Source organism: Pseudophryne corroboree, chromosome 3 (assembly GCF_028390025.1).
Source record: "Pseudophryne corroboree isolate aPseCor3 chromosome 3, aPseCor3.hap2, whole genome shotgun sequence".
In the NCBI taxonomy this organism is placed as follows: Eukaryota; Metazoa; Chordata; class Amphibia; order Anura; family Myobatrachidae; genus Pseudophryne; species Pseudophryne corroboree.
The window spans coordinates 163642077-163786255 of record NC_086446.1 but is presented as its reverse complement, the minus strand read 5'-3'; positions in this window follow the sequence as shown (position 1 = coordinate 163786255).

The following is a 144179-nucleotide window of genomic DNA, read 5'->3' as shown; positions in this document are numbered from 1 at the left end:
CTTCATAAGAACTTTCGGGTGAATTCCATCTGGACCAGGTGATTTATTAAGCTTTAACTTTTTTAATCGGTCACAGACTAACTCCTCACATAAATAAGCTACTATAGGGGGATATATATATAGCCATTTCAGCTTACTGAGGGCACCGGGCACAGTAACATCAGGAGGAGAGCCAGGCTATTTCTACTTCATATATATATATATATATATATATATATATATATATATATCCTCATATGAATATTTTTCTAGCTGATTGCATATTTTATGCAGACATTTATTTATTTTACACATCAGGTATTGCAATTTTTGAAGTTAATATTAATAAAAACTATGTTTTGAATTTTGCACATTATACTGTACATACAAAAAGAGTGACTTAAAAACTATTTTTCCTTGTTTGCCTCCATGCAAAAATATTTTTCACTCACTGTAGCCCAAGTCATATGCTAACTCACAAACATGGTCGAGTCATATCATCATGACCACCAACTAATAGCCAGAGTAACCGTCATGTGCAGCATGGACAGCAGCTAGACGGGCTGAACTGTCGCTTTAGACACACGTCTAGTAACCCCCAGGTTGATTTTGACAGTGATCCCACTGTAGCGTGACGGTCAGCCCTCACGCATCTTCGTAGCCGATGTTCACCTCTCACATCAGTGGCACCTCAGTTATTCACAATGGTACCATTTGTCCAGTCACGATACACCTACACCACAGCAGCACGTGAATAGTTGACAAACTGTGCTGTTTGAGAAATACCACCCTCCTTAGCCCTAAAGCTGATAATCATCCCTTTTGCAACTCGGATAAATCGCTGCTTTTACCCATGACAGCAACAAGTGCCATGCGTGCAGACGGCCTATCGCATACCTTATGTACCCACCAAGCCAGCGCACAATATATGAGGTAATTCATGGGCTTTGCACTGCTGACATCAAATGTAAGAGGTGGTCATAATAATGTGACTTGACAGTGTATCACACTTGCCTACCTGACCCTCTCCATGAGGGAGGAAATGCTCTGTTCCTGAACTTTCCTGGTAATGTATAATTGCCATCACCTGTGGTTAGCTAGTTAATCGATAAGAAAGGTGTTTCACCACAGGTGATGGCAATCATACATTACCAGGAAAGTCCAGGAACAGAGCATTTTCTTCCTCATGGAGAGGGTCAGGTAGGCAAGTATGCAGTGTATGATTTTTAAAAACTTTACCCCAGCGTTCAATAAACTTTTTTGCATTACAATAATATACAGCATGCACAATAAAATAAATTCATATAATAAGTTATCCCTTCCTATTTTCAGGTGGGAGATGTTTATTCCATACATAGACATTTATTCTAGTTCTATATTTACAGCAAAATCTATCAGACACAGTAGTACAAGTTGTGAATGGCCATGTTGTTGCTTTTTGTTTCCCAGAAACAACTGTAATTGTAAAAGCTGATCTAGAACACTAACACCTGCAGGAGAAACTATGGAATTCCAGCTTGGTGAGAACAGCTGAATTGTTTTGTTTCTTCGAGAGCACAACAACACTATTGGTGATCTCTCCCTCCCTATGTATATATACAGTATACTGTACATGTCTTCACAATGGTAGTAACTTATGTTTTGCCTTATTGGGCATAACTAGTATACTGTTATAAACAGCAAATCCTTTTACATTGCTGTTTCTCTTTGTTCACAAATTCAACTTGGAGGGGTTGATTTATTGATATAGATTGATTTATTATGTTCTCTCTCCTCTGGGTTCATGCAGGGACGTGCAGTCAGGGGAGGCAGGGGAGGCAGTGCCTCCCCTGTCATTAATGAGTAAAATAATACAAAGAAGATACTTATGACACATAAGTATCTTCTTTATTATTTTACCTATCATTATATGTGTTAAAATCAGTTTGGGAGGCACCAATCGTGGTGCCTCCCGTAGTGATTGGGAAAGGTATGGGGAGCGGTGGGCGGAGGCGGGGCCTAGCAATGGGCAGGTAAAGCCCATTGAAATAACATGGGAAAGCGGCACCATTAGTGGTGCCGCTTTCCTACAGGGACGTGCTTTCAACCTATGAAAGCACGTCCCTGTAAGTGAAGCCACAGTGATTGGCCAGCGGATCCGTCACTGGATCCGCTGTCAATCACTGTGTGGGCGTCGGTACCAGCGGAGGTGCGGGCGGCGGAGGTGCGGGATGCGGCGGGCTGGGCGGCGGAGGTACTGGCGGCGGAGAGGCGGGCGGCGGTAGCGGCGGCGGGACGCGGCTTTCAGGCTCCTTGTGCAGAGTTTGTTCAAAAATGGCGCCTCAGCGTCATTTTTGAAATTCAAGATGGCCGCCACGAGCCAATCATGGCTCGCCGCGTCATCGCCCCGCCCGCTCCCGCTGACTTATATAAGTCAGCGCGAGGCAGCGGCTGTCAGTCCGACGGCGGAGGAGGAGCGGAGAAGACCTCCTAAAGACTGAAGACGCCGTGGAAGTCCTGGATGGGCGGCGGCTATGCAAAAGAGCTTAGCAGCCGCCGCCCACCAGGTGAAGATGCTGGAAGTCCTGGGAAGGCGGCGGCCATGCAAAAGAGCTTAAAGGCCGCCGCCTCCCAGGTGAAGACGTCGTGGAAGTCCTGGATGGGCGGCGGCTATGCAAAAGAGCTTAGCAGCCGCCTCCCACCAGGTGAAGACGCCGGAGGAAGACCCCAGAAGCCCTGGGGAGGTGGCCCCCCCCCAGGTGAAGACGCCGGAAGCCCTGGGAAGGCGGCGGCTATGCAAAAGAGCTGAAAGGCCGCAGCCCCCAGGTGAAGACCCAGTTTAATAAAGGATTTTTTAAAGAATGTGTCGTGTTTCTTTTTCAATATTTTCTTTACAGGTGGACTACAGGTGCCAGCGGGCCCGTTATGTCCGGGCATGCTGGCACTTGTGGTTCTCCAAGTGCCAGCATGCTGGGGCAGGCTTGCTGGGACCTGTAGGCCACCTGTAAAGAACAATATTACTATTCTTTGCAGGTGGACTACAGGTGCCAGCGGGCCCTTTATGTTCGGGCATGCTGGCACTTGTGGTTCTCCAAGTGCCAGCATGCTGGGGCAGGCTTGCTGTGATCTGTAGGCCACCTGTAAAGAACAGTATTAGCATACAATGAACCCCGCACCCACCGCCACCAGGGGTGCGGGGCATAGCACTGGGCTATCAGCCCAGTGCTGGTTGTTGCTCGGGAGGGGGGGACCCCATTTAGATTTTTTGGGGGCCCCACTTTCCGAGGAATTCCAGCCCTGGGCTGACTGGTTTGGGGGGTGTTTAATGGCATGGCAGGGGGACCCCACACTGAGTGTCTCCCCTGCTATGGCATTATCCCCCCTGGCTGGTTCTGCCTGGTGCTGGTTTTAGTGGTGTGGGGGGACTACACTTTTTTTTTCGGGGGGGGGGGGGGGGGGAGGGGGGCTTTAGGTGCAGTGCCTCCCTAGGCCCTGACCTCACCGCACGTCACTGGGTTCATGTGACCTGATCAGAACACAACTTTCTATATTAATGATATTAAATCAGACTACTCAAATTCCTTTGCTATTGGGGATATATCATGAAATCCATGGAGCAACAGCTAGGCTAGAGCTGAAATACCAAGCAAACAAGACACAGGAATATGTCCTATTTTCTAAGATATTATACTTACCAGTCAAATTTGGTGTAAAGAAAAGCAAGGAGCCTATGAACTGATATGTGCAAGTAATATATTATAAGTGGACCTTAGGGCAATCTGAGAAAATATGTGCTCTCATTTAGAATCTCTGATTTAGTAGGTGATTTGAAAGAAGGTCATAAAACCCTTATTTATATTTACACAGACCTGCATAAAGTGACTTAGGGACCTATTTATCACCATCCGCATCCAAGGATTCGGGTGTGAGGTGGTAAAATCACCCGAATCTGCACTGAGATAATTGATTACATCGCACAGATGTATCAATTATCGCAAGCAGGGACAGAGCAGCATCATCGGGGTATTTTCCATGAAAAACATGCGCCACCACCGCCGACAGCGTCGCTACTGCCGTGGGAATGCCCACTGTCGCTACTACTCCTTGTGACATGGACCCCCCCCGTATATATACTCACCAGTCCAGGGAGCCAGTCCACGCTGCTCCTGCAGGGCTGCCGGATCCTGTGCGCTGCTGTGACCCCTGGTGCTGTAATGTGAGCTGCTGTTTTGTAGCGTCAGTTTACTGCACCAGTGGTCACAGTGCAGCATATGGAGCACCTGGCACCCGAAATACCCTTTTTCACATTTTTTTTTTATAATGTTAATAAATAGGCCCCTTAGCTAGTAGTTAAGACAGGATGGCTGCTGCAGCCGTATGGGCCATATTTTTGTATTCTTTAGACACAGAGTTGAGCAATTACTTAAGCTGTTCTTTTCTCTTTTATCCTTTTCATTTAAAAACTTTGCATAATATTGCTGTGTCATATTGTTATCTTATTTAGTATATCCATTAAGAATTGTATTTTTTTAAATATATTTTTAATAGTAAACATCATATAATAAAGTCCTGACTCTGTGTTCTTTTTTTTTAGTGTAATCATTTTTTATTCAATTCTTCGAATAGAGCAAGTAACTGTTACGAAAAACTTAGTAATAAAGACATTTCAAAAGAACAATAAGACCTCAGACTTTTCATTTGTACGTCAAATGTCTAAATAATTTGCTCAACATATCTAAATTTAAAAATAAAAGAAGAGAAAGAAAAACAACCAGAACATTGAAGAAAATATGAATACAGGATAGTAAAAGATGAGAGAACAGTTGGGAGGTAAGAGTCAGGGAAGGGATCGACACCTTTCAGATAAGATAATCAGCATAATCGAAAGATTAAGTAGAGGACATGTAAAGTTTATATGTACCTGTAGTTTTGTAATCCAACCAAGGTAGCGACGTGGCCAGTTTACTAATCCAGTCCTTACGACACGGAGGCGTCATGGACTTCCAGAGAACCAGAATAGCAGCACGCACCGCGTTTCCTATGTGCCTGAGGAGAGATACCTTAAATTCAGGCAGGGGAGTGTGGGAATGATTGAGAAGCCAAAAGGCTGAGTCAGAGGGAACTGTGCACTTCAAAATTTGCTGGGTAACTTTAAATATATCTGACCAATAGTTTCTCAGTTTGGGACAGCTCCACCAGATATGTCCCAAAGTCCTAGTGTCTGGTAAACATCTCCAACAAGTTTTGGGTGTGGAAGGGTATATGACATGTAGTAAAGAGGGGTGTCTGTACCATCGCAGAAGTATTTTATATTGCGTTTCCCTTATAGTGATACATGTAGAGCTAAAGTGGGTTTATAGAAATATATTGTGCCACTCAGTATCCGATAGGGAAATTCCCAAGTCCTTTTCCCTAGATTTAGCCCAGATAGGAATAGGAGAATCCTGTGTATGCAATATAATTTTATATAAAGCGGCAATTCTGTGAGAGTAAGAGATAGGAGCAATACACATTTTCTCAAAACTTGGAAGTTCTCTTCTAGCTAACTTCAATCTATGTTGCATCATTAAGAAATGACGAACCTGTAGAAATTTCCAGAAATCAATCTGGGGAATATTCCATTTGTTGCGAAGCTCCTCGAACGATTTAAGTCCTGAGCTAAACACCAGCTGGCCGACTCTAAAAAGACCCTCCTGGACCCAAGCTGAAAAGTGTGATAGTTGTAGGCCTGGAGTGAAGGAAGGATTTGCTAAGAAAGAAGTTAACGGGCCAAAATTAGAGGAGATATTTGTTGCGTTTCTAAGAGACTGCCGAACAGCTAGAGTGGGGGGTGATGGTAGGATGAGGGGAAGGAAGTTTAAAGGTTCCAAGTAGCCAAGGCAATATTTCAATAGGAGAAGTCATGAAATCGCCTTCCAACGCAACCCATTGTTTATTATCTCTATCCCTAGTCCATTCGAGAATTCTATTTAGATGTACCGCTTGGAAATATCGTTTGAAATCTGGGAGCTGGAGACCGCCTATCTGTCTGGAACGAGTTAGAAAAGAGAGTTTAATTCTGGGGTATTTCCCAGCCCAAATAAATTGTCTAGTCAGTGTATTAAGGGAATTGAACCAAGCCTCAAGGATCTGTATCGGTAGGGCCTGAAAAAGGTAAGAAGTTTGGGGAGTGTAATCATTTTAAGTGCATTGATCCTGCTTAGCCAGGAGAGTCATTTAATGTTCCACTTAGAATATTCAGATTTAAAAAAAGATAGAATTGGGGTAAAATTAGTGGAAAAAAGAAGGGAAAGATCCCTTGTTATCTTAACTCCTAGGTATGCGTGGGGTGCCAAATGAATGGGAAGGCAGGTTTCAAACTTTCTATCATCTTATGGGGAGCTGTTAAATTCAAAGCCGACGATTTAGAGAAGTTTATCTTAAAATTAGAAAGGGTACTAAAAGACTTAAACTCCAACATAAGGTGAGGTAATAGGATAAGAAATGGAACCCAGCAGATCATCTGCGAACGAAGCAAGTTTGTACTCTAACCCTCCCACCTGAATCCCTGAAATCTGGGAATTAGATCTTATAGCAATGGCCAGTGCTTCGATACAAAACACGAATATAAGGGGAGATAAGGGACAACCTTGACGTGTACCATTGCTGATCGTAATTGATTCAGATAAGGTGCCATTAATATTTATTTTTGTAGTCGGGGACGAATAGAGGGATAAGATCCTATGTAAGGCAGTCGGACCTAGGCCCATATGCTCCAGCACAGACCTCATAAATGTCCAATTTATTCTATAGAAAGCTTTTTCAGTATCCGTGGATAGAAGAATAGTAGGTATGTTAATTTTAGTGGAATGTTGAATTAGATTTAGTATTTTAAACGTATTGTCTCTTGCTTCTCTCCCTTTGATCAGGGACGTGCAGTCAGGTGAGGCAGGGGAGGCAGTGCCTCCCCTGTCATTAATGAGTAAAATAATACAAAGAAGATACTTATGACACATGTTCTGTGTCATAAGTATCTGGTTTACTCTTTATATTATTTTAATCAATGTTACCCTCCAAGAAACAGTCTTAAATGTGCTTCGGAGGCACCGCTGTCGGTGCCTCCCGCAGTCCATGTGAAAGGGCCGGAAGAAAGGGAGGGTGGGGAGGCGGGGCCAATCATTGGGCAGTGAAAGCCCATTAAGAAAAGCAGCAGAAACGGCACCTAATAGCAGTGCCGCTTTGACAGGGGCGTGCTTTCAGCTCATATGAATGCACACCCCTGTCAATGTGATTGGGCAGTGGGCAGGGCCTCGGAAACGTAGTTTCCTTCCCCCCTTCCCCTGTGTGTCTCCCGCTGTTTGTAGCGCAGCCAGTGGGATCAGGTCACTGCACTCCCCCCTGCTCACGCTTGCCGCCGATCAAGACGTTCTCATCCCATCCCCCCCCCCCCCCCCCCACAGGCACCAGGTCAGGATGAAGATGACAGCTGCTGTGTTGATGGAACTGAGGAGCGGGACACGGCGAGAGCGCTATCCACACTTGCTCCGGCTATCTGTCTTGGCGCTGCGGCTCCTGTGTGACAGCCTCACACAGGAGCCGCAGCGCAAAGACAGATAGCCGGAGCAAGTGTGGATAGCGCTCCCGCCGTGTCCCGCTCCTCAGTCCCATCAACACAGCAGCTGTCATCCTCATCCTGACCTGGGGGGGGGGGGGGGGGGGGGGCGCGGGGGGGGACACCACACGACAGCAGCTACGGAGGGAGCCAAGACGGCTGGGCGCTGTGGGGAGCAGTCGGGGCTCTATTAGGGCATGTGGGGGCCCAGAGGTAACAAAGTTGTGGAGGCCCTCACTAATCACACACACACACCATACACACACATCCACATCCGCAGCAGGGGCACACAGCCCCCCATCCACACCCACAGCAGGGACACACAGCAACCCCCACACACACACAGCAGGGACACACAGCAACCCCCCCACACACACAGCAGGGACACACAGCAACCCCCCCACACGCACACAGCAGGGACACACAGCACTCCCCTCCCCCCCCCACCTGTGTAGATACACACAGCAGGGGCACACAGCTCCAACACTGCGAGCATGGGGTCCGTCGCCTCACAGTGAGAAGGGAGACAGGGCGGCCATTGCGGATTGAGAGGGGGGGGGGGGGGCAGTGACTCACTTACATCAACGGGCAGGAGCATAGAGGGTTGGGTCAGCCAGGTGCTTTCAGCATGTGGACAGACAGTGATAATTCGCGGGCAGCGGGGCACATCCTCCTGGACGGAGGGAGTCACGTCTTCAGAGGTGAGCCACGATGGCGGCGGGAGTAGTGTGTCCGCCAGGATATGCCGTTTTTCTAGTGACGGTCACTCCCCCATTGTGACTGTAAGGCTGTGTAACTGTGCTCAGCGCCAAGAGCAGGAGTCCCGCCCTCCATTGTAGGGTATCGCAGGGCACCACTCCCCTCTTTGCTATGCGGCTGTGGAGTACTCCAGTTTAAATAGCAGAGTGTGGGGGCCCTTAATGTGTGGGGGCCCCTGTCGCCCCTCCTATAATCCGGCCCTGGGAGCAGTGTCCATGGAGGGAACGACAGCAACCGGGACCCGAGAGCTACAGGGAGCAGGTGAGATTGTTGCTTAACTTAGCGAGCGAGTACCTTTCACTACCAACCTGCCCCCCTGCTCCGCACGACTGCTCCCATCATGACCCCTGTGCTCCGCACCACAGCTCCCATCATGACCCCTGTGCTCCGCACCACAGCTCCCATCCTGACCCCTGTGCTTTGCACCACAGCTCCCATCCTGACCCCTGTTCTCAGCACCACAGCTCCCATCCTGCCCTCCATGCTCCGCATCATCGGCAGGACTCAGCGAACATTATGGCTGCAGTGCCTCACCAGACACTGACCTCACTGCACGCCACTGCCTTTGATAAATCCCACTTGATCACTATGAATCAAATGGGGGAGGATATCATTAATCCTGTTGGCAATCATTTTGGCATATAATTTGAGATCTACATTAAGCAAGGAAATAAGCCTGAAACTAGAGCACAGGGACGGGTCCTTACCTGGTTTGTGAATCACTGAAATATGGGCTTCTAACAATTGGGGGGAAAAATATGAAGCATCAGATACCTCGTTAAAGGCTTTAAGAAGCATAGGTGCTAGTAAATGTTTAAACGTTTTATAGTGTCCTATCGTAAATCCATCAGGACCTGGGCTTTTACCCGAAGGAGTAGACGAAATATCCAGCTCCACTTCACGTAGGGTGAAGGGTTGTTCCAAGGACGCCCTATCGGCAGTTGAATTAGTAGGAAACGAAAAAGAGGATAGATAATCCAAAACATCTTGGGAAGGTGGGGTTGGAATCTTTTCAGAGTCATGGCCTGACAAATTATGCAAGGAGTGATAGTACTTATGAAAGGAGGATGCTATTTTAGCAGTCTCTGAAACCAATACACCAGAATCATCTTTGATGGAGGAAACAAAACCAGCAGCCCTGTGTGCTCTCAAAGTATGGGCCAAGATCCTGCCAGATTTGTTCCCCCAGGAATAAAATCGACTTTTACATTTAGCCATGGAAAGTTTTATCTTATCAGAAAGTAGTTTATTTAAAGAGAAAAAGAGAAAAGTGAATACTTCCCTGCGCTGGAAGTGTTGATGCTGCAAAGAGATATACGTTCCGGAGTTATCAACCGGAAAAAACAAACAATACTATGGTACAATATTTGTATACAGATTGCGCTTCAACACTGGATGAAGAGAAATAATATAGTCCGGTTTTTTCAGAAAGCTGAAAGTCTCTAATCGTAGCCTCCAGGAAATTTTCTTTCAACAGGTATTACATAGAGGAAGGAAGACAAAAAGAGATTTTTTCCAATGTGTAGTAATTTCTAGAAAGTCACATAAATCATACGAGGGGACTATGGGATGTAGAAATTCCACTCCTTTGTGTCTTTGTAAGATGTTTTGGGACCACCCGAAAAGTGTGTTAGTCGTAAACACAGAATGCTCACTTTCTTGCTTATTTCAATAAACGTGTGAAGACTCCTATAAAGGTATCTTTGGGATTTTCAAGCAGGGCCTTACTCCAGAGGGTTCCTAATTTACTGGATTATTCTCCAACATGAGGAACATGGGAAGAAAAGCTGCTCAATAAATGGACGCTCAAATTGGGAGCAAAAAACCAAACCAAAACTGCCGACTTGGCCTGAAAATAAATGCGGTGACAAACACCACTGAGACACCTGGGCAAGGGTAACAGTCTCTGAAGAATGGTGTAGATGAGGTACAGGATACTGGCTACGACAAGGATTCAGGAACTGGACAAAGCAAACAGGAACTCAAAACTGTGACATGAAAACTGGCTGAGAAACTGACTAGGAACACAGAACTAACACGAGCTGAAAACTTCAGGCCAAGTCGGCAGTTTTGGTTTGGTTTTTTGCTCCCAATTTGAGCGTCCATTTATTGAGCAGCTTTTCTTCCCATGTTCCTCATGTTGGAGAATAATCCAGTAAATTAGGAACCCTCTGGAGTAAGGCCCTGCTTGAAAATCCCAAAGATACCTTTATAGGAGTCTTCACACGTTTATTGAAGTAAGCAAGAAAGTGAGCATTCTGTGTTTACGACTAACACACTTTTCGGGTGGTCCCAAAACATCTTACAAAGTCACAAAGGAGTGGAATTTCTACATCCCATAGTCCCCTCGTATGATTTATGTGACTTTCTAGAAATTACTACACATTGGAAAAAATCTCTTTTTGTCTTCCTTCCTCTATGTAATACCTGTTGGAAGAAAATTTCCTGGAGGCTACGATTAGAGACTTTCAGCTTTCTGAAAAAACCGGACTATATTATTTCTCTTCATCCAGTGTTGAAGCGCAATCTGTATACAAATATTGTACCATAGTATAGTTTATTTAAAGAGGCCTGTGCTTCTGTCAAATTAAAATGTGTCAGTAGATAAATTCACTTTATGCAAAGATTCTAGATGAGCAATCTGTTGAAGCAGGGCTGCGATTTGAGCAGATTTTTGTTTCTTGATGAAGGAACCCAAGCGAATATAAGCGCCCCAAAGAACGCACTTGTGTGCCTTCCAAACAGTGATCCGGTACATACCGGAAGTTTCAGTATGTTCCAAGAAGTCTACTAGAGTAGAAGAAATTTCAGATTTACAATATTCATCCAATAACAGCAGTTCATTAAGATGCCAGGACCACTGTTTGGGAGAAGATGAGGGCAGAATCAATGTCATTGATATTGGTGCATGGACAGACCATGTTTTGACTCAACTATAGCATCAACTAACAAATGGAGGTGCCTGTGACTTATAAAGAGATAATCAATACGAGACTACCTGTTGTGAGGGTGAGAATAGACAGTAAAGTCTTTTTTAGATGGTTGGAGCACCATCCAAGAGTCAGCCAACTGTTGAGTATTTTGTCGATGAGAACTTAGGGGCGTTAGTGGAGGTGTCTATAGAAGGGTTAAGAGTCCAGTTAAAGTCACCACCCAAGATGGTAATATCGTTCATTAAGGGGGCAACTAATTCCAATGCTTCCCTAATAAAAGTCAGTTGTGCATGGTTCAGGACATAAACATTAATTATGGTAAATGGTTGGTAAAATATCAGGCATGTGATTCGAAGAAGTCTCCTAGGAATCAATCTGTGGACTTTAATATCGAGTACAGGGAGTCTGCGTGAGAATAAAATTGCCACCCCTTTGGATTTCCCGTCAGGGTTATTACTGTAGAAACCCAAAGGGTAACGATGGTCTCGGAGAGAGGGAGATAGTAAGCCTGTTTTGAAATGCGTTTCCTGGACCAAAGCTATGTCAGTCCTACTCGCCCACAGAGCTCTTAATAGTTTAGACCTTTTTCCTGGAACATTGAGACCTCTAGCATTTATTGAGGAAATTACAAGTGTGATCGGAGCAGTCGTTCATAGGAAATAGGCTTCAACATAGGGAGAGATCCCGTATGAAAAGGGGAGGGGTGGGATTTGTATGGTGAAATAGTTGAAGTGAGCAAGGAAAAAAGAAGAAAAGAGAAGAGAAAAAAGAACACATACAAATATAACATTGAAAGAGATACCCACAACTGGGAATATGGAACAGGCAACATGTCCCAACGCCCCAGCTAAAGGTGTAAAACGTGGGTTTGGGGATCAGGGGGGTCCGTGTCACTTAATCTTCGAATATACTAACATTGGTAGCAGTGTAATAACAATAACACTTCAACAATATGATTAAACCATTTGGTAATAATAAGTCGTGAGGGAGATACCCTCACAAATAATTCAAACAAATATGAATATGAACATGAATATGAGAATGGCACATAGAGATCAATGTAATGCAAATTGCATAAAGAATACTTATCAACTGGAACGAGGAAGAATTTGGAAAAGTCAAATATTCCCTAGGGAATAGTCCATTATGCTTGAAGAAGGTAGGGCGGAGTATCCAACATCAAGTGTTATCGATCAGTGGACCTTCCGGTAGGCTTCTGGTGCAATGTCTATTCTTTTGGATGGTTTGCCAGGTAGATTTTTTCTATGGAACATTTGAAAAGTCCAGTTGAGCTAGCGGGTCCTTCCAATCCGGGGTAGTAATCATCGGGAGGCCAAGAGTAGAACAAAAAGAAGGGAGATCCGCTGGGGAATGGAGGAAATGCTGTTTTCCTGAGAAGGATACTTGCAGGTGGAAGAGATAGCCCTAACGATATTTGATCTGGCGTCTACGTAGTTCATCAGTAAGCGGAAGCAGTGCCCTGCTTTGCTGAAGTTTATACCAAGATAAGTCCTGATATATCTGTATAGTGTCCCCGTTAAAATCCACACCATCGAGTTGCCTTACTTTCTGCATTATCTTGTCCTTTTGGGAGTAGTAGTGTAGCCTACAGATCACATCCCTAGGCTTGTCAGAAGGGGTACCTCTCGGACGGAGGGCTCTGTGTGCCCTGTCAAAAACAATTTCCTCATTAGGATCATTTTCTAGAATCTCGTTAAACACCTTCATCAGTGCTGGGATCAGATTAGGGGGTTGAATATCCTCAGGAAGGCCCCGAATTCTCAAATTATTTCTTCTCCCTCTATTATCCAGATCCTCAATCCGAGCCTTCATGGATCGCATTTCAGTCGATTGAATCGCTATAATATCCGTTAGTTTTGAAAAAGCTTTAACATTGGATTCCTGACTGTCTTCAAGCTCTGTGACATGGCCCGAAAGAACAGTAAGGTCTTGTTTAACTAAAGCGATCTCTTACCTAATGGTGGTTTGAAGGCCCTCTTTAGTAGGCAAAACCTTAAAATATGTCAGAATTTCTTGCAATTCTCTGCCCATTTTAGTAGATGTTTGGGAATGTGTTTCGACCATCGTGGAAGAACTGGAAGGGGAAGACGAAATCAGAGAAGAGTCTGGTCTATCAGGACTAGGACACGGTGCCGATGGATTAAGCAGGAGAAAAGGCCTCAAGTCAGATTGAGAGTTTTCTGTTTTGGAACGAGGAGTGACTTTTTAATGAGCTGACTTTCCAGTCCTATACTTTAGGAAGACTTGCATTGATCAGAAAATGGAATCTAAAAATCATCTATCGCATATTAGAAGGGTAGTAGGTGGAAGATATCAGTGGACGCAGACCCCCAGTGGCTGCCAGCTACATGAACATTATAATCTCATACCACCTTAGAGGGCGAGGGACAGAAATGTTGTCAGGTTACTCACATGTCTCCGTTCCCGTAATGAGTTTGGCCTGGATTTCAAGCTAGGATGGGGACTCTCACAGTAGCTGACGGCAGTTGAAGTCCTTGATACAACAGGGATAAACATGGCAAAAGAGGCGATCCGTATAAACTTCCTCTTTGTAGAGACACGATGTATGAGCGGGCACAGATATATGCGAAATCTGAAGCTGGAAACCGCGGCAGCTGACTTGCCGGAGATAACTCAGAGAAAAATATAGTTATATCCATGTGCCACCAGAGGGCATTCCCTGTGTAGGAATACAACACAGTATCTTCTGAGGGAGTAAAAGTTAGTTCCGCAAGAGTCACATGCGGTGGGCAATATGTTGGGGTCTGTATGTCGTAATATGACAAAAAGCAAGTTCCCAGCATAAGAAATATCACTTGAAAGGAAGGATCACTGATTATTTTAGATGATAGCAAGAGTAAGGAGGTGGGGAAGACCCAATCCATCCAGATGCAGCAATTAGAAACCCAGCACATACTTGCCTGTGTAGCATATTATTTTAGGGAACAGCAATCCCAGCTGACAAATCTCTTATGCAGGGATCACTGCTGTAGAGACCACAAGAAGGCCCCCGTCAATGAGATCCAGCAGGGAGCAGTCCCCACAGTCAGCAGAGCGGGTACTGATTCCAACAGGGACAGCCCACTACTGGTACTGAATGGCTCCTGTGTGCGCCCCCCCAGCCCGCGGCCCCTACAGCGGGGAGACGCTGTGCTGCATCCTGTTAGCCACCAACAGTCACCCATGGGGGGAGGCAGCCGCCGCGTTCCACAGTGGGATCCTCCATCTCAGACGCCAGCCCCTCGAGCAGAGCAGCAGGTCTCTCACCTCCCGGCTCATCTCGGATCGCCACAGGAGGGTCCATGGGGCCAGCGCACATCCACAGGTATGGAAGGGGGCACTGCATGCCGCACAGCTCCGCGTCCCTCGGGCAGTGACATTAGAGGTCCAGGCTTGATGTAGGCGGGAAGGCCGTAACATGCAAGAACAGGTAAATCCCGTTCCCCAGCTCCACAGCTGTTGTCCGCCAGTATCGGGCACTCCAGTAGAGGAAGGGCTACAGGCACAGGGGAGATAATAATGCTCCAGAGAGGGACAAAAGCCCCTTGCGGGGATAGTTTAGCAGGAACTCCTTCCAAGCACGTCTGCTCAGCTTGCTGGCTAAGCCACGCCCCGGCTCTGTGTTCTTATCAAATTCATGTGCCTGCCAATCTGCGTAGTATAAGCATTAACTGTAATATGGGTTTATATTTGACTAGTGGCAACTGGGCTTGACCTAAAGTTTACATGTAAAGACATCAGGGAGGGGGAAACTGAGGTTTCCTGCAAGAGTTCAATCTGTTACAAAAAAACCATCAAAACATCAAAAATTGGGAATACATTTTGAGGTATATAACAGGATTATATGTCAGATTTGTTGCAATCATCAAACTATATTCATACTTTAAGATTTCTGTTATCTGATACATGCTCTGCCTTCTATTGTATAACTTCTTAATTGTAGTATAACCACTCTTAGATGCCATATAACCATATTGGGAGCACCACAATGTTCATTAAATGAAACTGGCTTCCATTATGCTTCAAATCTATGATTCTCAGTTACTGTATGTGTTTATCATATTAATAGGTATTTACATCTAGTAGTTATGTATCTTTAACTATAAGAAATGTTTTCATTTGTGAGACTGTAAATTATTTAAGTAAAGTGACACTGATGATAGATTTCATTATCATTGTCACCATCTTCTTAGTAGTTCACGCTTAGCACCATGGGGCATATGTAATAGGGTCAGAGTTTGCCGCAGGCGCGGGATGCCGGCTGAGCTCAGAGATTTTTTTTTAAAGCAGCAATCATTTACAATGCAAAACTATTGCCGCTTTTAAAAAACCTCTGAGATCGGCCGGCATCCCGCACCTTCGGCAAACTCTGACCCAATTACATATGCCCTCATCTGTCTGATGACTGGCATACAGTATGCTGGCATTATACTATAATGTGGTTGAAAACTTGTATACTCAGATGGGGCAAGAAGACATATACTGTTCACGTTAAAGAATAGGCACATTGACCTGTCACTTCCACTAAATCAGAAGGAAAAAAATAGATCAAATTAATTTCAATAATATTTTTTTTAAAAACTTTATTTTCTAAAAAAATATGCTTTTTTTAGTGATTAAGTTTAATGTGAATAGGTAATGTGTACAATCATTATACTTGATGGCTATGATTTCCCGACTTGTCAAATAAACTGCAATTTATTTTTTCCCCAAAAATTTAGTGGATATGAGAACAGTTCAAAATAGAAACAACATGCATTACATGAGGGTGTTAAGAGATGCGTAGAACAGCAGTAGTAGTAGTGCTCCACGTAGACCCAGAATGATATCAAAATTAAACATTAGAGAAAACAATCAGACATCGTATCAGCAAGAGACAATAATAGTGATATATGAACAGTAAGGAATCGTGTAATCAGAAGGGGGCTGTAGAATCAAGGGTCTCCAAGATGAACCATGTAGTATCCTTAAAACATTTCCGTAATGCCTCCTTAATAATTGGGGGGAGAGTCAGGATGTAAGGTAGCCAAATATGGAAGTACTGTTCAGTCAGCTTTTCTTTCTGTAAAGTAGTGTTAGTCCAGTCCAAGTGGAAAAGATGGGAGATCCTAGGGTGCAATAATGATATGGGGATGGGATCAGCAGAGATCCACTGGGAGAGGATCGTCGTCTTAGTGGCAGCTGTTAGTGTAATTAGTAAAATGCGCTGTCATTTAGACAGCATAATGGGAGAGGATTTCGGGTATATTCCCCAAAATGCCCATGTCTTAGTAATAGTAAATTGCAACTGTAGGTCTGTTGTGATGTACGACTGGAGTGCCTGCCAGAGTGCCTTAGGACAGGACCATAGGCAATGAACAAGATCTGCGTCTGGAGCAGCACATTTGAAACAGTGGAACGAAGGAGCGGCTCCAATAAGGTGTCGCAATTTGGGGGTGACATATGCCCTATGTAAAATTTTCTGATGCATTTCCAAATATGAGACTGAGCCTAATGTTTTATCCAAATTGTTTTTGGCCTCTAGAATCGACTTCAAAGTGAGATCCGGGAATTCCAATCTCCATTTCAGGAGACCCACTGAGCCAGATTCTATGTTTAGTAAGGCGCGGGAGTGTGAGTGTATGAGTGCTGTGGGAAAACTACTATTTGGGTCAAGACGTAAGGTTTTGTCTGGAGCATGAGATTTATCCTGTAGTGATAATAAAGATAGAACTTTCTGCACATAGCTACAGGCTTGAAGGTAGGGGAATAATGGGATTTGTAAAAATGGGAAGCGTGCCATAACCTGTGAATGTGTAAGCAAGACCAGAGTCTCAGTGTCTAAGAAATGATAAACGTATTTCAGACCTCTGTCATACCAAGTATGAAATATGTGAGAGGTAGTATGGGGTTTAAAGTCCGGGTTACCCCAGAGAGGTAAGAACAGTGATGTGTACCGTGATAGTTTAAGCTGTGGGCGAACTAACCGCCAGGCAGCACATGTAGAGGATATGAGTATATTGGGGCAGATGTATTAACCTGGAGAAGGCATAAGGAAGTGATAAACCAGTGATATGTGCATGGTGATAAAGGCAGCAGCCAATCAAATCCTAACTGTTAATTTACATATTGGAGCTGATTGGCTTGTGCCTTTATCACCTTGCACATATTACTGGTTTATCACTTCCTTATGCCTTCTCCAGGTTAATACATCTGCCCCATTGTCCTTTACGCTATTTGGCATGGAATTGGGAGTGGCGTGCAATAGGGACACCAGATTGAATAAACGGCAATTTAAGATCAAATCCAGATTCGACCTATTCAATCAAAGTGCCGTTTATCCGACAAGTCAGAAAATCCAACTTTGTCGGAAAGCATGTGGATCGGCGGCCACGTGTTTTGCTGGATTTGCGGCCTTAGGGAAGTACGGATGGTGTAATATTTAGCATTACTGCCTCATAGCACTGAGGTCAATTCCCACCATGGCTGTAACTGTGTGGAGTTTGTATATTCTCCCCGTACATGCGTGGGTTTCCTGCCGGGTACTCCGGTTTCCTCCCACAATCCAAAAATATACTGGCAGGTTAATTGGCTCCCAACAAAATTAACCCTAGCGTGAATGTATGTGTACATGTGGTAGGGAATATATATTGTAAGCTCCACTGGGGCAGGGACTGATGTGAATGGGCAAATATTCTCTGTAAAAGCGCTGCGGAATATGTGTGCGCTATATAAAATAACCGGTAATAATAATAAATCCAACAGGTTTTAGCCCTGTTTCCGACAATGTCAATCTGACTTTAAAAAAGTTGGATTAGCATTGTCAGGGATTTGGCTGCTATTTGAATACTGAGATGTCGGATCCTTTCCGTCAATTAAATACACCTCTATATAGGATAAAAATAATGCACTTACCTGCCTTCCACTGTTTCATCCACATCATTCATGATCAGCAGCTGGCAGCACTACAGAGACTTCAGCAGAAGTTCTCACACGCTGGGGCACCTTCTCTCAGGTTTTGCCCCTCTGCTGCTTCTTTGGGTATAATGACTTCGTATGGTATGCAACAATGTTAATAAAGTTTTTCTGTTTCCTGCAATGTTTTGTACTATAAGTCACTTTTGTTGTTTTAATTATTGTGTTTCTGTTTGTATACTTTGTAAGATGCTGCGGACCCATTGCTGTGCCATATAATACTATACTATATATTATTATTATTATTATTATTATTATACTACTACTACTACTACTAATACTAATAAAGGTGAAGAGATGAGAAGTAGCAGTAGGGGGTTGCTTGAGAAGAGGAAGAGTGAGACTGTATTACAAACTTAAGATTTATTATGTTATCAATACACCTTCGTATTCATATTACTGCACAGCTCTGCCCATCTCTTTCTCCGTTCACATTCCCTTTAGAATGTAAGCTCTTTCGAGCAGGGCCGTCTTCATTATATGTTATGTAAATCGCATATTGTAATTATTTACAGCATATATGTAAAATTGTAAATTTCTGTATAATAGGTTGTATATTTTAATTTGTTGTAAGCTCTAGCTTTAAGTTTGGCACTACAGGACCCTTGTGGTGCCATATAAATAAAAGATAGTAATAAATGTGAGCCTCACTGGACAGCCTGGCACCAGATTGCATATGAGCTCTCATTGATAGTGCTTTCTACTATTTGCATAGCTACACCCACTATTTAACATTGCTCTCTCTCTCTCACTCTCTCCCTTATATATATATATATATATATATATATATATACAAGAAAAAAAAGGCATTTGTTTCCCCCAGCACCCTGAATGATACCCGTAACCAGATATAAATTCCACATAATAATAGAATTCAGAGATCTTCGCTACACATATTTGCGCAAATGTGTGAATAAGCCCCAAAGCCGCATCAAGGCGTCTCTGTATATTTGGGGTCCCTAGCGCTATAGCTAGGTGCAGGGTGTGGCACCCCAAAACACCAGCATAAGCCAGAAAGCCCAGCGTAGCATACCAGTGAAAAAACTATAGTGTTAATAAATTAGATGACCTGAATGATATCACTAAGCTAATTGAGCATCTACCAATATATATGTTTGTTGTGAGAGGCAGAGAGGTTCCTGCATTAGGAGGAGGTGCAGGCCCTGACATGCCACATGGAGCATTATGGGGTTGCTCCAAGGTAGGTAGCTCTTAGCTTAGACATATTGTAGTAAGGAGCCATTATCATGTGGCTCCTTGCTGGTTAATCTTAGACCCAGATTGGGGTAATGGAGGTGTGAGGTGTGGTGCCTCTGGACTGGCTGAGCTGGATGGCCTTAGTGTGGCATACCTTTACATTCTACTAACACTTTTTACTTATTAATTTTTTAACACTATTTCTCTATTTTAATTGCATTTCATTTTTGTATCACTTTCTCTATAGCTTCGGCTTCCTAAATACTAATTTATTAACATATAGTTTTTTCACTGGTATGCTATGCTGGGCTTTCTGGCTTATGCTGGTGTTTTGGGGTGCCACACCCTGCACCTAGATATAGCGCTAGGGACCCCAAATATACAGAGACGCCTTGATGCGGCTTTGGGGCTTATTCACACATTTGCGCAAATATGTGTAACGAAGATCTCTGAATTCTATTATTATGTGGAATTTATATCTGGTTACGGTTATCATTCAGGGTGCTGGGGGAAACAAATGCCTTTTTTTTCTTGCTTAGAAATACCCCTCCCTTTCGAGCACCTGAATGATATCACTAAGCTAATTGAGCATCTACCAATATATATGTTTGTTATATATATATATATATGTATATATATATATATATATATATATATATATCCCATATCCAAAATGCTTGGGACCAGAAGTATTTTGGATATCGGATTCTTACGTATTTTAGAATAATTGCATACCATAATGAGAGATCATGACGATGGGACCCAAGTCTAAGCACAGAATGCATGTATGTTTCATATACATCTTATACACACAGCCTGAAGGTAATTTTATGCAATATTTTTTAATAATTTTGTACATTAAACAAAGTGTGTACATTCACACAATTCATTTTTGTTCATATACACCTTATACACACGATCTAAAAGTAATTTAATACAATAATTTTAATACCTTTGTGTATTAAACAAAGTTTGTGTATACTGAGCCATCAGAAAACAAACGTTTCACTATCTCACTCTCACTGAAAAAATTCTGTATTCCGGAATACTCCGTATTTCAGAATATTTGGATATGGGATACTCAACCTGTATATGTATATATAATATATATAAAAATATATATATAATTGTTCAGTGTACTCTATATAGTGGTCAGTGTCAGAAAGTATAAATCTCCATAGTTCCATTTGTGTTGTGAAACTCAGACAGAAAATCAGATTTCTCACTGGCCGACTTGGTTATCACATGACAGTATATGTGATTATACGGCTGGGAATTGCAATGCATTATGACCAAAGGTTCCAGCCCTGTTCTGTTGTTGCTGGCCTGGCACCAAGGCTGGCAATATGTACCAGGAAGCAGTGTTTAATGTGGATTTATATTATCAGATAGAAGTCTGGGCTTATGTTGCTTGGCTAGTAAGACCAGTTACTTGAAATTGAGACGGTCTTTCACTGTATTTCTTCCTGATACAAAACTTTATACGTAAAGAATGACAATCGGTGGTCTTGTGTATCACCTGCTTGTACCAGTAGGCTTGCTATTTTACACTATAGACAACAAAAATGCATTGTCATTGATTGCAGTTTGGCTTCTGCTTTTACACTCGCTTTCCCAGTCTGTGGTGTCAGACAATGGCACTTTTGTTATACTCGCCATGAGAATTGTGTGATTTTACAGGCTATTACTGTATATTAAAACACATGTCGTTTTAATGCCTAATAGTCATATGAATTTTATAAGTCATATGTGATTTAATTTGTGCTAATTATGGACCACTTGTGTGGTGCAGTTGTTAAAGGATAACAACAAGTAAAATACAAGTGGCGTCATATAGCGGTTACAAATACATTCAAACTAATATCCCTTCCAGACTAGCAGATATATCCTGGGGGATTGCACGTGAACGCAAAGCAATCCAGGATTTTGCTTAGCCTGAAAGGGGCCAGTAAATATAACCTGGGTATGTACAATGGTTGAACCCGGGACCTACCCGGATCACAGTGCAGTGAAAACGGGTAAATTGGGTCAATGTGACCTGGGACCCATTTACAGAATAGGAAGAGACGCTATGATCTCATCTCCAAGTGCTGGCACTGCACACATTAGCAGTGATGTCACTGAGCCATGCCATGCTGCCAGTCTGAAAGAGGTCTCAGCCAGGTCGCATTTGGGTTAGAGCAGTCTATAATATCCCAGGTGTGACCCAGCATTTCTGCAAGGTGTATGACTTGAAAAGATTTTCCACCTCATGATCCGTGGAATATATTATGGACTCTGGCAACCTTTTCTCCCTAAAGACAATGGATAGATAAGTGGCAGATAAGTTCCTATCAGGCATCATTCATACCCCTTTTTCACCAAAAACCTGGATCCAGCCCAGGCTTTTGAGCATGGTTCTCACCCAGACCGGACCCCGTTAATACCCCTTGCACACCAAAATCCCAAATCCATCACAGGTCACTGAACATGGGTCTGTCCCGATTTACACTGCAGCTTTGACCCTGGTTATTCCAGCTAAGGGCCCATTTACACTGACTGTACTCGGGTCTGCCCTGCAAAACCAGTAGATGTCATTAAAATTGGCCCTTTTTCAGGCTTACAAAGATGAGGTCATAAAAGAGTGGGTGAGGACTGCTCGCTGCATTGCATCAGTCATGGCCAATGAGATACCAGTGTATAGCCCGGAGTTCCTGACTGTGCTTTATTGCTGTTTGATACAGCAATTGAGAGCATGATGAAGCTTCTGACACTGTGGGGGTAATTCAGATCTGATCGCTGCTGTGCGTTTTCCCACAGCGGGTGATCAGATCAGAACTGCTTATGTGTATGCACCGCAATGGCAGGTGCTTCGTACAGCTACAATGGGCATCGGCGGTCAGCGACAGGATAGTGCGAAGGATCCATTCACACGGGCGTTCGCAAGGTTATTGACTGGAAGAGGCCAAAGTGGGTGGCAACTGACAGTTTTTAGGGAGTGTCCAGAAAAACGCAGATGGGCTCAAGCATTTTAAGGGAGGGTGTCTGACGTCTGCTCTGACCCAGATCAGCAGGATTCAATGACACTGGAAGAGTAAGTCCTGGGCTGTGCAGAGACTGCACAAGCAACTCAGCTACACATGCGATCGCACACTTGCACAGCTACAATGCACTCCCCCTGTAGGCGGCGACTATATGATCATCCAGGGCCGGATCTAGACCTTGTGGCGCCCAGGGTGAAAAATACGGCGTGGCTTCATGGAGAAGGGCGTGGTCAGTTATGCCCCCTGTAGCTGTGCCCTCAGTAGATGTGCCCCCCTGTAGCTGTGCCCACAGTAGTATTGCCCACCATAGTATGCTCCTGTACAGTTGTGCCCCCTGTAGTATTGCCCCCAGTACTGTGCACCCTGTAGAGTTGTGCCCCCTAGTTGCGCCACTTACAAAAAAAAAATTAATACTTACAGTCCCTGCTCCTGCTTCCCGACAGCTGCTGCCCTCCGTCTCCGTCTCTTGCCGCCGACGCTGCTCCTCGGATCTATGGGAGAGACATCATGACATCTCTCCCATAGCACCGCATAGACACTAGAGGTCAATTATGACTTCTAGAGTGGCTTCATCGTGCACAGCACGATGGCTTCATGCGATGGCTTCATCGTGCACAGCACCGGCACCAGTAGCAGATCTTGCCATGGCGGCGGCGCCCTCCGGACGGTGGCGCCCCGGACAAAAATCCTGCGTGTCCATAGCAAGATCTGCTACTGATCTGATCGCAGGGCAGCAAAAAACACAGCCCAGCAATCAGATCTGAATTAGGCCATGTATTACCTAGTGCAGAGTTATTTCATGAGGAGGAAGGCATAATATTTGGCTGAGTGGGCAAGAGAGCCTTAATTTCATCCAGCATTACATCTGTCATGAGAATGAGTACTGCAACAGACTGAAAAATTTAGGACAGAGACTGCAGGCATTGAAGCTTTAAAGATGAGCAGGGGTGGCACACTTCCAGATGTTGCATGCTACATTTAACTATCTACTGGACCTACTCACCCTAGCACTTATTAAGCAGATCGCCAACTTCTGGAAACCCATACAGTCAACCAGGAGACTAGCCATGTGGTGCTCTGCTACCTTCAGAGAATACCACACAATTTCCTGCTTGTTCAGAGTTGGGATAGCCACAGTGTGCAAAATAGTCTACCAGGTCACGTGGGTATCTTCTATCACTGCTTTATCTACTTGCCTCAAGGCCAGTGCCTAGTTGACACCATTCTAGGCTTCCTGAGGCTATGGTATCTGCAGTGGGCTGGTGCCATCGATGGGACATACACCCCAATAATTGCCCCCTGTGACAACCTTGCAGACTACTACTCCCGCTAAGGATGCATTCAATAATTCTACAGGGTTGCCCAGAGACAAGATAAATGTTGGTGCCTCCCCTATAAATATAAATTACATCTTCCATGATGTGAAGGCACCCGGCGCGGTACTGATGTCAATGGGAGAGATGGACCTTCTGTTGGCTATATATATATATATATATATATATATATATATCAGTTGTGCTCATAAGTTTACATACCCTAGCAGAATTTGTGATTTTCTGGCCATTTGTCAGAGAATATGAATGATACCTAACAAACTTTTATTTCACTCATGGTTAGTGGTTGGGAGAAGCCATTTATCATCAAACAACTGTGTTTACTCTTTTTAAATCATAATGACAACAGAAACTACCCAAATGACCCTGATCAAAAGTTTACATACCCCAGTTCTTAATACCGTGTATTGCCCCCTTTAACATCAATGACAGCTTGAAGTCTTTTGTGGTAGTTGTGAATGAGGCTCTTTATTTTCTCAGATGGTAAAGCTGCCCATTCTTCTTGGCAAAAAGCCTCCAGTTCCTGTAAATTCTTGGGCTGTCTTGCATGAACTGCACGTTTGAGATGTCCCCAGAGTGGCTCAACGATATTGAGGTCAGGAGACTGAGATGGCCACTCCAGAACCTTCATTTTATTCTGCTGTAGCTAATGACAGGTCGACTTGGCCTTGTGTTTTGGATCATTGTCATGTTGGAACGTCCAAGTACGTCCCATGCGCAGCTTCCAAGCTGATGAGTGCAAATTTTCCTCCAGTATTTTCTGATAACATGCTGCATTGACCTTGCCATCAATTTTGACCAAGTTTCCAGTGCCTTTGTAGCTCACACATCCCCAAAACATCAGCGATCCACCTCCGTGTTTCACAGTAGGAATGGTGTACCTTTCATCATAGGCCTTGTTGACTCCTCGCCAAATATAACGTTTTTGGTTGCGGCCAAAAAGTTACATTTTGGTCTCATCACTCCAAATGACTTTGTTCCAGAAGTTTTGAGGCTTGTCTGTGCTGTTTGGAGTATTGTAAGGGGGATGCTTTGTGGCATTTGCGTAGTAATGGATTTCTTCTGGCGACTCGACAATGCAGACCATTTTTCTTCAAATGCCTCCTTATTGTGCATCTTGAAACAACCACACCACTTTTTTCAGAGAGTCCTGTATTTCAGCTGAAGTTATTTGTGGATTTTTCTTTGCATCCCGAACAATTTTCCTGGCAGTTGTGGCTGAAATATTTGTTGGTCTACCTGACCGTGATTTGGTTTCCACAGAATCCCTCATTTTCCACTTCTTAATTAGAGTTTGAAAACTGCTGATTGGCATTCTCAATTGCTTGGATATCTTTTTATATCCCTTTCCTGTTTTATACAGTTCAATTACCTTTTCCCGCAGATCCTTTGACAATTATTTTGCTTTCCCCATGACTCAGAATCCAGACACGTCAGTGCAGCACTGGATGAAAGATGCAAGGGTCTTTCAGGAGTCCAGAAACTCACTGACCTTTTATACACACACACTGATTACGAGCAAACAGATCACAGGTGAGAATGGTTACCTTTAGAAGCCATTCAAACCCGTTTGTGTCAACTTGTGTGCATGTTATCAGGCCAAAATCTCCAGGGTATGTAAACTTTTGATCAGGGTCACTTGGGTAGTTTATGTTGTCATTATGATTTAAAAAGAGTAAACACAGTTGTTTGACAATTAATGGCATCACCCAACCACTAACCATGAGTGAAAGAAAAGTTTGTGAGTTATCATTCATATTCTCTGACAAATGGCCAGAAAATCACAAATTCTGCTAGGGTATGTAAACTTATGAGCACAACGGTGTGTATATATATATATATATATATATATATATATATATGTTGAGAGAAGAATGGAGGGCGCAGGTATAAATACACAAATAAACAATTCCATTTATTTTCAACATATGCTCACATACATCGTAGTTTAAAATGGTGCACTTAGTCCTCCGGTCTATCCCACATCAGACCCGCTTCCACCTGGCGTTGAATCTCCTTCTACCGCAGGGGTCACGGAAATCGTCTGCTTCTCCACCGGGACCAGGATCAATTTCAGACAGTCTGTCCTCTGTTCCACAGGCCACGCCCAACGCGTTTCGTCAATGGACTTCGTCAGGGGGTGTGGCTAGGGTCTGACCTCTCCTCTCTATATACTAGATCAATCACCTGCACTCTATTAGCTAATTAACCTGTGCAGTATGTAAGGGGGGATGTAAGTAAGTTCAGTTTTAGAGCATTAGAACATGTTAGGTTAGATGAGAGAGGAGGGGATATTTTGAAACAACTTAGTAAAAGGGAGGTTTTTTGGATTTATGCCTTAGAAACAATTAGTCCATTAGGATTAAATGAAAATTATGACATCACACCTTTTTTACACTAAGGGTATTCCAGGGAATTCGCTTTGTGTGACATTGTAGTTGGATCATTGATCCCTTTGCCGAAGTCCATTGACGAAACGCGTTGGGCGTGGCCTGTGGAACAGAGGACAGACTGTCTGAAATTGATCCTGGTCCCGGTGGAGAAGCAGACGATTTCCGTGACCCCTGCGGTAGAAGGAGATTCAACGCCAGGTGGAAGCGGGTCTGATGTGGGATAGACCGGAGGACTAAGTGCACCATTTTAAACTACGATGTATGTGAGCATATGTTGAAAATAAATGGAATTGTTTATTTGTGTATTTATACCTGCGCCCTCCATTCTTCTCTCAACACATGTACATTGGGATTAGTGGCTCTATTCCCTAGAGGAGGAAGCGGCAGCATACATCGTATAAGAAAACGGGACCTAGGATACCAACTAAGGACTTAAAGCATTTAAAAAGGAAAGTGTATTGAATGCGCAGCTTTCTCTCTTTTACATATATATATATATATATATATATATATAAACAGTGGTTGTGGCAGCACTCCATAGTAACAGCATTTACTTGCCTGGTGCCCTCCTAGGTACCTCAATAGCTCAAGGTCCAAAATAGCAAACAGATGGGCGGCACTCAGAAATGATATCAGACAACAAGCAGGGTAAGGCGACGTTTTGAAGTATTTACTTCTTCATCTGGACAATGTAAACAATGAAACACAAACCTTATATATGCTTACCAAAGCGTGTCAAACAGCTCCGGCGCGGGACGCGAGTGCAGACGCCCACAAATGACGTCATCACCGCTCGACGCGTAACCGGGGCAACTGTAATCAAAACTTCACAGTTTCAGACATGATCAGAAAAAACACTGATCTAAGTGTCACAAATAAAAACAATAACAAAGTAACATACAGACATAAACAATCGATAGTAACATTTAAAAACATACTGCAGCAGTTTGGAACAGGAAAACTGGTACCTAGCCATAATAGTAGATGGCAACAATAAGGATAAGTTTAGCAGCAAAAGCGAAGCATACCAAGTGCATGAACGGCACACCAATAATGCAACAAAGAATACCTTGTAGAGATTCATTTAAAGAAAGCAATGCAATCCCAGGGTTTCATTAAGTCCCCGGGGGGCAAGTGTTTGTAACTCGTGAATCCACCTGGATTCTTTCTGTAACAGTCTAAGCGATCTATCGCCGCCACGCTGTCTCAGTGACTCATGATCGATAATCATGTGTTTTAAACAGGCAACACTGTGTTTTGTCTGTAAGAAGTGACGCGCAACTGGTTGGTCACTCCGACCGGTTGCTAAAGCATTCCTAATGGCCAATCTATGATTGGCAATCCTCTCGCGAAGCGTGCGGTCGGATTTGCCAACATAGTTAAGGCCACATGGGCAAGTGATCATATAAATGCTAAATTTAGTTGTACATGTGACCCTGTGCTGAATGAAATATTTTCTACCACTGAAAGGGTTACAAAAAAATTTACCAGTGGTGAGAGCTCTGCAAGTCGTGCAATTGAGGCACCTAAAACACCCTTTTTGGAGCGTCAAAAAGGCGTTTTGTTCACTTTGTATACTACCAAGTCCTGTGATATCAGACTTGACATCCAGTCCTTGATATTCTTGCCCCTAGTGTATGAAGACATAATGGATGTCTCCTGTAGTCGTAGACTGGTGTCCGTGCTAACGATGGGCCATAGTTTCTTAGCAGTGTGTGAAATATTACCACTCAGAGTATTAAAATGGTTAATCCATGGTAATCTCTTGTTCTTGGGCAAAGATGTCTTAGGAGACAAGAGTGTATCTCTATCACAACTCAGAGCCTTTAGTTTAGCCCGCTGTAGAGACTTCAGTTCATAACCCCTCTGCACAAATTTATCAATCATGCGGTCGATCTGAGCACTAGCAGTATTAATATTGCTACAGAACCGGACTGCCCTTAAAAACTGTGAGTAGGGTAAACCAAATTTTAATGTTTTAGGATGGCAGCTATCTGAGTGAAGAATGGTGTTCCTATCAGTCGGTTTTTGGTATAATTCAGTAACTAAATGTCCGTCAATCAAACGGACCAAAACATCTAGATAGCTGACACAATCAGAGCTGATATTGTATGTTAATTGGATCAGGTGTCCAGTGGAATTATGTGTCTCAAGTCTCTCAACCAATGACTCATGGGTATTTTTCCAGATAATAAATAGATCGTCTATGTATCTGACAAAAAATAAAATAGACTCGGAAAAAAGTGGATTGTCAAAGAAAATTTCCTGTTCTGCTATGAACATGTAAGTATTAGCGTACGATGGGGCCACAGGGGACCCCATTGCAAAACCGGAAGTCTGCAAATAAAATTTGCCATCAAACATAAAATAATTAAATGTAAGCACCATCTGCAATAAATCCAGAAAAAAGTCTACATCTGGCCCTTGGTATAAGGGGTTATCACTGATCAATTTTCTAACTGCACTAAGCCCTTCATCGTTAGGGATCACTGTATATAGACTTGAGATGTCGATATTGCAAAGCAAACAACCTACAGGGATTTTACCCAAAGATTTCAATTTGTTAAGAAATGAAGTAGTATCTGACACCAGTTTGCGATGCAAGCAGTAATTTATTGTACAGCAATTTAGAGAATTCATGAGTGGGATCTCCCACTAATAACCTGTAAACACTGGTATCACACAATTGGCGTTCTAGCTCAGCTTTATAATCAGACAAATTCTGTATCACAATACCCCCGCCTATGTCGGTGGGGCGAATTGTGATATCAGTATAACTGGACAAATCCCTTAGCGCTTGAAATTCATCTCTACTCAAGTTGTTTCTAACCGCAGCAATCGAGTCAAACCCCACCTGTTTGGTGACTGACTCACTTAACATTCTACCATAAGTCTTAATAGATGGATTGTATGAAATAGGATCAAAATGGCTGCGTCTCTGAAGCCTGGCCAGTTGGGGTGGTAAAGATTCCACAGATGTATTAGTGGTGATGTTTTTAGTTCCATTGAAGTGTTCGTGTAATTTAAGCTGACGATTTAGTTTATATTTCTCTATTTCCCATTGGTGTGAAGAGAAATGCACCGTCGGCACAAATGAGAGTCCTTTGCTTAAAACACGCACCTAAGTAGGGGTCAAAGTATGGGTAGAAAGATTGAAAATTATTTCCTCCTGGATAAGGGGGGGGTCTGCCCACTCGCCCTCGACCACGCTCTTTTACATTGGCCGCCTCGCCGCGTCCACCTCCTTTTCCGCCGACAGCCCAGCGGGTACGTGTCCCTATAGGGGAATTAAAACCGGAGGCTTGGTTGTCAGATATTACATCGGAGTCGCTGTTAGTATTCCTGTCACCTGAAGAATCTGACTGCCATAGCTGTTTATAATTTCTTTGACGGAATCTTTGCTGTCTTTCATTACGGGTACCGCATGCCCAGAGATATACCCGGTTCTGCTCGTAATCGGCATTTACGTTACCTAACTTTTGACACTTGAACTGGATAAGTTCTCTTCTGTAGGTAGTAACCTGTCCTTCCAGTTTCTCCAACCAGTTGTTCTTGGTGTCGGCAACAAGTGTCAGTTTAAATTTAGCTTCAAATGCGGCTATCTTATCACGTGCTATGGATAGCTCTCTTGATGACTCTTCTATAACCAATAGCAGCAAATCAAAGCTGCACTTATTTAATATCGCTATCCAGCACTTGCAAAAAGTGGTATTAAACCTACCAATCGTAGGTGTATTACGGATACGGAACCCGCGAGGGATCCGTTTTTCTTTGTAGTAATCACTTAACGTGATTGCATGATATCGGTAGTCCACTTCTTTTTGCTTTAACCTAAGCCAATCTTTGTACAGGGATTCAGTGGGCTGTGCATCTTCCTCATCATTTAAAGCTTGCTCTAAGAGAATGGATTCGGCTTCCACCTCAGAAAAGGTTAGCATAGTCCCCTGTGTTAGCAGTGCAAGGTTATGTTGAATTCTCCTTGTGAGGATAACTAATTTTACCATCTTGTTGCTGTTTGGGTTGTTAGGTAAAATTAATGAATTGAAAATGGATTTATAAAAATCAATTATTATTTATTCAATGGGCCACGCCCGTATACAGGGAAGAGAGACATCCTCTCTTCCTGTGTCAAATCATTTTAACAACAACATACACGTATCAACAATGAGTTTTATATAATACAAAGTAACGCCCCTTTTGGTATATTCCTCCCCTATGATTTCATACCTCAGGAATACAATGTTAGGCAATGGAGTTATGCAATATTGGGACAATTATCAAGAATACTAAAATGATACTCGTGATCGTCAACTGTGTCCATATTAGGAATTACATCTGGACTCTGAGCTTTTAGAAAGTGCGTATGTGGAATTAATACTCAGCCAACAAAGTTGTTTTTCTCTCAGGGTGTGTATAAAGTTCAAGATGAATTTGCTATATCATCTAGCTAGAATCAAAATGGATTCTGTTATGCTTTCATATTATACTAGTGAATATGAGAACCCTTTGCTTATTGGATGTATACATAATATACGTACTATCCCGTAGTGCACACACATAACTGTTAGGCCTTCAGCAGGTTGCCTCTGTCACAGTATTCGACAGCTCCACCCTTTGATCAGGGACATTATCCATGTGCCCTGTCATCTCAGGAGAATTTCTGGGAACGTATAGTTCACTAATAATTATTTCATGTAATATTGCTATTCTGCGTTTGACAGTAGCCTTCTAAATACAACATAGGCCGCACCTGTATGCGGTGAACATCAAATGAATGTCTATAATCACATCGGGGTCGTCAAAAAAATAAACCTCATCCCAGAATACATCATCACATACAATCACATACAATATATTTAAAAAACATTTTCCTAATCCTGAAAATTGAATACTAGGATTTAAACATTTATCTTTTCCAGTCCATATCATAATGCCTTGGTTAAAGTTCTTTTATATCATGGACCTCCTTTATATACTTGGCATTACACGTATCAGGATCCGTAATGTCTTTGGTCAAATAAGCACAGCATTGAGCTCAAAGTGCTGTTTCCGGACAGCAACAATATCCTCCAATTTGTGGTATTAAAAAATGTAGAACAATATGGTATCGTAATAGTTCATGTCCAATGTCCTGGAATCATCACAAATGTCCACAGTTCTGGAATATCCTATCATAAAGATCAATCATGTTATCAATAATTTAATTGAAATAAAACGTCAACTTCCAGTTGATTAATCATACGACTTCATTAGCCATAGGAGAACTTATTAGCCACCTTTACCACTTCGAGGTTTTATTGATACTCTGGTGGCAGGAACATGTTTCCTGATTACTGAGTCAATTACTCTTTTTTTTGGAATAGTTCATCCTGCAAGAAAACTTTTCTCAAGTTAATATATGTTTTTGTATAAAATTGCTAAATCAATCTTCTTAAATACCAAACATCTTTAGAATTAATAGGTAACCAATTATATATCATATCCTAAGGACATGGTGACAACTATCATTCCCCGTTATGTATGATATCTTCTTTTAACCTTTGAATCTACTCCTGGTAAAATACATTTACTAAATCATAAACTTTAATGAACATCCTATGTAACCATTATTATATATATACCTAACTCATTATATCTAGCACATCTAGAAACCTTTGGTTAGTATATTGTAACAATCCTTTCACATTCCCTTAAATCAACCTTTTCTATCTACATAAGATAAATTTTTTTTTTTCTCTGTATTATTGACCTATTTTATTTCCACTAACTGAAATACACCCGATATGTGTAGCTAATATTATCACCAGTGGTTCTTTCTTGAGATACTGTTGTATCTATACACATGTACCGTGTTTTACTATTATCACGACTCTATAAAGTTTTGGTAATCACATCAAATGTAACTTGCATAGAGAACTTTGGCCTGCTATTATAGTCTTAAATAATGATTAGCAATACAATTTATATAGCTGCAGTTCTTAAAATCTTTCCAACAATTAATGGTATTGCTGGACTGGATACTCCTCAGAATAATATCCTAAATTATTTAAATTATCCATGCATTAATCTATACATCTGTCTTCAAGTGGAGTATAATACTCACAACCACGTATTTCAAAGTGTGTGTTCGTTACACCGGTCATAAATCCCTCTGGATTTCCTGCTTAGAAAAGAAAAGAGGAAGGAAGGGTCTTATTGAAATAATTCCCATCCACAATAATGGATGAGTACTCATACCTACACCACACGTTTGCTCGCTCTCTCTTCAAAGAAAAATAAATTAGGTCCTAATGCTGTTATAAATAACGTCGCTCCCGTATACTTTCAGAAAAGTTAAAAGTTCTGTAGGATATTAGCTTATAAGCACATAGTCTATTATCAATGATCATAATCATCTCTATCTTGATTGAAGGGTTCATTCAAATACAACTCTGTGGTAGTAACAGTAGTAACAGTCTCTGTATTGTATCTCCATACAATTGTTTTTAGTGTTAGGTTCCTTTAAGCTCTGGTCTCTGACCTTTTCATTTCATTGCAAGCTCATGGATCTAGGTGTCCTTCTTCTGCAGCCTTTGCAACGGCTGTATCAGAGTCAGCGGTACTTGCCAAGGACCATCCTATGCGATCTGTAATGGAACCAAAACATAAGCAACTTCTCACCATAACACCGTCTTCACTCTCTTAGTGATTGTCCTGTGCCGGACTGTGTGTTTTCGTGTTGGTTAAATATCTTTCCAAGGTTCTTGCAGCTTTTGATATTCTTGTAACTGTTTAAATAATTTGTGTGACACATTTGAATCGTCAAATCATTTTGTAGTTTTGAATCAGTCTCTGGATAATATATCTTTGCAGGATAACATATCTTTGCTGGATTCCAAAAAGAATAACAAAAAATGATATAGAAGAGAGACTAAGCAGAGGCTTAGGTGTAATTCTACCACTATTGAACCAACGATTGGACCATGCCATGATTCAAATTCTGCCTTTCCTGTCTCTTTTGTAGATTAATAATGCTTAATTCTTTAAACTTTCCTTGTCACATTATGACTTTTTATTCTCAACATTACACATATTAAACACAAAATATTTTTTCAAACTCCTATAAACTCTTTCTATCAGTAAAGAAACTTTACTGTCTTTGAAACACTATCTCACACCTCTGGCCTTATTATTCATTTCTCAAATAACCCCTTAACACCTGTTACACATCCTATAGTTCCTTTTTAGCATTACACTATGTTGTATTAAAACAATGTTGTTTTAATCAACCCAATCATCTGCAGTAAACATGCTATAGCTTTCTTTATCACCATCACGATCCCTCTTATTATCACATAATTTATTTTGGTCCCATGCCAAAACACAATGTACACTTCTCCATTAACTTCATCCTACCATAGAAAGCTTGTGAATCTATTTCATGTTAATTACCCTTAGTTTTGCATCCTCATGACATTTCCCCTTAATGAAAATTGGCAACAACACTTTATTATTAATAATACTAATTCACCAATTCACTAATTCACCAACATTATCCCCTATGGATGCTCAAGAAATTATTCTCCTGTTAATCAGTTTTTTTTTTTTTTTTTTCAATTCCTTTAAATGCAATGTAAAATGCGATGTAATCATTATAATTGTCTTACTCATCCACATTATATTCCTTATACTCCCCACTTTGGGGGTGAGGAAGACAAGTATGCAGCTGTATCTAAGTTGTCCTGTGAATCATCAGCAGGAAACACTCTGAGCTGGGCATCACTGTGCCACCAGAGGAAACCCTACCAGGATAGGTTCTTGGACAGGGGAATCGGGTGACGAGGATCAGTGAAGCAAGTAAAAGGACTGATACGCTGAATAAACCATCTGCGGTGGTGCCTAGGCTATTTTCAGCCTCGGACCCATGTTGCTTCTTTAAGCTAGCCCACCGCAATCCCATTATATGGTGAGAGATTTACATCTATCACACGGTCACTTTAACTGGTCCAGATTCACCCATGCACTTTATGTATGTAGTATGTCAGTGAGTTTATGTGTCCTAATAAACACATTTTTCACGGAACAAATCATTTGTTACAATTTCCCTGTTGGTTCATATATCCCCTATTGAGTGAAGGGATATATCTTTAAATCTGAAATCTCTCCGTAAGCTACACTATTGCATTTTATATTTAAGTTGTATACTGTCAGAGGTAAAATGTACACATCATATACTATCTACTGCTTAACCTCAGTATTAAACCTATATACTCAGTATTAAACATATATGTTCTTGCTTATGCATAAGTGGATGGTTTGGCTCTGACTGCGTATTCATAATGTTTTATTTGTGATAAAGTGTAATATTGTATTACCTTCTATAATTTCTTTGGTTATGAACTTAAATGTATGCATATAGCATTTCCAAAAAAAAATTACTGTATCTAGAGATTTATCATCTGGTCATACATATCTATCTATCCATAAATGTATACCAAGGCTCCACCCTCTAAGGGTTTTAACTATCTTTGGCCTAGTGCCAAACAATGATCTAGGTAGTTAACTATGTCAGCACACCGTTGACTTTTGTCTTGCGCCACCGTGTGTCCTTTTTCTGTAAGAAAACACAGCTGTTTAGTATCTGACACCAATACTTCAACTAATTTATAGCACAAAGGTATATCATCCACATACTGGTTACATTTCTCATCATATCATTCAGACTGGCCAGTCCACACAAACTGTACGTTTCTCGTGCACACCCATCACTTCCTGTGCTTCCAAGCAAACTTTTCTTGGACTGTGTCCATCCCATGGATGTTTTGGCACATATACATATTCACTGAAAAATCACTTACAAAACTGAACAACGCTCCTGCTCACATTTCTATCTGTATAACTATTCTATACAATCATATCCCCACACTTCCTGGCTACGGAACCTGGTTCATCACCGCATATTGTGCAGTCCACTAAGAACTTTTGCAATGTATTATATCGATGCCTATACAATGAGATGGATTTTAGCAAGCATATTTTTTTACCTCACGAACCCAGGGTAAGTGATATATAGATATGCTGTGCATCCAACTTAATCTGTTCCTACTTTATTCTTCCTGGAATCTTTAGAAATACCCAGGGTAACTTTTACATTAGGATTCTTCCAAATAACTTTGAAGAATTGTCTAAAAGTATTTTAATACAGGAATCGTAGTGATTAATTGCTTGTCGCAATGTTTGATTTACAGCATATACATTAAAGAATGCATATTCCTTTATCTTTCCCTATGATTTTAGCTGCTGCTTCTGCTGTTTTGAAAACTCTTTTTTTTCCGTATAGTTCACCAGAGTTAGGGCGTTGTCTTCTTGACTGTCTGCCAGATGCAAATCTGTTAGCGTTAACGCTGTTAGCGCTGACATCTCTAGCCCATATCTGTTGCTGGGATTTTTTTTTTGTTCTTATATTTTCTGATTACAGTTATGCTGTAGAAAGAAATTGGCAGCCTTCTCTACAGGTTATCTGGTTAAGATATTAGTTCTTATATTAAACTGGAGTAGATAGTTTGTATAACAAACATTTCTAGAGTATTGCTTATGCAGAGGTTCCCAAACTGAGTGCCGTAGCTACCTGGGGTGCCTAGGACACTTGTAGGGGTGCCCTGGGTTGATGGTCTAGTACCAATTCAAATTATTCAGTGCTGGTGGCTGCCAGTCATAAAATATGTGGCCAAACAGAAGCAAATATCCCTCACCACACAACTGACTCTAAGGATGGCATATAAACGCCATCTACTCCTTTTTTTACATTTCTTCCTAGGGGTGTTGTGAAAAAAATTCTGATATTCTAGGGCTACATGATTAAAAAAATTTGGGAACCACTGACTTATGCTTATTATGATCCATCTTGTTAGATGAAAAAATTAAAGCTCACTGAACACTTTTTTTTTCTTTACTGCGTCATGGCTTACACTGCTGCTGGAAAGGTGTGGGCACGTTTCTGCGTTGTTACACAGCTCTCAGTGCTTTTAAACAGCATTGGAAACTGAAGGGGTTTTCTTTTCTTTTTTTTTTCTTTCTGCTGGCAGACCTCCTCACAATATATTGCATTAAAGAATATTTAAGTGTTAAACAATACCATATGGAAACTTCACTTCATAGTTAGATAGTAACATTAGAGAAACACATATTTTTAACTACAGATTTGCCAAAAGCCATTTGAACACGGACATCAACTTTTGTTTCCTCAGTTCACAAATATATATATATATAAATATATAAACTTTATTATTTCAAAACTTGTAACCATGCCAATCACAGACAGAAGGTTTCTATTAGACACAGATCTGAGAATATACTCCATTAGACACAGATCTGAAAATATACTTAACTGAACATTATGTCCCACACACAAAATCATAACACAAAAATTTAAATATAGTTTGCAAACTTCAATTTCTTACAGATTTCAACAGTTTTGCCGATTTCAAAATACGCTTAGTATTGGTTGATCAGGCCAATATTATACAGCATGATTGAAATGCAAAACATAGACTGTACCCTTTGTCACTGTCTTATACAAAATTTGTGCTTCTATGGAATATTTCTTCCATACATGATATGCACACTTAGGGTTAATCCTCCCTGCCCTTCCCATACGCTGGAAAAATTTGCAATCCCTGCAATTTTTCACACACGCGACACGTCTGTCATCTGGGAAGCTGCAGTAGATCCTCTTATCACAGACTACAATCACAAAGCAACATGCTTAGGTTATGCTTAAAACAACCAGCAACTCTTAGCAGCTCAGTATTGCAATATATAGTTACACTCAATTACATATAATCCCTATAACCTCGGGTTGTTCACTCTATTTATTTAAAGTACTCTTCTTATACATGTGTAGCTGACTAACAAGGGGAGGTGATCTATGTGCTTTTTACTTTATTTGGCTCTTGGTCCAAAGCACTTATTCACGCAATCATTCATAGAGTGAAAAACACAGGTTCTTTGCTCAAATCTTTGAATTAATTTTGGTATTCTTATTTACATGCAACAGCATCTGTCAATCATCATTTCCGAGTTACTTGGTCCTTCGACCGATTTGGACATAATTTTGGTATTAATTTTACAAACAAACAACAACAACAAACAGACAGGTCCCTGAGTTATTGCACTAGTTTGTCAATCTCTCCACTTATAATTCTCATATTATAAAAAATACAATCACACAGACAGCTGGCAGGTATAGAAACAGCATGTACTGGAATATAGCACATACCATGGTATTCTATACTTACCAGTGCTGTAGTGACTTTGGATGTTCCTTCCATCATCAGCTGCTGGCTGGCACACCCCTTTGAGAATTTGATGAAGAGATTGAGATCTATAGTTCCCGGACGAGCCCCCATCTTGTTGAATTCTCCTTGTGAGGATAACTAATTTTACCATCTTGTTGCTGTTTGGGTTGTTAGGTAAAATTAATGAATTGAAAATGGATTTATAAAAATCAATTATTATTTATTCAATGGGCCACGCCCGTATACAGGGAAGAGAGACATCCTCTCTTCCTGTGTCAAATCATTTTAACAACAACATACACGTATCAACAATGAGTTTTATATAATACAAAGTAACGCCCCTTTTGGTATATTCCTCCCCTATGATTTCATACCTCAGGAATACAATGTTAGGCAATGGAGTTATGCAATATTGGGACAATTATCAAGAATACTAAAATGATACTCGTGATCGTCAACTGTGTCCATATTAGGAATTACATCTGGACTCTGAGCTTTTAGAAAGTGCGTATGTGGAATTAATACTCAGCCAACAAAGTTGTTTTTCTCTCAGGGTGTGTATAAAGTTCAAGATGAATTTGCTATATCATCTAGCTAGAATCAAAATGGATTCTGTTATGCTTTCATATTATACTAGTGAATATGAGAACCCTTTGCTTATTGGATGTATACATAATATACGTACTATCCCGTAGTGCACACACATAACTGTTAGGCCTTCAGCAGGTTGCCTCTGTCACAGTATTCGACAGTTAACAGTGTCCACAGATTTCATCCCAGCTGCAGTATTCATTTCATCCATGAAAAAAAGCTGACCGACACACTGATGTAGTGAAGCTCACACTTAATCAAAATAGGGTGCTTAAGCAAAGAATCTCAGTCCCTGCAGACCAGAGGTCCAATATAAACAGTGGTTGTGGCAGCACTCCATAGTAACAGCATTTCTCTATCGTCCTAGTGGATGCTGGGGTTCCTGAAAGGACCATGGGGAATAGCGGCTCCGCAGGAGACAGGGCACAAAAAGTAAAGCTTTTCCAGATCAGGTGGTGTGCACTGGCTCCTCCCCCTATGACCCTCCTCCAGACTCCAGTTAGATTTTTGTGCCCGGCCGAGAAGGGTGCAATCTAGGTGGCTCTCCTAAAGAGCTGCTTAGAGAAAGTTTAGCTTAGGTTTTTTATTTTACAGTGAGTCCTGCTGGCAACAGGATCACTGCAACGAGGGACTGAGGGGAGAAGAAGTGAACTCACCTGCGTGCAGGATGGATTGGCTTCTTGGCTACTGGACATTAGCTCCAGAGGGACGATCACAGGTACAGCCTGGATGGTCACCGGAGCCGCGCCGCCGGCCCCCTTGCAGATGCTGAAGTTAGAAGAGGTCCAGAATCGGCGGCTGAAGACTCTGACAGTCTTCTAAAGGTAGCGCACAGCACTGCAGCTGTGCGCCATTTTCCTCTCAGCACACTTCACACGCTGTCACTGAGGGTGCAGGGCGCTGGGGGGGGGCGCCCTGGGAGGCAAATGTAAACCTATATACTGGCTAAAAATACCTCACATATAGCCCCCAGAGGCTATATGGAGATATTTAACCCCTGCCAAACTTCACTAAAGAGCGGGAGACGAGCCCGCCGTAAAAGGGGCGGGGCCTATCTCCTCAGCACACAGCGCCATTTTTTCTCTCACAGAAAGGCTGGAGAGAAGGCTCCCAGGCTCTCCCCTGCACTGCACTACAGAAACAGGGTTTAAACAGAGAGGGGGGGCACAAATTGGCGATATAAATATATATATAAAGATGCTATTAGGGAGAAACACTTATATAAGGTTGTCCCTATGTAATTATAGCGTTTTTGGTGTGTGCTGGCAAACTCTCCCTCTGTCTCTCCAAAGGCTAGTGGGGTCCTGTCCTCTGTCAGAGCATTCCAGGTGTGTGTGCTGTGTGTCGGTACGTGTGTGTCGACATGTATGAGGACGATGCTGGAGGAGGCGGAGAAATTGCCTGTAATGGTGATGTCACTCTCTAGGGAGTCGACACCGGAATGGATGGCTTATTTAGGGAATTACGTGAGAATGTCAACACGCTGCAAGGTCGGTTGACGACATGAGACGGCCGACAAACAATTAGTAACGGTCCAGGCGTCTCAGAAACACCGTCAGGGTTTTTTTTATAAAAAACGCCCATTTACCTCAGTCGGTCGACACAGACACGGACACTGAATCCAGTGTCGACGGTGAATAAACAAACGTATTCCTCATTAGGGCCACACGTTAAGGGCAATGAAGGAGCTGTTACATATTTCTGATACTACAAGTACCACAAAAAAGGGTATTATGTGGAAGTGAAAAAACTACCTGTAGTTTTTCCTGAATCAGATAAAATAAAATGAAGTGTGTGATGATGCGTGGGTTTACCCCGATAGCAAATATTGGCGTTATACCTTTTCCCGCCAGAAGTTAGGGCGCGTTGGGAAACACCCATTAGGGTGGATAAGGCGCTCACACGCTTATCAAGTGGCGTTACCGTCTCCAAATACGGCCGCCCTCAAGGAGCCAGCTGATAGGCAGCTGGAAAAATATCCTAAAAAGTATATACACACAGACGGTGGTTATACTGCGACCAGCGATCGCCATCAGCCTGGAGATGCAGTGCTGGGTTGGCTTGGTCGAATTCCCTGACTAAAAATATTTTATTGATATAGAGCATTTAATAGGATGCATTCTATATATATGTATGCGAGATGCACAGAGGGATATTTGCACTCTGGCATCAAGATAAGTGCGTTGTCCATATCTCCCAGAAGATGTCATGGACACGACAGTGGTCAGGTGATACAGATCCCATACGGCACATGGAAGTATTGCCGTATAAAGGGAAGGAGTTATTTGGGGTCGGTCCGTCGGACCTGGGGGCCACGGCCACAGCTGGGAAATCCAACCTTTTTACCCCAAGTTACATCTCAGCAGAAAAAGACACTGTCTTTTCAGCCTCAATCCTTCCGTTCCCATGTGGGCAAGCGGGCAAAAGGCCAGTCATATCTGCCCAGACATAGAGGAAAGGGAAGTAGACTGCAGCAGGCAGCCCCTTCCCAGGAAAAGAAGCCCTCCACCAGTGGGGGGGTAGTCTCAAGAGTCTCAGCGCGCAGTGGGATCACTCGCAAGTTGACCCCTAGATCATACACGTATTATCCCAGGGGTACAGATTGGAGAGTCGAGACATTTTTTCCTCGCAGGTTCCTGAAGCCTGCTTTACCAACGGCTCCCTCCGACAAGGAGGCAGCATTGAAAAAAAAAAAAAAAAAAAAAATTCACAAGCTATATTTCCAGCAGGTGATAATCAAAGTACCCCTCCTACAACAAGGAAAAGGGTATTAGTCCTCCACACTATATTGTGGTACTGAAGCCAGACGGCTTGGTGAGACATAGTCTAAATCTGAAATCTTTGAACACTTACATAAAAAGGTTCAAATCAAGATGGAGTCACTCAGAGCAGTGATAGAGAACCGGAAAAAAGGGGACTATATGGTGTCCCTGGACATCAAGGATTACCTCCATGTCCAAATTTGCCCTTCTCAACAAGGGTACCTCTGGTTCGTGATACAGAACTGTCAATATCAGTTTCAGACGCTGCCGTTGAATTATCCACGGCACCCCGGGCCTTTACCAAGGTAATGGCCGAAAAGATGATTCTTAAAAGAAGAAAGGCATCTAAATTATCCCTTACTTGGACGATATCCTGAAAGGGACAAGTTTCCAGAGAACAGTTGGAGGTCGGAAAAGAACTATCTAAAGTAGTTCTACGACAGCACGAGTGGATTCTAAATATTCCAAAAATCGCAGCTGTTTTCCGATGATACGTCTGCTGTTCCTAGGAATGATTCTGGGCATAGTCCAGAAAGAGGTATTTCTCCTGGAGGGGAAAGCCAGGGAGTTATCCGACCTAGTCAGAAACCTCCTAAATCCAGGCCAAGTATCAGTGCATCAATGCACAGGAGTCCTGGGAAAAATGGTGGCTTCTTACGAAGCGATTCCATTCGGCAGATCTCACGCAAAAACTTTTCAGGGGGATTTGCTGGACGAATGGTCCGGATCGCATCTTCAGATGCATCAGCGGATAACCCTGTCTCCAAGGACAAGGGTGTCTCTTCTGTGGGGGCTGCAGAGTGCTCATCTTCTAGAGGGCAGCACATTCAGCATTCAGGACTGTGTTCTGGTGACCACGGATGCCAGCCTGAGAGGCTGGGGAACAGTCACACAAGGAAGAAATTTCCAAGGAAGTGTGGTCAAGTCTGGAGATTTCTCTCCACATGAATATACTGGAGCTAAGGGCAATTTACGATGCTCTGAGCCTAGGAAGACCTCTGCTTCAAAGTCAACCGGTGCTGATCCAGTAGGACATCATCATGGCAGTCGCCCACGTAAACAGACGGGGCGGCACAAGAAGCAGGAGGGCAATGACAGCAAGGATTCTTCGCTGGGCGAAAGATCATGTGATAACACTGTCAGCAGTGTTCATTCCGGGAGTGGACAACTAGGAAGATTTCCTCAGCATAAATGAATTCCACCCGGAAAAGTGGGAACTTCATCTGGAAGTTTCCACATGTTTGTAAACCGTTGGGAAAGACCAAAGGTGGTTATGATGGCGTCCCACATGAAGCGCCAGGTCTAGAGACCCTCAGGAAATAGCTGGGACGCTCTGGTAACACCGTGGGTGTACCAGTCGGTGTATGTGTTCCCTCCTCTGCCTTTCATACCCAGTGTATGGAGAATGATAGGAAGGAGAGGAGTAAGAACTATACTCGTGGTTCCGGTTTGGGCCAAGAAGAACTTGGTACCCGGAACTTCAAGAGATACTAGAAAGGATCTTGATTCAGCAAGAATCATGTCTGTTCCATGACTTACCGCAGCTGCGTTGACGCCAGGGCGGGTGAACGCCGGATCCTAAGGGAAAAAGGCATTCCGGAAGAGGTCATCCCTACCCTGGTCAGAGCCAGGAAGGAGGTGACCGCACAACATTATCACCGCTTAGGTGAAAATATGTTCCATGGTGTGAGGCCAGGAAGGCTCCACGGAAGAATTTCAACTAGGTTAATTCCTACATTTCCTGCAAGCAGGAGTGTATATGGGTCTCAAATTGGGGTCCATTAAGGTTCAAATTTCGACCGGTCGATTTTCTTCCAGAAAGAAATTGGCTTCAGTTCCTGAAGTCCAGAAGTTGTTAAGGGAGTACTGCATATACAACCCCTTTTTGATGTCTCCAGTGGCACTGGGCGATCTCAACGTAGTTTGGGATTCCTAAAATCACATTGTTTTACACAACTCAAATCTGTGGATTTGATATATCTCACATGGAAAGTGACCATGCTGTTGGTCCTGGCCTCGGCCAGGCGAGTGTCAGAATTGGCGGCTTTATCTCACAAAGCCATATCTGATTGTCCATTCGGACAGAGCAAAGCTGTGGACTCGTCCCCAGTTTCTCCCTAAGGTGGTGTCAGCGTTTCACCTGAACCAGCTTATTGTGGTGCCTGCGGCTACTAGGGACTTGGAGGACTCCAAGTTGCTGGATGTTGTCAGGGCCCTGAAAATATAGTTTCCAGGTCGGCTGGAGTCAGGAAATCTGACTTGCTGTTTATCCTGTATGCACCCAACAAGCTGGGTGCTCCTGCTTCTAAGCAGACTATTGCTCGTTGGATTTGTAGTACAATTCAGCTTGCACATTCTGTGGCAGGCTTGCCACAGCAAAAAAATATGTAAATGCCCATTCCACAAGGAAGGTGGGCTCATCTTGGGCGGCTGCCCGAGGGGTCTCGGCATTACAACTCTGCCGAGCAGCTACGTGGTCGGGGGAGAACACGTTTGTAAAATTTTACAAATTTGATACCCTGGCAAAAGAGGACCTGGAGTTCTCTCATTCGGTGCTGCAGAGTCATCCGCACTCTCCCGCCCGTTTGGGAGCTTTGGTATAATCCCCATGGTCCTTTCAGGAACCCCAGCATCCACTAGGACGATAGAGAAAATAAGAATTTACTTACCGATAATTCTATTTCTCGGAGTCCGTAGTGGATGCTGGGCGCCCATCCCAAGTGCGGATTATTCTGCAATACTTGTACATAGTTATTGTTACAAAAATCGGGTTATTGTTGTAGGAAGCCGTCTTTCAGAGGCTCCTTTTTTTATCATACTGTTAACTGGGTTTAGATCACAAGTTGTACGGTGTGATTGGTGTGGCTGGTATGAGTCTTACCCGGGATTCAAAATCCTCCCTTATTGTGTACGCTCGTCCGGGCACAGTACCTAACTGGAGTCTGGAGGAGGGTCATAGGGGGAGGAGCCAGTGCACACCACCTGATCTGGAAAAGCTTTACTTTTTGTGCCCTGTCTCCTGCGGAGCCGCTATTCCCCATGGTCCTTTCAGGAACCCCAGCATCCACTACGGACTCCGAGAAATAGAATTATCGGTAAGTAAATTCTTATTTTACTTGCCTGGTGCCCTCCTAGGTACCTCAATAGCTCAAGGTCCAAAATAGCAAACAGATGGGCGGCACTCAGAAATGATATCAGACAACAAGCAGGGTAAGGCGACGTTTCGAAAAAGGGTGTTTTAGGTGCCTCAATTGCACGACTTGCAGAGCTCTCACCACTGGTAAATTTTTTTGTAACCCTTTCAGTGGTAGAAAATATTTCATTCAGCACAGGGTCACATGTACAACTAAATTTAGCATTTATATGATCACTTGCCCATGTGGCCTTAACTATGTTGGCAAATCCGACCGCACGCTTCGCGAGAGGATTGCCAATCATAGATTTGCCATTAGGAATGCTTTAGCAACCGGTCGGAGTGACCAACCAGTTGCGCGTCACTTCTTACAGACAAAACACAGTGTTGCCTGTTTAAAATACATGATTATCGATCATGAATCACTGAGACAGCGTGGCGGCGATAGATTGCTTAGACTGTTACAGAAAGAATCCAGGTGGATTCACGAGTTACAAACACTTGCCCCCCGGGGACTTAATGAAACCCTGGGATTGCATTGCTTTCTTTAAATGAATCTCTACAAGGTATTCTTTGTTGCATTATTGGTGTGCCGTTCATGCACTTGGTATGCTTCGCTTTTGCTGCTAAACTTATCCTTAATGTTGCCATCTACTATTATGGCTAGGTACCAGTTTTCCTGTTCCAAACTGCTGCAGTATGTTTTTAAATGTTACTATCGATTGTTTATGTCTGTATGTTACTTTGTTATTGTTTTTATTTGTGACACTTAGATCAGTGTTTTTTCTGATCATGTCTGAAACTGTGAAGTTTTGATTACAGTTGCCCCGGTTACGCGTCGAGCGGTGATGACGTCATTTGTGGGCGTCTGCACTCGCGTCCCGCGCCGGAGCTGTTTGACACGCTTTGGTAAGCATATATAAGGTTCGTGTTTCATTGTTTACATTGTCCAGATGAAGTAGTAAATACTTCAAAACGTCGCCTTACCCTGCTTGTTGTCTGATATCATTTCTGAGTGCTGCCCATCTGTTTGCTATTTTGGACCTTGAGCTATTGAGGTACCTAGGAGGGCACCAGGCAAGTAAATGCTGTTACTATGGAGTGCTGCCACAACCACTGTTTATATTGGACCTCTGGTCTGCAGGGACTGAGATTCTTGGCTTAAGCACCCTATTTTGATTAAGTGTGAGCTTCACTACATCAGTGTGTCGGTCAGCTTTTTTTCATGGATGAAATGAATACTGCAGCTGGGATGGAATCTGTGGACACTGTTAACCTTGCACTGCTAACACAGGGGACTATGCTAACCTTTTCTGAGGTGGAAGCCGAATCCATTCTCTTAGAGCAAGCTTTAAATGATGAGGAAGATGCACAGCCCATTGAATCCCTGTACAAAGATTGGCTTAGGTTAAAGCAAAAAGAAGTGGACTACCGATATCATGCAATCACATTAAGTGATTACTACAAAGAAAAACGGATCCCTCGCGGGTTCCGTATCCGTAATACACCTACGATTGGTAGGTTTAATACCACTTTTTGCAAGCGCTGGATAGCGATATTAAATAAGTGCAGCTTTGATTTGCTGCTATTGGTTATAGAAGAGTCATCAAGAGAGCTATCCATAGCACGTGATAAGATAGCCGCATTTGAAGCTAAATTTAAACTGACACTTGTTGCCGACACCAAGAACAACTGGTTGGAGAAACTGGAAGGACAGGTTACTACCTACAGAAGAGAACTTATCCAGTTCAAGCGTCAAAAGTTAGCTAAAGTAAATGCCGATTACGAGCAGAACCGGGTATATCTCTGGGCATGCGGTACCCATAATGAAAGACAGCAAAGATTCCGTCAAAGAAATTATAAACAGCTATGGCAGTCCGATTCTTCAGGTGACAGGAATACTAACAGCGACTCCGATGTAATATCTGACAACCAAGCCTCCGGTTTTAATTCCCCTTTAGGGGCACGTACCCGCCGGGCTGTCGGCGGAAAAGGAGGTGGACGCGGCGAGGCGGCCAATGTAAAAGAGCGTGGTCGAGGGCGTGTGGGCAGACCCCCCCTATCCAGGAGGAAATAATTTTCAATCTTTCTACCAATACTTTGACCTCTACTGAGGTGCGTGTTTTAAGCAAAGGACTCTCATTTGTGCCGACGGTGCATTTCTCTTCACACCAATGGGAAATAGAGAAATATAAACTGAATCGTCAGCTTAAATTACACGAACACTTCAATGGAACTAAAAACATCACCACTAATACATCTGTGGAATCTTTACCACCCCAACTGGCCAGGCATCAGAGACGCAGCCATTTTGATCCTATTTCATACAATCCGTCTATTAAGACTTATGGTAGAATGTTAAGTGAGTCAGTCACCAAACAGGTGGGGTCTGACTCGATTGCTGCGGTTAGAAACAACTTGAGTAGAGATAAATTTCAAGTGCTAAGGGATTTGTCCAGTTATACTGATATCACAATTCGCGCGGGGGTATTGTGATTCAGAATTTGTCTGATTATAAAGCTGAGCTAGAACGCCAATTGTGTGATACCAGTGTTTACAGGTTATTAGTGGGAGATACCACTCGTGAATTCTCTAAATTGCTGTACAATAAATTACTGCTTGCATCGCAAACTGGTGTCATCTCTGAAACCCTCATGAAGGCATTATTTATTGAGACACCTATGGTACCGGTGCTTTATGCATTGCCAAAAGTGCATAAATCTTTAGTCCATCCGCCCGTGCGCCCTATAATTTCGGCCCGTGATGGTTTGTTTCAGTGAGTCTCTACCTTTTTGGATGCTATGCTGCAACCCTGCATTGTGGTTAATGATAGATATCTGTTAGATACTACTTCATTTCTTAACAAATTGAAATCTTTGGGTAAAATCCCTGTAGGTTGTTTGCTTTGCAGTATCGACATCTCAAGTCTATATACAGTGATCCCTAACGATGAAGGGCTTAGTGCAGTTAGAAAATTGATCAGTGATAACCCCTCATACCAAGGTCCAGATGTAGACTTTTTTCTGGATTTATTGCAGATGGTGCTTACATTTAATTATTTTATGTTTGATGGCAAATTTTATTTGCAGACTTCCGGTTGTGCGATGGGGTCCCCTGTGGCCCCATCATATGCTAATACTTACATGTTCATAGCAGAACAGGAAATTTTCTTTGACAATCCACTTTTTTCCGAGTCTATTTTATTTTTTGTCAGATACATAGACGATCTATTTATTATTTGGGACAATACCCATGAGTCATTGGTTGAGAGACTTGAGACACATAATTCCACTGGACACCCGATCCAATTCACAGCTCTGATTGTGTCAGCTATCTAGATGTTTTGGTCCGTTTGGTTGACGGATATTTAGTTACTGAATTATACCAAAAACCGACTGATAGGAACACCATTCTTCACTCAAATAGCTGCCATCCTAAAACACTAAAATTTGGTTTACCCTACTCACAGTTTTTAAGGGCAGTCCGGTTCTGTAGCAATATTAATACTGCTAGTGCTCAGATCGACCGCATGATTGATAAATTTGTGCAGAGGGGTTATGAACTGAAGTCTCTACAGTGGGCTAAACTAAAGGCTCTGAGTTGTGATAGAGATACACTCTTGTCTCCTAAGACATCTTTGCCCAAGAACAAGAGATTACCATGGATTAACCATTTTAATACTCTGAGTGGTAATATTTCACACACTGCTAAGAAACTATGGCCCATCGTTTGCACGGACACCAGTCTACGACTACAGGAGACATCCATTATGGAACAAAACTGACTGAACTGATCGCAGTTGCCGAGTAAGTGTGGAGCTACTCAGAAACTGCTAAGAAGTGTCTATTCGCAATTTTGCTAATCTTTCGTTCGCAATTTTGATAAGCTAAGATTCACTCCCAGTAGGCGGCGGCTTAGCGTGTGCAAAGCTGCTAAAAGCCGCTTGCGAGCGAACAACTCGGAATGAGGGCCATGGTTTTGCCCAATTGCTAACAAAGTTCCTGCTGCGATCAACTCAGAATTACCCCCCCCTATTCCGCTTCAGTTTCAGTTTAGTTAAAATAGCAAAACTGTAACTACAGTAACTCGTATGCTGGGGTCCGCCCAGCATACTAATACAATTGTGATCGCATTGCTGAATAAGGGAAGCCCCCTGGCAGCACCATTTTCGTTGTAGCAGCGGCACCCCGAAAAAGGCCCAGACCCGCCCCCGTTACCGACACCATGCCCCTACAACGCCGCGTCGCTGCCCCCTGCCAATCAGGCAGAGGCTTTCGCAACAATGCGATTGTATTTGCCGAACTGCATACAGAACGGACCCTGCGCGTGTGCACTGTCCCCGATTTTGGCATAATGTGGTCGCATATTCTACCCATACTGAATAAGGCCGCGTGTTCAGCCTCTTAAAATATCCACAGCCAGACTTGTATGTATTATGCCATCCATATCAAGATAAGTGCCACTGTTGGTAAAAAAAATAAAGAAATAAACCCCACGAACATCTTTCACTTAAATACCCCACACACATGTTTTGCTTAAACACACACTCACATATGCTGCTGCTAACATTTAATAAAGAAGCACCTCGGCACCCCCCACATGCACCACACACTGTACAGCTTAAAGCAGGCTCTGCCTACCTGTGGCTATTGGGGCGGAGGAGGAGAGTGCTGCACCCGGCCAGCTCTCAAACAGCATGGGAAGTGTCTGGGAGAGAAGCTCCTCCGTCTCAAGAAAGAAGTCATCCGCCACCCTGCCCGCACTGTGACTCTGTGGATATGCTGCTCCTCTGTAAAGGTCACAGACAGATGTCACGTCTGCGACCAGTCACTAGAGGACAAACAGTCCAGGTGATGGTGCGGAGAACTGTTAATGCCAATGGAACAACTCCGCCTTGGCCCCAATGTCACCGCTCAGCAGCACGCGGATCTGGAGGCAATGGAGAAGGGGTGCCCCCTCCAGGACAGGAGCCCGTCGGCAGCCGACTCCATTGTCTCTGGCAGTTCCGCCTCTGCCGGGAATGACATTTGGATTCTGGCACAGCTGGAGGTTTGATAGGCTTATTGGGTGCTGTGTTGCTTAAACACAGTAGCAGTTGTCATAGTAGGGCCAGTCCATGCATGCAGAGCCACTTTTTTTGCGAAAATCGGCAACGAGCGAACAACTCGGAATGACCCCTTATGTTCCTATTGATTTCCCCCTGTCCCAAGGGTAGACCCGGCAATATCCTGGGTTATTGTGGCAGTGGAAAAGGGCTATTACACTGTTGGTCCTGCAGGTTAATAAAATGTGGATGCTACTTTGTCATCAGAGTAGTTGCACTTTACCACTAAATCTTTTAGGAAGGACAAAAGCCTGGACAGTGATTTTTTTTTCAAAGCAGCTGTATGTAGCGCTGTTAGATTCCTTGACCTAGACCTACTAGAGCTGTATGATGAGATGGCAGTGCAGGGCAGAGCACATATTTAGCTGAGGGATGGGATTATAACAATCTTGCACAACTGGAAGGATCCACTGCCAAGGATCTAGCTATCTGCCAACAGCCTGTCATCAGACTGGTCATTCTCCTGGACCACACCTGGCTGTGGTATTGCTGGGCAAAGGATTTTGACAGCCTTACCAAAGGCAATGTCCCAAATCAATAGTAGAATATTTGTCTTATTTAAATCCACACACAGTGGGTGCTAAATTTAGGCCGTCTTTTTGTATGGGCTCAGTGGGCAGTTGCCAAAGGGCACCAGGAGTAAAAAGGCTACAGGCTGATAGCTGAGGGTCCCCATTATCCAGGGGTGCCAAGTTTTTGAAAATCAGCCCTGGGGAACTGGAGCTATCTGACTCCAAAGCAGTGGTCACTCGAGCCTGTTATTTGCTCTTCCCAGCCAGGTATTCCGGGTTCTGCCTGAGTTTTTCTGAGGGTATACTCCAAAAGCTGTGACTCTCCCCTTTTGGTGGACACTGGCAGCTTCTCTCTACTAGGCCCAGAACCAGAGATATCAGTCTTCCAGCAGCTGAGCCCTGCTCCAGCTCAACATGCCTGGTATGCAGTTTTATATTTCTGTTTCATCCACTAGGGGTCACTGGAGTACTCTTGGGATATGGACGGCTTTAGCTGGACAGGCACTGAATATTTAAATTTAGTAATTCTCCTCCCCTCCATACTCCCAGAATACCTCAGTGTTTTTTCAGTGCTCACAGCAGTGACATGCACGTGTGGTTCTTCCACACATACTTTGATTTTTAACTATTTTTTTTTTCAATTTTCAACTCAGCACATCCCTTCCCAGCTTAGCAAGAAGCTTGGTCCAGGATAGTGCACGCTTACGGGCAGCTACTGGCGTGTCGGTCCTCACACAGAGCACCCTCACAGCCAACAACAGCAACTCTGTCTCTGAGCTGCAGGAAAGGCTGGACGAAGCTTACAGAAAAAGCCCCGTCATAGCCCTCGCTACAGGAGATCAGGTATGCTGGGGGACAGGGCGGTCAGCTCACGCTGCCGCCCCACTGTGTGGGGTACTTGCTTCATTTTCCGCCGCACCCGCCGCGGATTACAGGCGCCCGCCCCAGCTGTTCCAACCGCCGCTGTATGCAAACTAAGCCACCCAACCCAGCCGCTCTACGGTACTCAGCGCCCGCCTCAACCGCTCCTGCCGCGATGCTTACTGAGTCGCCGCTCCAAGCGGCCGCACGTCACTCAGAGAGGCCGACCGCACTTCTGGAGCTCCCCAGCGCTATATGCCGCGATCCCTGGCTCCCGGCATCCGCTCCCCAGCTCCCTGCACCCGCGCTCCCGTCCGCTGGAGAGACAGCGGTACACGGAGCACAAAGGGGGGGGGGGTAGTCTGTCCTCAGGCAGCGCAGCTGCAGGGGGTGAAGGGGAGTAAAGCCCATGACAGCAGCAGTATAGGCACGGCTGCATGGGGTTACCAGGAATATTGTATAGGCTGTTAAGTCTATATTAACAGGGTTAGTTACAGGTTATATATGGCTTTACACATGTCTTTATAACTTGAAACTGTGATTAGGACTGTAAGCATGGCATGGGGGCCATTTTTAACCATGCTTCCTGTTTCTTCCTGTTTATGATTCCAGAACGTTCCTGTCCTACAACACTACTCCACCTGATGGCACAGGGGTGTTAGTGGGAATTTTGGATCAGGTTTCTTATAGTACTGGCCACGTGCACTGCACTTCGGCCATATATAGACACTCCTTAGTAACAATTTTACTGAGTCGTGCGAGCTGTCTGTCTTTGTCTATTTGTATTGTCTGTCTGCATAATGAGTAAGGCACCAGCAAAAACAAAAAAGCAGTTTCACTGCAATGTCTGTAAGAGTGTGTTACCGGATGGTTCTACCACATGTACAGTATGTTTTGTGAATTCAGATACAAATACGATTTCTACTCCGATTTCTATTCCGATTTCTTCCCCGGATCCTCAATGGGCAATATTAGCGGATATAATGGCTGGCTTGCAATCAGAATTGGCCGCCGCTCGCCACGAGAGAGAGGCGGCAAAATCTGAGTCTCGGGTGAGTCTGCCACAGATACCAGAAGGTTCTCAGTCTTTGCCAAGGTCAAAGTCCACTTCGGGTAGAAAGGATAATTTTCATTTATCTTATAATTTACCAGTTTCTGCTATGTTGCATTCTGACGATTCTATGCCAGACCTCAGTGCACAAGATGAGTATGAGGAAGGCGAATTGGAACAGCTGTCAGATAGTGAGGATATTGACAGCCCAGGCATTGATAATCTCATCAGGGCGGTGCGTCAGTCTCTGAAGTTTCCAGAGACTGAAGAACATCTGACAAATGATGAGGTAGTATTTACTAAACGACAGAGATCTCAAGTGTGTTTTCCTTTTACGGAATCTCTTAATAAGATGTTAATAGAAACACAGAAGAATCCAGATAAATGGTTTTCTATACCTCACCGATTTAAGTCTAGTTACCCGTTTCCAGAGTCTGTGACATCTACATGGGAGAATCCGCCGATGGTGGATTCGTCTGTGTCAAAACTTACAAAAAAATTAACCATTCCAGTACCAACTGCTACTACGCTTAAAGACCCTTCAGAGCGTTAACTAGAAGCTATGCTAAAGTCCATGTATACAGCAGCAGGTTGTTGCTTAGACCTGGTTTGGTTGGCATTTGGGTAACTAAGGCGCTAATTGTATGGATAACGGAACTCAGGTCCGCCCTACAGGACGATCACCTTATACTTATTGCTGATCAAATCTGTGAAGCTGCAGATTATCTTTGTACAGCTTCTACTGACGTATGTCAGCTCAATTCACGTCTTTCATCGTCACTAGTTACGGCTCGACGAGCACTCTGGCTGCGTTCTTGGCAGGCGGAGGCAGAGGTCAAGAGAGGAATAGAAGCATTACCTTACGGTGGCGAGAAGTTGTTTGGTCCTGAATTGGACAAATGGATTTCTGAGGCCACGGGGGGGAAGTCTATTTTCCTACCTTTTCCTCCAACGGTACCTAGACGGAAATACTCTGGACCAGCGTTCAAATCCTTTAGACCTCAGCCCTTTCGAGGCCGTGGTAGAGGAACAACCACACCTGGTAGACGAGGTTGAGGACGTGGTTTTCAACAAACCACCACCAGTCGTCAGGACGCTAAGGTCACCGACAAGCCAGTGGCATGACAGGCTCCCAGCCCATCTCGGATCTCCAGTTGTGGGGGCACGCCTTCAGACGTTTCATTTGGCGTGGTTCCAGACATCCACAGATGAGTGGATCTGCAATTTAGTGTTAAAAGGTTACAAAATAGAGTTCGACTGTCTCCCACCACTGCGGTTTTTCAAGACAGGACTGCCTGTGTCGGAAGACAAGAAGGCGGTTCTGCAAATTGCCATTCAGTCTCTGCTGGATTCAGCAGTTTTGATTCCGGTCCCTGTTCACCAACAAGGTCAGGGTTATTATTCCAGTCTGTTTGTAGTACCAAAACTGGATTGCTCGGTCAGATCAATATTGAACGTAAAAGGTCTCAATCAGTATGTCACTTACTACAGATTCAAGATGGAATCCCTGCGGTCAGTAATTGCAGGTTTAGAGCCACAGGAATTCATGATTGCGCTGGATCTCAAGGATGCGTACTTACACATACCAATTTGGCCACCTCATCAGAGGTTCTTGCGTTTTGCGGTACAGCAAAACCATTACCAGTTTCAGGCTCTACCGTTTGGCCTCTCGTCAGCGCCTCGGGTATTCACCAAAGTGATGTCTGTGATGATAGCTCATCTTAGATCCCTGGGAGTGATAATAGTTCCGTACTTGGACGATCTACTCATCAAAGCTCCGTCTCAACAGATGCTCCTCCAGCATGCGTTGCTAACATACCATGTGCTAGTTCAGCACGGTTGGATTGTCAACTTCAAGAAATCACATCTGATTCCATCTCAACGACTTCCTAGGAATGATTCTCGATACGGTGGATCAAAGAATTTACCTACCAGACCAGAAGGTACAGAGTATTCGTAATCTGGTACAGTTGGTGCTCAAGCCACGCACAGGCTCGGTACATTTGTGCGTTCGACTGTTAGGAAAAATGGTTGCGGCTTTCGAAGCGCTTCAGTTCGGAAGATTTCACTCATGTCCTTTTCAACTGGATGTGCTCGCACAATGGTCGGGCTCGCATCTGCAGATTCACCAGATGGTGAGGTTGTCTCCACGGGCCAGAGTATCTCTACTCTGGTGGCTCAAAGTACACAATCTAACCGCAGAGAAACGGTTCGGCGTAGGGAATTGGATAATTCTAATGACGGACGCGAGTCTCAAAGGTTGGGGAGCTGTGGTTCAAAATTGTCATCTCCAGGGTCTCTGGGCGGATCACGAAAGATTGCTGTCTATAAATGTCCTGGAACTCTGGGCAATTTACAATGCGCTACGACAAGCTGTGCACATGCTCCGGTCTCAGACGGTCCAGGTGCAGTCAGATAACGCGACGGTGGTCGCGTACATCAACAAACAAGGAGGAACGAGAAGCCGCATGGCCATGCGGGAAGTAGCTCGAATCCTCAATTGGGCCAAGCATCACCAAGTGATATTGTCGGCAGTGTTCATTCCGGGAGTGGACAACTGGGAGGCGGATTATCTCAGCCGTCAGGATTTTCATCCAGGAGAATGGGCATTAAATCCAGAAGTGTTTCACATGTTGGTCCAGAGGTGGGGTTACTTCAAGTGGACCTGATGGCATCTCGCCACAATCACCAAACGCCCCAGTATGTGTCCAGAACGCGAGATCCAAAGGCAGTGGAGGTGAATGCTCTCACAATCGCGTGGCCGTACAGCCTCGTGTATCTGTTTCCACCGTTTCCGCTGCTCCCTCTGTTGCTAAAACGGATCAAACGAGAGTCCGCCACAGTCATACTAGTGGCGCCTCATTGGCCTCGGAGAGCTTGGTTCTCGGATCTCTGCGGACTACTCGCAGATGATCCTTGGCAGCTCCCGCTTCGTCCGGACCTGTTACCACAGAGTCCGTTCCTTTACCCCGATTTAGCGCGGCTGCGTTTGACGGGGTGGCTGTTGAGACTGCCCTCTTAAGAAGAGAGGGCATTCCGGAATCGGTTATACCAACCATGTTACGTGCTAGGAAGCCAGTTACGGCAGCTCATTATCACAGAATTTGGCGTGCCTATATAGGTTGGTGTGAAGCTCAGAAGTTTCCGACATCATCTTTAAAGTTATCCCGTCTTTTGTTATTTCTGCAGACGGGGTTGGATGGAGGACTACATTTGTCTACACTAAAGGTGCAGGTTTCTGCTTTGTCAATTTACTTTCAAAGACGTTTGGCTCTTTTGCCGTCTGTACACACTTTCCTGCAAGGTGTCCTCAGAGTACAGCCTCCATTTATACCACCTACAGCGCCATGGGACTTGAGTCTGGTTTTAGATTTTTTACAGTCTTCATATTTTGAACCCTTACAACAAGTGGATGTTAAGTTTCTCACTTGGAAAACAATTTTTCTCCTAGCCTTAGCTTCGGCAAGGCGTGTTTCAGATTTGGGTGCCTTGTCATGCAAGCCACCGTATTTGGAGTTTCATGATGACAGGGCGGAACTTCGGACGAATCCTGCTTTCTTGACAAAAGTAGTTTCATCTTTTCACATCAATCAACCAATAGTAGTTCCTGTGTTAACAGAAGATTCTGGAACTTTGGATGTGGTACGCGCACTACGCGTTTATGTAGCCCGAACGTCTACAGTTCGTAAGACGGATACATTGTTTGTTCTCTATGATGCTGCCAAGATGGGTTAGACAGCTTCCAAGCAGACCTTATCCAGATGGATTAAACTGACCATACGTCAGGCTTACCTTCATGCTAGACTGCAGCCTCCTACATCAGTAACAGCTCATTCCACACGTTCTGTGGGAACTTCATGGGCAGCTGGTCGTGGGGCTTCTACGATGCAGCTTTGCCATGCGGCTACATGGTCATCAGTGTACACGTTTGTGCGCTTTTACAAGTTTGATACGTTTGCGGCATTAGCATCTAGCTTTGGCCGCCTAGTGTTACAGGTGCCAAACAGCTCTCCCGCCCACGGGGGAAGCTTTGGTACGTCCCAAGAGTACTCCAGTGACCCCTAGTGGATGGAACAGAAAATAGGATTTTGGTACTTACCAGGTAAATCCTTTTCTTTGAATCCATAGGGGGCACTGGACGCCCTCCCAGAGCAGTTTTACCTGGTTTGTGGTAAGTTCAGTGGATCTTATGGTAACACATTCTCACCGACTTGTTCAAAAGTTCAAGTTATATCGGTTATGATGTCAACTGTTAGTTGTCAGTTACGTTATGTGTCAACTTTATTGTTGTCCGTTATGTTATAATGTTATATGTAATTCTCCATTGTCATCTTCTCTATCGCTCCTGTTCGGCTCAGTAAAAAACACTGAGGTATTCTGGGAGTATGGAGGGGAGGAGAGTTACTAAATTTAAATATTCAGTGCCTGTCCAGCTAAAGCCGTCCATATCCCAAGAGTACTCCAGTGCCCCCTATGGATTCAAAGACAAGGATTTACCTGGTAAGTACCAAAATCCTATTTTTTTCTTTGGGATTCAAAAGGCTCCACTGGGAGAACATTGGGGGTTGTAGGTGGTGGATGAGAGTCTGGGCACCAAACAGTTAAGCTTTCAGGCTTCCCAGAATGCTCTGCTTCTCTCCCCTATAACCCCGCTTCAATACTCAGGTAGGTCTGTTTTTTGTTGGAGCCAGCTGGAAGCTGGACTGCACCTTTACAGGGGGCTGCTATAGCAGCCCTATGCTTTCAATTTTAAAAGTATTTTTTTTTCTCTGAGCTTGTCAGCGCTGTAAGTCTGCAGACTTCATCGCTACAGGTCCATCACCCTCCACTGGCACCAAAACTCCCACATGGCCAATGCCAAGACAGTTGCTTGCAGCATGGGCTGCACACCATGTCTAGCACCGCTCACTGTGGGGAGCCCAGGACTGCGTGGCTGGCATATGGGGGCAGGTAAGAAGGTCCCAGGTAGACACTGGCTGGCATATGGGGGCAGGTAAGAAGTAGAGATGTGCACCGGAAATTTTTCGGGTTTTGTGTTTTGGTTTTGGATTCGGTTCCGCGGCCGTGTTTTGGATTCGGACGCGTTTTGCCAATACCTCCCTGAAATTTTTGGGTGTGTTTTGGATTCGGGTGGTTTTTTTTTTACAAAAAACCCCTCAAAAACAGCTTAAATCATAGAATTTGGGGGTCATTTTGATCCCATAGTATTATTAACCTCAATAACCATAATTTACACTCATTTTCAGTCTATTCTGAACACCTCACAATATTATTTTTAGTCCTAAAATTTGCACCAAGGTCGCTGGATGGCTAAGCTAAGCGACACAAGTGGCCGACACAAACATCTGGCCCATCTAGGAGTGGCACTGCAGTGTCAGACAGGATGGCACTTCAAAAAAATTGTCCCCAAACAGCACATGATGCAAAGAAAAAAAGAGGCGCACCGAGGTCGCTGTGTGACTAAGCTAAGCGACACAAGTGGCCGACACAAACACCTGGCCCATCTAGGAGTGGCACTGCAGTGTCAGACAGGATGGCACTTCAAAAAACTTGTCCCCAAACAGCACATGATGCAAAGAAAAAAAGAGGCGCACCAAGGTCGCTGTGTGACTAAGCTAAGCGACACAGGTGGCCGACACAAACACCTGGCCCATCTAGGAGTGGCACTGCAGTGTCAGACAGGATGGCACTTCAAAAAAATTGTCCCCAAACAGCACATGATGCAAAGAAAAAAAGAGGCGCACCGAGGTCGCTGTGTGACTAAGCTAAGCGACACAAGTGGCCGACACAAACACCTGGCCCATCTAGGAGTGGCACTGCAGTGTCAGACAGGATGGCACTTCAAAAAACTTGTCCCCAAACAGCACATGATGCATAGAAAAAAAGAGGCGCACCAAGGTCGCTGTGTGACTAAGCTAGGCGACACAAGTGGCCGACACAAACACCTGGCCCATCTAGGAGTGGCACTGCAGTTTCAGACAGGATGGCACTTCAAAAAAAATTGTCCCCAAACAGCACATGATGCAAAGAAAAAAAGAGGCGCACCAAGGTCACTGTGTGACTAAGCTAAGCGACACAAGTGGCCGACACAAACACCTGGCCCATCTAGGAGTGGCACTGCAGTGTCAGACAGGATGGCACTTAAAAAAATTGTCCCCAAACAGCACATGATGCAAAGAAAAATGAAAGAAAAAAGAGGTGCAAGATGGAATTGTCCTTGGGCCCTCCCACCCACCCTTATGTTGTATAAACAGGACATGCACACTTTAACGAACCCATCATTTCAGCGACAGGGTCTGCCACACGACTGTGACTGAAATGACTGGTTGGTTTGGACCCCCACCAAAAAAGAAGCAATCAATCTCTCCTTGCGCATACTGGCTCTACAGAGGCAAGATGTCCACCTCATCATCCTCCTCCGATTCCTCACCCCTTTCACTGTGTACATCCCCCTCCTCACAGATTATTAATTCGTCCCCACTGGAATCCACCATCTCAGATCCCTGTGTACTTTCTGGAGGCAATTGCTGGTGAATGTCTCCACGGAGGAATTGATTATAATTCATTTTGATGAACATCATCTTCTCCACATTTTCTGGAAGTAACCTTGTACGCCGATTGCTGACAAGGTGAGCGGCGGCACTAAACACTCTTTCGGAGTACACACTGGAGGGAGGGCAACTTAGGAAGAATAAAGCCAGTTTGTGCAAGGGTCTCCAAGTTGCCTCTTTTTTCCTGCCAGTATACGTACGGACTGTTTGACGTGCCTACTTGGATGCGGTCACTCATATAATCCTCCACCATTCTTTCAATGGTGACAGAATCATATGCAGTGACAGTAGACGACATGTCAGTAATCGTTGGCAGGTCCTTCAGTCCGGACCAGATGTCAGCACTCGCTCCAGACTGCTCTGCATCACCGCCAGCGGGTGGGCTCGGAATTCTTAGCCTTTTCCTCGCACCCCCAGTTGCGGGAGAATGTGAAGGAGGAGCTGTTGACGGGTCACGTTCCGCTTGACTTGACAATTTTCTCACCAGCAGGTCCTTGAACCTCTGCAGACTTGTGTCTGCTGGAAAGAGAGATACAACGTAGGTTTTAAATCTAGGATCGAGCACGGTGGCCAAAATGTGGTGCTCTGATTTCAACAGATTGACCACCCGTGAATCCTGGTTAAGCATATTAAGGGCTCCATCCACAAGTCCCACATGCCTAGCGGAATCGCTCTGTTTTAGCTCCTCCTTCAATCTCTATAGCTTCTTCTGCAAAAGCCTGATGAGGGGAATGACCTGACTCAGGCTGGCAGTGTCTGAACTGACTTCACGTGTGGCAAGTTCAAAGGGTTGCAGAACCTTGCACAACGTTGAAATCATTCTCCACTGCGCTTAAGTCAGGTGCATTCCCCCTCCTTTGCCTATATCGTGGGCAGATGTATAGGCTTGAATGGCCTTTTGCTGCTCCTCCATCCTCTGAAGCATATAGAGGGTTGAATTCCACCTCGTTACCACCTCTTGCTTCAGATGATGGCAGGGCAGGTTCAGGACTTTTTGCTGATGCTCCAGTCTTTGGCACGCGGTGGCTGAATACCGAAAGTGGCCCGCAATTCTTCGGGCCACCGACAGCATCTCTTGCACGCCCCTGTCGTTTTTAAATAATTCTGCACCACCAAATTCAATGTATGTGCAAAACATGGGACGTGCTGGAATTTGCCCAGATGTAATGCACGCACAATATTGGTGGCGTTGTCCGATGTCACAAATCCCCAGGAGAGTCCAATTGGGGTAAGCCATTCTGCGATGATGTTCCTCAGTGTCCGTAAGAGGTTGTCAGCTGTGTGCCTCTTATGCAGGGCCGTTTCTAGACAATTTGGCTCCCAGTGCGAGATTTCAAAATGCGCCCCCCCCCCCATATAGCCGTAAAAAGAAAAAGCATGCGCGCTCCCGACGAGGGTGTGTGGCCTGATTAAAATGGGTGTGGTCTCATTAAAGTGCGCGCAGCCTCGTCTGATATCATCACACCCACCACAGGGGAAAAAAAATAAAAATAAAAAAAGTCCCCTTTTTACACATTACGGCAGGCACGTGTCCCCATATTACACAGCGCGACAGGCAGGTGTCCCCATTTTACACAGCGCGGCAGGCAGGTGTCCCCATTTTACAAAGTGCGATAGGCAGGTATCCCCATTTTACACAGTACGGTAGGCAGGTATCCCCATTTTACACAGTACGGTAGGCAGGTATCCCCATTTTACACAGTGCGGCAGGCAGATATCACCATTTTACACAGTACGCAGACAGGTGCCCCCATTTTACACAGTGTGGCAGGCAGGTATCCCCATTTTACACAGTGCGGCAGGCAGGTGTCCCCATTTTACACAGTCCGGCAGGCAGGTGTCCCCATTTTACACAGTCCGGCAGGCAGGTGTCCCCATTTTACACAGTGCGGCAGGCAGGTGTCCCCATTTTACACAGTGCAGCAGGCAGGTGTCCCCATTTTACACAGTGCGGCAGGCAACCCCATAGGCAGGTGTCCCCATTTTATACAGTGCGGCAGGCAACCCCATAGGCAGGTGTCCCCATTTTATACAGTGCGGCAGGCAACCCCATAGGCAGGTGTCCCCATTTTATACAGTGCGGCAGGCAACCCCATAGGCAGGTGTCCCCATTTTATACAGTGCGGCAGGCATCCCCATAGGCAGGTGTCCCCATTTTATACAGTGCGGCAGGCAACCCCATATGCAGGTGTCCCCATTTTCACAGTGCGGCAGGCAACCCCATATGCAGGTGTCCCCATTTTATACAGTGCGGCAGGCAACCCCATAGGCAGGTGTCCCCATTTTATACAGTGCAGCAGGCAACCCCATATGCAGGTGTCCCCATTTTATACAGTGCAGCAGGCAACCCCATATGCAGGTGTCCCCATTTTATACAGTGCGGCAGGCAACCCCATATGCAGGTGTCCCCATTTTATACAGTGCGGCAGGCATGTATCCCCATAGGCAGGTGTCCCCATTTTACACAGTGCGGCAGTCAGGTTTCAAGTGGGGGGGGAAGAAGAGGGAGAAAGAGAGAGAGGATACTTACATCTTCCCGCTCCTCGGTCCCGCCGCCTCACGTCCCTCGCGCCGGCCGCCTCCTCCTTCCATGCGTATCTCCTTATCTCCTCTCCCCGAGCGCTCCTGCTCGGGGGGCGGAGTTTCGCGGAATGACGCGTATGCGTCGTGACATCATGACGCAAACGCGTCATTCCGCGAAACTCCGCCCCCCGAGCAGGAGCGCTCGGGAGAGGAGATAAGGAGTCACAAAGTGCCACGGCGGGCGCCCCGTGCGATTGCACGGCTCGCCCGCCGCTAGAAACGGCACTGCTCTTATGGAAAGCGGTGATACAAAGCGTAGCCTGCCTAGGAACGAGTTGGCGTTTGCGAGATGCTGCTACTGGTGCCACCGCTGCTGTTCTTGCTGCGGGAGGCAATACATCTACCCAGTGGGCTGTCACAGTCATATAGTCCTGAGTCTGCCCTGCTCCACTTGTCCACATGTCCGTGGTTAAGTGGATATTGGGTACAACTGCATTTTTTTGGACACTGGTGACTCTTTTCTGACGTCTGTGTAAATTTTCGGTATCGCCTGCCTAGAGAAATGGAACCTAGATGGTATTTGGTACTGGGGACACAGTACCTCAATCAAGTCTCTAGTTGCCTGTGAATTAACGGTGGATACCGGACACACGTTTCTCACCACCCAGGCTGACAAGACCTGAGTTATCCGCAGGATGACTGCTGTGATATTTCATCTTCCTCGCAAAGTACTGTTGGACAGTCAATTTCTTACTGGAAGTAGTACAAGTGGTCTTCCGACTTCCCCTCTGGGATGACGAATGACTCCCAGCAGCAACAACAGCAGCGCCAGCAGCAGTAGGCGTTACACTCAAGGATGCATCGGAGGAATCCCAGGCAGGAGAGGACTCGTCAGACTTGCCAGTGACATGGCCTGCAGGACTATTGGCTTTCCTGTGTAAGGTGGAAATTGACACTGAGGGAGTTGGTGGTGTGGTTTGCAGGAGCTTGGTTACAAGAGGAAGGGATTTAGTGGTCAGTGGACTGCTTCCGCTGTCATCCAAAGTATTTGAACTTGTCACTGACTTCTGATGAATGCGGTCCAGGTGACGTATAAGGGAGGATGTTCCTAGGTGGTTAACGTCCTTACCCCTACTTATTACAGCTTGACAAAGGCAACACACGGCTTGACACCTGTTGTCCGCATTTGTGTTGAAATAATTCCACACCGAAGAGGTGATTTTTTTTGTATTTTGACCAGGCATGTCAATGGCCATATTCGTCCCACGGACAACAGGTGTCTCCCCGGGTGCCTGACTTAAACAAACCACCTCACCATCAGAATCTTCCTTGTCAATTTCCTCCCCAGCGCCAGCAACACCCATATCCTCATCCTGGTGTACTTCAACAGTGACATCTTCAATTTGACTATCAGGAACTGGACTGCGGCTCCTTCCAGCACTTGCAGGGGGCGTGCAAATGGTGGAAGGTGCAAGCTCTTCCCGTCCAGTGTTGGGAAGGTCAGGCATCGCAACCGACACAATTGGACTCTCCTTAAGGATTTGTGATTTAGAAGAACGCACAGTTCTTTGCTGTGCTTTTGCCAGCTTAAGTCTTTTCATTTTTCTAGCGAGAGGATGAGTGCTTCCATCCTCATGTGAATCTGAACCACTAGCCATGAACATAGGCCAGGGCCTCAGCCGTTCCTTGCCACTCCGTGTCGTAAATGGCATATTGGCAAGTTTACGCTTCTCATCAGACGCTTTCAATTTTGATTTTTGGGTCATTTTACTGAACTTTTGTTTTTGGATTTTACATGCTCTCTACTATGACATTGGCCATCGGCCTTGGCAGACGACGTTGATGGCATTTCATCGTCTCGGCCATGACTAGTGGCAGCTGCTTCAGCACGAGGTGGAAGTGGATCTTGATCTTTCCCTATTTTAACCTCCACATTTCTGTTCTCCATTTTTTAATGTGTGGAATTATATGCCAGTATCAATAGCAATGGCCTACTACTATATATACTGCGCACAACTGAAATGCACCACAGGTATGGATGGATAGTATACTTGACGACACAGAGGTAGGTAGAGCAGTGGCCTTCCGTACCGTACTGCTATATATACTGGTGGTCACTGTCAGCAAACTGCAAAACTAAAATGCACCACAGGTATAGAATCTAGATGGATAGTATAATTGACGACACAGAGGTAGGTAGAGCAGTGGCCTTCCGTACCGTACTGCTATATATACTGGTGGTCACTGTCAGCAAACTGCAAAACTAAAATGCACCACAGGTATAGAATCTAGATGGATAGTATACTTGACGACACAGAGGTAGGTAGAGCAGTGGCCTTCCGTACCGTACTGCTATATATACTGGTGGTCACTGTCAGCAAACTGCAAAACTAAAATGCACCACAGGTATAGAATCTAGATGGATAGTATACTTGACGACACAGAGGTAGGTAGAGCAGTGGCCTTCCGTACCGTACTGCTATATATACTGGTGGTCACTGTCAGCAAACTGCAAAACTAAAATGCACCACAGGTATAGAATCTAGATGGATAGCATACTTGACGACACAGAGGTAGGTAGAGCAGTGGCCTTCCGTACCATACTGCTATATATACTGGTGGTCACTGTCAGCAAACTGCAAAACTAAAATGCACCACAGGTATAGAATCTAGATGTATAGTATACTTGACGACACAGAGGTAGGTAGAGCAGTGGCCTTCCGTACCGTACTGCTATATATACTGGTGGTCACTGTCAGCAAACTGCAAAACTAAAATGCACCACAGGTATAGAATCTAGATGGATAGTATACTTGACGACACAGAGGTAGGTAGAGCAGTGGCCTTCCGTACCGTACTGCTATATATACTGGTGGTCACTGTCAGCAAACTGCAAAACTAAAATGCACCACAGGTATAGAATCTAGATGGATAGTATACTTGACGACACAGAGGTAGGTAAAGCAGTGGCCTTCCGTACCGTACTGCTATATATACTGGTGGTCACTGTCAGCAAACTGCAAAACTAAAATGCACCACAGGTATAGAATCTAGATGGATAGTATACTTGACGACACAGAGGTAGGTAGAGCAGTGGCCTTCCGTACCGTACTGCTGTATATACTGGTGGTCACTGTCCGCAAAACTCTGCACTGTACTCCTCCTATATAATACTGCTGGTCCCCAGTCCCCACAATAAAGCAGTGTGAGCACAGATATATGCAGCACACTGAGCACAGATATGGAGCGTTTTTCAGGCAGACAACGTATACTGGTGGTCACTGGTCAGCAAAACTCTGCACTGTACTCCTCCTATATAATACTGCTGGTCCCCAGTCCCCACAATAAAGCAGTGTGAGCACAGATATATGCAGCACACTGAGCACAGATATGGAGCGTTTTTCAGGCAGAGAACGTATAATACTGGTGGTCACTGGTCAGCAAAACTCTGCACTGTACTCCTCCTATATAATACTGCTGGTCCCCAGTCCCCACAATAAAGCAGTGTGAGCACAGATATATGCAGCACACTGAGCACAGATATGGAGCGTTTTGCAGGCAGAGAACGGATAAAACTGGTGGTCACTGGTCAGCAAAACTCTGCACTGTACTCCTCCTATATAATACTGCTGGTCCCCAGTCCACACAATAAAGCAGTGTGAGCACAGATATATGCAGCACACTGAGCACAGATATGGAGCGTTTTTCAGGCAGAGAACGGATAAAACTGGTGGTCACTGATCAGCAAAAGTCTGCACTGTACTCCTATATAATACAGCTGCTCCCCAGTCCCCACAATTAAGCAATAAGCACAAATATTTGCAGCAACATTAATAAACGGAGAGGACGCCAGCCACGTCCTCTCCCTAACATTTCCAATGCACGTTTGAAAATGGCGGCGACGCGCGGCTCCTTATATAGAATCCGAATCTCGCGAGAATCCGACAGCGGGATGATGACGTTCGGGCGTGCTCGGGTTAACCGAGCCATACGGGAGCATCCGAGTATGCCTCGGACCCGTGTAAAATGGCTGAAGTTCGGGGGGGTTCGGTTTCCGAGGAACCGAACCCGCTCATCACTAGTAAGAAGTGCCCAGGTAGAAACTGGCTGGCATATGGGGGCAGGTAGACACTGGCTCCAATCAGGGATTCCACTAGCCCACCGGGGCATATAATGCACAGTGTATATAATGTATACCCTAAATTTATAAAGGCCTTTAGTACCTGTAGTGGAAGACCAGCAAGGGGAGGTTGCGCTTAACCTGTAGCCCCTCCCTCTTCTTTGGGTGTCAGTCTACTGCAGATTTCCCACCCTTGAGCTGTAAAAACACTCCCTTCTTCCCCCAGAGACCAGGGCATCCATCTATAGCATGCTTTCAAAAACAGGCTAAGTAGTTGATTCAAGTGCTCATTGCAGTTATATTATTGTGTATTTATCTGCGTGGGTGTAGTATTGTATGCCGGCGGCTGGGCTCCTGGCGACCAGCATACCGGCGCCGGAATCCCGAACGCCGGCATACTGACAGCATGGCGAGTGCAAATGAGCCCCTTGCGGGCTTGCTGCGCTCACCACGCTGCGGGCACGGTGGCGCGCTACGGTACACGCGCCACGCTATTTATTCTCCCTCCAGGGGGGACGGGTCGTGGACCCCAAGAATGAGATAAAGTGTCGATATGCCGGCTGTCGGGATTCCGGCGCCGGTATACTGTGCGCCGGGATCCCGACAGCCGGCATACTGAAGACCACCCTATCTGCATTGTATGTGCTAGTTCTGCTGTCTGATTTTTCTTTAATTATGCTATATGTATATATTTATATATTTATTGCTATTACTTTTCTTTATACCCTGTGAGACAGGTGCTTTCAGGTTTATTTTGAGCAGCAGTTAAATTGCTGCCTTTTGTCACATACTAAATTGGTTATACAGTTACTGTTGCCATAAAAGTGTGTGAGTGCGACACAAATTTTGCAGTTATGTCTAACAAGGCAAGGGTATGGGTCATAGGGTGACAGTCATTAGGTCGACCACTATTGGTTGACAGGGACTAGGTCGACACCTGAAATATGTCAACACAATCATTAGGACGACATTAACAAGGTCAACATGTAAAAAGGTCAACATGAGATTTTTTTGTGTTGTTTTCACTGTGTCCCCTCGCATGGCTCACCATGCTTCGGGCAAGGTGCCTCGCTCCATTACCGCTGCACTTGGCACAGGTTACTTTTCCCAATTGTAGTCCACATGGATCGTAAAGTATGAAAAAGTTTAAAAAAATATATTTTTTTTTTTTGAAAAACGTGTCAACCTTTTTCCATGTCGACCTAGTGCATGTTGACCAATAGTGGTCGACCTAATGACTGTCAACCTAAGTGTTGTCGGCCTAATGACCGTATCCCCAAGGCAAAAGGTCGCAAACAGTCAGAAACCCCATTATTGCTTTCATATAAAATGTGCTCTCACAGCCTGCTCCTAAGGGCGTCCGTCAGCCTTCCGCAATTGATCCTCCTCCTTGCCGCCTGGTGTTCCCTTGTACCTGCCGCTCACCGCTCCCCTGTGGTCTGTGGTGGGTGCCCCTTCCCCCCTGCTCCCACAGTGATTGCCTGCCTGACTAGCTGGCACCATCACAATGAACGGCGGAGACACTGTACCGCCGCTTCCGGAGACTGGACTGAGGGTAAGGAACCTCTGCACCTCTCACGCTCTCTATTCCTTGCTCAACCCCTGGTCCTCTCACTCCCTGCTTCCAGTCTATAATATATTATAATATACATACTATACATATAGCTATATATTTTATATACATACTTTTTGTTTATTATGAATATTATATTTGGACTAGAAAATATATATCTGTTGTATCTTTAACAAACAGCACCTCAGCCTGCCCTGCTGCCCAGCATACCACATTACTTAGAAGCTGGAGCAGCAGCCAGCAGGTACAGTCAAGGGCAGATCCAGAACATGGGGAGGGGAGGGGGGAACCATGACAGGGGTGTTATTTGTGAGCTCAGAAGGTACGTGCGCTCCTGGGGAACTAGGCGTGGCCTTGCAAATATGGGCGTAACCTCAAAGGGAATGCTGTATTCGTATGACGGGGAAAGGGTGATGCTTTGGATAAGCAGAAGGTTTTAGGAGAGAGAGGGTGGTAGGGAGATAGTGACGCTGGGGAGTGGAAGTGGGTGAAGCAGTGGGTGACGGGTAGAGATAGTTGGAGATGAAGAGGCAGTGAGTGACAGGGAGAGACAGATGGTGACACCAGGGAATGGGTGACATGGGTAGGTAGTGTGTGACACCATGGAATGGGTGACAAGGGGAGGAAGTGGGTGAAGTAGAGGATGACAGGAGGGAGGTGTAATGGGGAGGCAGTGGGTGACAAGAAAGGGTAATGGGAAAAGGCAGTGGGTGACAAGGAGAAGGTGATGGGGAAAGGTAGCAAGTGATAGGGAGAAGCAGAGGGTGCCAAGGAGAGTGTGATGCCTTGGTGAGGCAGAGGGTTACTGGAGAGGATGATAAGGAGACAGTGAAGTATAGAAGAGGCAGAGGGTGAGGTAGTGGGTGACAGGGAGAGGCAGAGGGTGACAGGGAGATATGGGTGACAGAAGAAGCATAGGTGACAGGGAGATAGTGGGTGACTGGGTAGGAAGTGGGTGACAGCAGAAGCAGGGGTGACAGGGAGAGGCAGAGGGTAACAGGGAGAGGTAGATGGTGACAGGGAGATAGTGGGTGACTGGGTAGGCAGTGGGTGACAGGAGAAGTAGGGTGACAAGTAGATAGTGGGTGACAGGAAGATAGAGGGTGACATCCAGGCAGTAGGTGACAGGAGAAGAGGGGGATGGGAAATAGTGGGTGACAGGAGAAGCAGGGGGTGACAGGGAGATAGTGGGTGACATCTAGGCAGATGACAGGAGAAGCAGGGGAGACAGGGAGAGGCAGGGGGTGACAAGGAGATAGTGGGTGGCATGGAGCACCCTGTGGTGTCCAGGCCACTGTTCTCATTGTGGGTGAGCAGGCTGCCACCCTCTGCAGTGTGCATGGAGGAAGTGGGAGGTTGAGGTGGTAGCTGTGGGCTGTCTGCTACTGCCGAAGTTTGGTGCTGAGGGCCAGCCCCTTAACAGCAGCCTAGTCACCAACTCCCCTTCCCCCTCCTGCTCCCTCTCCCTAGTGCTTAAAGTTACAACCTGTTTGTGGAGTTGTGCTGCTGCGGGTTAGAGGTGTGACTGTTCGCTGCCTACTCACCATAATTACACACAGAAGAAAGCTTGGGTATGCCTGTCCTGCAGGGCTTGTGGCTGCTGGCTGAGCATCTGGTCCCGTCATGCCTACGATTGAAGGCTTTCAGAATGGCTCCTCTTCACTGCGCACAGTGAGATTTGTGTGCACGGAGCCGTGATCAAGCTGCTGAGGCCGCACAGCAGAATGAGGGAGGCGGAGTTGGCATGATCATGTAGGGGAGGGCTGACAGGCACTGGGTGACACTGACTAACAGCCAGCAGCATCTTCCTGCTGACTGGTGGACAGGCTGGCTATCTTCCAGGCGGCCCAGCCGGGTATATCGCTAGCTTGCTGCAGCTAAATATATAAAATAAAAAAAACTCTTAAACGGCAGGGGCGGCGTGTGCCTTGGTGCCCTGCCTCTACCCCCCCTCCCCCCCTCCTCTGAATCCGCCACTGGATACATGTCTGATGATGCCTCACCTCTGTTGCTGCAGTCAGGAGGCTCATCAGACGCTGTGCCGCCTTCACGGAGCAGCATAGAAACACAGATATGTCACTGCCTTGCTGTGTTGAAGACCCGGAGTCTGTCGGGGCTGTACCTTCCTGATGTGTCATGTGACTGACGCCACCATGCTTATGCGGCACAGGGTGGGTTAGTAGAGCCTCCCACTGCGCTGCCATCATATGCAAAACATCTATGCTGGCGGCGGCATTTGATCCTCCGGCGTTGCGGCAGTTGGGTGGGTGGGGCAGTGTTGAGCGGGCGGGGCCTATGATACTGTAGGCTGCAGTGCAGTAGAAGGAAACAATTTTTCCTGTCTACTGCAGCGCAGAGCTCTGCAGATGTGGTGGGCCTATTTGGAGTGTGGGCATGGAGCTGCAGCTCCATTAGCCCCATTGTTAATCCGTCCCTGGGTGATCCATATTTATCGTTAATTAGTGTTTTGGTAATACCCTTGCCGGCTGCTCTTTCCCTCACCCCTTCTCTACCCCCATTCAGCTCACTACCTCCATCCTTACTATTCTCACTGCTTGACCTGTAGTTTCTATCTAAACCCTCCCCCAGGCACCTAGTTTAAAATCTCCAGTCTTCTAACTATCCTTCCCCCCAGCACTGCTGCCCCCTCCTCATTCAGGTGCAAACCATTGCGACAAAAAAGATGGCACCTGACTGAGAAGTCCGCCCAGTCTTCCAGGAACCCAAAATCCTCTTTCCTACATCAGTCTCTAAGCTACACATTTACCTCCTTAATCTTCCACTGCCTCCCTGGGCTAGTGCATGGCACTGGTAATATTTCAGAGAATATTACCTTAGATGTTTCTGGCTGAAGTCCCTATAATCTTTCTTTAGCACATCCCACCTACCACCAACTTTGTCGTTGGTGCCAACGTGCACCAAAATCGCCGGGCCGTTACCAGACCCGCCCAACAATCTTTCTACCCAGACTGCAATGTGTTATACCCGAGCACTCGAGAGACAACAGACTGTACGGCGATCGCAGCCACGGTAGCAGATTGCCCTGTCTGTCTTCCTGATAATAGAATTCCCTACCACCACAATCTGACTAGGTACCTCACTTTCTTTCATCCCATCTGTGCCGGACGGACCGCTTCTCCGGTTGCTAGAGGTAACAGTCTCCTCCAGCTCCATCATTTCTTCACTGCCATCCACATAATCTTCATGTAATCGGATGAATTTGTTGGGGTTTGGTAGTTCAGAGATGTCCTGACTCCCCCTCTTTTTCTTTTTCCTTCTAACTGTGACCCAGCCGGCTATCTGTTCATCCTCATGTACCAGTCTACCCTGCAACTCATCCACCGTTCTATCTAAACTTTGCTCGAGATTGTTACTATCTCTCGGTCTTGCAAGAGTTTGCTCTAGATCAGTTACCCGGGCTTCTAGGTCAGCCATTCGCAGAAACCTCACACAGATGTATTCACACTGGGGCGTCTGCTCCAGTGCGCATAAATCTTGTATGACATGCACTGAGTGAGATTCTCAATCATGGCTCAACTCATTTTTTGTAAACTCTTAACTCCCTGTTACCTTCAGAAAAACAGCACAAACTATGCAATACAATAGGTACTATAGCCTAGCTGTAGCCTAGCTGTGAAGAGAAACAATATTCACAACAGAACAGTAATTGATAATACAAAGGAATGTGTAACCATGTATAACTGTGGAATGTGTGACAGTGTATACAGTGATGATACTTGCTTGTCCGGGAGTTCCTGGACCTCCTGCAGCAGCACCTAGCTTCTGCTCTCTGTTTCCCCTGACCACGTGCACCTGGCTTCCTGCTCCCGGCACCTCCATAATGCTTGTGCCCTGACAACGGCACCTCAGTCCTGGACTCACTCCCGGCCACCTCCGTCCCGCACCCCCTTCCAGCTCCTTTCTCCGTCCCCGCTCCTGCTGCTTCCGCTCCTAGATCTGCTCCTTTCTCCCAGCTCCCAATACCTCCTTTCCTGCCCATGCACCTCCCGCACGAGCACCTGGCACCTGTCACTTTCAGTTCCGGGTCGCGTCTTGTACTCCACAGCATCCTGTCACAGCACACAGTCATATATTATGTGTATCTGGCACTACTGGGGGCATATTATGTGTATCTGGCACTACTGGGGGCATATTATGTGTATCTTGCACTGTGGGGGCATATTATGTGTATTATGCACTGTGGGGGCATATTATGTGTATTATGCACTGTGGGGGCATATTATGTGTATCTGTCACTACTGGGGGCATCTGTGTATCTGGCACTACTGGGTAAATATGTGTATCTGGCACTGTGGGACATCTGTGTATCTGGGGGCATATTATGTGTATCTGGCACTACTGGGGGGGCATATTATGTGTATCTGGCACTGTGGGGGCATATTATGTGTATCTGACACTACTGGGGGCATATTATGTGTATCTGGCAATACTGGGGGCATATTATGTGCATCTGGCACTGTGGAGGCATATTATGTGCCTCTGGCACTGTGGGGGCATATAATGTGTATCTGGCACTACTGGGGGCATATTATGTGTATCTGGCACTACTGGGGGCATATTATGTGTATATGGCACTACTGGGGGCATATTATTTGTATCTGGCACTACTGGGGGCATATTATGTGTATCTGTCACTACTGGGGGCATCTGTATCTGGCATTACTGGGTAAATATTATTTGTATCTGGCACTTTGGAGGCATATTATGTGTATCTGACACTACTGGAGGCATATTATGTATATCTGGCACTACTGGGGGCATATTATAAGTATCTGGCACTACTGGGGGGCATATTATGTGTATCTGGTACTACTGGGGGCATATTATGTGTATCTGGCACTACTGGGGGCATTTTATATGTATCTGGCTCTGTGGGGGCATATTGGGGTTAATTCCAAGTTGATAGCAGCAGGATTTTTTTTAGCAGTTGGGCAAAACCATGTGCACTGCAGGGGAGGCAGATTTAACATGTGCAGTGAGAGTTAGATTTGGGTGTGGTGTGTTCAATCTGCAATCTAATTTGCAGTGTAAAAATAAAGCAGCCAGTATTTACCCTGCACAGAAATAAAATAACCCACCCAAATCTAACTCTCTCTGCACATGTTATATCTGCCTCCCCTGCAGTGCACATGGTTTTGCCCAACTGCTAAAAAAAATTCCTGCTGCGATCAACTTGGAATTACCCCCATTATGTGTATCTGGCACTACACTACTGGGGGCATATGTGTATCTGGCACTATTGGGGCATATGTTTATCTGACACTGCACTACTGCGGTTATTATGTGTATCTGGCACTCTACTGGGGTCATTATGTGTATCTGGCACTATACTGGAACGTTATGTGTATCTGACACTATACTGGGGACATTATGTGTAAGGAACACTACTGTGGACATCATGTGTAAGGCTGCTAATTGTGTGTGTAGAAGAGGGGGTGAATATATATATTTGTAGTTTGACAATAAAAAGTTGTGAGGCCCTTCGGGGGGGGGGGGGGGGGGGGCACTTCAGAATTTTGCGCACAGGGTGCTAGTAGGCCTGGAGCTGGCCCTGTGTACTCTGTGGAGTTATCTGCACAGGAAGTTGTACAAGATGGAATGTGTGTTAAGTGTTATACACCGCCTGGTCAGTCAACTACTCCTGTACCTTCCTTTACACAGTTATTGAGTACCCTAGTGGACAGACTTACATCAGCCATGGGTCCTCCTATGCCAGTACCAGCCCCAGATAGAAATTCACCCTGGGCAGAAACTCTGGCAAGTTCAGTTCAAAGTCTGGCACAGACATCTATAGATTTTCAAAAGATGTTGCCAGGGAACAATTAGCATTCTAGATTAACTAGAAATATTACATCTTCCTCTCAGTCGACTATTATATCAGACTCCAATGAGTCATCTGAGGAGGAAGGTGAAGAGAATACTCTCTCTGTCATGGATTCATGTGTAGCAGAGGAGGAGGCTTCTATTACTGTCGTTGTACTGGCATTAATAGGTGCAATTAAACAGATCCTTCAGTTATCTGAAGATGCACCTCATGTATTTAAACGACAGAAAATAATCGGATCAGAATTTCCTCATTCTGACCATTTGCTGGAAATTAGGAACATTGGAATACCCCTGTTAAAAAGTTTCCCCTGTATAAACAACTCTAATCTCGCTATCCTATCCCTTTGGAGGATAAGGCTAGGTGGGAGACTCTTCCTCCAGTGGATTCTCATATCACACAGTTGGTAAAAACATCTACCTTGTCTATCACAACCATTTCATCATTAAAGGATCCCACAGATAGACGCTTTGAAAATTGTCTCAAGTCTATCTTTTCACTGACGAGTGCTGTATATAGGCCTACAGTAGTAGCCTCATGGGCAGCAAAAGCTACTGAATCTTGGTTGCAGGCAGTAGATAAGGAATTGCTTCTAGTTATAGCAGAAGACAGAGCTGGATTTAGGGGTCAGCCCGCCCCTAGGCACAATGATATTGGCCAACCCCCTCCCAACCACAATGATATTGGCCGCCGAACATCCAAATCCCCCCCATTCCTCCCTACTTGCCTGTTTGTCCGCCCTCCATCCGCTGCTGCTCTGATGCGAGGGGTGGGGGACTGTCATGACACTCCTCTAATGTGGGGGAGGAAATGCCATGCCGCTCAACTGATATGGGGAAGGGGGGGCTGCTGTGCCGCTACACTGATGCGGGGGAATGGGCAGGGCTGGTTGTTAACCTTGTAGCCCAGGGAAAACATTTCCTTTAGTACCCCCCTTCCCCGCTGGAAACAGGGACAGCGTGCGCCGAAGGTCTTCTATCATCAACCCAGGGCACCCTGCAAGTGTCCAGAGGCACCCCAGGGTGCCACAGCACACAGTTTGAGAACCACTGCCATACACACATTACACCAGGTAGAGCCGCTTATACATATTGTGTCTCACTCAGCACCATCTGCACTGGCTCCTGTCCTTTGGCTCCTGGCTCTTCCAATGAAAGTGAGTAGCTGCAGGGGGTTCAGCCAGCAGGAAGCGGGTGGACGGGGGGAGGAATGCAAGCAGCTGGAGGCTGGCATGGGGATGCGGGCAGTTGAAATAGTGCTGGCAGGGGTGACTACCCCGTCTGCCCCGCCATATTTAGAACTACCACAAGGAGGGGGAATGACTGCTGTGCTGCTCCTCCGCTTTGCCGCCCCCAGTATGTGCCGCCCCTAGGCATATGCCTCACTGGCAGAAGAGTCCAGAATATATTTGGATTGTATCAAGAAAGCAACTTTTTACATTGGGTGAGCCCTATCTGATGCTGGTGTGTTGGCAGCAAAAACATTGGCAACATCAGTGCTTACAAGGTGCATTATTTGGTTACAGTCTTGGAAAGCGGATTTAGACTCCAAGAAAACTCTGGAAGTATTACCCTTTACAGGAGATGTTCTGTTTGGAGAAGAACTAAATAAAATAGTGGCATCCTTAGCGGCTGGCAAAACAGCTTTTCACCCTTTCAGTTTCTACAACACGGTGTAAGAGCTCAAATTTTCGTACCTTTCACCCACAAGGAAAAGCAGAAGGACAAGCGTTTCCTAGGCAATCAAATACCTCAAAGTCTACTAAGCCAATACTAAGCAGCCATGGGTAGCAAGACAACTGCCAGCAAAACATGATAAACCCACAGCCTGACGGGACATGACACCCCCTGGGGGACCTCAGGGTGCGAGGCCTACTCTTTCACTTCGCATAAGTCTGGATCAAGACCACGTCAGACGCTTGGCTGCATAAGGTAGTCTCTCACAGGTATGCCATCTCTTTCAAAGGACATCCCCCTCAGCAGTATTTTCGTACAAGCATTCCATCAGACATAGAAAAGTCTTGGATACTACAAAAAGTGGTTCAATCGCTCCTTCAGTCAGGAGTAATAGTGCCAGTCCCTCAGGCTCAAAAAGGAAGGGGCTATGTTTCGTCCCTGTTACTTGTACCAAAGCCAAATGGGACATGCAGACGTATTCTCAATCTCAAAAATCTGAACAGATTTGTGAAAGTTTTCAAGTTTCGCCTGGAAATCCTACGTTCTATAGTTTTAGCAATGCAGCCGGGGGATTCATGTCATTGGACATACAAGATGCATATGCATATACCTATTCCGCTGTCACATGAACAAGTTTGCTATCCTAAACAAACAATATCAGTTCCAGCTGCCATTTGGCCTGGCTACAGCTCCCAGAATATTTACAAAAGTCATGGCAGTCATGGCAGCACACCTGCATCGTCAGGGAATCAGGAAACTTCCTTATCTGAACGATATACTGCTCCAGGCCAGTTCACAGGAGGTATTGCACAGCAAATTACAAACAACGATAGCCTTCCTACAAAGTCACGGTTGGCTTATCAACTGGAAAAAGTCCTTACTCATACCGTCCCAAAGGATGGTACATCTGGGAGCCCTGCTAACTCTCAAAATCAACAACTGTTTCTAACAATGAACAACATATCGAAGCTAAGGGACAAAATACAGTGGTCCCTTCACCATCCTCAGCTGTCAATTCACTCAGCCATGCAAGTCCTCGGCCTGATGGTATCTACATTTGACATATATATAGTCATGTAGAAGAGGATGCACTCACCAGACTCCTTAATAATGAAAATACTTTTAATCCAACCTCATTTCAACGATGACAGCATATTAAGGGTCAACGTTTCGGTCCCCCAGAGGACCTTTGTCAAGACCAATGTAACAGCAGGCAAAGTCACAATCAAACTGCCTGTCCCTGTGGAACTACATATACCAGCCCAGCCACGCCCCATGATCAATCACTAAATTAGTATCACAAACAAGGCATACCCGGTGTGAACAAAGTATTAACTACTATCAGGCATGGTCCCCATTACATGATCGGCATGTTCCATTAAACTACCTCACAAATAATCTAAGTTGCCAAATACATTAACAAGCGGCTGTGATGCACAAGTGGAACGCACGCCGCTGCAGCTGGAACGCACCCACTTCCGCCGGTGTGCGTCATGTCCTGTCAGTTGTTCCCGCTATGGAACGCACAAGGCGGAAGTGGTGTTGACGTGACCCGCACAGTGCGGATATGATGGTCATGCAGAATGGGGCAAATATGCCAATACAGCAGTATTCATATTTAAACCCACATTGGAATATATACGCAAGTATATTACATAAAGGCCATATAATGCACTAATCTCCCTGGAAAAACCGTTACATATAGTAAATCATGCTGCGAAAGCTGACCCGGTATACGTAGCTACACACGCCATTTCAACATAAGGTATAAACCGTACATAAAAAAACATACATATTAGTGAACACTACATATACAACATGTAAATGTACAAACATACAACTATGCATGGAAAATACACGCATGGGGCTGCTTCAATGGGTGAACCATGAAAGATGACCCAACAGACGCAAATCCCCCAAACACCAAAAAATTTTTTAAAAAAAATATTTCAAGAATTCTGTTTATTTAGTCCCTTTGATGATAGTGTCCCAAGAAAATGGATCTAATACGCTTCACGCTTCAGTAGGAGCGTACCCCTATCTCCCCCACATTTCCAAAGTGGAATCCAGTCAGTGATCATACACCGTAGTGTGGACAATTGATGTTTCATTTGCAATAAATGTAGTGCAACAGGCTTGTCAGTCTTGCCACTTGCGTATGCCAGATGAATAGAAGAACGGTGCTGGTTCATTCATTCTCTTAATGTCCTGATCGTCTTGCTGACGTATAGCTTACCACAATTGCATGTTAGGTAATAGACAACATGGTCCAGAAGACAGGTCAAATGGTGTCGCAATTGAATTTTCGTTCCATATAGGGGATGGCAGAAATATGGACCACTTATCGATCTGCAGGTCGTACACTGGAGGCACTTGAAACACCCATTACATTTATTAAGCCACATAGTGCTTGGGGGGCTTTCAGGACTCATGGTCAGTCTCAACAGCATATCTTTCAGACTGCTCCCACGCCTTATGATCAAGAGGGGAGGTTTCTTCTCAGCCTTCTTAAACCTGGGATCTGTACTTAATGATGGACCAGTTGTTCTTAATCAACTTATCCACAATGTTTAATTTAGTGCTGCAGCTTGTCTTAAAGATTAGATGATTCGATCCTGCTTTTTATTTGGACATATGAGGTGGATTATTAGACAACTTCCGTGCCTTCTGTAGACATCTGCTCACTTCACTGTTCTTATAACCCCGCTCAAGGAACTGCATTCTGAATTCATCTAATTGGTGCTCAGCCCTCTCATCACTGGAGTTGTTTCTCAGAACCCTTAAAAATTGTGAGACTGGCAAATTTGATTTTAATTTATCAGGATGGTGACTGGAAGCCCACAATAATGTGTTGCGGTCCGTGGGTTTACGGAACAATGTGTACTCCAAAGTCGGTGAATTATTAAAAATTGTGACATCCAAAAAATTAATAGACAAACTGCTCACTGTAGCAGTAAAGCTTATAGGGTTATCGAATCCGTTGAGGTCATCAACCATTGAATTAATTGATTCAGTGGAACCTCTCCATATCAGGAAGAGGTCATCTATATATCTCTTGTACCATATCAAATGCTCAGCATATCTGGGAATAATATGTTCATTTTCATATTTGGCCATATATAGATTAGTGTACCCGGAGCCAAATTAGAACCCATCGCGTTCCCCGTGAGCTGAATAAAGTATTCATCCTGATACTGAAAATGATTATAGGTTAACACCAGCCTTATCAAATCCAATATAAACTCAATGGGCAGCCCCACATATGGTCCTGTAATTAAAGCATATCGTACCGCTGCAATCCCATCCTCATGTGGGATCACAGTGTTGAGTGAACTCACATCCATTGTTGCCAACAGGCAGTCAGCGGGCATGTCCCCGACCAGAGCAGTACCTCTCAGGAAATCACCTGTGTCATGGACATAGCTCCCCATCGCCTGCACACAGGGTTGGCGATAGTGATCCACAAAGTGGGCTAAAGGCTGTAGTAATGACCCACGGGCCAATATAATGGGCCTCCCTGGAGGATCTTTCATTGATTTATGCACTTTAGGGAGGGTATAGATCACCGGACAAATGGGAAATTTCACACTCAGAAAATAAAAAATCTCTTCATTAATCCATGCATTTTGTAGGGCAACTTGTAATACTGAATCTACCTCTTTTTTAATCGGCGGAATTAGGTTAAATTCAACAAAAGAGTATATTTTCACATCGCCCAACTGTGCTCTAATTTCATGATCATACTTGGCAAAATCCTGAAGGACCACCGCCCCACCCTTATTAGCATTCCTGATTACCAGTGAGGTGTTGTTCTTAAGGTATTTTAGTGCCTTCCATTCCTCATGTGATAAATTGGAATATTGTGTTTTCACATCATTGTCGGCACATGATACCTCAGAATCAACTATCCTCAAAAACGTCTTAAGACTAGCATTATTGGATATAGGATCAAATGTACTTGGGTTCTTAAATATCCTGAATGAATCAGGTAATGCCATCTCATGGGGAACTATGCTCATCGATTTATTATTAAAAAATTCACGTAGTCTAAGCTGTCTCCCCATCTTGTAATGCTCAATAGACCAGTATAAATGGTCTAAACCTGTTCGTAGGAACAAAGGATAGACCTTTAACAAGTAATGATGTTTTGGCCTGAGATAATGGGTAACTTAGTCTTAGTTGGTGACAAGGCGTTAACTGAGACAGAGCGAGAACAAGAGGAAAACTAACTAAGACAGACACAAAAGCGAAAGGGGAAACCACAGAAACTAATAAACTAATTTATGTGCGGCACAGCCACCAAGAAAAACCGTAACCAAAGTAACGCTGCCCAAATGCCAAATATGAATCCGTCGTAATTCGGCAAAGACAACAGTAGCAGAACCTCCACAGAAAACACAATGGCAAGATGATTAGAATAACACGGCTTCAGCCGTAAGGTATGGCCGAGCCGCTACTCATGACACCACGGAAGGTGCGTGCAGGAAACGACCAGAACCCCGAGACTTTGGACACCAGACCACTCCACTGGAGGACAACCTCGGAGGACAACAGTAAACGATCCCTCAGACTGTACTCTGGAAACTGGACACAGAACACTGGAGTGCACAAGCTGGATGCAAGAACACACCAGAGGCAGGAAGACAGGCTCCACTGGAAGCTGCTGACAGGGACCAGGAACAAGCTTGTAGGAAGCTAACCAAGAACTCAAATATACAGGTACCAAAACAAACTTCTATCACCGACGCTGGACTGCAGGGCTAGCTGGGTAATAAGGGAAGCATGCCCCAATCAGGATGGCTGGAAGCCAGACACAAGGTAATGGCCAAAATACTGGCAGGTGAGGCTACACAGACAAGAGCCAGACTGCAGTACACACTCACCACATAATGACCAAATTATCTAACAGGTGAGGCTGAACACATAGAAAACAGGCTGCAGTTACACAGACTCACCACCGGCGGCCAACAAGAGTCTTCTAAATAAGTACAAGAGAAATCCTGGCATGCAAACAGAACTATAACATAAACTTCATGAACAGAAAGCAAAACAGGCATGAACCACTGCTTGTGGTTCATAACAGTGTGCAGGCGATGGGGAGCTATGTCCGTGACATGGGTGATTTTCTGAGGGGTACTGCTCTGGTTGGGGACATGCCCGCTGACTGCCTGTTGGCAACAATCGATGTGAGTCCACTCTACACCGTGATCCCACACGAGGATGGGATTGCGGCGGTATGAGATGCTTTAATTACAGGACCATATGCGGGGACTCCCATAGAGTTTAAATTGGAGTTGATAAGACTGGTGTTAACCTACAGATGGAGCTATCTTCATCTTGGCCTTTAATAGGATTAACTGAGCCAGGGCAGTCAGACTTAATCCCCTGCTGTAATGACTTAGGGGGTCATTCCGACCCGTTCGCACGCAGCGGTTTATCGCTGCGGTGCGAACGGGTCCGGAATGCGCATGCGCGGCAGCCGCAATACGCATGCGCGACATTGCCCGGCGTCAGGGGTCGCCGGGTTACGATGCGTCTAACGAAGGAATCGGTCGCAGAGCCAACCGCATAGAAGATTGACAAGAAGTAGGCGTACCTAGGCGGATCCGGACCGTTGGAGACCGTTTTCGGGGAGTGGTAAGGAAAACGCAGGTGTGTCCAGCAGAATGCAGATGTCTGACGTCAAAGCCGGCTCCAGCATCGCAGAGATCGACGCACAGGGTAAATAGGTAAAGGCTGGTCTACTTCTGCTTGAATTTTTTTTAGCTTAGCAGGGCTGCACAAACGATCGCAGCCCTGCTAAGCTAAAATACACTCCCCCATAGGCGTGTACTAGTTGATCGCAGCAGCAGCAGCAGCAAACAGTTGCTGTCTGCGATCGACTCTGAATGACCACCTTAATCCCCTGCTGTATTGTTCTCTCTGTATTGTAATGCAGCTGAGAACAATAGATGAAGGGCTTATGCTCATAAACCTTGGTGCACCTAGGCGCATCAGAGAAGCCAAGATGAGCGAGGCTCCATCTGTATAATCATTTTCAGTATCAGAATGAATACTTTATGCAGCTCACGGGGACCGTGATGGGTTCTAATTTGGCTCTGGGGTTCGCTAATCTATATATGGCCATATGAAAAGTAACATATTATTCCCAGATATGCTGAGCATTTGATATGGTACAAGAGATATATAGATGACCTCTTCCTGATATGGAGAGGTTCCACTGAATCATTTAATTCAATGGTTGATGACCTCAATGGACTCGATAACCCTATAAGCTTTACTGCTACAGTAAGCAGTTTGTCTATTAATTTTTTGGATGTCACAATTTTTAATAGTTCACCGACTTTGGAGTACACGTTGTTCTGTAAACCCACGGACCGCAACACATTACTATGGGCTTCCAGTCACCATCCTGATAAATTAAAATCAAATTTGCCAGTCTCACAATTTTAAGGTTTCTGAGAAACAACTCCAGTGATGAGAGGGCTGAGCACCAATTAGATGAATGCAGACTGCGGTTCCTTGAGCGGGGTTATAAGAACAGTGATGTGAGCAGATGTCTACAGAAGGCACGGAAGTTGTATAATAATCCACCTCATGTCTAAGCAAAAAGAAGGATTGAATAGTCTAATCTTTAAAACAAGCTGTAGCACTAAATTAAACATTGTGGATAAGTCGATTAAGAACAACTGGTCAATTATAAGCACAGATTCCAGGTGTAAGAAGGCTGAGAAGAAACTAGTGATGAGCACCGGAAATTTTTCGGGTTTTGTGTTTTGGTTTTGGGTTCGGTTCCGCGGCCGTGTTTTGGGTTCGAACGCGTTTTGGCAAAACCTCACCGAATTTTTTTTGTCGGATTCGGGTGTGTTTTGGATTCGGGTGTTTTTTTCAAAAAACCCTAAAAAACAGCTTAAATCATAGAATTTGGGGTTCATTTTGATCCCAAAGTATTATTAACCTCAATAACCATAATTTCCACTCATTTTCAGTCTATTCTGAACACCTCACACCTCACAATATTATTTTTAGTCCTAAAATTTGCACCGAGGTCGCTGGATGGCTAAGCTAAGCGACCCAAGTGGCCGACACAAACACCTGGCCCATCTAGGAGTGGCACTGCAGTGTCACGCAGGATGGCCCTTCCAAAAAACACTCCCCAAACAGCACATGACGCAAAGAAAAAAAGAGGCGCAATGAGGTAGCTGTGTGAGTAAGCTAAGCGACCCTAGTGGCCGACACAAACACCTGGCCCATCTAGGAGTGGCACTGCAGTGTCACGCAGGATGGCCCTTCCAAAAAACACTCCCCAAACAGCACATGACGCAAAGAAAAAAAGAGGCGCAATGAGGTAGCTGTGTGAGTAAGCTAAGCGACCCTAGTGGCCGACACAAACACCTGGCCCATCTAGGAGTGGCACTGCAGTGTCACGCAGGATGGCCCTTCCAAAAAACACTCCCCAAACAGCACATGACGCAAAGAAAAAAAGAGGCGCAATGAGGTAGCTGTGTGAGTAAGCTAAGCGACCCTAGTGGCCGACACAAACACCTGGCCCATCTAGGAGTGGAACTGCAGTGTCACGCAGGATGGCCCTTCCAAAAAACACTCCCCAAACAGCAGCACATGACGCAAAGAAGAAAAAAAAGAGGCGCAATGAGGTAGCTGTGTGAGTAAGCTAAGCGACCCTAGTGGCCGACACAAACACCTGGCCCATCTAGGAGTGGCACTGCAGTGTCACGCAGGATGGCCCTTCCAAAAAACACCCCCCAAACAGCACATGACGCAAAGAAAAATGAAAGAAAAAAGAGGCGCACGATGGAATTGTCCTTGGGCCCTCCCACCCACCCTTATGTTGTATAAACAGGACATGCACACTTTAACCAACCCATCATTTCAGTGACAGGGTCTGCCACACGACTGTGACTGAAATGACGGGTTGGTTTGGACCCCCACCAAAAAAGAAGCAATTAATCTCTCCTTGCACAAACTGGCTCTACAGAGGCAAGATGTCCACCTCATCATCATCCTCCGATATATCACCGTGTACATCCCCCTCCTCACAGATTATCAATTCATCCCCACTGGAATCCACCATCTCAGCTCCCTGTGTACTTTGTGGAGGCAATTGCTGCTGGTCAATGTCTCCACGGAGGAATTGATTATAATTCATTTTAATGAACATCATCTTCTCCACATTTTCTGGATGTAACCTCGTACGCCGATTGCTGACAAGGTGAGCGGCGGCACTAAACACTCTTTCGGAGTACACACTTGTGGGAGGGCAACTTAGGTAGAATAAAGCCAGTTTGTGCAAGGGCCTCCAAATTGCCTCTTTTTCCTGCCAGTATAAGTACGGACTGTGTGACGTGCCTACTTGGATGCGGTCACTCATATAATCCTCCACCATTCTTTCAATGGGGAGAGAATCATATGCAGTGACAGTAGACGACATGTCCGTAATCCTTGTCAGGTCCTTCAGTCCGGACCAGATGTCAGCATCAGCAGTCGCTCCAGACTGCCCTGCATCACCGCCAGCGGGTGGGCTCGGAATTCTGAGCCTTTTCCTCGCACCCACAGTTGCGGGAGAATGTGAAGGAGGAGATGTTGACAGGTCGCGTTCCGCTTGACTTGACAATTTTGTCACCAGCAGTTCTTTGAACCCCAGCAGACTTGTGTCTGCCGGAAAGAGAGATCCAAGGTAGGTTTTAAATATAGGATCGAGCACGGTGGCCAAAATGTAGTGCTCTGATTTCAACAGATTGACCACCCGTGAATCCTTGTTAAGCGAATTAAGGGCTCCATCCACAAGTCCCACATGCCTAGCGGAATCGCTCTGTGTTAGCTCCTCCTTCAATGTCTCCAGCTTCTTCTGCAAAAGCCTGATGAGGGGAATGACCTGACTCAGGCTGGCAGTGTCTGAACTGACTTCACGTGTGGCAAGTTCAAAAGGTTGCAGAACCTTGCACAACGTTGAAATCATTCTCCACTGCGCTTGAGACAGGTGCATTCCACCTCCTATATCGTGCTCAGTTGTATAGGCTTGAATGGCCTTTTGCTGCTCCTCCAACCTCTGAAGCATATAGAGGGTTGAATTCCACCTCGTTACCACTTCTTGCTTCAGATGATGGCAGGGCAGGTTCAGGCGTTTTTGGTGGTGCTCCAGTCTTCTGTACGTGGTGCCTGTACGCCAAAAGTGTCCCGCAATTCTTCTGGCCACCGACAGCATCTCTTGCACGCCCCTCTCGTTTTTTAAATAATTCTGCACCACCAAATTCAAGGTATGTGCAAAACATGGGACGTGCTGGAATTTGCCCATATTTAATGCACACACAATATTGCTGGCGTTGTCCGATGCCACAAATCCACAGGAGAGTCCAATTGGGGTAAGCCATTCTGCGATGATCTTCCTCAGTTGCCGTAAGAGGTTTTTAGCTGTGTGCGTATTCTGGAAAGCGGTGATACAAAGCGTAGCCTGCCTAGGAAAGAGTTGGCGTTTGCGAGATGCTGCTACTGGTGCCGCCGCTGCTGTTCTTGCGGCGGGAGTCCATACATCTACCCAGTGGGCTGTCACAGTCATATAGTCCTGAGCCTGCCCTGCTCCACTTGTCCACATGTCCGTGGTTAAGTGGACATTGGGTACAACTGCATTTTTTAGGACACTGGTGAGTCTTTTTCTGAGGTCTGTGTACATTTTCGGTATCGCCTGCCTAGAGAAATGGAACCTAGATGGTATTTGGTACCGGGGACACAGTACCTCCAACAAGTCTCTAGTTGCCTCTGCAGTAATGATGGATACCGGAACCACTTTTCTCACCGCCCAGGATGCCAAGGCCTCAGTTATCCGCTTTGCAGCAGGATGACTGCTGTGATATTTCATCTTCCTCGCAAAGGACTGTTGGACAGTCAATTGCTTGGTGGAAGTAGTAAAAGTGGTCTTACGAGTACGACTTCCCCTCTGGGATGACCATCGACTCCCAGCAGCAACAACAGCAGCGCCAGCAGCAGTAGGCGTTACACGCAAGGATGCATCGGAGGAATCCCAGGCAGGAGAGGACTCGTCAGAATTGCCAGTGACATGGCCTGCAGGACTATTGGCATTCCTGGGGAAGGAGGAAATTGACACTGAGGGAGTTGGTGGGGTGGTTTGCGTGAGCTTGGTTACAAGAGGAAGGGATTTACTGGTCAGTGGACTGCTTCCGCTGTCGCCCAAAGTTTTTGAACTTGTCACTGATTTATGATGAATGCGCTGCAGGTGACGTATAAGGGAGGATGTTCCGAGGTGGTTAACGTCCTTACCCCTACTTATTACAGCTTGACAAAGGCAACACACGGCTTGACAAATGTTGTCCGCATTTCTGTTGAAATACTTCCACACCGAAGAGCTGATTTTTTGGGTATTTTCACCAGGCATGTCAATGGCCCTATTCCTCCCACGGACAACAGGTGTCTCCCCGGGTGCCTGACTTAAACAAACCACCTCACCATCAGAATCCTCCTGGTCAATTTCCTCCCCAGCGCCAGCAACACCCATATCCTCCTCATCCTGGTGTACTTCAACACTGACATCTTCAATCTGACTATCAGGAACTGGACTGCGGGTGCTCCTTCCAGCACTTGCAGGGGGCGTGCAAATGGTGGAAGGCGCATGCTCTTCGCGTCCAGTGTTGGGAAGGTCAGGCATCGCAAACGACACAATTGGACTCTCCTTGTGGATTTGTGATTTCGAAGAACGCACAGTTCTTTGCTGTGCTTTTGCCAGCTTGAGTCTTTTCATTTTTCTAGCGAGAGGCTGAGTGCTTCCATCCTCATGTGAAGCTGAACCACTAGCCATGAACATAGGCCAGGGCCTCAGCCGTTCCTTGCCACTCCGTGTGGTAAATGGCATATTGGCAAGTTTACGCTTCTCCTCTGACAATTTTATTTTAGATTTTGGAGTCCTTTTTTTACTGATATTTGGTGTTTTGGATTTTACATGCTCTGTACTATGACATTGGGCATCGGCCTTGGCAGACGACGTTGCTGGCATTTCATCGTCTTGGCCATGACTAGTGGCAGCAGCTTCAGCACGAGGTGGAAGTCGATCTTGATCTTTCCCTATTTTTGGAACCTCAACATTTTTGTTCTCCATATTTTAATAGGCACAACTAAAAGGCACCTCAGGTAAACAATGGAGATGGATGGATACTAGTATACTTATGGATGGACGAGCGACTGCCGACACAGAGGTAGCTACAGCCGTGGACTACCGTACTGCGTCTGCTGCTAATATAGACTGGATGATAATGATATAAAAAATATATATATATATCACTACTGCAGCCGGACAGGTATATATTATATAATGACGGACCTGCTGGACACTGTCAGCAGCACTGCAGACTCCTAAAGTAAGCTACTAGTAGTATCAAGAAGATAGAAAAAAAAAAAAACACCACAGGTAGGTGGTATACAATTATGGATGGACGAGCGACTGCCGACACAGAGGTAGCTACAGCCGTGGACTACCGTACTGCGTCTGCTGCTAATATAGACTGGATGATAATGATATAAAATATATATATATATATATCACTACTGCAGCCGGACAGGTATATATTATATAATGACGGACCTGCTGGACACTGTCAGCAGCACTGCAGACTCCTAAAGTAAGCTACTAGTAGTATCAAGAAGATAGAAAGAAAAAAAAACACCACAGGTAGGTGGTATACAATTATGGATGGACGAGCGACTGCCGACACAGAGGTAGCTACAGCCGAGGACTACCGTACTGCGTCTGCTGCTAATATAGACTGGATGATAATGATATAAAAAATATATATATATCACTACTGCAGCCGGACAGGTATATATTATATAATTAATGACGGACCTGCTGGACACTGTCAGCAGAATGCGTTTATAGAATAAAAACACCACACGACGAGTGTTTAACTTTTTCAGGCAGACAATCACAATATACTGGTGGTCAGACAGTGGTCACTGGTCAGTCACACTGGCAGTGGCACTCTGGCAGCAAAAGTGTGCACTGTTAAATAATATGTACTCCTGCTACTGCTCCCCAGTCTCCCCCACAATTAAGCTGTGTGAGCACTGAGCACTCAGCACAGTCAGATATACATAGATGATGCAGCACACTGAGGCTGAGCACAGATATGGTATACTGTTACTGTGTCACTGTGTATCGTTTTTTTTCAGGCAGAGAACAGATTATATTAAATAATAATATAATAAAAAAACTGCACTGGTCAGTCACTAGTAAACTCTGCACTCTCTGAGTACTCCTAAGCTCCAGTAAATCAAGTGTCTCACTCTCACTCTCTCTCTTCTAATCTAAATGGAGAGGACGCCAGCCACGTCCTCTCCCTATGAATCTCAATGCACGTGTGAAAATGGCGGCGACGCGCGGCTCCTTATATAGAATCCGAGTCTCGCGATAGAATACGAGCCTCGCGAGAATCCGACAGCGGGATGATGATGTTCGGGCGCGCTCGGGTTAGCCGAGCAAGGCGGGAAGATCCGAGTCTGCCTCGGATCCGTGTAAAAAGGCTGAAGTTCGGGGGGGGTTCGGATTCCGAGGAACCGAACCCGCTCATCACTAGAAGAAACCTCCCCTCTTGAGCATAAGGCGTGGGAGCAGTCTGAAAGATATGCTGTTGAGACTGACCATGAGTCCTGAAAGCCCCCCAAGCACTATGTGGCTTAATAAATGTAATGGGTGTTTCAAGTGCCTCCAGTGTACGACCTGCAGATCGATAAGTGGTCCATATTTCTGCCATCCCCTATATGGAACAAAAATTCAATTGCGACACCATTTGACCTGTCTTCTGGACCATGTTGTCTATTACCTAATGTGCCCTTCTGGTAAGCTATATGTCGGCAAGACGATCAGGACATTTAGAGAACAAATGAACCAGCACCGTTCTTCTATTCATCTGGCATACGCAAGAGGCAAGACTGACAAGCCTGTTGCACTACATTTATTGCAAATGAAACATCAAATGTCCACACTACGGTGTATGATCACTGACTGGATTCTACCGTGGCAATGTGGGGGAGATAGGGGTACGCTCCTACTGAAGCGTGAAGTGTATTAGATCCATTTTCTTGGGACACTATCATCAAAGGGACTAAATGAACAGAATTCTTTAAATATTTTTTTGTAATTGTTTTGGTGTTTGGGGGATTCAAGTCTGTTGGGATCATCTTTCATGGTACACCCATTGATCCAGCCCCATGCGTGTATTTTCCACGCATAGTTGTATGTTTGTACATTTTTACATTTACATGTTGTGTCTGTCTTGTTCACTAATATGTATGTTTTTATGTACGGTTTATACCTTATGTTGAAATGGCGTGTGGAGCTACGTATACCGGGTCAGCTTTCGCAGCATGACTTAAGGGGGGTACACACGGAGCGATAATCTAAGCAATCTGACTAGATTGCTTAGATTTTCAGCAAGATCTCTCCGTGTGTAGCCCTAACAGCGATAGCGATGCGCAGCCCCGCGCATCGCTATCGCTGGTGCTAGATTGGCCTGCCGTGCAGGCCAATCTAGCGGGTCGCTCATTTCACCCGCTGGGTGAATTGAGTGGCCCCCCCATCTTCCCCCACAAGCTCAGCACAGATCGTGTTGTGCTGAGCGCCAGGAGAGATGTGTGCTGAGCGGTTCGCTCAGCACACATCCCTCCCGCATCGGCCCGTCTATATGGGCCTTTACTATATGTAACGTTTTTTCCAGGGAGATTAGTGCATTATATGGCCTTTATGTAATATACTTGCGTATATATTCCAGTGTAGGTTTAAACATGAATACTGCAGTATTGGTATATTTGCCCCGTTCTGCATGACCATCATGTTCACACTGTGCGGGTCACATCAGCACCACTTCCACCTTGTGCGTTCCATAGCGGGACCAACTGACAGGAAATGACGCGCACCGGCGGAAGTGGGTGCGTTCCAGCTGCAGCGGTGTGCGTTCCACTTGTGGATCACAGCTGCTTGCTAATGTATTTGGCAACTTAGATGTAAGTATTTGTGAGGTAGTTTATTGCAACATGCCGATCATGTAGTGGGGACCTTGCCTGATAGTAGTTAATACTTTGTTCACACCGGATATGCCTTGTTTGTGATACTAATTTAGTGATTGATCATGGGGCGTGGCTGGGCTGGTATATGTAGTTCCACAGGGACAGGCAGTTTGATTGTGACTTTGCCTGCTGTTACATTGGTCTTGACAAAGGTCCTGTGGGAGACCGAAACGTTGACCCTGAATATGCTGTCATCGTTGATATAGAAAAATATGGCAGCCATTTATGGTTATCAGTTCCAAGGATTATTCATCCAATCAATGAAGGATCCTGGTGAGGCAGCCATTTTATTTGCTCTACATATGTTACAATGGGCAGGATGAGCAATTCATAGAAGTATAACATGCAATATGAAATGACAGAGAAAAGAGAAAGTACAGTAGGTTGAAGTGGGTGGAGATACTCGGAAAGCAGGATTGGGAAGAAGGGGCACTGGGGAGGGATAGTAGGGTAGGGAATCCTTGATGCAGCAATATGGGTAGACATGCAAAGTAGTCAGTATATTACACATAAAGGTGCAAGGTAAAATAGAATAGTAACAGAGATGTCATACATGCCAAGACAGAAAGCAGTAATAATAATATAGTCAGTTTAAAATCGACCCATTTCGCACTGCGATAATTGATTTCATTGCAAGGATGTATCAATTATCGCATGCAGGGAAAGAGCTTGTGAGAAAGCTCTTACCCCGCGATGCCCTCCGCAGTATTAAAGGGGTATTTTTCCTAAAAACTACTCAGAGTATACAGTATGCTGCACATGCGCCGCCGCCATCCCCGCTACCACCGCAGCCCCCATCGCAACTGCCTTCCTGTGCTGCCACTGGTGGTCGGAGGTCCTGGAGGACTGCCGGTCATCGGGGCTCCCTGCTGCTGTGACCTCCAATGCTGTAAAGTGAGCTGCTGTTTTGCAGGATCACTGAGCTGCTGTTTTGCAGCATCACTTTACTGCACTGGGGGTCACAGGAGCGTCAGGTAGCCCTGATGACTGTCAGCCTGCATTGGAGCACCAATCACCAATCCCTGGGTATGTATGATTTTTTTATTTTTTTTCACACAGTTATCATCGGACACACAGAGCTGATCTCACTGCCGGCTCCCTGCACAGTGCAAGAGTACAGGATCCGCAGTGAGCCCTCTGATAACGCTGTTTCAGGACAGCATTATTATCACAGGGATCCCTGCAATATTTTTTGACATTTTATTTTAGTAAATTTCAACAGATTGTATTTCCCATTATAAGTATGGGAAATGTTATCTTGGTTAATTAAAAAAAAAAGAAAAAAAAAAGTGAATTGAAGAGTTTGGAGCAGTTTTTAAAAAAAACAACTGCTCCAAAAGCCCTTTAATACATTCAAGGCATACTAAAATAATGTGAAAAGGGTAAAAACACCTTATTATGTCACCACATTACTTCAGTAAACAAAAGGTTAATAAATCTGCCCGTAAGAAACTAGGGGTCTATTTACTAAGCCTTGGATGGAGATAAAGTTGCTGGAGATAAATGGGGTCATTCCGAGTTGATCGCACACTTCTGATTTTCGCAGCGATCAGGTTACTACTGCGCATGCGTATGCACCTCAATGTGCACGCGTGTCGTACGGGTACAAACAGCATCGTTGCTGGGCAATGCTTCTAGCGATGAATCAATTTGCACGGGTGATCGCAAGGAGATTGACAGAAAGAGGGCGTTTATGGGTGTCAACTGATCGTTTTCTGGGAGTGGTAGGGAAAACGCAGGCGTTTGCAGGGCGGGCATCTGACGTAAATTCCGGGACCGGACAGGCTGAAGTGATCGCAAGGGCTGAGTAAGTTCAGACCTACTCTGAAACTGCAAAAAACTTTTTTGTCTCGCTTGGCTGCACATGCGATCGCACACTTGCAAAGCGAAAATACACTTCCCCATGGCTGGCGACTATGCGTTTGCACTCGGAAAGAGGGCCAAAGTACCAGCCCATCGGCTCCTAACTGCTATGCCACAAGCTGTGTTTGAAAAATTACAGGAGTTGGTTGGTTGGTACTTTATCTCAGTCCACTTTATGTCCGTCCAAGACTTAGTAAATAGACCCCCAAGTGTCAAATTACCAGGTGAGCTGGCATCATTAGGTAGAATTAATAGTAGCATGCAGGGGTTGTAATGCTTGAAAACGTGTGTGTGTGTGTGTGTGTGTGTGTGTGTGTGAGGGGGTTTATATTAAAGAGTGGGGCAAAATCTAGTCCAAATGCAGTATACATGAGTTTACAGCCTGTGTGTTATGTAATAGGGTGCATGTTTTCAGAAGCAACTTGAAGCCTGCAGGTGAGATTACCGTAGTCGTGTTGCTTCTGAAAACTTGGACCCCATTATATAACCCCCGCTGTGTGTGTCTTGTGTATTATCAGCATGATTTCATCAGTTATCAGTTATCTATGGCAATCGAGGCATCAGCATTAGAATTAGTATTATGTAGTTAACATTCTTTGAGAGTTAAAATACTCTATCCTGGCACTGAGTTGCACAGTTATCAGTGACTAGTAGATCTGTTCAGCCCTGACATGCAAAGAAACAACAAACTGCTTATTGGTCTTTATCTTGGATAGTGTAGCAGCAGATAAGCAATGAAGGTTCCATTCTTATCAGCTAACAACTGTAAGAATAGGTTACTGGGCGCACTGCACAACCACGGAACAACAATTATCTGACACTGCCTGGTAAGCCCCATACACTCAGAGTGAGATGTGTGCCGAGCGATCCATCAGTGACCGTTCAGCACAGCGCAATGTGTGCTGAGTGAAGGGGGCGGACGGGGGAGGGGGCGCTCATTTCACCCAGCGGTGAAATGAGTGACCTGCTAGATTGTGCCTGCATGCAGGCCAATCTAGCACTGGCAATAGCAACACGCGGGACCGTGCATCGCTATAGCTGTGAGGGGTACACACGGAGTGATCCATGCTTAAATTCTAAGCAATCTAGTCAGATTGCTTAGACTTTAAGCACTGATCTCTCCATGTGTACCCCCCTGTAGCTTCAGAAAGTGGGTCACTCAAAGGCAAACATGATGCAGTTTTAGGGGGTACCTCTATCCTGTTGATTAGGGTGAATATGAAAAAATATTGTGTAAGTAGTATTTCTTTATGGTTACCTAAAGAAAACAGGCATTGCAGTGTATCAGCGGCAGGTTTTTTTTTTTTTTTTACTGATATAAATAAGGTGAGTAAAATAAACATCATTAGGGTATAAAAATGCTAAATGTGCAATTGAATTTACACATTCACACACACACGCTGTCAAAGCCGGTGCTAGGGTGTTCGACACCACCACTACAAACTATAAATTTGCGCTGTCCCATATTTTACAAAGGGACAGCGTGCGGCAAAAAAAGGGGTGTGGTCTCACACTAGTACCCCCATTTCAAATTACGCCACACAGTAGCACATTATTATTCACATTACCCCATGCATAGTAGTGCTGTTTATACACATAATTTCCCCAGTAGTGTCGCCAGTTATACACATAATACCCCCTGTAGTAGCGCCGCTATACACCCATAATAGCCCTTTAGTAGCGCCACTTATACACATAATACCCCTGTAGTAGCTCTGCTTATACACATAATAGCCCCTGTAGTAGCGCCGCAATATACACATAATAGCCCCTGTAGTATCGCCGCTTATACACATAATAGCCCCTGTAGTAGCACCGCGTATACACATAATAGCCCCTGTAGTAGCGCAGCTTATACACATAATAGGCCCTGTAGTAGCGCAGTATATATACATAATAGACCCTGTAGTAGCGCAGCATATACACTAGAGATGTGCACTTGAAATTTTTCGGGTTTTGTGTTTTGGTTTTGGGTTCGGTTCCGCGGCCGTGTTTTGGGTTCGACCGCGTTTTGGCAAAACCTCACCGAATTTTTTTTGTCGGATTCGGGTGTGTTTTGGATTCGGGTGTTTTTTTCAAAAAACCCTAAAAAACAGCTTAAATCATAGAATTTGGGGGTCATTTTGATCCCAAAGTATTATTAACCTCAAAAACCATAATTTCCACTCATTTTCAGTCTATTCTGAATACCTCACACCTCACAATATTATTTTTAGTCCTAAAATTTGCACCGAGGTAGCTGTGTGAGTAAGATAAGCGACCCTAGTGGCCGACACAAACACCGGGCCCATCTAGGAGTGGCACTGCAGTGTCACGCAGGATGGCCCTTCCAAAAAACACTCCCCAAACAGCACATGACGCAAAGAAAAAAAGAGGCGCAATGAGGTAGCTGTGTGAGTAAGATAAGCGACCCTAGTGGCCGACACAAACACCTGGCCCATCTAGGAGTGGCACTGCAGTGTCACGCAGGATGGCCCTTCCAAAAAACACTCCCCAAACAGCACATGACGCAAAGAAAAAAAGAGGCGCAATGAGGTAGCTGTGTGAGTAAGATAAGCGACCCTAGTGGCCGACACAAACACCGGGCCCATCTAGGAGTGGCACTGCAGTGTCACGCAGGATGGCCCTTCCAAAAAACACTCCCCAAACAGCACATGACGCAAAGAAAAAAAGAGGCGCAATGAGGTAGCTGTGTGAGTAAGATAAGCGACCCTAGTGGCCGACACAACCACCGGGCCCATCTAGGAGTGGCACTGCAGTGTCACGCAGGATGGCCCTTCCAAAAAACACTCCCCAAACAGCACATGACGCAAAGAAAAAAAGAGGCGCAATGAGGTAGCTGTGTGAGTAAGATAAGCGACCCTAGTGGCCGACACAAACACCTGGCCCATTTAGGAGTAGCACTGCAGTGTCACGCAGGATGGCCCTTCCAAAAAACACTCCCCAAACAGCACATGACGCAAAGAAAAATTAAAGAAAAAAGAGGTGCAAGATGGAATTGTCCTTGGGCCCTCCCACCCACCCTTATGTTGTATAAACAGGACATGCACACTTTAACCAACCCATCATTTCAGTGACAGGGTCTGCCACACGACTGTGACTGAAATGACGGGTTGGTTTGGACCCCCACCGAAAAAGAAGCAATTAATCTCTCCTTGCACAAACTGGCTCTACAGAGGCAAGATGTCCACCTCATCATCATCCTCCGATATATCACCGTGTACATCCCGCTCCTCACAGATTATCAATTCGTCCCCACTGGAATCCACCATCTCAGCTCCCTGTGTACTTTGTGGAGGCAATTGCTGCTGGTCAATGTCTCCACGGAGGAATTGATTATAATTCATTTTAATGAACATCATCTTCTCCACATTTTCTGGAAGTAACCTCGTACGCCGATTGCTGACAAGGTGAGCGGCGGCACTAAACACTCTTTCGGAGTACACACTTGTGGGAGGGCAACTTAGGTAGAATAAAGCCAGTTTGTGCAAGGGCCTCCAAATTGCCTCTTTTTCCTGCCAGTATAAGTACGGACTGTCTGACGTGCCTACTTGGATGCGGTCACTCATATAATCCTCCACCATTCTTTCAATGGGGAGAGAATCATATGCAGTGACAGTAGACGACATGTCCGTAATCGTTGTCAGGTCCTTCAGTCCGGACCAGATGTCAGCATCAGCAGTCGCTCCAGACTGCCCTGCATCACCGCCAGCGGGTGGGCTCGGAATTCTGAGCCTTTTCCTCGCACCCCCAGTTGCGGGAGAATGTGAAGGAGGAGATGTTGACAGGTCGCGTTCCGCTTGACTTGACAATTTTGTCACCAGCAGGTCTTTGAACCCCAGCAGACTTGTGTCTGCCGGAAAGAGAGATCCAAGGTAGGTTTTAAATCTAGGATCGAGCACGGTGGCCAAAATGTAGTGCTCTGATTTCAACAGATTGACCACCCGTGAATCCTTGTTAAGCGAATTAAGGGCTCCATCCACAAGTCCCACATGCCTAGCGGAATCGCTCCCTTTTAGCTCCTCCTTCAATGCCTCCAGCTTCTTCTGCAAAAGCCTGATGAGGGGAATGACCTGACTCAGGCTGGCAGTGTCTGAACTGACTTCACGTGTGGCAAGTTCAAAAGGTTGCAGAACCTTGCACAACGTTGAAATCATTCTCCACTGCGCTTGAGACAGGTACATTCCACCTCCTATATCGTGCTCAATTGTATAGGCTTGAATGGCCTTTTGCTGCTCCTCCAACCTCTGAAGCATATATAGGGTTGAATTCCACCTCGTTACCACTTCTTGCTTCAGATGATGGCAGGGCAGGTTCAGGCGTTTTTGGTGGTGCTCCAGTCTTCTGTACGTGGTGCCTGTACGCCGAAAGTGTCCCGCAATTCTTCTGGCCACCGACAGCATCTCTTGCACGCCCCTGTCATTTTTTAAAAAATTCTGCACCACCAAATTCAAGGTATGTGCAAAACATGGGACGTGCTGGAATTTGCCCATATTTAATGCACACACAATATTGCTGGCGTTGTCCGATGCCACAAATCCACAGGAGAGTCCAATTGGGGTAAGCCATTCCGCGATGATCTTCCTCAGTTGCCGTAAGAGGTTTTCAGCTGTGTGCGTATTCTGGAAACCGGTGATACAAAGCGTAGCCTGCCTAGGAAAGAGTTGGCGTTTGCGAGATGCTGCTACTGGTGCCGCCGCTGCTGTTCTTGCGGCGGGAGTCCATACATCTACCCAGTGGGCTGTCACAGTCATATAGTCCTGAGCCTGCCCTGCTCCACTTGTCCACATGTCCGTGGTTAAGTGGACATTGGGTACAACTGCATTTTTTAGGACACTGGTGAGTCTTTTTCTGAGGTCTGTGTACATTTTCGGTATCGCCTGCCTAGAGAAATGGAACCTAGATGGTATTTGGTACCGGGGACACAGTACCTCCAACAAGTCTCTAGTTGCCTCTGCAGTAATGATGGATACCGGAACCACTTTTCTCACCGCCCGGGATGCCAAGGCCTCAGTTATCCGCTTTGCAGCAGGATGACTGCTGTGATATTTCATCTTCCTCGCAAAGGACTGTTGGACAGTCAATTGCTTGGTGGAAGTAGTAAAAGTGGGCTTACGACTTCCCCTCTGGGATGACCATCGACTCCCAGCAGCAACAACAGCAGCGCCAGCAGCAGTAGGCGTTACACGCAAGGATGCATCAGAGGAATCCCAGGCAGGAGAGGACTCGTCAGAATTGCCAGTGACATGGCCTGCAGGACTATTGGCATTCCTGGGGAAGGAGGAAATTGACACTGAGGGAGTTGGTGGGGTGGTTTGCGTGAGCTTGGTTACAAGAGGAAGGGATTTACTGGTCAGTGGACTGCTTCCGCTGTCGCCCAAAGTTTTTGAACTTGTCACTGACTTATTATGAATGCGCTGCAGGTGACGTATAAGGGAGGATGTTCCGAGGTGGTTAACGTCCTTACCCCTACTTATTACAGCTTGACAAAGGCAACACACGGCTTGACAAATGTCCGCATTTCTGGTGAAATACTTCCACACCGAAGAGCTGATTATTTTGGTATTTTCACCAGGCATGTCAACGGCCCTATTCCTCCCACGGACAACAGGTGTCTCCCCGGGTGCCTGACTTAAACAAACCACCTCACCATCAGAATCCTCCTTGTCAATTTCCTCCCCAGCGCCAGCAACACCCATATCCTCCTCATCCTGGTGTACTTCAACACTGACATCTTCAAACTGACTATCAGGAACTGGACTGCGGGTGCTCCTTCCAGCACTTGCAGGGGGCGTGCAAATGGTGGAAGGCGCATGCTCTTCACGTCCAGTGTTGGGAAGGTCAGGCATTGCAACCGACACAATTGGACTCTCCTTGTGGATTTGGGATTTCGAAGAACGCACAGTTCTTTGCGGTGCTTTTGCCAGCTTGAGTCTTTTCAGTTTTCTAGCGAGAGGCTGAGTGCTTCCATCCTCGTGTGAAGCTGAACCACTAGCCATGAACATAGGCCAGGGCCTCAGCCGTTCCTTGCCACTCCGTGTGGTAAATGGCATATTGGCAAGTTTACGCTTCTCCTCCGACAATTTTATTTTAGATTTTGGAGTCCTTTTTTTACTGATATTTGGTGTTTTGGATTTTACATGCTCTGTACTATGACATTGGGCATCGGCCTTGGCAGACGACGTTGCTGGCATTTCATCGTCTCGGCCATGACTAGTGGCAGCAGCTTCAGCACGAGGTGGAAGTGGATCTTGATCTTTCCCTAATTTTGGAACCTCAACATTTTTGTTCTCCATATTTTAATAGGCACAACTAAAAGGCACCTCAGGTAAACAATGGAGATGGATGGATACTAGTATACTTATGGATGGACGAGCGACTGCCGACACAGAGGTAGCTACAGCCGTGGACTACCGTACTGTGTCTGCTGCTAATATAGACTGGATGATAATGAGATGAAATCAATATATATATATATATATATATATAATATCACTAGTACTGCAGCCGGACAGGTATATATATTTATTATGTAATGACTGATGACGGACCTGCTGGACACTGTCAGCTCAGCAGCACCGCAGACTGCTACAGTAAGCTACTATAGTAGTATGTATAAAGAAGAAAGAAAAAAAAAAACACGGGTAGGTGGTATACAATTATGGATGGACGAGCGACTGCCGACACAGAGGTAGCTACAGCCGTGGACTACCGTACTGTGTCTGCTGCTAATATAGACTGGATGATAATGAGATGAAATCAATATATATTATATCACACTAGTACTGCAGCCGGACAGGTAGATATATTTATTATGTAATGACTGATGACGGACCTGCTGGACACTGTCAGCTCAGCAGCACCGCAGACTGCTACAGTAAGCTACTATAGTAGTATGTATAAAGAAGAAAGAAAAGAAAAAAACCACGGGTAGGTGGTATACAATTATGGATGGACGAGCGACTGCCGACACAGAGGTAGCTACAGCCGTGGACTACCGTACTGTCTGCTGCTAATATAGACTGGATGATAATGAGATGAAATCAATATATATTATATCACACTAGTACTGCAGCCGGACAGGTAGATATATTTATTATGTAATGACTGATGACGGACCTGCTGGACACAGTCAGCTCAGCAGCACCGCAGACTGCTACAGTAAGCTACTATAGTAGTATGTATAAAGAAGAAAGAAAAAAAAAAACCACGGGTAGGTGGTATACAATTATGGATGGACGAGCGACTGCCGACACAGAGGTAGCTACAGCCGTGGACTACCGTACTGTGTCTGCTGCTAATATAGACTGGATGATAATGAGATGAAATCAATATATATATATATAATATCACTAGTACTGCAGCCGGACAGGTATATATATTTATTATGTAATGACTGATGACGGACCTGCTGGACACTGTCAGCTCAGCAGCACCGCAGACTGCTACAGTAAGCTACTATAGTAGTATGTATAAAGAAGAAAGAAAAAAAAAAAACCACGGGTAGGTGGTATACAATTATGGATGGACGAGCGACTGCCGACACAGAGGTAGCTACAGCCGTGGACTACCGTACTGTGTCTGCTGCTAATATAGACTGGATGATAATGAGATGAAATCAATATATATATATATAATATCACTAGTACTGCAGCCGGACAGGTATATATATTTATTATGTAATGACTGATGACGGACCTGCTGGACACAGTCAGCTCAGCAGCACCGCAGACTGCTACAGTAAGCTACTATAGTAGTATGTATAAAGAAGAAAGAAAAAAAAAAACCACGGGTAGGTGGTATACAATATTATATATATATTATATACAATTATATATATATATATATATTAAACTGGTGGTGACTGGTGGTCAGGTCACTGGTCACACTATCAGCAACTTGCAAGTAGTACTCCTAAGCAGACAATCACAATATATATTATACTGGTGGTCAGTGTGGTCACAATGGCAGTGTGGCACTCTGGCAGCAAAAGTGTGCACTGTACGTTATATGTACTCCTGAGTCCTGCTCTCAGACTCTAACTGCTCCCCACTGTCAGTGTCTCCCCCACAAGTCAGATAATATACAGTCACACTATCTATCACTTCAGCAAGTAACTAGTACTCCTAATGCTCCCCAAAATTACTACTGTGTCTCTCTCTACTGTCTCACTCTCTTCTCTATAAACGGAGAGGACGCCAGCCACGTCCTCTCCCTATGAATCTCAATGCACGTGTGAAAATGGCGGCGACGCGCGGCTCCTTATATAGAATCCGAGTCTCGCGATAGAATCCGAGCCTCGCGAGAATCCGACAGCGGGATGATGACGTTCGGGCGCGCTCGGGTTAACCGAGCAAGGCGGGAAGATCCGAGTCGCTCGGACCCGTGTAAAAAAACATGAAGTTCGGGCGGGTTCGGATTCCGAGGAACCGAACCCGCTCATCTCTAATATACACATAATAGCCCCTGTAGTAGGGCAGCATTTACAAATAATACCCCCTGTAGTAGCGCAGCATTTACAAATAATACCCCCTGCAGCAGTGTGGGTTACATATAATGCCCACAGAAGTGCCATTTATACAAATTATGCCTCCCTCACACACACACACACACACCCATACACATAGATAGATACACACACACACACACACACACACACACACACACACACACACTCAAACACTGTAGATACAGACATACACATGTGTATAAATACATACATACATACACATACATACGTACAGACAGACACACACAGATACTCACACATACTGTAGATACACACACACACACACACATACACACACATACTGTAGATACACACATACATACACATAGATACAGATACACACACGCTTTCTCACTCACTCTCCCTCAGCTTACCGTCTGGCTGGCTGTATCTGTAGCAGTTTCTTAAACCTCCTAATGATACTGTGTGGACCCTTATTCAAAAGTAAAGCATTCAATACCTTTAATACCAAGAATTAATGACACGGAGACTTGAATTTGGCAGAAAATTGTTAGCTATTTATTGTACCCTAACCATTAGAAAAAACCTGTAAAGTAAAATTTAAGTTAACATGCCGATTCAGCCGGCATATGGTGGCAGAAAAAAGAACGGCTATATTCCACTGACGATAACCTCAAAAAACATTAAAACCCAAACGATCCTAATTTACCACAAACCATACATAGGTAATAGGTGCCCGACTCAGACCTCCACGCTGACTGCCCACCCTGATGGGTGATGACGCTGCCCCCTGATGGGTGATCTAGCGGCCTTAAAAGTCAATGGAGGTGAGTGCACCTAAACCACACCAATACTGTAAACAACTGTAACTAACAAGTCAAACTACAACCTGCCGCTCTTTTCCGCCAACAGCGAAAGACTCTTCCCCAGAGTCTTCGCACCGCCACCATACCCTCAACCTAACTCCTGCAACACCAGAAACAGATCCTCCAGGAAAAACAACATCCCTTCCTTGGACAGATGCACACCATCAGGCCGAAAAAGGTGACTGGCACGAAACCGAATCCTAGGGTGGCGAACCACTTTCCCTCCGTGAGCCAACACCCACTTCGCCACTGCCGCATTCACCTTTTGCCTGGCCTCATCATTCGGGCGACCGTCCGCCACTCCTCGCCAACGCAACCTTGGCACCATCATAGAGAACACCAAAACACAATTGGGCCACGCTGTGGCCACACTGGCCAGATCTTCCATCATGGCCCATCGCAGCTCCAAAGATGTCCTCTTCCCCAGATCGTTGCCACCCAAATGGACAACCAGCACCCTAGGGACTCCATGTTCGCTGACCTGACTGACCAATCTACTCTTCAGATCTTGCCACATCATCCCCCGCCAACCAAGCCAACGAACGCCATGAGCCCAAGGAAAAAACTGCGCCCCCTCCGAGGCCAAAAACCTGGCTGCCCAGTAAACATAAGAGTGCCAACTACCCAGATTGCCAAATCGTCTTCTACCCAACCTGAAGAGAAGGAAAGGAGTAAAAATCGGTTAATAAGTATCCTAACAGGAGCTTATCGAATGCATTAACCTGAAGGATCTGCCAACAGAAAAAAGGGGTTTTCGTGTCTTGCATAAGTCACGGCCTAGCCGATCTAAACAAGCTTCCAGCCAATCAAAGCATAACATAAAAACACAACGGGAAAGATCAAAGTAAAATAAGGAAAATAAAAAGGGAGGGGGGGGGTTTCAAAATGGAAAAAACATGTAAGAACTCAGCTGGAGGTGAAAGCGTAAAAACCTGCTGAGGGACTTCGTGTTGTAACTAATCAGCCGAATTGTAGATTGGAATTCAGTCCGTCAAGTCAGGCAAAAAATCGCAAAAGAACTCCAGACCCCCGCTGCCAGCAGCGGCGAGTAGCTAATCCCTGAGTAGGATGAACAAGGGAGACGAACAGACACAAACTGCACAAAGACGTACTTAACCTTACAACATGAACTTATACAACGTCTAATAAAACTGAACTGTTAATCAAACTAAAAACTCATGAAACTGGGCGAATATATCGTTTGTAACTTGACGACTTTCATCGCCCCACTGCCTGAATCTCCGCAACGGAAAAACCCGCCGGTCGCAGCCGACGTCGCCGCCCCGATTCGGAAAGAATGCGTACCGAAAGCAGCAGGTGAAAGGCCCAAGCTCGCCAGACAGCGGCTCAGCATCCAACGAAACTGATATTTCGTCAAAGGTAAACCGTCATAATGCAGCAGCCACGACCCCTGCACACCGGGCCGAACTGGTGCATATCTCGATGCCAATCTCACCGGGCAAATGCTCCCCTCCAGAGACGGTACCAGAGTGACCCATCGCCCTCTACCTACTTGGTCCGTCTTAGAGCGAAGCAATCTGCACAGCAAGGACCTCTCACCCACCACCACGTCATCCAGAAGCATGCGCGAGTCTGCCCGCTTAGATGGCGCTACCAGCTCCGAAACCCGAAAGGCTCCGTGGTAAGCCATGGAGAACGCCAACTGGAACAAAAGCGATTAAAAAATTGACGACGCGATACTGCCTACCGCATCAATGACGGCTGGTAGCAAAGCTGCATCGATGGGGCGTCGCCTATCAGGCGGCGTTGGCGCCACGCACGCCCACCCTTTCATCGCCTTTACAAGAAGCCCGCTCTTTGTCACGTCAGGGACACCCTTGATTCTATTAAAAAACGAAATCCCTGCTAAGTACCGGGACACCACCGCTCTGGACCTACCCGTGACAAAAAGCTGCCAAATAAAAGAAAGCATCATCCGATGCCCACTCTTACCTTCTTGACTACGTCCTCGGACAAACTCTTCCCACTCGCTCCAAGCTTGACCGTAAGCCTTGAGCGTGTTCGGAGCCACTGACCGCATCGCTAGACCCTCCAGTCCGGTCCGATCACCTGCCAGACATAACCGGGACATTGAAACCCCCGCTCATCGGCCTCGGGTGCCAACAAACGAAATCTCTCCCACTGACCGCGGGACAACGCGTCGGCAATTCCGTTCTCAAGTCCTGGCACATGCTGCGCGCGGAACCATACATTCTTATGCAAGCATGTCAGCAGCAATCGCCCAAGCACCCTCAGAACCACCAGCGACTTCGCCCTCTGGTTATTGATCGCATGCACCACGCCCAGATTGTCACATCTAAACCAAATGCTGCGATGAGCCAGACGGTCGCCCCAAACCTCCAGCGCTACCATAATGGGGAAAAGCTCCAGCAGCAAAAGGTCCTTAGTGAAACCTTTGCGATGCCATTCCTCAGGCCTCAAGGCCACGCACCAAGATCCCTCTAGGTAGCAACCGAACCCAGAGGAACCCGCCGCGTCGGTAAACAGCTGTAACCTAGCATTGTCGATCATTGGGGCCAGCCAGATACGCACCCCATTGAAGTCCTCCAGGAACGAGGCCCAGACGGCCAAATCCCTCTTAATCTTGGAGGACAAGCGAATGAAATGATGCGGCCTGGCACACCCCGCCGTCGCCCTCTCCAGCTTTCGGCAGAAAATCCTGCCCATCGGGATCACCCGGCAAGCAAAGTTCAAGAGGCCCAGCAAGGACTGCGCCTGCCGAAGCGTGACTTTGCGCGACATCACGAACTGGCAAATAACCTCGCGGAGCTTTGCAACCTTGGCCTGAGGAAGGCAACACGATCCCGCCACCGTGTCGATTTCAATCCCCAAGAACGACAAACAGGAAACCGGCCCCTCCGTTTTATCCTCGGCCACAGGAACGCCAAAGTGATAAAACAACGCTCGGATGCTGAACAGCAAGTTGCTGCAGCGCGGCGAATTCGCCGGTCCCACACACAAGAAATCATCAAGGTAATGCGCAACTCCATGACCCCCTGAAGAAGACTCCACGCACCAGTGCAAGACTGTGCTAAACCTTTCAAAAAACGAGCATGAAACGGAACATCCCATCGGCAAACATTTGTCAATGAAATATTCCGCTCCGATTCGAAAACCCATAAAACGGAATGAGTCCGGATGCAACGGGAGCAACCGAAACGCGGATTCAACACCGATCTTAGCCATCAGAGCTCCCGGGCCATAACTACGAACCAACTCCAGCGCCTCGTCAAACGACTGGTACACCACCGAGCAGTGTGCCGGTGGTATCGCGTCGTTGACCGACGACCCTGACGGGTAAGAAAGATGTTGAATGAGCCGAAAGGCACCCGGAGTCTTCTTGGGAACTACCCCCACTGGGGAAATGACCAGGTCATCCACTGGGGGTGAGCTAAACGGGCCCTACATCCTACCCATTCGCACCTCTTTATCAACCTTCTCGCGCAAAACAGACGGCAAGGCGCGAGCGGACTGAAGATTCCGGAGAGCCGTGACCGATACTTCGCCCGCAACTGGCAAGCGGAAACCAAACTTAAAACCCTGAAACAAAAACTGAGCGTCCGTACTATTCGGATACCTTACCAATCCAACCATTTGGACATGGCATCCAAATCAATTGGCGTTGGGGCCCTGTGGAGCGATCCCGCTTGCGCCGGGTCTTGCGTAGCTCTGCTTTCCCCTCGCGCCTTGCCGATTTCCTTTAAAACAGTTTGAGGCCGGGTGGAAGCCGCCACATTGCAAGCACGAATGTCGAAACCGACACTGCTTGCCGAAGGAACAGGTCGCATTATTAAATGCGAAGCACTTCCCCCTCGCGGCGGCCTGCCCTCCCCCGCGGATAGCCAACCTACCTCTCCTACCCGGTCCCCCTTCCGCGCTACTCCCCTGGGCAGACGACCCTGCGCGTTGCCCGTCCGCCCCCAGATTCCGGGGATCCTTTGCGGGTTGAGAAGCCCGGGTGACCTGGAGCCAGACCTCCACGTCCTTGCAACCAAAGTCAATAATCAGTAAGCAGTCCTGCTTCTCTCGGAACTTCTCATCATACATCCGCCATTCGATTCCTGACGATGTGCGCTGCATATCGTGTATCAAGTGCAGGTATCGTATGACGTTCAAATGTTCCTCAGGCCTATCTTCCAGATAACACGCCGCAAAGACGCAAAAACCGGCCAGCCAGTTGTCAAAAGTACAGAAAGCTTCAGCTCCGATGCCTTTCTTAGCTGTGGCTGCCTTAAACTCCTTCTTCACGTCCTTAGTCAGCACGAAAATATCAACGTAATCGCCTCTGCAGATTTTCCTACGGCAGCTATCCCGCAACCCCCTCAACACTGCCGCCCTCTTAGCGTACTTCGTCGCACGCTTTTTTGCCCTAGTCATGCTACTGACGTCGGATGATTGCGACGACAGGGATGAAGAAGAGGAGGAACTGAGAGAACTGGAGCGCGCGCTGGAGCCCGACGCCAACTGCTCAACCTCACCTGACACTGTCGACTGTTTGGACTGGGAGTCCTCCGGTGTGGAAACTTCTAAATCCTCCTCATCGCTCACGTCCACCTCAACTTCTCCGCGATCACCTGAAGAAGAAGACAAAGCACGGGACCCGAAAACCACTCCCGGGGCATGCCTAGCACTCCGGGGCAAAGACGTCCCCACCTCGCGTCCCAACTGCGCCGCGGCCGCCCCCAGGTCACGGCAAGCGCGCACTATTCGCTGAGCCGCTGACCCCGGCTGCGTACTGGACGCCCTTGCTTCTGCGCGTGCGCCGGAATGCCTTGCTGCCCCCGGGGATGCGGCTGAGGCCAATGGGCCCAATGCCGCCACCACCGTCGACAGAGCCGACGCCAACTCTCCGGAAGCCTCCTGACTTCCCCAAAAGTCACGGCCGGCACCGGCGGGAGCCCCCGCAGATGCCGGCGCACCTCTCCTGGCCGTCGGCCGGCAGGCACCGATAAGGGACCCGACGGCCAATGCCCCGCCTGGCCTGTTGGTGATCTGCTGGCCCCCCTGACCACAATTGGCGTGGCCCCCCACCAATCATCTATCCTATCCTGCGCCTGCTGGCCCTCACTATCGCCGCTGTGCCTACCACTGGCCCCCCCGCGCGTGCCCTCCCCCCGCAGGCCGGAGCTCTCTCCGTCTGCAGGGAAGGCACCTCTGCGGGGATCAATGCTGCCGCGCTCTATCCTGGGACGCCCCCCCCCGCCGCCGCTCCCCGCCTGACTCCGGCTGTAATGGAGGCAGCAGGGGAGACGTTGAAACTGGCGGCGCCGCTGCGCGCACACGTGCGCGAATGGCGCCACTGGCTGAGAGCGCATGCATGCGCGCACCCCGTGCATGCGGCTCGCCGCTTTCCGCCACCCTCCTTCTAGCATCTGGGCCACCGGAAAGGACCGCCGGACGAGACCCCGCGACAGGCCTCGTCCGACCCGCCGCCGCTCTCCGCCCACCCCGACCCCCTCGCCCGGCATCACCCCGCGGCCGTGACAAGGGGGACGGGTGGGGAGATGGGAGCCCCCATTGGCCGCCCGCTCTGGTGCGCACGCGCGCGCCCTCGGGCGCCTGCTCCCGGCAACTGCGCTTCACCCTCAAGAGGTGGAGGTGAAGGCCGATGCCCGGCCACCTCCGGTAGTCTCCCCCGTGCCCCCAGCCCCCCCTGCCGCTCGCGGCTGGAGGTAATTACTAGAGATGAGCGGGTTCGGTTTCTCTGAATCCGAACCCGCACGAACTTCATGTTTTTTTTCACGGGTCCGAGCGACTCGGATCTTCCCGCCTTGCTCGGTTAACCCGAGCGCGCCCGAACGTCATCATGACGCTGTCGGATTCTCGCGAGACTCGGATTCTATATAAGGAGCCGCGCGTCGCCGCCATTTTCACACGTGCATTGAGATTGATAGGGAGAGGACGTGGCTGGCGTCCTCTCCATTTAGATTAGAAGAGAGAGAGAGAGAGAGATTGACCTGATTTACTGGAGCTTAGGAGTACTGTAGAAGTGTAGAGAGTGCAGAGTTTACTAGTGACTGACCACAGTGACCACCAGACAGTGCAGTTTTATTTAATATATCCGTTCTCTGCCTGAAAAAAACGATACACACAGTGACTCAATCACATACCATATCTGTGTGCACTGCTCAGCCCAGTGTGCTGCATCATCTATGTATATATATCTGACTGTGCTCAGCTCACACAGCTTATAATTGTGGGGGAGACTGGGGAGCACTGCAGTGCCAGTTATAGGTTATAGCAGGAGCCAGGAGTACATATTATATTAAAATTAAACAGTGCACACTTTTGCTGCAGGAGTGCCACTGCCAGTGTGACTGACCAGTGACCTGACCACACTGACCACCAGTATAGTTAGTAGTATACTATATTGTGTGATTGCCTGAAAAAGTTAAACACTCGTCGTGTGACTTCACTTGTGTGGTGTTTTTTTTTTTATTCTATAAAAAACTCATTCTGCTGACAGACAGTGTCCAGCAGGTCCGTCATTATATAATATATATACCTGTCCGGCTGCAGTAGTGATATATATATATTTTTTATATCATTATTTATCATCCAGTCGCAGCAGACACAGTACGGTAGTTCACGGCTGTAGCTACCTCTGTGTCGGCACTCGGCAGTCCGTCCATAATTGTATACCACCTACCCGAGGTTTTTTTTTCTTTCTTCTTTATACATACATACTACTACATCTCTTTATCAACCAGTCTATATTAGCAGCAGACACAGTACGGTAGTTCACGGCTGTAGCTACCTCTGTGTCGGCACTCGGCAGTCCGTCCATAATTGTATACCACCTACCCGTGGTTTTTTTTTCTTTCTTCTTTATACATACATACTACTACATCTCTTTATCAACCAGTCTATATTAGCAGCAGACACAGTACAGTACGGTAGTTCACGGCTGTAGCTACCTCTGTGTCGGCACTCGGCAGTCCGTCCATAATTGTATACCACCTACCCGTGGTTTTTTTTTCTTTCTTCTTTATACATACTACATCTCATTATCATCCAGTCTATATTAGCAGCAGACACAGTACAGTACGGTAGTCCACGGCTGTAGCTACCTCTGTGTCGGCACTCGGCAGTCCATCCATAATTGTATACCACCTACCCGTGGGTTTTTTTTCTTTCTTCTTTATACATACTACATCTCATTATCATCCAGTCTATATTAGCAGCAGACACAGTACAGTACGGTAGTCCACGGCTGTAGCTACCTCTGTGTCGGCACTCGGCAGTCCATCCATAATTGTATACCACCTACCCGTGGTTTTTTTTTCTTTCTTCTTTATACATACTACATCTCATTATCATCCAGTCTATATTAGCAGCAGACACAGTACAGTACGGTAGTCCACGGCTGTAGCTACCTCTGTGTCGGCACTCGGCAGTCCATCCATAATTGTATACCACCTACCCGTGGTTTTTTTTTCTTTCTTCTTTATACATACTACATCTCATTATCATCCAGTCTATATTAGCAGCAGACACAGTACAGTACGGTAGTCCACGGCTGTAGCTACCTCTGTGTCGGCACTCGGCAGTCCGTCCATAATTGTATACCACCTACCCGTGGTTTTTTTTTCTTTCTTCTTTATACATACTACATCTCATTATCATCCAGTCTATATTAGCAGCAGACACAGTACAGTACGGTAGTCCACGGCTGTAGCTACCTCTGTGTCGGCACTCGGCAGCGACCTAGGTGCAAATTTTAGGACTAAAAATAATATTGTGAGGTATTCAGAATAGACTGAAAATGAGTGGAAATTATGGTTTTTGAGGTTAATAATACCTTGGGATCAAAATGACCCCCAAATTCTATGATTTAAGCTGTTTTTTAGGGTTTTTTGAAAAAAACACCCGAATCCAAAACACACCCGAATCCGACAAAAAAAATTCGGTGAGGTTTTGCCAAAACGCGGTCGAACCCAAAACACGGCCGCGGAACCGAACCCAAAACCAAAACACAAAACCCGAAAAATTTCCGGCGCTCATCTCTAGTAATTACCGGACCCGAAACCAGAGGCAGGGAAGACCGGGTCCGTCCAGCCACCGCCGCGCGGGCACCCGCGTCGGCGCCGGTGGACGGGGAACGGGCAGATGAGCCAGCAGGCCCATCCGCGGACCCAGCTTCACCGCCCTGTGAGCAGTAACGAGCTGGGGTCCCGGCAGAACGGAGGGGGCGAGAGGCGGCCATTATCCCAAGCAGTGTGTGGTGAGATGAGAGAGGAGGGTGAAGCTATAACAGTACAACAGTATAACAGTATAACAGCTATAATAGTATAACAGTATACTATAATAACAGTATAACAGTTTTCAGTGTAAACCTGAATACTCTAACTAGCCTAGCTAAAACACTAGTGAATATGCAATTCAGCAACACTCACCAGAAGGCAAACCAGCAGCAAGAGAGACTCAGCTAGTCTATACATCCCTATATATACTGAACCCTCCCCTCTCTACCATTGGCTGTACTTTTCATAACATTTAGGTCCACCCCTCACAGGAGGTTTAACTCTCTCCATTCCTATGCCTGTCATTTCGCTCTCCTTCTGTCCTGCTCTGCTGCCTGGTCCCATGTAGCTCCGCCCTTCAGCGTTGTGTAGCTCTGCCCCTCATCATCGTGTAGCCCCACCCCCTTTTTGGCCTGGACAGGCACGGACACTGAAGATGATACTGTCATCTATTCGGTATCCATTACATACATTTACATCCATGTTTTTGACCACTTTACTTTGCTTGCAAAATATTAATTCATTAATACGTTTTAAAACTTAAAAACCTCAGCTACAAACTGTTAAAAAATGCAAAAATAATAATACATTACAAGCACAAGCAATGATCAAAGCTCAAGAGGTGAATTTGTAATGAGCAGATCGCAAGCAGCTTGATGCTAGTGACCATCATCATCAGCATGAATTTGCTCTTTCCCTCAAGCACCTGTAAATAATATGGCTCAGTTGGTCTACAATTGTTTGCAACTATGTAGAATGCATTCAGCCTATGCTAGTGCGCCCCTCCCACCACTCCAGGTATAAGGGGGCACACCGGTATAACAGGGCAGTAGTGTGCTCTTGCTAACCCCACCCCATGAGCACATGATGTCATACTGTCGCACAGAGGGGGCAGGGCCAATAGCACCAGGAAGTACAGCACTCCCTGGAGCATTTTGAGGACACTCTGTACAAACTGCAACAGTGCATGCCTGGAGAAGTCAAAAAATGTTCTAGTCTTTATCAACAAGTTTGGGCTGCTCTCACCTTAGCTATCCAAGAGTTCAAGTCTCCCCCACCCCCTCTACTTGAGAAGTGTACTAAAAAGCCAAATTTCACTTTCATGGGGTCCCATACAAAATGGCATCTTGTTGAAGTTTTAGGAAAAACTGCCTGTTCTATAAACACGGCAATATGTCAGAGAGACTCCTACCCAACCTGGTGCCCCTGCTTCTATTTCATACCTTAAGTCTCCAGATGGCACTCTTGACCAGAAGGGTAAAGACATAGCCGATTTACTTGGCTCCTTTTATGCAGACTTATACTCCAACCAGGGGTTAAAGTGGGACGGAACGGGGCGGAACTGCGTTCCGTCAGTTGTAATTGCAGACGGAACGCATTCCGCCTCCGCCCGCCCACTTTGCCCCGGCCACTGCATTTAAGTACAGGCAGCTGCGCTGGCTGATTATGAAGGAGTCCGGCCACCAGCTTCTCTCCTCTGGCTGCCCCACTGCTACAAAGTGACAGTGATTAGGAAGTCCCGCCTCCGGCAGTTCCCCTCCAATGGCGGCGGTGGCGGGAATGAGACAGCGCCGTGACGTTATCACGCGCCTGTCTCTCTTGGGTACTGAGCGCTGCCGCAAGAAGATGAACTGTGAGAGGAGGACCCATGCGGATGCTGAAGCCAGCTACAACTTGACTGTGAGTCAGTCTGCCGAGTTTTGTGTGTATGAGATTTAGAGGGGAGCAGGGACATACAGTTGTGTTGCCTACAGTGGGATAATATTGCTATTAAGCTGAATTTGACCCTGCACTTTAAGAGGAATGTTAAAGATAGGAAAAGAGCTGACATTGCTCATTATGAGCTGTATATGGAGAGAGTGCACAGCTGCCACTATATGGAATATATAACCGTATAAAATCATCTCATGAACTATTCTAAATATACATACTATTTATAACCCACATTGACTTTCTTGGGCATGTCTTTCTCATATTCACATATGACTACTCACTATATTACACACTCCACTCATTAACACTTCAGAAGGGACCTTCTGTAGGTTGTTTAAAAAAAAAAAAGTCTCCATATTCTGTTTCCTAATCCAGGTTATCGTCGCCGTTTTTCCCATTAACACTGTTTTAATATTTTTACATTTCATAGTGTCAACTTTCTCTTGCATCTTGCGTATTACATTGGAAAGGTGATAGACTGTATCTTGTTCCTATAGGTAGCTTGTCTTCTGCCACTCTTATCAGCTATTGGTAGGCTCTGTACAGTATCTCATTGACAGCAAGTTCGGGTGGTCTTCAGTTTGCCAAGTGGCAGCTTCTCATTAGCTGGCAGTCCGGGAGCCGTGAATGGCGCGCAATAGGTGCCAGATTGTCACTGGAGAGCAATGAAGGGGGCACCTTCTCCATTGCCTCCGACACTGCGGCTGTCCAGCTGCGGCTCTCATCTCCCGCATGACACCCCGTCTCCCGTCCCCTGAGAAGTGACATCAGGGCTGGCCGGCTCCCGCCCCACAGTGCAGCTGCCCGGCACCGGCTCCCGCACCACAGCACAGATGCCCGGCTTCGGCTCCTGCCCCACAGCGCCGCTGTCCAGCTCCTGCATGCAGACACCGAGGCTCCTGCATGCTGACACCGAGCCAGGTGAGAAGAGGTAACTGATGGAGGAAAGTGTCAGGGTGGGGACAGTGTGTGTATCAATGTGGCTGTGTATTCGTGTGTGTATTTGTATAGATGTGTATGTGGCTATGTGTGTATAAGTGGTGTGTGTGTGTGTGTGTGTGTGTATATGCTGTGTGTATATCTGGTTGGGTGTGTTTTTGTATATATGTGAGTATGTGTATATGTGGCTGTGAGTGTATACCTGGACTGGGCCGAGGGGGGGCAATATAAAATTTTTCGCCTCCGGGCGTCTGGTAGTAACTTACGCCCCTGCTGGAGACCAACACGTTACACAGTTATAAAATTTTGTGTGGCCACGCCCCTTCATTGTGAGGCCACACCCCTTTCTGCGGCACGCGCCTAACCGGGGGCAGTCGTGGGGAAGGTGAGTTCGCCCACCTCTCCAGGACCACTTTAAGCCCTGACTCCAACCATCCAAAGATCTCTGCCGGAAGGCGGCTTTTTGGAATGCAACCTCTCTCCCCTTAACATCTTCTGATCAGCTGATATGCTAACTATCCTGATTTCCTCTGAGGAAGTTCTTGCTGCGATTAAACAATTAGAAACTCTCAAATCCCCAGGTGAGTTTTATAAAATATTATGTAAAGATGTATGCACCCTTTTATAGTCTGCATTTAACACCACTCTATCTGAGAACACCCTGCCCCCTTATTTTAATTCTGCAATAATTAAAGTGTAGGCCAAGCTGGGTTGTGATCCCGAGCTTCCCGCTTCTTAAAGACATACTGTATCTCATTGTTGGAAATGGATTATAAACTTCTTATGAAAATTATGTCCTTGAAACTGATACTCCCCTCAATAATAGTGCCTGATCAGAATGGTTTCATCTGTGGACGCCACTCTACTATTAATATCCGCAAAGTGATCTCGTGATTCAGGCATCCGCTTAGCCCTCTACTCAGTCGCTGAATGTTATTATTTCTATGGATGTAGAGAAGGCATTTGACCTGTTCACTTGGGATCACCTGTACTCTAGCTCACCCAATTCGTGTCTCTATTGCAGACTCTTTACACTTTGTTAACTCTCTAACACTGTTGAGAACTCAACAATCAATACTACCACACAAGCTTGCTGCCTAGGTCTCATCCTTGACTCTGAACTGACCTTTGCTGCGCTTATTCAATCTGTCTCAAAGTCATGTTACATACATCTAAAAAACATATTCAATGACGCTGCAAAAACTGTAATCCATGATCTCATTATCTCCCACATTGATTATTGCAATAGTCTCACCACTACAATCCATTCTGAATGCAGTGGCGAGGCTAATCTTCCTCGCTAGGCGTTCATCGGTTGCAGATCCACTCTGTCAGTCCCTCCACTGGTTAACTGTATTCTACCATATTCAACATAAAATACTTTACTCACACACAAAACCATTAACCAAATTACACCAACGTACATCTCTTCGCTTATCCCAAAATATGTCCCAACCCGACCTCTCTGCTCTTCACAAGATCTACATCTCACATCCACACTCATTATTCGCTCCCATTCATGATTGCAAGTTTTTCTTCAGGCTGCACCCACTCTGTGGTATGCCCTACCACACACAATAAGACTATCCTCTAGTCTCCAAACCTTCAAGCATTCCCTGAAAACTCACCTCTTTAGGCAAGCTTATCAATTTCCGGTACCGCTCACATAACCTTCATAAGCTTTCCTATCCAATTTACATCCCCAATTGTACAGTCCACACATATGCTCACATATTTTCTCTTTCTTCTTTCCCTTCCTCCTGACCCCGATTCATCATTGCTGTGTGGCCATATCATGCAGCCCACCAAATGTTCCAGTCTATAGATAGACAGTTGAAAGACAGACAGTCATTAGGTAGACACCATATGGTCGACAGTCAAAAGTCCGGCAGGGTCAACAGTCAGACAGGGTCATAAGTCAGACACAAAAAAATATATTTTTTATTTATTTATTTATTTATTTTTTACAACTTTTGTCTCATTTACTTTCCATGTCACAAACTATTACCTCTTAGTAAAGTTGTGGCGAGCAAAGCGGAGCGGAGCAATACACCAAGCCCGGAGCGTGACGAGCATAACGAGCCCACGAGGGGATGGATTTCACAAAATTTGGGTTAAAAATGTTTAAAAACACAAAAAAAAAACATTTTTTTGTGTGTCTGACTTATGACCCTGTCTGACTTTTGACTGTCTGACTTTTGACTCTGTCTAACTTTTGACTCTGTCTAACTTTTGACCCTGTCTGACTTTTGACTGTCGACCATACGGTGTCTACCCAATGACTGTCTATCTTTTAACTGTCTATGTGCTATACCACACCCGCCCACCAAGAATCTAGCAATCTGGAGGACAATTATGCAATAGCTAGCACCTATCCTTGTGTATCAATGCCTTTTTCCCTATAGATTGTAAGCTTGCGAGCAGGGCCTTCCTACCTCTATGTCTGTCTGTTATTACCCAGTTTTGTTTTATCATTGTTGTTTCCAATTGTAAAGCACAACGGAAGCTCTGGAACCTCTAGCAATAGCTTTACACAATCTTAGATGGATTTTTATTACAGCTGTCAAACGTAAACTTTCCCTTTTTGCAAATGACATGCTTCTTTATGCGCCTGAACCCAGAGCCGGATTAAGGGGGGGGTCCCGGGGATACGTACCCCGGGCCCCCCTTTCCAAAAGGGCCCCCTGCCACACCACAGATCGTATCTTTCTTCAATCCGATCTGCGGTGCAGCGCTCACGAGCCCCGGCTCCCCGCTGCCCTGTCCCTCCTCCTCCTTCAGTACAGCGTGCGGCCAGTGCCGTTTAACGCCGCGGCACTTTGTGACTACTTATCTCCTCCCTCTCTCTCCCCCCCCCCGAGCGCTCCTGCTCGGGGGGCGGGGCTTCGCGGAATGACGCGTTTGCGTCACGACGCAAACGCGTCATTCCGCGAAGCCCCGCCCCCCGAGCAGGAGCGTTTGGGGGGAGAGAGAGGGAGGAGAGGAGATAAGCATCGAAGGAGGAGGCGGCCGGCGCGAGGGACGTGAGTCGGCGGGACCCGAAGAGCGGGAAGATGTAAGTATTTTTTTTTCTCTCTTTCTCTCTCTCTCTTCCTCCCTTCCTCCCCCCCACTTGACACCTGCCTGCCGCACTATGTAAAATGAGGATACCTTCCGCACTGTGTAAAATGGGGATACCTGCCGCACTGTGTAAAATGGGGATACCTTCCGCACTGTGTAAAATGGGGATACCTTCCGCACTGTGTAAAATGGGGATACCTGCCTGCGTACTGTGTAAAATGGGGAAACCTGCCGCACTGTGTAAAATGGGGACACCTGCCTGCGTACTGTGTAAAATGGGGATACCTGCCTGCGTACTGTGTAAAATGGGGATACCTGCCTGCGTACTGTGTAAAATGGGGATATCTGCCTGCGTACTGTGTAAAATGGGGATACCTGCCGCACTGTGTAAAATGGGGACACCTGCCTGCGTACTGTGTAAAATGGGGACACCTGCCTACGTACTGTGTAAAATGGGGACACCTGCCTGCGTACTGTGTAAAATGGGGACACCTGCCTGCGTACTGTGTAAAATGGGGACACCTGCCTGCGTACTGTGTAAAATGGGGACACCTGCCTGCATACTGTGTAAAATGGGGATACCTGCCTGCGTACTGTGTAAAATGGGGACACCTGCCTGCGTACTGTGTAAAATGGGGACACCTGCCTGCGTACTGTGTAAAATGGGGATATCTGCCTGCGTACTGTGTAAAATGGGGACACCTGCCTGCGTACTGTGTAAAATGGGGACACCTGCCTGCGTACTGTGTAAAATGGGGACACCTGCCTGCGTACTGTGTAGAATGGGGACACCTGCCTGCGTACTGTGTAAAATGGGGACATCTGCCTGCGTACTGTGTAAAATGGGGATATCTGCCTGCGTACTGTGTAAAATGGGGATATCTGCCTGCGTACTGTGTAATATGGGGACACTTGCCTGGTGTAATGTGTAAAAAGGGGACTTTTTTATTTTTATTTTTCCCCCCTGTGGTCGGTGTGATGATATCAGACGAGGCCACGCCCACTTTAATGAGACCACGCCCATTTTAATCAGGCCACACACCCTTGTCGGGAGCGCGCGCGCATGCTTTTTCTTTTTCATAGCAAGGGGGGGGGGGCGCATTTTGAAATCTCGCACTGGGAGCCAAATTGTCTAGAAACGGCCCTGTGTGCGGCGCACTAATGACGGAGCCGCAGGCTTGCTGAGCCGGACAGCAATTGGACAACTGAGCCGTCGCTCAGCTGCGCTGACTACAGCTCTAAGAAGAATGCTCTAACAGCTGTAGTCAGGGCAGCTGAGCGACGGCTCAGCTGTCCAATTGCTGTCCGGCTCAGCAAGCCTGCGGCTCAGTCATTGGCACGCCGCACGCTGAACTGAAGGAGGAGGGATTCTTAGATAAATTATTTATATATATATATATATATATATATATATATATATATATATATATAAATAAATAAATCCCTCCTCCTTCAGTGGACTAAAAAACTAATAAAAAAAATAAAAAAATAAAAAAAAATATATATATATATATTTTTTTATTTTTTATTTATTTATTAGTTTTTTAGTCCATGGGGGCCCCCTGCAATTTAGTACCCCAGGCCTCCCGGGTCCTTAATCCGGCTCTGCCTGAACCTCTAAATTCAATCCCTGTCATTTTGGCTCTGCTGACTAGTTTTGGTGCTTTTGCTGGTTGTAAGATTAACCTTCATAAATCTGAATTTTTACCTTTTAGTCTGGATTCGGAATGCCATCATTCCATCCTTAGTCAATTGCAAATTACTTCTCATTGCTTTAAGTATTTGGGGATTATTATATCTTTATTCTTGTCTTCTTTGTACCACTTAAATCTTTCCTTCATCCTTAGTCGAATAGTTCAGTTGCTGGACGTCTGGAAATAACTTCCTTTATAGCTCCTGAGTCGAGTAGCTCTGCTCAAAAGTGTTATCTTCCCCATATTATCATATCCCAAACAGATGTTTCCTATATCCTTGTCTTGGACTGACATCAAATATTGTACTAAATTGTCAAAACTCCAATTGCCTAGATCAGCAGGTGGTACGGTCATTCCAGATAGATGCATCATCGCTTGGAAAGTGATAAAATGTAGAGTGAAGAAGTGGCAGCCAATCAGGTCCTAACTACCATGTCACAGGCTGTGTTTGAAAAATGGCAGTTAGGAGCTGATTGGCTGGTACTTTTTCACTCTCCATTTTATCACTTTCCAAGTGATGATGCATCTGGCCCGTTGTCTCTTTTTCACTAAGGCAATATTTTTCAGGTATAATATTAGTAACTGGCTTCTCTATAGAGAAACATTTACCCATGCCCCTACTGAACAGGCCATGTTTTCACCCTTTTATGCAGCAAATCTACATTTCCAAAGCAGGCTTTCCGATCTTATATACTTAACAATATAGTTTTCCGTGAAACTTATTTTGCCTGCCAAAATATTTGCACCAACCTATCCAGATTTGGGATGTGCGTTGGGCCATTTTTGCTGGATATGGATTTTGTTTTGATTCATTGGCTGGCTTTGCCAAACCGCTGTGACTGGCTTTGGATTTGGATTTTTGGGGGCCTTTTTTTTTGTCCCTAGAGTATTATTAACCTCAATAACATTAATTTCCAGTCACTTGCAGACAATTTTGACCACCTTACAGCTCACAATGTTGTTTTCATCCACTTTAGGCCAAAGTCTGAAGCGAGCTGGCTGGTTTACTAAGTGACAGAGCAGCGGCACAAACAAACGGCAGTTTATAGCACATTTAAAAAACATTGCCACACACCAGTGGGAGAAATGAACAGTGGTGCAAAGATGGAATTGTCCTTGGGCCCTTCCCACCCACCCTTATGTTGGAGATTTAAAAGCATATGCACACTTTAGCAAACCAAGCCCTCCAGCAACAGGGACTGCAGATTTTGTGGCTAAAGTGCTTGGTTTGTTTGGGCCCCCACAAAGCAAGCTACCAATCGGCTTAAGGCAACAACTCTACAGTGGCTAGATGTCATTTCCATCTTCATCCTTATCAGTGTGTACATCTTCCTTACACAATATTAATACATCCCCGCTGGAACCCACCATTACAGAAGTCTCTACTTTGATGTAATTGCCGGGAAAGGTCTTCCTCGTAGAATTTCCAGGTCATTTTGATGAACATCATCTTTTCCGCATTTTGAGGAAGTAGCTGACAGGGTTCCCGGCTGTGCTAAAAACTTTCTCTGAGTACACATTGGAGGGTGGGCAGCTTAAGTAATGCAAAGCCAGTTTGTACAAGGGCCTACAAATTGCTTTTTTTTCCTTCCAGTACTCGAAGGGACTCTGTGACAGACACTGTACAAGACAGAAAGTTCTCTCCACTGTGCTGGGCTAAGATACATTCCCCCTCCTCTCCCAAAGTCATGGCTTGTTATATAGCTATGGATGGCTTTTTGCTGTTCCTCCACCCGCTGAAGCATATAGAGGGTGGAGTTCCACCTTGTTACCACCTCTATCTTCAGTTGATGACAGGGCAAATGAAACTGTTCTTGCAGGTGCTGCAATCTCCTGCATGCTGTTACTGAATGCCAAAAATGTCCTAAAATCTTTCGGGCCACAGACAGCATCTTCTGTACGCCCCTGTCATCTTTAAAAAAAAAAACTATACCACCGAGTGAGCAAAACAGGGCATGTATTCGAATTTACCCAGCTGTAATGTTTTCATGATATATGTGGTGTTATCAGAAACCACAAATTCTGAGGTGAGTCCAAGTGGGGTAAGCCATGTTGCTATGACAACCCTCAGTTTTTGTCAGCAGTATGCCTCTTAGTGAAGCCGGTGATACACAGAGTAGCCTGCCTCTGTATGAGCTGGTGTTTGTTAGATAATGCTTCTGCTGATGAAGGCAATTCACCCACCCATTGGGCTGTCACAGTCATATAATCTTTAGTTTACCCACTACCGCTTGTCCACATATCTGTGGTTAAGTGGACAGTGGGTACAATGGCATTTTGTAGGGCAATAACTAGATTTTTTTTAACGTCCTGGTATAGCCGAGGAATGGCTTTTTGGAACTGAGATGGAATTTGGTACCAGGGACACAGGACCTCAATTAACTGTGTAAAACCCACTGCATTAATGGCAGATAGTGGCCGCAGATCTAATACTAGCATAGCAGTCATGGGGTCAGTGATCTGCTGTGCGACTGGGTGAGAACTGTCATACTTGCTCCCCCTTGCAAAGGATTGTTTACATAGGCGTGCGCAGGGGGGGTTCCTGGTGCGCACAGGCACCCCCTAATGTCTGTCACCAACTCACACACACCTGCTGCTGCTACATTATCGGCGATCGCAGAGTGTGCTCATTTCTGTCCTCCCGCCCATTGTGCCCGCCACCCACTCCGCTCAGTCTGGCTGTCATTCATTTGTATGGTGCAGCATCACTGATGTAATCCTACTCCCAGTTCCTCTAACCTGTGGGATGTTTTGTGATGATGTCATGCCATGTGCATGCACGCTCATGCTCCCACCCACGCTCTCTCTCTCCTCATCATGTGCCAACACCACAGAATACAGCGTTCCTCTTGGAGGAGGACAAGTTCAAATTCAATACCAATATATATTTCGAGAGATTAGGATATAATCTATGGCAGAGCTGGCCAAACCAGTCCTCGAGATCTACCAACGGTTCACATTTTCCAGACCACCTAGCTGGTGCACAGGTGTAGTCATTACTAATTAAGATGTGCTGCATTCATTCCTAACTGACAATTCTACAGATCTCCAGGAGGCCTAGAAAACATGAACCGTTGGTAGATCTCGAGGACCGGTTTGGCCAGCCCTGATCTATGGTAATAAAATATACAAATTTAACATATATTAAACAGATATTATATATAAACTTAGTGGGCATATTTGCAGTTATATTATGTGATACAGTTGCCAGGTTTTAATTCTTAAGGCTTTGTGATAGTGTAGGACCTGCATGTAGGTGGGGTACCGTGGAGCGGTATGCAGGCTTCCGTGCATTGGCCAATTCACTAACTAAACCCCCATCATTTATTTATTGATGTTGTGAGGACAAGTGAGCTTGCTATGGTGAGTGCTGAATTCTCTATTTGTATATATATATATATATATATATATAAATATCTGTGCATCAATTCTCTATATTATGTAGTTTGCATTGAGTGCCAATATGTGGTGGTAGACACGCCTGATAGGTGGTGCTAGACATGCCCATTAGGTGGTGTTAGACATGCCCAATAGGCGGTGCTAAACACGCCCTTCTAATCGTGCACCCCCTAATAAAATGTCCTGCGCACGCCTGTGATTGTTTAACAGTAAATTGTTTTGTGGAACAACTACTAGCAGTCTTTTTCGTCCACTACTGGGATGAAGAATCACCCCCAGCAGCAGCAGAAAGCCTAGCTCTCAGGTACTCTACTGATGAATCGTGGAAAGAAGTGGAGTCACCTAGCATTGATAAATTGGTTGCAGGACTATCTCTGATCATTAATGAGAATATTGAGGATGATGGTGTTGGTGGTGGAGATTGCAGGTGCTGGGATCTAGTAGAGAGAAGGGAGCTAGTTGATGCAGGACTGCTTGCTGTTATTTTTTTAGCACCAGTTGTGGATGTTATAAAATTCTTGTCATGAACTCGCTGCAGATGACGTAATAGGGTGGAGGTTCCTAAATGCTTAACATCCCCACCTCCACTGTGGTTCCACAAAGGCTACAGATGGCGTGACAAAAGTTGTCAGGTTTTGGGTAAAAATAATTCCACACAACAGTGGTGGATTTATTGGTCCTATGCCCAGGAATGACAACGGCTGCCTTCTTATCATGGCCAAGAGATGCTTCCACTGGTGCCTGACTAACACAAACAACATCTTCATCCTCAACATCCTCATTAGTGCCAGCGTCAGCTACACAAACCTCCCCCTCATCCTCTTGCAATTCCTTGGTGGCATCCTCAATTTCTATGTCATCATCAATACTTATGCTGCCCATCCCCACATATACAGAGGGAGCAGATATGGTGGAAGGCGGCTTCTCTGTGAGTACAGTGTCACAAAGGTCAGAGTCACAGACAGCACTTGGGGACACATTCAGACTCTCCACAGCTATTTGTGACATTTCTGTTTCTGATTGCACAGTTTGTTCTACTGCCTTAGTGGTTTTAAGGTTTTTTTTACACCTCTTCTAGACTTCGAGTCCGAGGCATCATGAGAGGCAGAAGAAGAAGCCTCACTGACAGGTGCAAAACCACCACTCAGAAATAAAGGCCAAGTCCTGAGCCTTTCCTTGCCACTGCGTATGGTGAATGGCATGCTGGCAATTTTATGTTTTTCTGCACCAAACCTTCCTTTTATAAGGTGTGTTTTTTTCTTTACCACTGTATATTGGGTTTTTGGTTTTAGATGCCCTGGCTTAGATACGCTATGCCCTTGAGCACCAACTTTAGTAGATGCTAGACTATCATCATCATCATGACTGATGGCAGCAGGTTGGTGTTCTCTAAACTGTTATCCATTTTAACTGCGTGAATCACAGGGTTAGATGCACGTAAAGAAAGCGCACTAGGGTACAACTAGTAATGAGCGGGTTCGGTTCCTCGGAATCCGAACCCCCTCGAACTTCACCCATTTCTCTGACGTCCTAGTGGATGCTGGGAACTCCGTAAGGACCATGGGGAATAGCGGCTCCGCAGGAGTCTGGGCACAACTAAAAGAAAGCTTTTAGACTACCTGGTGTGCACTGACTCCTCCCACTATGACCCTCCTCCAAGCCTCAGTTAGATTTTTGTGCCCGGCCGAGCTGGATGCACACTAGGGGCTCTCCTGAGCTCTTAGAAAGAAAGTATAATTTAGGTTTTTTATTTTACAGTGAGACCTGCTGGCAACAGGCTCACTGCAACGAGGGACTAAGGGGAGAAGAAGCGAACCTACCTGCTTGCAGCTAGCTTGGGCTTCTTAGGCTACTGGACACCATTAGCTCCAGAGGGATCGACCGCATGGAACTGGCCTTGGTGTTCGGTCCCGGAGCCGCGCCGCCGTCCCCCTTACAGAGCCAGAAGCAAGAAGAAGTCCGGAAAATCGGCGGCATGAAGACTTCTGTCTCCACCAAGGTAGCGCACAGCACTGCAGCTGTGCGCCATTGCTCCTCATACACACTTCACACTCCGGTCACTGAGGGTGCAGGGCGCTGGGGGGGGGCGCCCTGAGCAGCAATAAAAACACCTTGGCTGGCAAAACAATCACAATATATAGCCCCAGAGGCTATATATGTGATAATTACCCCTGCCAGAATCCTTAAAAAAGCGGGAGAAAAGTCCGCGAAAAAGGGGCGGAGCTATCTCTCTCAGTACACTGGCGCCATTTCTCCCTCACAGTTCCGCTGGAAGGAAGCTCCCTGACTCTCCCCTGCAGTCTACACTACAGAAAAGGGTAAAAAAGAGAGGGGGGGCACTAAATTTAGGCGCAGTAAATATTATAGCAGCTATAGGGGACATAATTCAGTTAGTCCCTGCATTATATAGCGCTCTGGTGTGTGCTGGCATACTCTCTCTCTGTCTCCCCAAAGGGCTTTGTGGGGTCCTGTCCTCTATTAGAGCATTCCCGGTGTGTGTGCGGTGTGTCGGTACGGCTGTGTCGACATGTTTGATGAGGAAAATTATGTGGAGGCGGAGCAGATGCCCATAGAAGTGATGTCACCCCCTGCGGGGCAGACACCTGAGTGGATGGTTTTATGGAAGGAATTACGTGCAAGTGTCGACTCCTTACACAAAAAATTTGACGACATGCCAAATGCGGGACAGCCGGCTTCTCAGCTCGTGCCTGCCCAGGTGTCTCAAAGGCCATCAGGGGCTCTAAAACGCCCGCTACCTCAGATGGCAGACGCAGATGTCGACAGTCACGGATACTGATACCAGTGTCGACGACGATGAGTCTAATCTAATGTCCACTAGGGCCATTCGTTGCATGATTGAGGCAATGAAAGAGGTTTTACACATTTCGGATATAAACCCAGGTACCACTAAAAAGGGTATTATGTTTGGAGAGAAAAAAACTACCCGTAGTTTTTCCCCCATCTGAAGAATTAAATGAAGTGTGTGAAGAAGCGTGGGCTTTCCCCGATAAAAGATTGGTAATCTCTAAAAAATTACTAATGGCGTTCCCTTTCCCGCCAGAGGATAGGGCACGTTGGGAAACACCTCCTAGGGTGGATAAAGCGCTCACACGTTTGTCTAAAAAGGTGGCACTTCCGTCTCCGGATACGGCCGCCCTAAAGGAGCCTGCGGATAGAAAGCAGGTGGCGATCCTGAAGTCTGTGTATACACACTCAGGCATTATACTTAGACCAGCTATTGCGTCAGCATGGATGTGCAGTGCTGCCGCTGCATGGTCAGATTCCCTGTCAGAAAATATTGACACCCTAGACAGGGACACTATTCTCCTAACCATAGAGCATATAAAAGACTCAGTCTTATACATGAGAGATGCACAGAGGGAGATCTGCCGGCTGGCATCTAAAATAAGTGCATTGTCCATTTCTGCTAGGAGAGGCTTATGGACTCGGCAGTGGACAGGGGATGCAGATTCCAAAAGGCACATGGAAGTTTTGCCTTATAAGGGTGAGGAGTTATTCGGGGATGGTCTCTCGACCTAGTTTCCACAGCGACAGCTGGGAAGTCAGCATTTTTACCCCATGTTCCCTCACAGCCTAAAAAAGCGCCGTTTTATCAGGTACAGTCCTTTCGGACCCAGAGAAACAGGCGAGGAAAAGGCGGGTCCTTTCTGTCCAGAGGCAGAGGTAGGGGAAAAAGGCTGCAACAAACAGCAGGTTCCCAGGAGCAAAAGTCCTCCCCCGCTTCTTCCAAGTCCGCCGCATGGCGGTGGGGCTCCACAGGCGGAGCCAGGTACGGTGGGGGGCCGCCTCAAAAATTTCAGCGATCAGTGGGCTCGCTCACAGGTGGATCCCTGGATCTTGCAAGTAGCATCTCAGGGGTACAAACTGGAATTCGAGGCGTCTCCCCCCCGCCGTTTCCTCAAATCTGCCTTGCCAACGACTCCCTCAGGCAGGGAGGCTGTGCTAGAGGCAATTCACAAGCTGTATTCCCAGCAGGTGATAGTCAAGGTGCCCCTACTTCAACAAGGACGGGGTTACTATTCCACACTGTTTGTGGTACCGAAACCGGACGGTTCGGTGAGACCCATTTTAAATTTGAAATCCTTGAACACATACATAAAAAAGTTCAAGTTCAAGATGGAATCGCTCAGGGCGGTTATTGCAAGCCTGGACGAGGGGGATTACATGGTATCCTTGGACATCAAGGATGCTTACTTGCATGTCCCCATTTATCATCCTCACCAGGAGTACCTCAGATTTGCGGTACAAAATTGCCATTACCAATTCCAGACGCTGCCGTTTGGACTGTCCACGGCACCGAGGGTGTTTACCAAGGTAATGGCGGAAATGATGATACTCCTTCGAAAAAAGGGAGTTTTAATTATCCCGTACTTGGACGATCTCCTAATAAAGGCGAGATCCAGGGAGCAGTTGTTGGTAGGAGTAGCACTATCTCAGGAGGTACTACACCAGCATGGTTGGATTCTGAATATTCCAAAGTCACAGCTGGTTCCGACGACACGTCTACTGTTCCTGGGAATGATTCTGGACACAGTCCAGAAAAAAGTGTTTCTCCCGGAGGAGAAAGCCAAGGAGCTGTCATCTCTAGTCAGAGACCTCCTGAAACCAAAACAGGTGTCGGTGCATCACTGCACGCGAGTCCTGGGAAAGATGGTGGCTTCTTACGAAGCAATTCCTTTCGGCAGGTTCCATGCCAGAATCTTTCAGTGGGACCTGTTGGACCAATGGTCCGGATCGCATCTTCAGATGCATCGGCTAATAACCCTGTCTCCAAGAACCAGGGTGTCTCTACTGTGGTGGCTGCAGAGTGCTCATCTACTAGAGGGCCGCAGATTCGGCATACAGGACTGGGTCCTGGTGACCACGGATGCCAGCCTTCGAGGCTGGGGGGCAGTCACACAGGGAAGAAACTTCCAAGGACTATGGTCGAGTCAGGAGACTTCCTTGCACATAAATATTCTAGAACTAAGGGCCATTTACAATGCCCTAAGTCAGGCAAAACCCCTGCTTCAAAACCAGCCGGTACTGATCCAGTCAGACAACATCACGGCGGTCGCCCATGTAAACAGACAGGGCAGCACAAGAAGCAGGACGGCAATGGCAGAAGCCACAAGGATTCTCCGATGGTCTGAAAATCACGTGCTAGCACTGTCAGCAGTGTTCATTCCGGGAGTGGACAACTGGGAAGCAGACTTCCTCAGCAGGCACGACCTCCACCCGGGAGAGTGGGGACATCATCCAGAAGTCTTCACACTGATTGTAAATCGTTGGGAACGGCCACAGGTGGACATGATAGCGTCCCGCCTAAACAAAAAACTGGAGAGGTATTGCGCCAGGTCAAGGGACCCTCAGGCGATAGCGGTGGACGCTCTAGTGACACCGTGGGTGTACCAGTCAGTTTATGTGTTCCCTCCTCTGCCTCTCATACCAAAGGTACTGAGAATAATAAGAAAACGAGGAGTAAGGACAATACTCGTGGTTCCGGATTAGCCAAGAAGAGCTTGGTACCCGGAACTTCAAGAGATGATCTCAGAGGACCCATGGCCTCTGCCGCTCAGACAGGACCTGCTGCAGCAGGGGCCCTGTCTGTTCCAAGACTTACCGCGGCTGCGTTTGACGGCATGGTGGTTGAACGCCGGATCCTGAAGGAAAAGGGCATTCCGGAGGATGTCATTCCTACGCTGATTAAAGCCAGAAAAGATGTAACGGTAAAACATTATCACCGCATATGGCGGAAATATGTTGCTTGGTGTGAGGCCAATAAGGCCCCAACGGAGGAATTTCAGCTGGGTCGATTTCTTCACTTCCTACAGGCAGGAGTGACTATGGGCCTAAAATTAGGCTCCATTAAGGTACAGATATCGGCTCTGTCGATTTTTTTCCAAAAAGAACTAGCTTCACTACCTGAAGTTCAGACATTTGTAAAAGAGTGCTGCATATTCAGCCCCCCTTTGTGCCTCCAGTGGCACCCTTGGATCTCAACGTGGTGTTGAATTTCCTAAAATCACATTGGTTTGAGCCACTAAAGACCGTGGATCTAAAATATCTCACGTGGAAAGTGGTCATGTTATTGGCCTTGGCTTCGGCCAGGCGTGTATCAGAATTGGCGGCTTTGTCATTTAAAAGTCCTTATCTGATTTTCCATATGGATAGGGCAGAATTGAGGACTCGTCCCCAGTTTCTCCCTAAGGTGGTATCTGCTTTTCACTTGAACCAACCTATTGTAGTGCCTGCGGCTACTAGCGACTTGGAGGATTCCAAGTTACTGGACGTAGTCAGGGCCTTGAAAATGTATGTTTCCAGGACGTCTGGAGTCAGGAAAACTGACTCGCTATTTATCCTGTATGCACCCAACAAACTGGGTGCTCCTGCTTCTAAACAGATTATTGCTCGCTGGATTTGTAGCACAATTCAGCTGGCGCATTCTGCGGCTGGACTGCCGCATCCTAAATCAGTAAAAGCCCATTCTACAAGGAAGGTGGGCTCATCTTGGGCGGCTGCCCGAGGGGTCTCGGCTTTACAACTTTGCCGAGCTGCTACTTGGTCAGGGGCAAAAACTAGAGATGAGCGGGTTCGGTTTCTCTGAATCCGAACCCGCCCGAACTTCATGGTTTTTTTCACGGGTCCGAGCAGACTCGGATCCTCCCGCCTTGCTCGGTTAACCCGAGCGCGCCCGAACGTCATCATGACGCTGTCGGATTCTCGCGAGACTCGGATTCTATATAAGGAGCCGCGCGTCGCCGCCATTTTCACACGTGCATTGAGATTGATAGGGAGAGGACGTGGCTGGCGTCCTCTCCATTTAGATTAGAAGAGAGAGAGAGAGAGAGAGATTGACCTGATTTACTGGAGCTTAGGAGTACTGTAGAAGTGTAGAGAGTGCAGAGTTTACTAGTGACTGACCACAGTGACCACCAGACAGTGCAGTTTTATTTAATATATCCGTTCTCTGCCTGAAAAAAACGATACACACAGTGACTCAGTCACATACCATATCTGTGTGCACTGCTCAGCCCAGTGTGCTGCATCATCTATGTATATATATCTGACTGTGCTCAGCTCACACAGCTTATAATTGTGGGGGAGACTGGGGAGCACTGCAGTGCCAGTTATAGGTTATAGCAGGAGCCAGGAGTACATATTATATTAAAATTAAACAGTGCACACTTTTGCTGCAGGAGTGCCACTGCCAGTGTGACTGACCAGTGACCTGACCACACTGACCACCAGTATAGTTAGTAGTATACTATATTGTGATTGCCTGAAAAAGTTAAACACTCGTCGTGTGACTTCACTTGTGTGGTGTTTTTTTTTTTATTCTATAAAAAACTCATTCTGCTGACAGACAGTGTCCAGCAGGTCCGTCATTATATAATATATACCTGTCCGGCTGCAGTAGTGATATATATATATTTTTTATATCATTATTTATCATCCAGTCGCAGCAGACACAGTACGGTAGTTCACGGCTGTAGCTACCTCTGTGTCGGCACTCGGCAGTCCATCCATAATTGTATACCACCTACCCGTGGTTTTTTTTTCTTTCTTCTTTATACATACATACTACTACATCTCTTTATCAACCAGTCTATATTAGCAGCAGACACAGTACAGTACGGTAGTCCACGGCTGTAGCTACCTCTGTGTCGGCACTCGGCAGTCCGTCCATAATTGTATACCACCTACCCGTGGTTTTTTTTTCTTTCTTCTTTATACATACATACTACTACATCTCTTTATCAACCAGTCTATATTAGCAGCAGACACAGTACAGTACGGTAGTTCACGGCTGTAGCTACCTCTGTGTCGGCACTCGGCAGTCCGTCCATAATTGTATACCACCTACCCAAGGTTTTTTTTTCTTTCTTCTTTATACATACATACTACTACATCTCTTTATCAACCAGTCTATATTAGCAGCAGACACAGTACAGTACGGTAGTCCACGGCTGTAGCTACCTCTGTGTCGGCACTCGGCAGTCCGTCCATAATTGTATACCACCTACCCGTGGTTTTTTTTTCTTTCTTTATACATACATACTACTACATCTCTTTATCAACCAGTCTATATTAGCAGCAGACACAGTACAGTACGGTAGTTCACGGCTGTAGCTACCTCTGTGTCGGCACTCGGCAGTCCGTCCATAATTGTATACCACCTACCCAAGGTTTTTTTTTCTTTCTTCTTTATACATACATACTACTACATCTCTTTATCAACCAGTCTATATTAGCAGCAGACACAGTACAGTACGGTAGTCCACGGCTGTAGCTACCTCTGTGTCGGCACTCGGCAGTCCGTCCATAATTGTATACCACCTACCCGTGGTTTTTTTTTCTTTCTTCTTTATACATACATACTACTACATCTCTTTATCAACCAGTCTATATTAGCAGCAGACACAGTACAGTACGGTAGTTCACGGCTGTAGCTACCTCTGTGTCGGCACTCGGCAGTCCGTCCATAATTGTATACCACCTACCCGTGGTTTTTTTTCTTTCTTCTTTATACATACATACTACTACATCTCTTTATCAACCAGTCTATATTAGCAGCAGACACAGTACAGTACGGTAGTTCACGGCTGTAGCTACCTCTGTGTCGGCACTCGGCAGTCCGTCCATAATTGTATACCACCTACCCGTGGTTTTTTTTTCTTTCTTCTTTATACATACATACTACTACATCTCTTTATCAACCAGTCTATATTAGCAGCAGACACAGTACAGTATGGTAGTCCACGGCTGTAGCTACCTCTGTGTCGGCACTCGGCAGTCCGTCCATAATTGTATACCACCTACCCGTGGTTTTTTTTTCTTTCTTCTTTATACATACATACTACTACATCTCTTTATCAACCAGTCTATATTAGCAGCAGACACAGTACAGTACGGTAGTTCACGGCTGTAGCTACCTCTGTGTCGGCACTCGGCAGTCAGTCCATAATTGTATACCACCTACCCGTGGTTTTTTTTTCTTTCTTCTTTATACATACATACTACTACATCTCTTTATCAACCAGTCTATATTAGCAGCAGACACAGTACAGTACGGTAGTTCACGGCTGTAGCTACCTCTGTGTCGGCACTCGGCAGTCCGTCCATAATTGTATACTAGTATCCATCCATCTCCATTGTTTACCTGAGGTGCCTTTTAGTTGTGCCTATTAAAATATGGAGAACAAAAATGTTGAGGTTCCAAAATTAGTGAAAGATCAAGATCCACTTCCACCTCGTGCTGAAGCTGCTGCCACTAGTCATGGCCGAGACGATGAAATGCCAGCAACGTCGTCTGCCAAGGCCGATGCCCAATGTCATAGTACAGAGCATGTCAAATCCAAAACACCAAATATCAGTAAAAAAAGGACTCCAAAACCTAAAATAAAATTGTCGGAGGAGAAGCGTAAACTTGCCAATATGCCATTTACCACACGGAGTGGCAAGGAACGGCTGAGGCCCTGGCCTATGTTCATGGCTAGTGGTTCAGCTTCACATGAGGATGGAGGCACTCAGCCTCTCGCTAGAAAAATGAAAAGACTCAAGCTGGCAAAAGCAGTAGCACCGCAAAGAACTGTGCGTTCTTCGAAATCCCAAATCCACAAGGAGAGTCCAATTGTGTCGGTTGCGATGCCTGACCTTCCCAACACTGGACGTGAAGAGCATGCGCCTTCCACCATTTGCACGCCCCCTGCAAGTGCTGGAAGGAGCACCCGCAGTCCAGTTCCTGATAGTCAGATTGAAGATGTCAGTGTTGAAGTACACCAGGATGAGGAGGATATGGGTGTTGCTGGCGCTGGGGAGGAAATTGACCAGGAGGATTCTGATGGTGAGGTGGTTTGTTTAAGTCAGGCACCCGGGGAGACACCTGTTGTCCGTGGGAGGAATATGGCCGTTGACATGCCTGGTGAAAATACCAAAAAAATCAGCTCTTCGGTGTGGAGGTATTTCAACAGAAATGCGGACAACAGGTGTCAAGCCGTGTGTTCCCTTTGTCAAGCTGTAATAAGTAGGGGTAAGGACGTTAACCACCTCGGAACATCCTCCCTTATACGTCACCTGCAGCGCATTCATAATAAGTCAGTGACAAGTTCAAAAACTTTGGGTGACAGCGGAAGCAGTCCACTGACCAGTAAATCCCTTCCTCTTGTAACCAAGCTCACGCAAACCACCCCACCAACTCCCTCAGTGTCAATTTCCTCCTTCCCCAGGAATGCCAATAGTCCTGCAGGCCATGTCACTGGCAATTCTGATGATTCCTCTCCTGCCTGGGATTCCTCCGATGCATCCTTGCGTGTAACGCCTACTGCTGCTGGCGCTGCTGTTGTTGCTGCTGGGAGTCGATGGTCATCCCAGAGGGGAAGTCGTAAGACCACTTTTACTACTTCCACCAAGCAATTGACTGTCCAACAGTCCTTTGCGAGGAAGATGAAATATCACAGCAGTCATCCTACTGCAAAGCGGATAACTGAGGCCTTGGCATCCTGGGTGGTGAGAAACGTGGTTCCGGTATCCATCATTACTGCAGAGCCAACTAGAGACTTGTTGGAGGTACTGTGTCCCCGGTACCAAATACCATCTAGGTTCCATTTCTCTAGGCAGGCGATACCGAAAATGTACACAGACCTCAGAAAAAGAGTCACCAGTGTCCTAAAAAATGCAGCTGTACCCAATGTCCACTTAACCACGGACATGTGGACAAGTGGAGCAGGGCAGGGTCAGGACTATATGACTGTGACAGCCCACTGGGTAGATGTATGGACTCCCGCCGCAAGAACAGCAGCGGCGGCACCAGTAGCAGCATCTCGCAAACGCCAACTCTTTCCTAGGCAGGCTACGCTTTGTATCACCGCTTTCCAGAATACGCACACAGCTGAAAACCTCTTACGGCAACTGAGGAAGATCATCGCGGAATGGCTTACCCCAATTGGACTCTCCTGTGGATTTGTGGCATCGGACAACGCCAGCAATATTGTGTGTGCATTAAATATGGGCAAATTCCAGCACGTCCCATGTTTTGCACATACCTTGAATTTGGTGGTGCAGAATTATTTAAAAAACGACAGGGGCGTGCAAGAGATGCTGTCGGTGGCCAGAAGAATTGCGGGACACTTTCGGCGTACAGGCACCACGTACAGAAGACTGGAGCACCACTAAAAACTACTGAACCTGCCCTGCCATCATCTGAAGCAAGAAGTGGTAACGAGGTGGAATTCAACCCTCTATATGCTTCAGAGGTTGGAGGAGCAGCAAAAGGCCATTCAAGCCTATACAATTGAGCACGATATAGGAGGTGGAATGCACCTGTCTCAAGCGCAGTGGAGAATGATTTCAACGTTGTGCAAGGTTCTGCTGCCCTTTGAACTTGCCACACGTGAAGTCAGTTCAGACACTGCCAGCCTGAGTCAGGTCATTCCCCTCATCAGGCTTTTGCAGAAGAAGCTGGAGACATTGAAGGAGGAGCTAACACGGAGCGATTCCGCTAGGCATGTGGGACTTGTGGATGGAGCCCTTAATTCGCTTAACAAGGATTCACGGGTGGTCAATCTGTTGAAATCAGAGCACTACATTTTGGCCACCATGCTCGATCCTAGATTTAAAGCCTACCTTGGATCTCTCTTTCCGGCAGACACAAGTCTGCTGGGGTTGAAAGACCTGCTGGTGAGAATATTGTCAAGTCAAGCGGAACGCGACCTGTCAACATCTCCTCCTTCACATTCTCCCGCAACTGGGGGTGCGAGGAAAAGGCTCAGAATTCCGAGCCCACCCGCTGGCGGTGATGCAGGGCAGTCTGGAGCGACTGCTGATGCTGACATCTGGTCCGGACTGAAGGACCTGACAACGATTACGGACATGTCGTCTACTGTCACTGCATATGATTCTCTCACCATTGAAAGAATGGTGGAGGATTATATGAGTGACCGCATCCAAGTAGGCACGTCACACAGTCCATACTTATACTGGCAGGAAAAAGAGGCAATTTGGAGGCCCTTGCACAAACTGGCTTTATTCTACCTAAGTTGCCCTCCCACAAGTGTGTACTCCGAAAGAGTGTTTAGTGCCGCCGCTCACCTTGTCAGCAATCGGCGTACGAGGTTACATCCAGAAAATGTGGAGAAGATGATGTTCATTAAAATGAATTATAATCAATTCCTCCGCGGAGGCATTGACCAGCAGCAATTGCCTCCACAAAGTAGACAGGGAGCTGAGATGGTGGATTCCAGTGGGGACGAATTGATAATCTGTGAGGAGGGGGATGTACACGGTGATATATCGGAGGATGATGATGAGGTGGACATCTTGCCTCTGTAGAGCCAGTTTGTGCAAGGAGAGATTAATTGCTTCTTTTTTGGTGGGGGTCCAAACCAACCCGTCATATCAGTCACAGTCGTGTGGCAGACCCTGTCACTGAAATGATGGGTTGGTTAAAGTGTGCATGTCCTGTTTTGTTTATACAACATAAGGGTGGGTGGGAGGGCCCAAGGACAATTCCATCCTGCACCTCTTTTTTCTTTTATTTTTCTTTGCGTCATGTGCTGTTTGGGGAGGGTTTTTTGGAAGGGACATCCTGCGTGACACTGCAGTGCCACTCCTAAATGGGCCCGGTGTTTGTGTCGGCCACTAGGGTCGCTTATCTTACTCACACAGTCAGCTACCTCATTGCGCCTCTTTTTTTCTTTGCGTCATGTGCTGTTTGGGGAGGGTTTTTTGGAAGGGCCATCCTGCGTGACACTGCAGTGCCACTCCTAGATGGGCCCGGTGTTTGTGTCGGCCACTAGGGTCGCTAATCTTACTCACACAGCTACCTCATTGCGCCTCTTTTTTTCTTTGCGTCATGTGCTGTTTGGGGAGGGTTTTTTGGAAGGGACATCCTGCGTGACACTGCAGTGCCACTCCTAAATGGGCCCGGTGTTTGTGTCGGCCACTACGGTCGCTAATCTTACTCACACAGCTACCTCATTGCGCCTCTTTTTTTCTTTGCGTCATGTGCTGTTTGGGGAGGGTTTTTTGGAAGGGACATCCTACGTGACACTGCAGTGCCACTCCTAGATGGGCCCGGTGTGTGTGTCGGCCACTAGGGTCGCTAATCTTACTCACACAGCTACCTCATTGCGCCTCTTTTTTTCTTTGCGTCATGTGCTGTTTGGGGAGGGTTTTTTGGAAGGGACATCCTGCGTGACACTGCAGTGCCACTCCTAAATGGGCCCGGTGTTTGTGTCGGCCACTATGGTCGCTAATCTTACTCACACAGCTACCTCATTGCGCCTCTTTTTTTCTTTGCGTCATGTGCTGTTTGGGGAGGGTTTTTTGGAAGGGACATCCTGCGTGACACTGCAGTGCCACTCCTAGATGGGCCCGGTGTTTGTGTCGGCCACTACGGTCGCTAATCTTACTCACACAACTACCTCATTGCGCCTCTTTTTTTCTTTGCGTCATGTGCTGTTTGGGGAGGGTTTTTTGGAAGGGACATCCTGCGTGACACTGCAGTGCCACTCCTAAATGGGCCCGGTGTTTGTGTCGGCCACTAGGGTCGCTTATCTTACTCACACAGTCAGCTACCTCATTGCGCCTCTTTTTTTCTTTGCGTCATGTGCTGTTTGGGGAGTGTTTTTTGGAAGGGCCATCCTGCGTGACACTGCAGTGCCACTCCTAGATGGGCCCGGTGTTTGTGTCGGCCACTAGGGTCGCTAATCTTACTCACACAGCTACCTCATTGCGCCTCTTTTTTTCTTTGCGTCATGTGCTGTTTGGGGAGGGTTTTTTGGAAGGGACATCCTGCGTGACACTGCAGTGCCACTCCTAAATGGGCCCGGTGTTTGTGTCGGCCACTAGGGTCGCTAATCTTACTCACACAGCTACCTCATTGCGCCTCTTTTTTTCTTTGCGTCATGTGCTGTTTGGGGAGGGTTTTTTGGAAGGGACATCCTGCGTGACACTGCAGTGCCACTCCTAGATGGGCCAGGTGTTTGTGTCGGCCACTAGGGTCGCTTAGCTTAGTCATCCAGCGACCTCGGTGCAAATTTTAGGACTAAAAATAATATTGTGAGGTGTGAGGTATTCAGAATAGACTGAAAATGAGTGGAAATTATGGTTTTTGAGGTTAATAATAATATGGGATCAAAATGACCCCCAAATTCTATGATTTAAGCTGTTTTTTAGGGTTTTTTGAAAAAAACACCCGAATCCAAAACACACCCGAATCCGACAAAAAAAATTCGGTGAGGTTTTGCCAAAACGCGGTCGAACCCAAAACACGGCCGCGGAACCGAACCCAAAACCAAAACACAAAACCCGAAAAATTTCAGGCGCTCATCACTAGCAAAAACGTTTGCAAAATACTACAAATTTGATACCCTGGCTGAGGAGGACCTTGAGTTCTCTCATTCGGTGCTGCAGAGTCATCCGCACTCTCCCGCCCGTTTGGGAGCTTTGGTATAATCCCCATGGTCCTTACGGAGTTCCCAGCATCCACTAGGACGTCAGAGAAAATAAGAATTTACTCACCGGTAATTCTATTTCTCGTAGTCCGTAGTGGATGCTGGGCGCTCGTCCCAAGTGCGGATTGTCTGCAATACTTGTACATAGTTGTTGTTCACTAAAGGGTTATTGTTATGAGCCATCTGTTGAGAGGCTCAGTTAAATTTCATACTGTTAACTGGTTATGGTATCACGAGTTATACGGTGTGATTGGTGTGGCTGGTATGAGTCTTACCCGGGATTCAAAATCCTTCCTTATTGTGTCAGCTCTTCCGGGCACAGTATCCTAACTGAGGCTTGGAGGAGGGTCATAGTGGGAGGAGCCAGCTCACACCAGGTAGTCTAAAAGCTTTCTTTTAGTTGTGCCCAGACTCCTGCGGAGCCGCTATTCCCCATGGTCCTTACGGAGTTCCCAGCATCCACTACCGACTACGAGAAATAGAATTACCGGTGAGTAAATTCTTATTTTTACACGGGTCCGAGGCAGACTCGGATTCTCCCGTATGGCTCGGTTAACATGAGCGCGCCCGAACGTCATCATCCCGCTGTCGGATTCTCGCGAGATTCGGATTCTATATAAGGAGCCACGCGTCGCCGCCATTTTTCACTCGTGCATTGGAAATGATAGTGAGAGGACGTGGCTGGCGTCCTCTCACTTTGTTTCAGGGGGCTGCAAATATCTTTATTCTGGGGACCAGCAGTATTATAGGAGGAGTACAGTGCAGAGTTTTGCTGACCAGTGACCACCAGTATTATACGTTCTCTGCCTGAAAAACGCTCCATGTCTGTGCTCAGTGTGCTGCATATATCTATGCTCACACTGCTTTATTGTGGGGACTGGGGACCAGCAGTATTATATAGGAGGAGTACAGTGCAGAGTTTTGCTGACCAGTGACCACCAGTATTATACGTTCTCTGCCTGAAAAATGCTCCATATCTGTGCTCAGTGTGCTGCATATATCTGTGCTCACACTGCTTAATTGTGGGGACTGGGGACCAGCAGTATTATATAGGAGGAGTACAGTGCAGAGTTTTGCTGACCAGTGACCACCAGTATTATACGTTCTCTGCCTGAAAAACGCTCCATATCTGTGCTGCATTGTAGTATATAGTAGGAGTACAGTGCATAATTTTGCTGACCACCAGTATATAATATATAGGAGTACGGTACAGAAGGCCACTGCTCTACCTACCTCTGTGTCATCAAGTATACTATCCATCCATACCTGTGGTGCATTTCAGTTTTGCACAGTTTGCTGACCACCAGTATATAATATATAGCAGTACGGTACAGAAGGCCACTGCTCTACCTACCTCTGTGTCATCAAGTATACTATCCATCCATACCTGTGGTGCATTTCAGTTTTGCACAGTTTGCTGACCACCAGTATATAATTAAACATCCTAGTGATATTTGGTGGACCCCCTTTATTCAAGTAAACCTTAGTTACCTCTTATACCAGTAAATAAAGACACGGAGACTTGATTTTGGCAGAAAAATTGCTAGCTATTTATTTGACCCTAACCATAGCAAAACCTGTAATTGGAAAAAAGTTTGTTAAGATGCCGAATCAGCCGGCATAATGGTGGCAGAAAAAAGAACGGCTCTATTAAACTATTGGTAAACTTAAAATGGTAAACTGACCGAACCGTCCAGCACCCTATCAAAATCGGTAATAGGTGTCAACACAACCCCCACAGTGACTTCCCACCGCTCCTGGGTGCCCTGCCGCTGCCTCCCGGATGGGTGGTCGAGCGGCCATTAAGTCGATGGAGGTGAGTGCACCTAAACCATATAGCACTGAAACTTACTACCTATAAAAACCCATACAACTAACAAACTGCCGTTCTTTTCCGCCGATAAATAGCCAACGAATAAACCCAGCCAAACAATTAGACGCCAATGCACTCCGTGTCCAAAACACAACCTCTACCCATCGGGCGGGAGGGCGGGAAGGCAAATCACTAGCAAAGAGACCCAAAATGGCCACTTCTGGCCTATATATATCCAAACCCTCCCCTTTTCCTAAGGGCTGTACTTCCTCACAGCTAGGTCCACTCCTCACAGGATGTTTAACTCATTCCTCTCCTATGTAGTCAATTCTCTCTCCTAAACATCCTAGTAATATTTGGTGGACCCCCTTTATTCAAGTAAACCTTAGTTACCTCTTATACCAGTAAATAAAGACACGGAGACTTGATTTTGGCAGAAAAATTGCTAGCTATTTATTTGACCCTAACCATAGCAAAACCTGTAATTGGAAAAAAGTTTGTTAAGATGCCGAATCAGCCGGCATAATGGTGGCAGAAAAAAGAACGGCTCTATTAAACTATTGGTAAACTTAAAATGGTAAACTGACCGAACCGTCCAGCACCCTATCAAAATCGGTAATAGGTGTCAACACAACCCCCACAGTGACTTCCCACCGCTCCTGGGTGCCCTGCCGCTGCCTCCCGGATGGGTGGTCGAGCGGCCATTAAGTCGATGGAGGTGAGTGCACCTAAACCATATAGCACTGAAACTTACTACCTATAAAAAACCATACAACTAACAAACTGCCGTTCTTTTCCGCCAAAAGCGAAGGACTCCATCCCAGAGTCCTCGCACCGCCACCATAACCTACCCTACTCCTGCAACACTAGGAACAGATCCTCCAGGAAAAACATCATCCCCTCATTGGATAGATGTACACCATCAGGCCGAAAAAGGTGACTGTCTCGGAACCGAATCCTAGGGTGGCGAACCACTTTACCTCTGTGGGCCAAGACCCACTTCGCCACTGCCCCGTTCACCTTTTTCCTGGCCTCATCTATTACGCGTCCGTCCTCCACACCTTGCCAACTCAACCTTGGCACCATCAGGGAAAATACCAATACACAATTGGTCCATGCTGCGGCCACCCTTGCCAGATCTTGTATCATGGCCCACCGTAACTCCAAGGAAGTCCTCTTCCCTAGGTCGTTGCCACCTAAATGGACAACCAGAACCTTGGGAACTCCATGCTTGCTGGCCTGACTGACTAGTCTACTCATTAGATCTTTCCACATCATTCCTCGCCAACCAAGCCATCTGATTCCCTGACCTCCAGGAAACCTCTGAGCCCTATCAGAGGCCAAAAACCTTGCTGCCCAAAAGACATACGAGTGGCCGACCACCCAAACGGGCAAGCCATCAGCGAAACAACCTGAAGAGGAGGAAAAAGGGGTAAAATTTGTTACTAGAATTCTACGCCATAACTTGTAATTGCGTTAACCTGAAGGATCTGCCAAAAAGAAAATTTTTTTATTGCTTCCAAATGTCGCAGCAGTCACGGCCTAGCCGATCTCACGAGCTTCTAGCTGATTTGAAGCAAAACAGAAGGGAAAGGCAAAAGAAACAAAACAAAATTAAACAGGGGTGGGGGGGGGGGGTATAAAAAGGGGTAAAACATGAAGTAACTCAGCTGGAGGTGAAAGCATAAAAACCTGCTGAGGGACTTAGATTAGAACAGATCAGCCGAATTAATGATTAGAATTCAGTCCGTCAAGTCAGGCAAAAATCGCAAAATAACTCCAGACCCCCGCTGCCGGCTCACGCCAGCAGCGGCGAGTGGCTAATCCCTGAGTAGGATCACACACGGGTAAACAAACCAACGTACAACAAACATAACATATGCATAAACACAAGACCAACATGATCTTACTCTAACTTTTATAAGACAAACTACGCCTGAGCAAAATATCTCAGGCGACGGGGCGAATGTATCGCTTATAACAGGACGACTTCCATCGTCCCACCGCCTGGATTTGCGACCCTGAAAGACCCGCCGTCGCAGCCCCTATGCGGAAGGAGTGTGTACCGAAGTGGGAGGGGGAAAGGCCCAAGCTCGTCAGACAGCGACCCATCATCCACCGAAATTGAAACTTCGTTACTGGCAGCCCGTCATAGTGCAGCAACCACGACCCCCGACAATCGGGCCTTACTGCCTCATATTGCCCTGCCAACCGCACTGGGCATACGCTCTCCTCAAGTGCCGAAACCAAGGTGACCCATCGGCCTCTCCCCACTTGGTCCGTCTTAGAGCGTCGCAATCTGCACAGCAAGGACCTCCCACTCACCACCACGTCCCCTACTAGCAAGCGCGAATCCGTTTGCTTAGAAGGCGCTACCAACTCCGATATCCTAAAGGCACCGTGGTAAGCCAGGGAGAACACCAATCTAAAAAGCAGCGATTCAAACATAGACGATGCGATGGCTCCGACCGCCCCAATGATGCCCGGCAGCAAGGCCGCATCAATGGGCCGCCTCCTGTCAGGCGGCGCAGGCGCAACGCGCGCCCATCCTTTCATCGCCCTAAGCAGAATCCCACTTTTCGTCACATCGGGAACGCCCTTAATTCTGCAGAAGAACGCAATGCCAGCCAAGTACCGGGAAACCACCGCTCTAGACCTGCCCGACACATAAAGCTGCCAAATAAAAGAAAGCATCATCCGATGCCCGCTCTTACCTCGTTGCTTCCGTCCTCTAGCAAATTCTTCCCATTCGCTCCAGGCTTGGTCGTAAGCTTTAAGCGTGGATGGCGCGACCGATCGCAGTGCTAGACCTTCCAGTCCGGCCCGATGACCTGCCAGACATAACCGGGACAATGAAAACTCTGTTCGTCGGCCTCGGGAGCCAACAAGCAAAACCTATCCCATTGCCCTTGTGAAAGTGCGTCAGCGACCCCATTCTCCAGACCTGGCACGTGTTGCGCGCGAAACCACACGTTCTTGCGCAGGCAAGTCAACAGCAACTGCCCTAGCACCCTTAGCAGTTAGCACCACTAGCGATTTCGCCCTCTGATTGTTAATCGCGTGCACCACGCCGAGATTGTCGCATCTGAACAAGATGCTGCGATGAGCCAGCCGCTCGCCCCAGATTTCCAGCGCAACCATGATGGGGAAAAGTTCCAGGAGCAGAAGGTCCTTAGTCAAACCCGCTTGATGCCAGTCCGCCGGCCATGGTGCCGCGCACCAAGCTCCCTCCAGGTAGCAGCCAAATCCGGAGGCTCCCGCCGCGTCGGTGAACAGCTGCAATCTAGTGCTGTCGACCGTTGGGGCCTGCCATATGCGCACGCCGTTGAAATCCTGCAGGAACGAGGCCCATACGGCCAGATCCCGTTTTATCTCAGCGGACAAGCGAACAAAGTGGTGCGGTCTGGCACACCCCGCAGTCGCTCTTTCGAGCTTCCGGCAGAAAACCCTGCCCATCGGAATGACCCGACAAGCAAAGTTAAACATGCCCAGCAAGGATTGCGCCTGCCGCAGCTTAACCTTGCGCGAACCCATGAAACGGCCAATGGCGTCGCGCAGCTTAGCCACCTTGTCCAGAGGCAGGCGACACGCGCCCTCCACCGTGTCAATCTCGATCCCTAAAAATGACAGGCAAGACACCGGCCCCTCCGTTTTGTCCTCGGCCACTGGTACTCCGAAGTGACAAAACAATGCTCGTATACTGAAAAGCAAGTCGCCGCATCGTGGCGAATTCGCCGGTCCCGTACAAAGGAAATCATCAAGGTAGTGGGCAACTCCGTAACCACCCGACGAAGATTCCACGCACCAATGCAGGAAGGTGCTGAAACGTTCGAAATACGAGCATGAAACGGAACATCCCATCGGCAAACATTTGTCAATGAAATAATCCGGTCCAATACGGAAACCCATAAAGCGGAATGAGTCCGGATGGAGGGGCAGCAACCTAAAAGCTGATTCCACATCGATCTTCGCCATAAGGGCCCCAGATCCGTAGCTGCGGACCAGATTGAGCGCCTCGTCGAACGACTGATACACCACCGAGCAATGAGCCGGAGGTATAGCGTCGTTGACCGACGCCCCCGCTGGATATGAAAGATGCTGTATAAGTCGAAAAGAGCCAGGCGTCTTCTTGGGGACCACCCCCACCGGGGAGATGACTAGGTCCTTCACCGGGGGTGCTGAAAACGGCCCCTCCATCCTGCCCAGCCTGACCTCTTTATCGACCTTTTCCCGCAGCACCAAAGGCAAGGCTCGAGCAGACTGGAGGTTCCTCTGGGCCTGAACCGTAACCTCGCTCGCAACAGGCAAGCGGAAACCAAAACGAAAACCTAAATATAAAAACCTGGCATCTGCCCTATTCGGATACCAATGCAGCCATCTACCCATGGCATCTAGCTTAATTGGCGTTGGCGCCCGGCGGAGCGTTCCCGCCGGGTGTCGCTCTTGGGTAAGAGTGCTTAGCCCTGGGACCTTGCCGACTACTCTTGAAGCAGGATGAGGCTGGGTGGGAACCGCCGCAATGGAGGCAGGCGTGCCGGAATCGACACTGCTTGCCATATGAACACGTCGCGTTGTTAAACGCGAAACATATTCCTTTCGTTGCGGGCTGCCTCCCCGCCCGGACGGCCGACCTTCCTGGTTTGGCCGGCCCGCCGTCCACGCCGGGCATATGGGCGGACGACCCCGCGCGGTGCCCGTCCGCCCCAGCGCTCCGGGGCTCCTTGCCCTGTTGCGAGGCCCTAGTGACCTTGAGCCAGACCTCCACGTCCTTGAACCCGAAGTCCATAACGTACAACCCGTCCTGCTTCTCCCGAAAATCCTCATCATATCTTCGCCATTCGGTACCCGACGACGTGCGTTGCATATCATGCACGAGATGCAGGTACCGAATGACGTTCATGTGCTCCTCTGGCCTGTCCTCAAGGTAACACGCCGCGAAAACCCAAAAACCCGCCAGCCAGTTGTCGAAGGTCCGGAACGCCTCGGCCCCGATGCCCTTCTTAGCAGTAGCCGCCTTAAAATCCTTCTTAGCGTCTTTGGTTAAGACGAAAACATCTACAAAGTCCCCTCTCCTAATCTTCCTGCGGCAGCTGTCCCTAAGCCCCCGCATGACTGCGGTATATTCGCAGCGGACCACCCCGGGCAGGTCGCGTCGCTTCTTGGCCCTGCGGGAGTCCTTGCTAAGCCTCCTTCGCCTCTTACGCCTCTCCTGCTGCCCCGCCGCCTTCTTTGCGTATCTAGTCGCCCTTTTCTTAGCCCTCGTCGTGCTACTGGCGTCGGACGCCGGCGATGAAAGGGAAGAGGAGGAAGAAGAGGAAGAAGAAGAAGAAGAGGAAGAGCTGCGCGAACACGAGCGCGTGCCCGACCCCGATCCTGACTGCCCCGCCTCACCTGAAGCCGTGGACTGGTCGGACCCGGATTCCTCGGGCGTGACATATGCGACATCCTCGTCCTCCGATTCCGATAGCTCCGTCTCCACTCGATCATCTGCGGGAAGAAGAGGGGGAGAGGACCCGGCCAACCGAAGTGTCCCGCGCCTAGCCCCTCTGGGGGCAGGCGTGCTTGGTGACCGACCTTGCTCGCCCTGCTCGGGCTGCCTATGTAGCTGCGCCGCTGCCGCTCCAAGCTCCCGACATGCACGCGCTATACGCTGGGCGGGTGACGTGCCGCGTGTCCCGGATCCGCCCGCCCCCTCCCCGGACCCGCTATCGAGCTCAGGGGCCGCACCCAGCGGACCCAGCGCCGCCACCACCGTGGCCAGAGCCGACGCCAGTGCGTCGGAAGGGTCAGTGCCGCTCCGAGCCGCAGCGTCGTCGCCTGAGGGATGCCCGGCCGGAGGCGGCCCGCGCCGAGCCGCCCGGCCCGCAGGCATGACCCCTGCAGACTCCGCTGCTCTGCTGCCATGTCGGCCCGGGGGAGGGGCGCCCGAACCCCCGGGACCCCGCGACCCGGGCTCCCGCGCGGAACCGCGCCGCCCCCGACCCCCAGTGACTGAGCCTGCAGTCTGTCCTTCCCCGTCGCGGGAGCCCACCCCCAGCCGAACGGAACCTGCTCCGCCGGCAGAGTCGGCCCCGCGTCGGGGGGAAGTCCCTGCACGCCTCCTTGTGCTCCCCGCACTACCGTCTCCTGCCCCTGCAAAACCTGGTTGATCCCTGCCAGGCCCCCTCCTCTCCCGCTCTACCCCGGATTCCGGTTGTAGGGGAGAGGACTGGGGGGACATGGAGGGCCGCGGCGTCGCTGCGCGCGCACGTGCGCGAACGACGCTGCCGGAGCCGCGCGCGGGCACGCGCGCACGCCGTGCACGCGGCCCGCCGCTCCCCGCCTGGGCGCCCTCAGCTGAGGTCTCCGCGCCCCCGTCTGGCGACGCCGCTCGATGCCTAGTGACCGGCCCCGCTCGGCTCGCCCCGCATGCCCGCCCGTGACTCCCCCCCCGCCTGGGGCCCCTACCCGGGCCCGGCAAGGGGCTCGCGACGGGAACCGAGCGAGGCGAGGAGGACAGGCGCCCGGCGCGGCGCGCCTGCGCGCGCTCACAAGCGCTCGATGGAGCCACGTCCCGGGCCAGGCCCGGAGGCGCGGGCTGCTGCCCGCCCACCTCCGGGAGTCCTGTCTGCCTAGCCGCCCTTGAGTGCCGGCCGCGCCCGCTTGCTGAGGCCGGCCCGGCCTCGTCGGACACGATGGCCTGTACCCTGCGCCCCGGACCCCCGGAACCCGTAAAGGCCCCAGTGGACGGGACGCCGTACTCGGGGGAAACTACATCGTCCCCTGGACCAGCCCCACCGCCGGAAGCGCGGTAACGGGCCGGGGTCCCCGATCCTGCGGCAGACCTACGAGGGCGGCCAGAAGACATAGCTGGTATGCTTTGAATTAAATTGAAGGTAAATTTGAAAAAGGGGTAAAAATATCTGCACAGCAGCACTCACCCCAAGGCAAATCACTAGCAAAGAGACCCAAAATGGCCACTTCTGGCCTATATATATCCAAACCCTCCCCTTTTCCTAAGGGCTGTACTTCCTCACAGCTAGGTCCACTCCTCACAGGATGTTTAACTCATTCCTCTCCTATGTAGTCAATTCTCTCTCCATATAGCAGTACAGTACAGTAGGCCACTGCTCTACCTACCTCTGTGTCGTCAAGTATACTATCCATCCATACCTGTGGTGCATATCAGTTTTGCACAGTTTGCTGACCACCAGTATATAATATATAGCAGTACGGTACAGTAGGCCACTGCTCTACCTACCTCTGTGTCGTCAAGTATACTATCCATCCATACCTGTGGTGCATTTCAGTTTTGCACAGTTTGCTGACCACCAGTATATAATATATAGCAGTACGGTACAGTAGGCCACTGCTCTACCTACCTCTGTGTCGTCAAGTATACTATCCATCCATACCTGTGGTGCATTTCAGTTGTGCACAGTATATATAGTAGTAGGCCATTGCTATTGATACTGGCATATAATTCCACACATTAAAAAATGGAGAACAAAAATGTGGACGGTAAAATAGGGAAAGATCAAGATCCACTTCCACCTCGTGCTGAAGCTGCTGCCACTAGTCATGGCCGAGATGATGAAATGCTATCAACGTCGTCTGCCAAGGCCGATGCCCAATGTCATAGTAGAGAGCATGTAAAATCCAAAAAACAAAAGTTCAGTAAAATGACCCAAAAATCAAAATTAATAGCGTCTGAGGAGTAGCGTAAACTTGCCAATATGCCATTTACGACACGGAGTGGCAAGGAACGGCTGAGGCCCTGGCCTATATTCATGGCTAATGGTTCAGCTTCACATGAGGATGGAAGCACTCATCCTCTCGCTAGAAAAATGAAAAGACTTAAGCTGGCAAAAGCACAGCAAAGAACTGTGCGTTCTTCTAAATCACAAATCCCCAAGGAGAGTCCAATTGTGTCGGCTGCGATGCCTGACCTTCCCAACACTGGACGGGAAGAGGTGGCGCCTTCCACCATTTGCACGCCCCCTGCAAGTGCTGGAAGGAGCACCCGCAGTCCAGTTCCTGATAGTCAAATTGAAGATGTCACTGTTGAAGTACACCAGGATGAGGATATGGGTGTTGCTGGCGCTGAGGAGGAAATTGACAAGGAGGATTCTGATGGTGAGGTGGTTTGTTTAAGTCAGGCACCCGGGGAGACACCTGTTGTCCGTGGGACAAATATGGCCATTGACATGCTTGGTCAAATTACAAAAAAAAATCACCTCTTCGGTGTGGAATTATTTTAACAGAAATGCGGACAACAGGTGTCAAGCCGTGTGTTGCCTTTGTCAAGCTGTAATAAGTAGGGGTAAGGACGTTAACCACCTCGGAACATCCTTCCTTATACGTCACCTGCAGCGCATTCATCATAAGTCAGTGACAAGTTCAAAAACTTAGATAACAGCGAAAGCAGTCCACTGACCACTAAATCCCTACCTCTTGTAACCAAAGTCCTGCAAACCACACCACCAACTCCCTCAGTGTCAATTTTCTCCTTACACAGGAAAGCCAATAGTCCTGCAGGCCATGTCACTGGCAAGTCTGACGAGTCCTCTCCTGCCTGGGATTCCTCCGATGCATCCTTGAGTGTAACGCCTACTGCTGCTGGCGCTGCTGTTGTTGCTGCTGGGAGTCGATCGTCATCCCAGAGGGGAAGTCGGAAGACCACTTGTACTACTTCCAGTAAGCAATTGACTGTCCAACAGTCCTTTGCGAGGAAGATTAAATATCACAGCAGTCATCCTGCTGCAAAGCGGATAACTCAGGCCTTGGCAGCCTGGGCGGTGAGAAACGTGTTTCCGTTATCCACCGTTAATTCACAGGCAACTACAGACTTGATTGAGGTACTGTGTCCCCAGTACCAAATACCATCTAGGTTCCATTTCTCTAGGCAGGCGATACCGAAAATGTACACAGACGTCAGAAAAAGACTCACCAGTGTCCTAAAAAATGCAGTTGTACCCAATGTCCACTTAACCACGGACATGTGGACAAGTGGAGCAGGGCAGACTTAGGACTATATGACTGTGACAGCCCACTGGGTAGATGTATTGCCTCCCGCAGCAAGAACAGCAGCGGCGGCACCAGTAGCAGCATCTCGCAAACGCCAACTCGTTCCTAGGCAGGCTACGCTTGTATCACCGCTTTCCAGAAGAGGCACACAGCTGACAACCTCTTACGGAAACTGAGGAACATCATCACAGAATGGCTTACCCCAAATGGACTCTCCTGGGGATTTGTGACATCGGACAACGCCAGCAATATTGTGCGTGCATTACATCTGGACAAATTCCAGCACGTCCCATGTTTTGCACATACATTGAATATGGTGGTGCAGAATTATTTAAAAAACGACAGGGGCGTGCAAGAGATGCTGTCGGTGGCCCAAAGAATTGCGGGCCACTTTCGGCATTCAGCCACCACGTGCCGAAGACTGGAGCACCAGCAAACAGTCCTGAACCTGCCCTGTCATCATCTGAAGCAAGAGGTGGTAACAGGGTGGAATTCAACCACCTACATGCTTCAGAGGATGGAGGAGCAGCAAAAGGCCATTCAAGCCTATACATCTGCCTACGATATAGGCAAAGGATGGGGAATGCACCTGACTCAAGTGCAGTGGAGAATGACTTCAACGTTGTGCAAGGTTCTGCAACCCTTTGAACTTGCCACACGTGAAGTCAGTTCAGACACTGCCAGCCTGAGTCAGGTCATTCCCCTCATCAGGCTTTTGCAGAAGAAGCTGGAGACATTGAAGGAGGAGCTAAAACAGAGTGATTCCGCTAGGCATGTGGGACTTGTGGATGGAGCCCTTAATTTGCT